The sequence below is a fragment of the Ruditapes philippinarum genome, unplaced genomic scaffold (assembly GCF_026571515.1).
Source record: "Ruditapes philippinarum isolate M1 unplaced genomic scaffold, ASM2657151v2 ctg355_1_1_1_1, whole genome shotgun sequence".
NCBI classification, from domain to species: Eukaryota; Metazoa; Mollusca; class Bivalvia; order Venerida; family Veneridae; genus Ruditapes; species Ruditapes philippinarum.
Window position 1 is genome coordinate 152,501 of NW_026861237.1, and position 112,390 is coordinate 264,890.

General features: G+C 32.0%; 4 protein-coding genes across 4 annotated transcripts; 3 read left to right on the forward strand and 1 right to left on the reverse strand.

The window, feature by feature from the left end:
• The first annotated feature begins 3,452 nt into the window (after positions 1–3,452).
• LOC132714981 (laminin subunit beta-1-like) lies at positions 3,453–35,844 on the forward strand. The gene is made up of 3 exons (XM_060697938.1): positions 3,453–3,586; positions 28,732–28,940; positions 35,243–35,844. Exons 2-3 carry the CDS (start codon positions 28,889–28,891, stop codon positions 35,827–35,829), a joined length of 639 nt encoding a protein of 212 aa, XP_060553921.1. The 5' UTR covers positions 3,453–3,586; positions 28,732–28,888; the 3' UTR covers positions 35,830–35,844.
• A 16,296-nt stretch (positions 35,845–52,140) lies between these two features.
• Positions 52,141–82,814, forward strand: LOC132714982 (laminin subunit beta-1-like). The gene is given in 27 exon segments (XM_060697939.1): positions 52,141–52,311; positions 53,223–53,343; positions 54,151–54,357; positions 54,927–55,106; positions 55,412–55,521; positions 56,571–56,786; positions 57,173–57,328; positions 58,924–59,044; positions 60,990–61,117; positions 61,446–61,635; positions 62,142–62,285; positions 62,483–62,714; positions 63,069–63,232; positions 63,566–63,790; positions 64,548–64,747; positions 65,241–65,337; positions 66,195–66,386; positions 66,600–66,780; positions 69,935–70,119; positions 70,479–70,714; positions 71,246–71,428; positions 71,920–72,096; positions 72,363–72,538; positions 74,731–74,872; positions 75,511–75,687; positions 77,926–78,082; positions 78,667–82,814. Coding segments are annotated over 27 exon segments (4,530 nt in total). The 5' UTR covers positions 52,141–52,218; the 3' UTR covers positions 78,807–82,814.
• Positions 82,815–85,039: 2,225 nt separating this feature from the next.
• LOC132714983 (zinc finger MYND domain-containing protein 10-like) lies at positions 85,040–102,830 on the reverse strand. Its single transcript, XM_060697940.1, has 13 exons — positions 102,675–102,830; positions 100,794–100,902; positions 99,993–100,109; positions 99,597–99,730; positions 97,818–97,902; positions 97,145–97,233; positions 91,853–91,953; positions 88,908–88,990; positions 88,388–88,477; positions 87,646–87,771; positions 86,709–86,830; positions 86,109–86,234; positions 85,040–85,791 (listed from the first exon to the last, which is right to left on the reverse strand). The coding sequence occupies exons 1-13, from the start codon at positions 102,773–102,775 to the stop codon at positions 85,689–85,691; spliced, it is 1,386 nt and encodes a 461-aa protein (XP_060553923.1). The 5' UTR covers positions 102,776–102,830; the 3' UTR covers positions 85,040–85,688.
• Positions 102,831–103,808: 978 nt separating this feature from the next.
• LOC132714989 (adipocyte plasma membrane-associated protein-like) lies at positions 103,809–112,066 on the forward strand. Its single transcript, XM_060697948.1, has 9 exons — positions 103,809–104,123; positions 104,577–104,684; positions 105,092–105,181; positions 105,852–105,973; positions 106,976–107,224; positions 108,261–108,373; positions 108,871–109,031; positions 109,467–109,668; positions 112,019–112,066. Exons 2-9 carry the CDS (start codon positions 104,644–104,646, stop codon positions 112,064–112,066), a joined length of 1,026 nt encoding a protein of 341 aa, XP_060553931.1. The 5' UTR covers positions 103,809–104,123; positions 104,577–104,643.
• The last annotated feature ends 324 nt before the right edge of the window (positions 112,067–112,390 follow it).

Genomic DNA, 112,390 nt, shown 5'->3' on the forward strand with positions numbered 1-112,390 from the left:
ATGCTTTTATTTCTATTTGCAATATTTCATTTGTGATACTTTTAATAATACTGCCAATAGTTTGAGATTACAAAAGTTAAACGTAAAGCAAGTGATAGGAACACGTGTAAAATAAAAGTTGTTCTACTTTCAAAGGACATCAATATCAATGTGCTTATGATTTTATTTCTGTTTACAAAATGTGTTTTATTTATGAGCTACAAGAAATTATGATGGCATTGTAATGCAAGCATTTCTCATATTTCTATATGTATCGAAAACTTAGAAATAACATGCAAGTTCGGCCTAGTATCTGTTTGTGTGTTGCTGTTGTTGCTGCTGCTGCTGTTGTTTTTGTTGTTGCTGTTTTTCTTGACAACTGACAATAAATCATTTACTTTACTAACAACAAGACTCTCTCGTTTTGCCCGTTCAAATAGTTTCAAACTTTAAATCCATTTTGAAGTCCTCAAATGGTATATAAAATAAACTGGAATAAAAATAAAATAAAAATTAATTATGATGTACATGTATATATCCTGTAGGCAAACTTAATATCATAACTTGATAAACTTCGTATGACGTTCAAGAATTTCACTTTAATATAAACAAAATAATTACTTAGATCTAGAAGATAACATTCTTTATACCATTGATTTATAATGACATAAAAGTAGAACTGTTTATTTCACATTTTAAGTACTTACAGTAAAAAGTATATGCATTATACAGTAAAACCAGATCTATGTAGTGAAGTCATGTGATAAAATGACAAAAAGTTAAATAATTTATGTTATGCTATGACGTATTAAATTGGCTGCCTGGGTTCGAAACCATTTCTTGAATGCCAAATACAACTGTTCTATTATTGCCTGACCGCTCATGTAGGACAACATTCGATTTTTTCTTTCGTTTCTTTGATATTAGGCAGGCATGGTTCTTTTGCAATAAAATATACATTGGTTGCCCTTTTATTGTAAATTATTTTGCGCAGTATTAAACAAAATATTCAATTGATTAAATTGATTAAATTTATTTAAAAGAAACAGCTTACATCAGAGAACGCTAGCACTGCAATCGTCGTCTCTAATGATCCGATGTAGTGCTTTGTAATTTTCATCAATCTTAAGTGTGTCATAGTAGAATTTCTATAAACACTTCTCCCTTCTCACCGTACCTGCACGTTGTAGAGAAGACACATGGCATCGGCAAAAGATTTTGAGCTTGGCTGATTTCCTATGCAAGCACACGTTGACTCTTTAAGATCCGAACGCTGTTGTTGTTTATATAGGGTACGTCCTGGAGACCCAAACTACCCCTTCGTCGCTGGGGAGTTGAGATTCTATCGTAACCTACCACTCAGTTTCCGATGTCCTGACTAAAGCCGAGGGAAGTGGTCCTACAGAGTAAATAGTGACGACGATGAAAGTGTGAAAGGTTGTGTAAGCCATTTTGGGACCTACAACCCCTTTCAGGGCTAAACCTTCTTCATTATTCCCTAAGGTTACTGTACATTTAGCTTCTGATTGGTCGCCGACCAGTTACCTACTTTTGACTTTTGGAAATTGCATGGAGGTAAATTATCACCACTTTGTGCTTCAAAATAATGTTTTTATTAAGGCTTTAAGAGCATGACTGGTAACATGTCTTGGGTCCGAACTCGACACTGAAAGCATGGACTCATGTCTAAGCCTCCTTCTTATCGTCGTTTAACGTTGTAGGGTAGAAATTAACCTTGAGGTCATAACTTTTTTGTTTATTTTATTTATACCTTCTTTTTGTATTCATGTGTCTTAAAATAAACGTAAGAGTTTAATTATAAGATTGCAAAAATAAAACATTTATGATGCAATTTGATATACATTTCCGTTTTCTTTCCTTAAACTTTCTTGCCTTTCACATGTACAGATATGGACAAAAACCTCTAATCCGGAAACCTTTCTAATCCGAACCTTTCTTCTGGTCCGTTCGAGTTGGGATTAGAGATGTTCCACGGTAATAAGTATTGCTGCACATACTCCGACTTTTTTGAAAATTCAATTGATCTACGTCAAGGCCTAAATAATTCTCCGCCAATATTTGCTCTTTTTAGAGTACCTAGAACTATTTTTACAAAATAGAATAAATTGTGGTTTGTCAGTTTTTGACCTTTGTATAATGACTTTAAAAAAATTACTCTTTGTTGATGATATAGTATAAGTAGAACATTCTATAGAAGATTTACATTCCAGTCTTAACTTATATAATTACATGTATATGAGTATCGTACACACTGGAGTTTACAGGTGAATACTTCAAAAACTTAAGTTGTTATATGTAGAAGAAGAAAAAAAAACAGAATGAAAAAAATATATAATAAAGAACAATGATTTCAACTATCTATGAGTAGTTATACGGGTTCATATTTGTTTAGCATAATCAATTTATTATTGGAAAAGCCCTAAAGCATGTGTCAAGTACTTCAAAGTAATATTAATAAGATAGATTTGTCACCACATATTTCTCATTTCTTAACAATTATTTTATGCTTTTGTTGGTTCTATTCTAAATTATGCATGTAATGTAATGAAAAGATATAGAAAGTGCACAACTCAAATTAAGCATATGTATTTTAGGCGTTTAGAAAAGTTCTAGCAACTGTGTTTAAAAATTGTATACGGGGACTTATTAATAAAACCAGAGACATATATGTTATCTATGTCTCTGATAAAACAGACATGATCAAATGACAAAATATTGGTTGCACATTTCTCATACAAATGATATTATTTCAATGACATATACATGTATAATAACTCATTGAAACAATGTTTAAATAATGTCAAAAATTGGACTTACAATGAATGTTAAGATATTACTAGAAAATATGCTTTTGAAGATTAAAAAGAATCATTCTAAACAAAGAGCTTTCAATTGCTTTAAGCAGAAATGGCAAGCAGATTTAAACAAAAATATTTTTTTATTTTATATTCATTCTTTTTATTTCATCAGATTCAAACTTTAAAAATTATTGAAGTACTATCAAATCTAGATATCTAAGGAGTAGTAATACCCGCATAATCTTATCATTCATACAGGCAAATATGGTAGGAACAGAACAGATTATGCCAATTATTTCAATGGTCTGAGATAGAAGATGTGCTTGGGGCATAAGTTACTATTATAACCAGTACTATAACCGCCATTTTTTTTCAATTTTTCAGGCGTTGTCTTACAAAAATTTAGTGGTCCTTTGCCATTACGTTATTTTAGCCGCAGATGTTTTTTGTATGCCGTTAACTATATATCAAAAGCTTTTCTATTTATCGTTCCTGCAGATATATTGATATTATTGAACGTTAGTTTATGTTCAATAATTCCAAGAAAAAAGTTTCTTTTGCATCCTAAACCTAAATGTATAAATAATAAGCGTTTATTTAATCATTTTTTCTTGTTATCTTGAACTGCACCGAAAAAAAATTGATTGATATTCCAATAAACGTCATGCCCACTAATCTATTCTGCTGTTCCAACAGTGGAGATTATCGAGGCGTGTAAAGTTTGCAAACTTGAGAAAGTTAGTGGAAATTCCTGTGCCAGGGGCGATTTATTGGATTTTTTAAAAAGGGTAATTAATACGTTTATTGTGGTAGTCCTCATTTATTAATGGACTGAAATTATGAACATTTATACAAGAATAAAGTTTTTTTCTAAAGAAACTTTAACTTTTTGTCCAACAAGCAAAAAGTTTTTATCAGAGGGAGAGAATGCCAGACACATTGATAACAAGCTTGTGTTATGAAAGAAGCCAGAATCAGAAAATGGGTTTATTTAATTTCCGCACAATCTACAGATATTTTTTTTAAATTCTTATTAATGTGTTGAAAATGGAATAGATCCTAGATATAGATAGATATTAAGATAGGGATTTAACGATGATCGAGTATAATCGAAAATTGATCGTTTATAGGACCGATTAGCGATGATCGAATATAAAGTTCAATAATCGATCATCGGTTATTTATCTTCTTGCTGTTACTTAAGTGACTCACTGTATTATAACAAATCTTTAAATTAAAGCCAGCTTTGGTTTACCCAATAATTTTCATTAAAATGAATGAGAAAGCATACTGGTGACCATGAGGGTAATTGTTGACAGTGAGGCATTCTAGTTTACAGACATACTATGCTCAAATTTGAAATTAGAAAATTGCTACACAGTCTATTTGTAAATATGAAATAAACATGTTTTGACTTCAAACAAAGAAGATATGTATAAAATTATTCTACACACTAAACTAAAGATGGTTACAATATAAGTATATAGTGACATTAAAAAAACCTGGCATTTTTATTAATGACCAACTTCTCTTGTTCCCATACATAGCTTATTCATTCCTTTATTGGAATTGAGACATAATAATTTCATAGATATAATGAATTTATTTGATTAAAATATTTTACTCAAAGATGAACATAAGCATGAGTAACTAGTTTATTTCAGTTGATTAAGTGGTAGTTACACAAAATATAGAATATAAATGGAATTCTTATAAATATTAAAGCATGGTATGTGCATTGTACATATTTACTTTGTTATCATAATGATAAATATTTCGATTATATAATCGATGATCAGGGTTCTCACTAGGACTTTAAAACATGGAGTCCATGGACTCCCAACCCTGAAAAAGTTGGAGTCCAAAAGCGCGTCGCAATTAATATGTTTACAGATTAGTTATTCAATGCTCACAATAGCATTGCTGATATTTTGAATCTTCAAGAGACTTCCAAAGTTTAAAGTTATTCAAAAGAAACTCTGAACTACATAGTATAATTATTGTTTTGTTGTTGATATTTATTATGAAATTATTTCATTATAATGCATCAACACGATTTCGAGACGTTTCGGCCCCAAGACGTATCGGCCCCAAACTATCCAAGACGTTTCGGTCCCGGACGTTTCGGCCCTTTACCAAATCGGCCCCAGAATAAGTACTGTATTTTAAACCGATATATTAACAGCATTTCAATAAATAAATGAATCAATTAATATCTATATTTAATCATTTTGTATAAAAACTAGATTATAATAGTAGTAGGGGAAAAGTAATCAATACAAACAGAACAGAACATAAACTTTATTTGAAAAAATATAATACACAAACAAACAATTATTTACAACATATATAGATAATATTTTATCAATACAAACAGAACAGAACATAAACTTTATTTGAAAAAATATAATGCACAAACAAACAATTATTTACACCATATATATAACAACAATTTAACAGTGACGAGTTTGATGGATACGAAAATACAAGTACAGAACAGTTAAACAATTTTACTTGAAACAAAACAAATGTGATATATACAAAACGAAAACAATAACAAATGAACTAGAACAAATGATAGTCTTAGTCTTAGTAAAGACAATCTCATGGGGGAATATAATGTGCAATACATTAATTTTTGGGAAATCCTTTCTAAATTAATATATTCAAACTGACCTACCTGTATCGCATTTTCGGTGCTGCCATCTGTCACATATATCGCATGTCACTCCATGCTGTCTCCCACGCACAACATTATTGCACTCAAAAAATTACGTATAGTTTAATTAAGATCAAAAGATAATGTTTTCTAAGGAATAATTGTAATCCAGAAGTTTTAGAGGCTTGTTTTATAAATTAAGTAACCTGCCTTTATTGTTTGTTACACCTTTAAAAACATTAAGATATATCTAAATGGTTCAAGAGATCAAAAGATAATAAATAATTATTTAAAGAATTAAAGTGGCATAATTGTTTAATTGTAATTAAATTAATTGTTGTTAATCAATCAAGCAATATACTATAGTGGGGCCGAAACGTCTCGCGGAAAAGGGCCGAATTGTCCTGGGGCCGATTTTTCGACTGGGGCCGATTTGGTTTGGGGCCGAAACGTCCTGTTTGCGCATCAACACATGGAAATCGTTTTTTTTTTTTGTTTTTGTTTTTTTCACTTTTATACCAAATCAAATTTTATTCAGGTTAAATAAGTCCACTCTAAAGACAAAAAGTTTATATTTGTAAAAAAAAAAACGTAAATGTATATAGGCAGCGTTTAGCGGAATGAATAGGAAAATCGTGTACAGCTTCAAACAGTGTGTAAGAGATTCATTCGATCGACAATTATTTTAGCAAATTTCTTCAAAAGGGGGCAAATTGAAGATCGATATTTAAAAAATTAATGTGGATTAAATAATAAAGGAACAATTCATTCGCATGTTTGGCTTGGAAACCGAGAATTTTTGCGAAATTTTAGGGTTTCTGGCGAACGTGAAATCGCCGATGTTCGGGATCAATTTTCGGATAGAATCTAAATATCAAAGAAAAGCGTATGTGTATTTTGGTTTGTTGTCCTGACATTTCGGCACAATATCTTAAATTCTTAATAGTCTTATCGAAAGTTTTTTGCAAGAATGAAACTAAAGCAAAATTGTGTCTAGAAAATGCCGAAAATATTCGACAATCATTCAAAATTACACTCATTTGTAATTTGAGAAAACAGTCTTTAAACTTGCGGCGTAAATAGTCGATAATTTTTTACTTTTGTCGGTAAAATTTGCTAATTTTCCAATCAACTTTTTTTTTTTTTTTTTTTTGATCAAAGATATAAAATCAAAGATATAAAATTATCACCTTGTTTTATATCTGGCAATTACATGTACTGTACAGCGCGTGTATACATTAGTCTGATCACTATTGCGTGATAATGATCGTTAGCGTTATCGCTGATTGGCTAATCGCTTCACTCGATGTGCATAGGACCGCCTACCTATAGACTGACACGCGCTGACGCACTTGTGTATTTGTGGTTGTAAACAATCGGTAATGTTTATGCGTCCCCGGGCAAAATTAAGCGTACGTGGAATCCTTGCTCTGAAATATTTGCGTCCAGCTGTAATAAACATGCGTACCGGGACGCCGAAATAAGCGTCCCCGAGAACCCTGATGATTGATCGAAAAAGGTTGTTCGATTATTTTCGATGATCGATTATGATTTTTGTCCGATTAAGAAACCCTATATTAAGATAATCTAACTACATTTATTTTTAATGAATACTTTAAATGTTCAACTGCAAAGGACTTACAATTATGGGTTATATGCCCTCGATATATGTTTATATTATATACAGTAGGCTCTTTTAATATATGTAATGAATTCACATACAATCTTTCATTTTCTAATTAATGAAATTCTGTATGGAATTCTAAAATATAAGGATTCCATTAAGTTCCAAAATGTGGAAGTCAGAGACCGCAAAATGTCTGACTATTTCACATTATAGTAGATCTCTATGTAAACAGCCTGGTAATATAACAGTTTGCCTCAATGACGATTCGCCTCAAAACAAGTTGGCCCATTTTTGTGATGATTTGCCCCACTTTACATTAAAAATTAAAATTTAAATTATTTTAACTTTTGGATTGCTTATTTCAGAGAACTTTATAAGTAAATTAATAGATAGATATTATTCAGATTATTATTATTTATAATTGATCATTGTTTAATTTATTTCTGATCGTTATTTAACCCTCTTATATATGCAAAACAACACACTTTCGACCCCTCCCCCCCTCTTTAAGGCCTCAAATAGTGAAAAAAATGTCCTGTTTGGGCCCCAAACACATGTTTTCATTTGGGAAATGTTGTTAGAAAAAAGTGGCCACTTTTTTTGGCGTTGCCTACCAACCAAAAGATACATTAGGGGGTTGCAAGAAGGGGGATGTGCCCCCTTCTGTTTGGGTGGTTTGAAGGGGGGCGGTAGTTCCCCTCATGGCCAAGAAAATTTTGGACTTGTGAGAAGCTAAAAATGACCCCAGATCGATCATAAGGTAACGTGTAAGCAACCCTGAAAAGCATTTGACTCTATCTCAATCCATTGAGAAGGTGCAGCACTTTGAAATCAATTTTGATGGAAAAAATCAACGCTAAATAGTGATTTTTGGCAATTTTGAGATGTCCCCTCATTGCCATGGTAACAGGAAATTTAAGCCTGACCCAGACTTCCCGAAATACGTCGGTCCGACGGACATGCCCGATAAATTTTGATCAGGTCCGACAATTTTTTATGCCGGGTCGGTCCGACTGTCCGGCTTTTATCCAAGCTGCATGTATACAAAATGGCGTCGCTAAAGGTGCCAAACCTTGGAAAAACCGAAAATCTACGTTAGAAGAGTGCGCAGAACAGCAATAAAAGGATGAAAATATTAGACCTGAGACAAAATTTAATGAAAAATGGAAGCAGAACCATGAATCATTGGTGTATGACAGGGAGGAGATGAAAATGCGCTGTACAGATTGTGCGAAAAAATAAAAAAACAAAAAGTGTCTTAGAAATACAAACACAAGTTTTTCTTTGATTTTGATCAATTTTATTTGGTCCGACAGATTTTGTTTCGGTCCGACAGATTTTCATGGTTTGTCAGACAGAATGTCTGACAGTTTTTTTCAACTTTCGGGGAGTCTGCTGACCATGTTGTTACAAAGGCAATGGTCCAGTCATCATTTGTACCAAGTTTGATTAGTTTTGAAGCAGTTTTTGTGTCGCCTTGAAAAAGGCGACATATAGGGGTTACTTTTGTCGGCGTCATTGTCGGCATTGTTATTGTTGTCGGCGTCCCCTTAAGCTTGTCCGGAGCATAAGTCAGTCATTATAAGTTGGATTGACTTCAAACTTGGTATGCATGCTTCTTATAATGACCTGAAGTGCAGTGCACAAGAACAGGTACTCTGCACTTTTTATTTTTTGAGTTATTGCCCTTTGTTAATTTTCATACTTTATTTTTGTCCGGGCCATTTCTCCTAAAGTATACAAGCTATTGACTTGAAACTTAATAGGATGATAGTTCTTATTGATAAGAAGTGCAGTGCACAGAAACTGCTGCTCTGCATTTCTTATTTTTTGAGTTATTGCCCTTTGTTGATTTTCAAATTTTATTTTTGTTGTGGCCATTTCTCCTAAAATATATTGTTCACAAGGCGACACAATGACATCCGACTCGCAGAGTTCTAGTTATAGTTTTATTGTAACGAGAGACTTTTCAATGAAAACAGCCATTTTTCACAAAATGCCTATGAAGTAATGGGTTAAAGAAGATTTGAAACATTGTTAGCAATAGTATATGCTACAAATAACATGTATGCTAACAATTATATATTTGTTGCAAATTATCTCAATCTGCAGCAAACACAAATTAAGTTGGTCAACGCCAAGTGGTGCAATTATCATATATGTTTTATTGTAATTGACACCTTATGGTGTGTACCCACTTGTTGGAGTATGCATTTATATTTGTGTTCTATCAATTATGTTGATGTGTCCTCAGGAAAAATTAAGTGCCCAGCGGCAATAAACATACGTACCAGGATACCGATTATGTGTCACCAAGAGCCCTTTTATTTAAAGGATGTTTTAAACAATAATTTCTAAGAGGGACGTATCATCAATTTAAGCCAGCAAATTGATGTCAGTTCGAAAGCATTACACATGAAGCCGAAATCATGCAAAACTTACAATAACAGAAGCTCTAGACTCCGAATTGCAAACATTTGGTAATGCCTGGCTTCAGAGAATGACATAGATAGATCTATCCTTTAACTGCTGCCAAAGGACTATTTAGCTTGGAGTTTAATTGTTGCCCCCTTTTCGAAGAATAAAGGGGGATATGTCCATCCGTCTGTTTGTCTATCACATTTTTATGTCCGGTCTATAACTATGTCATTTATCAAAGGAATTTGAAATAACTTGAATGGCATAAATGTTTGTTATAATAGGACGATGTGTCATGAGCAACAACTGGACCCTTACCTCCAAGGTCAAGGTCACACTCAACATTGTGTATTTGAGGGAGTATGTCTTGTTACTTTCTTATCCATGAAGGTTTTTTGAAAGTATTTGGCACAAATGTTCACAATAATGAGACAATATGTCATGCGCAAAAAACAGTCGCCCACCTCCAATGTCAAGGTCATAGTTGGAGGTCAAAGATTAACATAGTCTGTTATAGGGTATATTTTGTTTCCAATGCATAACTTTCTCATCCATCAAGGGATTTTGAAAATACTTGGCATAAATGTTGACAATATTAAGATGATGACTGATGTGTCTTGCACAACACCTGGACCCTTTCCTCCAAGGTCAAGGCCACATTTAGAGGTCAAAGCTTAACATGATCTTATGTAGGGTATATTTTGTGTGCAAGTTATAATTTTTTTATTGTTCAAGGGATTTTGAAATTATGTGGCACAAATGTTCTCAACAACAGGACCATGTGCCATATGCAACAGCCAGACTTCTACCTTCAATATCAAGGTCATACTTGAGTGACAAAGCTTAACTTGGTCTGTTCCAGGATGTATTTTGTGAGCGGTATATAACTTTTTTATCAGTCAAGGGATTTTAAAATAACTTGGCTCAAATGTTAACAATGATAAGATGACATGTCATGAGCAACCCCTACATGTACCTCAAAGGCCAAGGTCACACTTGGAGGTCAAAGCCTTAAATAGGTGAATTGCCAGCCCACATACCTTGATTGATGAATGTACATGAAATGTACCCTGTAACAGACCATATCCTGAAATGTACCCAGTAACAGACCTTATCCTGTATTGTACCCTGTAACAGACCTTATCCTGTATTGTACCCTGTAACAGACCTTATCCTGTATTGTACCCTATTACAGACCATATCCTGTATTGTACTCTGTAACAGACCATATCCTGAAATGTACCCTGTAACAGACAATATCCTGAAATGTACCCTGTAATAGACCATATCCTGTATTGATTTTATATTTGTCACATTTTGTGGCTTTGAAATAGTGATAACAACTATACAGATGTATTTCTGTTGACACATACACAAGAGTTATTTCATTATTTTTCTTTAATGAATATATTGTTACTTGCATGTGCAGATAAAAACTTTGCACTGAAAGTCCAGATCCATACCTAAATCTTTTGAAATATTACAATTTTGTGTTTCATGTAATATTCCCTTAGGCGGGGACATTGGGAACTCTGTTACAAATTCTTGTTCACATTGCTCTATAACCCTGAGAAATTCTAGGAACCCTGAGAAATTATTGGAAGATCAGGTGGGGAGTATGTCATGGTTTAGAACTTCAGGGGAGATGAAGCCACCAAATATCTTGGTAGAGTCACAGAACAATGTTATATAATCAAAGGGCTGCAAGCTCTGTGGTATTTTCTGATCTTTGCAATCTAAATCGTACTGTATATCTGTATGTATTTTCCTGTATAAGTTTATTTTTAGCTCACCTGTCACAAAGTGTCAGGGTGAGCTTTTGTGATCGCTTTTCTTCCGTCGTCCGTCCGTAAACTTTTACTTTAAATGACATCTCCTCATAAACCACTAAGCCAATTTCATCCAAACTTCACAGGAATGTTCCTTTGGTGGTCACCTTTAAAAATTGTTCAAAGAATTTAATTCCATGCAGAACTCTGGTTGCCATGGCAACCGAAAGAAAAAACTTTAAATATCTTCTTTTAAAAAACCATAAGAGCTAGAGCTCAGATATTTGGCATGAAACATCTTCTAGTGAGTGTCTACCAAGTTTGTTCAAATAAAAGCCCTGGGGTCAAAATTAGCCCCGCCCCGGGGGGTCATTGATTTTCCCTATATACATATAGTAAAAACTTAAAAAATCTTCTTTTAAAGAACCAAAAGAGCTACAGCTAAGATATTTAGCATGAAACATGTTCTAATGGGTGTCTACCAAGTTTGTTCAAATAAAAGCCCTGGGGTCAAAATTGGCCCCGCCCCAGGGGGGTCATTGATTTTCCCTATATGCATATAGTAAAAACTTAAAAAATCTTCTTTTAAAGAACCAAAAGAGTTAAAGCTAAGATATTTAGCATGAAACATGTTCTAATAAGTGTCTACCAAGTTTGTTCAAATAAAAGCCCTGGGGTCAAAATTGGCCCCACCCCAGGGGGTCATTGATTTTCCCTATATGCATATAGTAAAAACTTAAAAAATCTTCTTTTAAAGAACCAAAAGAGTTAAAGCTAAGATATTTAGCATGAAACATGTTCTAATAAGTGTCTACCAAGTTTGTTCAAATAAAAGCCCTGGGGTCAAAATTGGCCCCGCCCCAGGGGGTCATTGATTTTCCAGGGTATATACATATAGTAAAAACTTAAAAAATCTACTTTTAAAGAACCAAAAGAGCTACAGCTAAGATATTTAGCATGAAACATGTTCTAATGAGTGTCTACCAAGTTTGTTCAAATAAAAGCCCTGGGGTCAAAATTGGCCCCGCCCCGGGGGGGGGGGTCATTGATTTTCCCTATATGCATAAAGTAAAAACTTAAAAAATCTTCTTTTAAAGAACTCTAAGAGCTATGGCTAAGATATTTAGCATCAAACATGTTCTAATAGGTCTCTACCAAGTTTGTTCAAATAAAAGCCCTTGGGTCAAAATTGGCCCCGCCCCAGGGGGGTCATTGATTTTCCCTATATGCATATAGTAAAAACTTAAAAAAATCTTCTTTTAAAGAACCAAAAGAGTTAAAGCTAAGATATTTAGCATGAAACATGTTCTAATAAGTGTCTACCAAGTTTGTTCAAATAAAAGCCCTGGGGTCAAAATTGGCCCCGCCCCGGTGTCATTGATTCTCCCTATATGCATATAGTAAAAACTTAAAAAATCTTCTTTTAAAGAACCAAAAGAGCTAGAGCTAAGATTTTTAGCATGAAACATGTTCTAATAGGTGTCTACCAAGTTTGTTCAAATAAAAGCCCTGGGGTCAAAATTGGCCCCGCCCCGGGGGGGTCATTGATTTTCCCTATATGCATATAGTAAAAGCTTAAGAAATCTTCTTTTAAAGAACCAAAAGAGCTAGAGCTAAGATATTTAGCATGAAACATGTTCTAATGGGTGTCTACCAAGTTTGTTCAAATAAAAGCCCTGGGGTCAAAATTGGCCCCGCCCCGGGGGGTCATTGATTTTCCCTTTATGCATATAGTAAAAACTTAAAAAATCTTCTTTTAAAGAACTCAAAGAGCTATGGCTAAGATATTGAGCATCAAACATGTTCTAATAGGTGTCTACCTAGTTTGTTCAAATAAAAGCCCTGGGGTCAAAATTGGCCCCACCCCAGGGGGTCATTGATTTTCCCTATATGCATATAGTAAAAACTTAAAAAATCTTCTTTTAAAGAACCAAAAGAGTTAAAGCTAAGATATTTAGCATGAAACATGTTCTAATAAGTGTCTACCAAGTTTGTTCAAATAAAAGCCCTGGGGTCAAAATTGGCCCCGCCCCGGGGGATCATTGATTTTCCCTATATGCATATAGTAAAAACTTAAAAAATCTTCTTTTAAAGAACTCAAAGAGCTATGGCTAAAATATTTAGCATCAAACATGTTCTAATAGGTGTCTACCAAGTTTGTTCAATTAAAAGCCCTGGGGTCAAAATTGGCCCGCCCGGGGGGGGGGTCATTGATTTTCCCTATATGCATATAGTAAAAACTTACGAAATCTTCTTTTAAAGAACCAAAAGAGCTAGAGCTAAGATATTTAGCATGAAACTTGTTCTAATGGGTGTCTACCAAGTTTGTTCAAATAAAAGCCCTGGGGTCAAAATTGGCCCCGCCCCGGGGGGTCATTGATTTTCCCTATATGCATATAGTAAAAACTTAAAAAATCTTCTTTTAAAGAACCAAAAGAGTTAAAGCTAAGATATTTAACATGAAACATGTTCTAATAAGTGTCTACCAAGTTTGTTCAAATAAAAGCCCTAGGGTCAAAATTTGCCCCGCCCCAGGGGATCATTGAATTCCTATATGCATATAGTAAAAACTTAAAAAATCTTCTTTGAAAGAACTCAAAGAGCTATGGCTTAGATATTTAGCATCAAACATGTTCTAATAGGTGTCTACCAAGTTTGTTCAAATAAAAGCCCTGGTGTCAAAATTGGCACCGCCCCGGGGGTCATTGATTATCCTTGTATGTGTATAGCAAAAACTTAAAAAATCTTCTTTGAAAAAACCCAAACAGCTAGAGTTAAGATATTAAGCATGAAACATCTTTTAGTGAGTGTCTACAAAGTTTGTTAAAATAAAAGACCTGGGGTCAAAATTGGCCCCGCCCTGGGGGGTCATTGATTTTCTTCATATGTGTATAGCAAAAACTTAAAAATCTTCTTTGAAAAAACCCAAATAGCTAGAGTTTAGATATTAAGCATGAAACATCTTCTAGTAAGTGTCTACAAAGCTTGTTCAAATAAAAGCCCTGGGGTCAAAACTGGCCCGGCCCCAGGGGTGTCATTGTTTTTAACTATATGTGTATAGTAAAAACTTTAAAAAAATTTTCTTTCAATAAAGCCCAATGAGCTAGAGCTTAGATGTTTAGCATGAAACATCTTCTTATGGGTGTCTACAGAGTTTGTGCAAATAAAAGCCCTTGGGTTAAATTGGCCCTGCAACGTTGGGGTGGGGGGTGAGGGTTGGGGGGCCTATATACAGGTGAGCGACCTCAGGGCCATCATGGCCCTCTTGTTATGTACTATAATTATTTTTGCAAAAAACCCCCAGAGTTTGATTTCATAAAGAATTTTGGAAAAATAAAAAAGTAGAGGGTTGGGTCCCAAAAATTTATTTATGTTTATTTTTTTTGACAGCCCCCACTTTTTTCAAATTTCATACCATTTTGGGTACTTCCTTTTAAAAACATTAAAAAAAAAATTTAAAAAAATATGCCCCGACTGGGATTTAATTTCCCGACCTCTCCCCACACTAAAACCCGCCCCCGTTTCCCCCGCACCCCGGAGAAGTTATATAAAAATTGTTTTGAATAAAAACAGTCATTCTAAATTTAGAACTGCCATTTATTTTTCCCGTTTGTTTAAACCTTATTAATTTTGAGGTAAAAAAACCCCGTTTTTTAAAAAATTTAAGTAAATAATTTTTGCGAAAAACATCTCGCCCAAAAAAGTCCCACATGTAGAATCTATTATTTCCAATAATCGGCTCGATTTATTTTTTTTAGTATTCGGTTTTAAACGACATCGCTTAAAAAAAGCTTTTTATTATTTAAAACCAAAAAATTTTTTCCCCATAAATTTTTGATTGGGGCATTTATTTACAATTTTTATAAGACAACCCCTATTTTAAACTTTTAATTTTCGTTGTAATTTGTTGGATACTGGTAAAAAAAATAAAAAATTTTTTTCTTCTTTTAAACGCTAGTTTTTAGCGTTTTTGGGGAATACTTGTTGTTTTGGTTTGTCGGGAAAAATTTTGGTCAGGGGATTGAATGTCCCCCTTTTGGGAATTTTTTCCCCGACCTTTCCGGGCAGAAAAAACAAAAAAAAATTTAAAAATTTAATTTGTTTTTACTTTAATTTTCTTTGTAAAGATTTGTTTAAACTGTTTAGAAAAATGTAAAAAAGTCAAGCATTGCCTGATACAGCAGCGGCTCTTGTTTATCATTGAAATAATGTAGATGTTGGTAGATATTGCTGCAGTTTCTTGTACAGCTGTACAACTTGCCAATTTTGCAGGCATTTTTCCAAATTACAGACATGTCTACTCTTATGATGAATACCATGAAGCCCGCTTTAAAAGTTTCAAGAACCTTTCTACCAGTTTAGAGGGTTAACAAAATTTTTACTCAGGATAATGCATATTTTAGAAGTGGTTTTGTATTTTACTACAGTACACCTTTAACTATTTTTCCAAAGCTGATCACCAGGATTTTTTAGTGGTGGATTTTCACTGCTATGACCCTGAGACAGTTGTGACTTTCCGCCCATCATCCCCAATCGGGTGAGGGATATCGTCACAGTGGATCACTGTGAAATATTGCAGGGACATTTCCCTGTCTTGGGTGACCATTTATCAATTTATTACATGTATGTAACTTGCGTGTGTAAAAAATAACGTATGCAACATTTGTCTCCTTTAATTTCTGAATGGCTGATATTTGCATGCCTGTTGAGAAAATGTTACAATATTTAATTGTTAGTTACAGAAATCCATCTCTGATTGATGAAATTCCATAGCGCTAAAATAAAAGAGTGTCAGGGTGCACAAGAAAATTTAGGGATTTTTTTGGTGCGTTTCGGTATGCACTGTTTTAGGGGATGGTGAATGTTATTTTGGACAATAAAATGCCAATTATAACTCAGTAAATTCTTATGTTGAATAAGTTATTCACTAGAGAATTAATGAAAATTTCAAAAGCAGTGTGTAATGTTTGTTTGGAGGAATGTCACAGATATCCATTATATTTAAATGTTTGTTTGGAGGAAAGTCACAGATATCCATTATACATGTATGTATGTATGTAAGAAATCTCACAAAGTTTTTTCTCAGTACTCAAAGTTTTTTTTATCGTTTGAGAATGTTTATGTTGCAGATTATTATGGCCATTGATACTAGTTAAATACACTATATTTTCTAATGATGTTTTATGTTAAAGTAAATTTGGTAGATACATTGAATTTACTTCGACGATAATATTTAAAAACAAACCTGTTTTTTCTTTCTTAATGAACTTTGTTAACATTTAGTATGGTGTTGACTCGTTCCAGGATAGGGAAGAATTTGGTCACCTATGAAATTTCAATCTATATTTATTTTGCCAAATAATGTTTTTCATTTTTTCAGTTTTATTTATTTGCAAATCAGGCTCCGGCCCTACACATATATATATACAACATTTATAATTTTTACATCTAATTTATTGAAGCATGAAGTTCAAGGATTAAAAAATGAAAATTCAGTTATAATACCAATCTAACATAAATATGATATAAAAACACATAAATTCCCCTCTCAATAGCTTACAATATCATCTGTTTTTAATAATGCTTGATACTTAAACAGAATCGAACTTTGCTTTAATGTATAATATCTAATGAAAATTTGTGACCCCCCATGAAATAAAAAATAAAAAACCTTTGCAAAGAGATAAAAAAATGGAAAATAAAAACATGCGGTTTTTTTTTTAAAAGGGAAAATTTAATAAAAGGAAAATTTTTTTAAAACATTGTATTCACATGAATCAGCCTGTAATATTACCCAAATGGGAAATTTTTAAAAAAACGAGGTATGTTTTTCCCTGATTTCAAATAAAGGGGACATAAAAACAAAAAAAACCATCCTCGATAACGTTTCCAAAAAAGGGACAAAACGGAAGTCTTTTGGAATATTTTTATTCTCCCCTTTTCAATATTAAATTTGAATAACACAAAATTTACCCATAAAATTAAACTTTTCAAATAAGTTAAAATTTTTTTCTAGATTAAAATTTTTTTAAATGTATTAACTATAAATTTTATGATCGGCCCCCGAGGTTTTTGAATATACTGATCTTCCCTTTGACTTTTTTTTAAAAAATTTTTTTGTTTATTACTTTTTGTTTTTCCCCATGCAATCCCCCCCTTTTAAAAAAAGATTTTTTACATCTGTTCCCCAATTTTTTCCCTACATACAAATGAAAAGATTTATACAAAGTTTACATACCATTTTTTGGGTAAATAAGCAAACGAAACCCAATACTAATACTCTTTTTTGCAAAAATATGAGGGGAATCTCCCTAAACACCTAATATTGATCATTACAGCATTTTTTGTACTTTTAACTTTTTTCAGTATTTTGTAAAATTTCTTACACGGGGTTTTTTCCCCAAAATTTCGCCCCCATAAGAGCACGATAAAATTTAGAGTCAATTTTTTTAAAAAAATGTTTTTTAGATAGAATAAAAACTTTAAAATGACTAAATTAAAAAGGCTTTTTTGGCCTTTAAAATGACATGTTCCCCCTTTTTAAAAAAAGATAGCCTATTTTGTAAAAATAAATTCAACCATTAATAAAGCCATTAAACTATCTCTAAATTATTGTTTGCATATGACATCTCTCTCTTTCTTTGCCACACACCACCCTCTTTTTGAATACAAGAACTTTTGTTTTTTGATATATTAACAACTAACTTGCTTTCAATGCAAAATTCAATGCTAATAAATTTAATGTCTTTTGAAAGACCTACAATAGTGTCCGAAAGGAGAAGCGATGTCATCTGGGGCCCAAAAAAAAAAAAACCCATTAAGGAAAGGAAAAAATATTTCCATTAGATTTTGGAAACAGTTGCAAAACCTTTTACATTGTTATTTACATAAAGTGTATACAATTCATTGATAAACATGTCAAAAAGAATCGGAACTTAAATTACAGCCTTGCCTTAATCCTATAGGTACAGGAGAATACATCAGTACAACCATCATTAGTTCTAACAACATGCCTTTTACAGAGTGTAATAGCTTTATTGACTTATATAAATGACCTTTTAACTCCATGATCCCTTAAAAAAACAAAAAAATTCCAACGATCCACAGAATCAAAGCCTGAAAAACAAAAAAAAACAGTTTGCCTTAATTTAAAACTTTTTAAAAATGATATAAAACGAGCATTTTCATTGTTGAAAGCCCCCGAAAACCTGCGAGATTATTTTTTATTGAAAATTCTAATAAAAAATACGTTAGTAATAATTTTAAATATATTTTACTAAAAATCTGCAAGGCATACCTTATAATTTTTGGGTCATTTAAACTTCCTTTTTTGTATTGGAAATTATAGATTTTGGCCCATAAATCTGGAAAAAACACCTTTGAAAAATTTTAAACAATTAAAAAAAGGTAGAAAAATTTAAAAACCCTAAAAAAGTGTTTGGAAAAGAGTGCACCCGTTTTTTATGTAAATTTAAAACTTTTACGTTTCAATGATTTCATATGTAAAAGGGGTTAAAATAATTTTAATTTTTATCAAAAATTTTCATTTTTGACAGTATCACTTCCTGGACTAATTCACTTGGAACTGAAGAAGAGAACAATTGGTTTAAAATGCTCATCCAGTCATGTAATGTACTTTGGAACTGATTTCCGGGCCTTTTAGACAAAAATTTTGCAACTCCGCCAGAAGATTTTTGGATTATTAATTGAATTTTCCATTTTTTGTAAAATATTTTTTTAAATTATAACAACAATCTTTTTGTTTTTACTAAGATTTTGTAGTTCATGTTTATTAAGTAGATAACAGGGCTTAACGCGAAACTAGTGTAAGTGAAAATTTTAGCAAAAATCACTTTTTCTATAAATTGTGTCTAGAATAACATATCTGTCCCCTGTATAAGTATTTTCTATGATTTCCAACATTAAATAAGATTATCTCATATTTATGACAATGATGTAAGTGGAAAATGCCCCATTTTTTAAATTGAAAACTGACAAGTGACAAAACATTTCATCTTTCAATTAAATTTTTTTCCCAAACATTTATAAACAAAAAGTTTTAAAATGAAATAAGTAAAATTTTTTTAAAAAATTTTAAATTAAAAAGTATTGAACCCAATTTTAGTGATTTTGGGAAAATGGACAATTTTTGAAAAAAAAATGGGTTTTTTAAAAACAAAGTCAATACCTTTTTCAAAACAATTCAAGTTTTCAAAGAGGGGGAAATATTAATTTTGTGTAAGGCACTACTTAAAACTTTAAGATGATTACATCATGAGTATGTCACAATTTTGTAAAAATTTGTTTTTTCATATAAATGAATGGATGAGAAAAAATTTTAAAAATAAGAAATTATTTTTTTTTTTTTGTTTTGGTTTTTAGGGAAAAATTTGGGGGATTTTGGTTTAAAAGGGGAGGCTTTTTTACTGGACATCCTTTGGGAAAAATTTTAATACATTATTTTACCCTCTCTCTTCGTTTTGCCTGTTTTTTAAACATATTTTAAATGCTTTAAACATTTTTAAAAATATAATCAAAAAAAATGAGTATAATAAAAATGAAAATGGTTGACCAAGTTTTTACAACTTTAAATAAGCCCTTTTTATCCCCTGAAGTATTTTTGAATTAAATTAAAATACAACGGGAAAAAGATTCTGACTTTTTCAGTTTTTTGGGTTTTTTGTCATTTTTACAAAGATAAAGGGGAATATCCTGTAATTTTTATTGATAGAAAAATGAAAATTAACTTTATTGAATCAGATGACAAGAAAATTGGGTTTTTGAATTTTTGTATTAATGTCTTGAAAAAGATTTTTTAAATTTAAGAGCAGTTAATGATGGTTGATTTTCTAAATCATATGATGATTAGCCTGTGAAAAAAAAAAGGGTGTGATGATGATAGATTTGGGGTAGAAAAGATTAGGAAAAATATGGTTAAAGGATGTGATCAGAGGGTAATTTATTTGAGATTTTTAAGGGTGAAAGGACTGCCCGGTTTGAGTTAGATAATTGCTGGAATAAAGGGTAGAAGTTTAGGTCAGGTGGATTTTTAAGAATGAAAAGGGTAGGGTGTGTTAGATACAGTGGGGTGAAGATAGGGTAGAATTGAAGGTTTTGGGTTTTAGTTTTTGAGAAGTAAATGGAGTGGTGAGGATGGTTGAGGTAAAATAAGTGTATGGGAAAGGTAAAAAGTTGTAGGTAAGGTGAATTATTTATTTAGAAGAAAAGGGTAGGGTGTAATTGATAATTAGGTGAAATATGGAAATTTTTAGGTCAGTTGAATTGTTAGAGAAGTAAATGGTAGGGTGTGATGTGGGTCAGTAGAAAGCTGTTAGGTCAGATTGGAAATTACTTAGTGAGGTGTTAAGGGTGGTAGTGATCTGATGGAGTTTAAGTTAGTTCTGTGATTGATGAAACTTTGGTTAAAATCTTAAACTTTCACAAATTAAGTCGTGGGCAGGTATTATACAAACAGCTAGACGCAGGCATCCGAGTGGATTTTTTCCTACTTATATAACAGACTCCGAAAAAAAGGCCTCTTCCCAATTGAAATTTTTTCATGCAGTTTTCCCCAAAAATCTGAACTCAAACCAGTTTTTTTTACTTTCCCAAATCAAGCAATTTTAGCGATAATTTTTCCAAAATTCAAGAGGCTAAGGGCCTCTTCCCAATAAAAAGCCAGAAAAATCACTGCTGATTAAAAAAGCTAACCACATCAAGTTCATGAGATCGGTCTTGCTTAATTTGATTTTTTACTTTAAACTTTATATAATACGATAGTTTTGAAATTTTTAAACTTGGATGTGAGAAAGGCGAATGGTATTCATAAGTCATGTTAGAGTACTTAAAAAGTCGAGTACTGATGAACCAATAAATATAAGTTTAAATACAAATTATATGATTATGTCTTTTGAAGTCGTAAGTCTAGTGTCACCTATCAGAAGTCATTATTGCCAGCATACCTTTAGGGTCTAATGACTTATTTTAGGCTGGCTAAATTAAGAAATGACTATGTAAAAGATAAGTGCTGATAAATTTAATGATCCTTGTTACTCTGTGCCTTGATAACATCATTCCTAGAGCAAACCATTTTTTCTATGCTTTTCTGCCACATGAAACTTAAGTAGTTGAACAGACACAAGAATAATGTAGTTTCAAAAAACGACACATAAGTTCCTGAAGAAAATTCTTTAAGATTGTTAATTATAATATCAAATGTGGTGCATACCATTATGCATTTATTGATACAAATTTTGAGTAGTTACAATGTTTTAGGCCAGTTTCATTAGTGGTCAATGATTCAGTTCAAAGTTTTATATTAAATTGTTTGCTACCTATTATAGCATTACATTACATGTATATGCCATAAGTTTTTTAAAAATGTTGTTTAATTATTGCATAGGTGTGTGTATTTTAGTCATCTCTAAAGTAAGTCTCCTATGATATTTAATGTATATTTTGCATCTGCTAAAAAGCAGCTATATATCTTAATTTTTATAAGAAGCAAATGCAACTTGTGCAAAGTAAATTTGAAGTTAAGTTTTGTTAATTTAATTATAGATACCGAATATTGTTTAAGATTTGTCTGAATATTGTATTAACCTCTTAATTAGGAGTTAAGCTGTGGAACATTTTCAAATCATACTGGCAGATCTTGTCCTTGATGTAATTACAAAAAACTTGATGAAAATACATTGAAACTTATGAAATACTGATTTGTTCTATATTTAAATTGTTTTAATTGAAAAATTGGCATGTTTATAAGTTTCATCATCGGTGCATAAAATAATAATAGTGATGGGAAAAGTGTTTAAAACAAAAATTTTATGTGTTTTTGGGGCCCCTTTTGTTTAAAAAGTGTTAATTTTAACAAAATGCACATTGTTAAGGAGGGAGATTAGTTACCTCACTCCAAGGTGCCCCTTATAGGTTCATTTTGTGGGGTTTAAAATTGCGACGGAAAAGGGAAGGATAAACGGACAGAAAAAATATTCAGATGCTGTTCTTGTACTTTTTCGGGGTTTATAGCGCAACGGAAATTTTCTTGTTTTACAATACAAAAAAAAAGAACTCAAAACCTCGGGAATCGGCTTAATATCGGGGTACGTCCCCCCCAAAATAGATAGCCCCTGTTTTATGCTCTTTTATCATTGTATCATATTTGGGGGTTTTCTGTTGAAAATGTTCAAGTTAAATGATATACATATACATGTACAGTGCGGTTAACAGGAGTGCAGATATTAGTTACCCGCACTACAGAGCGTGCCCATTGATTGGTTCATTTTTTATGGGGTTTACTTATTGTGACGGACGAGAAAGGGAAAGGGACAGAAATATCATATGTAGATGCTCGTTCATTGGTTACTTTTTCCCGGGGTTTCATATTGTGACACCAGGGAACGTGTTTTATGTTTGACTATGATACAAAAGAGAAAGAACACCAAAACACTTGGCAATCTGATTTATACTGGGGGGCTATGCCCCCTCGTACAAATCAGATAGCCTCATGTTTTGGTGCTCTTTCTATTACTTATTGGATGGTAATGTATAATGCTAATTTCTGGTATTTTTATAAGTGGCAATTTATATGAGAGTTTTTCTATTACATGCTTTCCATCTAATAATTGTAATATAATAGTAATTAAGTAAGTAAGTAAGTAAGTAACGACTTTATTTTATGAGGCTAACACATTCAGTTTCCCGATCTTCCATGCGGGCCTCAGTATATACAAAACAACATAAAATACAATCACAATCAACATTTAGACAACATAAATATGTACATTATACATCATATCAATACAATAAATAAGTAAACAATTTTTTCTTCTTACATAGAGAAGTGACATTTTCATAACTTCAGCATGGAAAGTATATGTTTTTGAAACAATATGTACAAACAGTTAGTTAGAAAATTGCCACTGGATATAGGAGGATTGAAATTTCCTCAGGGTATCAGAATTTCGAATATGGATTAATTGGTATGCTGTTCCATACCACAGGACCAGACTGTTTGAACTAAATTTAAAATTATTTTTTATCATTAGAATATGTTACGATTGTCTCCTGAGTTAACGTTGAGAAAAATTAAAAGTAAAACCCATCTAAAATAACCCATTAAGGGCCACAATATTTGGGCATGCGCAGAACAGATTATTCCCCTGCATGACCAGGTCGTGAAATAACTAGTAAACAAAAGGGTATGTTAGTAATTAAAGACCTTAATCAACAATATTTGCCTGAGAGTGGTTTTGTTGTTATTTACTTTGAAATAGAAAGTGTGTGTTGAATTCAGACCGGATGATTTTTTAATCGAAACAAAACAAAAAAGCCTTATTTCACGGGAATAAATTTTGGCTGGTAAACTTATTGTCCGGTAAATATGTAGGACCCCAGTACAGGTATATATGATATACCTACATGTTATTCCGCATACATATGCATGTATATTACATTTTCTACAATGGTAAACTGTAATTTATTAGAATTGTATCACCTGGGCAATTGCAAATGTGCCAATTGGGCAAATTAGAATTTATCATTTGCACAAAAAGTTTCATATCAATTGTGCCACAAATCATAAAGGTCAAACCAATAATTGTGATTTCAATTATTGCACCACTGTAATTGCAATGGGTACAAATGATGATGTAAATGGTGGTGCAAAAGTTAACTATTTCGGTGCAGATCAATGGTTATGTGACAGCAGTGCATTTAAAATGCCATTTGGCACAAATGAATTAGCCTTATCACCTGTAATTAAATACTTTACAGTAAATTAACATAGTAAAATCATAATTATTGACTCCTGTGTGTGAAATATTTATGATAAGTTATTTGAGCAAACAAATGTATCTGTAATGAATGTATGAATTTCTCAGATAACCTGAGTAGGGTGACCAGGTTAATCCGTAATCTTCGTAAAAAAGTAGGGAAGACATTACCCCGGTAGTCATCATGTCCATATGCATTTAAATTTACTTCTGTTTTTACATTAGTGAATGAAAGTCATAATTGTATGATTTACTTAAAGATAAATTGCATACTAAATTTGCCAAACTTATGAATTCTCACTAAAGCTTAATTGAAATGAAACATTTAAAATAACATTGTTATCATTGTTTCCAATGTTTGCAAAATCCCATAAGAACATGACTTACAAAATATGCTATAGTATTTTTTTAAGTAAGTATTTATAGTTCATATCTATGAAGACCTGGAATTGACTTAACACAAGGCCTTTTTAACCTCAGACTTGAGTGATTATTATAACAAAGTAACATGACAATGTGGAACCAAATTGTGGTTCGAATTGCTTTCTAAACCAATATTCCCCTATGTCAGAGATAAACTGTGAGTGATACAGATTTTATTTCACTAATAAACCCCATTGAATAAAATTTAACACCAGACTTAATTCTTTCAATTATTCCCCTTAGATAACTTTTGGAACTTTGGTTGAGCTGATCCTACCAGTATGTAAGTGACAATGACAGACTTTCAAATGTCTGCATTTATAAATGTGAAAACAATGTAACTGACATTTTACAAAAAAGATGGATATTATAAAAAAAACAGCTCTTTAGAACCAAAACCACATTAATTGAGGTATAAATAGTTGAAAAAATAATCTTGAGTAACTGCACTTACACACCTTTCACATTCAATTTTTTAAACATTTTAAAAAGTTTTTTAGCGTGAAACTGTTCTAAGTGACGTTTATTATAATATTTTTATCTGTGATGAATGAATCTGAAAATCAAAACAAAGAAGTAGTGAAAAAAAATTGATTTGCACATATAATTGTAGTATTTAGTTAAAATATTTAGTAATAATAAATTTAAACAGTTATTTCCTTCTCCTGTAAAATGTTTGAAAATGCACTTACACTAGTTTCGCTTTCAGCCCTCGATAATTGTTTAAGCTGTTAGCACATCGTTTTAATCTGAAATCATTCAATTTCTTTCTACAATATTTCTTGGCCTCTTTACAGTCTTGATCAAACCACTTTTTATCTTTATTAGCAAATTTCCTTTTAATATTATAAAATGATTGACTACTAAGACAAATTGCATTTTGTAATTCAAATAAAATATCATTTACATTAGACTCTTTATCATCTATCAATTTATCAGCTGTATCAAGGCACCCATTTAATACATTTTCAGTTATACACTGCAAATATTCATTACAGTTGTTTTCATTTAGTGAATAATAATAATGAATATAATCATTTCCTTCTTTATCATTTGATATATAATTATCTGTCAGTAGCCAAAGGCTTAACGGTAAATGACTACTTTCTACATTTGTCAAAATTTCAAATTTCTGTACCTTTTCTAAAATATTTTTAGAGACAATAAAATAATCAATTGTGCTACACCCATTTTGATTGACAAATGTGAAATCATCACCCCCAAATCGCCCATTTACAATATAGCATGAATATACTTTGCAAAATTCAATCAACTCTTTTCCAAGTCTATTAATTTTTGTGTCTTGAGAAAGCCTTTGCATGCCAATGTCACCATCAAGAATATCATTATATTCATTCAATTCTGGAATATTTGTATCCCTAATGTATAATCAGCTATACAGCCTGTTCTGGCATTAAAATCTCCATTTATCAGTAACTCATAGTCTAAATAATGATATGTTACTATAAATTCTTCAAGTTGTTGCAAACCAGAGCTAAATATACCAGAATAAAAAGGTGAATTCTCTGGGGGAACATACATACATACATATAAAACATCTTTACTAAGAGAAAAAAGAGACTTTTCAATCAATAGCACCACACCAAACTCAAAAAGTTCACATACACGTTTTATATAAGGTAATAAGTCATTTTGATGAATACTGAAACACCGCCCATAGGTCTACCTCCAGCACTTGATCTTTTTGCATTGCAACAAAATAAGGTATAGTCTTGAAATTCAGTTTGTTGATAGTCAGAATCTTGGTCCCATGTTTCTTGTAGTCCAAAAATATCAAAAGATGATAACATATCTTTTATTGTATAGTTACACATTTTAGATTTAAAACTTTCTATGTTCCATGTTAGTAATTTAAGTGATTTACATGAATGTGCTGGGCTTTGACCTCCATCCTATCTCCTACTAAGATTAGGATCATTGCTGCTGATTTGCTGACTTTCAATAACACTAGGTCCTGTCTCCATGATATCTTGATCAGTTGGGCCTATGTCATTTTGATGGTCGACTTGACGAGAAGCTCGCTTGAAAACTCGAGTATTACCAGTGTATTCAGTACTAGATTGAGGCTTGTATGTATGCAATTTCCCATTTCTAAAATAACCTTGCAAACCACCCTGCTTTATCTCCTTCAATTGTTGGCGTTGTATGAATGACAAGTCATTGGAGATGCGAATTCCTCTACTACGCAGGACATCTCTATACTTAAATAACCTGAATTTATCTTCACTATTCGCAAAAGTCGTTATTACCATCCTGGCACTTTCATCGGATTTTTCCCCTATTCGTCTGGCAAACAATATTGTTTCAGAAGTTAGATTAACTTCATCACTTCTAAATACACTAAGAACTTCATCAACTATCAAACCTTTGAGTGATGTGTTATCTTCCTCAATCTCTTTCAGTCCAAAAATTCTCAGTGAACACTTCAGCCTTTCCGATTCAGTTATCATCAGCTGCTTTTCAATATTACTAAGCCTTTCCTCACGTTTTTCTTCCGCCATTGATAAGGAACTTATATCAGAATTCACTACATCTTGACTATATTTCAACATTTCATATCCATTTTCAATTTCTCTGACTTTTTCCTCTAGATATTGCTGATTTTCCTCAATTGTAGTAACTTTTGACCTGATCATGCTCATTTCAGTTTTCAAATATACTAATTCTGATTTCATACTTTTTAGCTCAAACTTAACATCTCGTATTTCATCTTTTGTTTCAGATATAGCTCTTAAAATTTTAAGTGTATTTTCATCTGTCATAGATTCTTGTCAATTTCCAGGTCTTGGATTTTCCTCAACATCGGCTGATAAAATTAATAAGCGTTCCGAATAACCTATGTATTTATTGTCATAATTATTGGTAAAGCAGTTGCATGTATGCCCGTTCGATGTGGCTAGGGAAGTTTTTGTAAAGCCTATATATGTCTTCTCACAGGACACTTCATTATTAATATAGGGCAAAGCATTTTTTTCTATCAAATAGCAAAATCCTTGTGATAAAAGACACCACATTGTCACAGTGCATAGCAGAACTGTACAGCATGCAACAGCTCGTAGATGGATGTCACTACCCTTGTTGATTGCCTTATACTTTCTAGCTTTTATCCTTTTCTTTGTGTGTCTCAAGTTAATATTGAAAAGTCAAATTCTGGCTCTATATGCATTAATGTCAATCCCCATTTTTCCTATGTGTTCCGATGTGTGAAAATATCAAAGGCTTTTCCTAGTAATGATCATTCACAAGCTACAAAAAATCTTCAAAACATTCTAGTTTTGAAATGTATTGTCATATATACTTTTACAGTTAGTTTTACAGTTAGTGTATACTTGTCCACTTGATAAGATTAACCTGATTATGTAACGACACAGGTATACTGGTATACAAGAAATAACTCCACTATTGTTATGGCTGAATAAACTTGATGGTATTTATACTCTTTCATATGTTTATCCTGAACTTTTATCAATAAATTACAAAAAACCTATATAACACTCACTATCTTTTTATAGTCCATCACAAAGTCCATTTTATAAGTAACATCCACATATAAATTTCAGCCACAAAAATGTCCAAATAGATTAATTACAAGTATTATTTGGCAGAGCCAACAAAGCATGTGTTATCACCTTGACTTCACACTTACATATATGGTACATTTGTGATGTTTAAAGTTTTTTTTATGTTCGGGGCTACTAAGAAATATCTTTTGTGCTAGTGAATATTTAAATTTGATAGCTCAACCAGGCATGTGAATTCCAATCCGAATTTCGTACACTGTACTATTTCCTACACTGTACATACATGTAATACAGTGTATCCGTGATATTCATTGATGCTAGGGCTTCCATAAGTTCATAAGTTCCAAAATTTGAAAGGATTACATTATGTAAAAAAGGAAAAGTGTTATATTTTGGAAGTCACTGAGTAAATGACTCAGACTCCCAATCTTTCACTAACGGAAACCCTATTGATGATCTTAGAAATAAAAGTTAGGAAAAAAGTTAAATGCATTGTGGCATAGATATGTCTGTTTGGAGAATGACCTACAGTATATATTAATACAGATTGAGTTAGTATATCTTAAACTATTTTATAGCAAGAATTAGAGACTTTGTACAATTTTGATGTAGAGAATATTTCAGTGATAATTTCAAATCTCATTACAATAAGATTTCTGTTAATAGGTTTAGTAAAGTTGACTTATTTCAAGTGTTATACAGAGGAATTTTGTATTTTCTAGGTTCCTGCAGAGCTGAACAATAATGCTGGCTGTGGGGATATAGACAGGATTATCTCCCCTTGCTGTAGTGATATAAGTCAGGATTAGTCATTGTATCAACCTGCTGAGAGATTACCTATAACTGATAAGGATATAATCTCACATTTTAACTTGCAAAATGGAAGTGGTTCATATAGGATTACTTGTGGTAGTTTTTGCAACTTTTCAAGGTAAGTTGGCTCTATGATGATGGTTAATATGTTCTTATGATGCTGCTAGCTGGAATGTATATATACATAAACAATTTCTCATTAACATTGAGAAAGGCTGCACAACTTCATAGATGCTTACTGATACTTCTTTGGTTTTAATTTAACTCCTTTGGTTTAATTTAACTCTTTGGTGTAATTTTACTCCTTCAGTTTAATTATCCTTTTACATTAATTTTAAAGTTTTACATCTCTCACATTCCTATAAATCAATAAGTTATGTATACTTTTTACGTAATACATAAACATAAATTTAAGGAAGGTTCATGATTCAACAAATTTTATCTGTTTTTACATATTAAACATAATCACATTACATCTAAATGCATTCAGTTTAATATTTATTATACATTCCTTTAACTTAACTAAATGAGAGTAAATTTAAAGAAATGTGTTTGAAACTATTCAGACATTACTGAAATAGTTTGCTGAAATATCAGATTTTTTTGTTGTTTAAAATGAAACTAACCTTATTCTGTTATTCTGTCAAAAATTGTTATTACTTATATATATTCTGTTATTCTGTCAAATAATATATATCTCCCTTCATCTACGGCTTTGACACCAGTCGGATGCAATGAATTTATGAATATAAATGAAAACGTTTTCAAGCCCTGAAATGTTTTATTTTATATACATGTAACTATAAAAGTAATGCTTACTATAGTGGGACCATATATTTTATCAGCAAGTGGGTGTTTGTGTGTCCATGCACCATGAAATTATCAAAAGAAGGAAATTGAGTGTGTAAATTTGTGAAGTACACCAAAAGAGAAAAAGGTTGACACTTTTTAAGTGCCTGATACTTATTACCAAAAATGTTTATTTTCATTTGCTTTGCCTTTGGTCTTCTTTTTACCAAAAATGTTTGTTGTCATTTGTTTTGGTCTTCTTTTTACAAAAAAAATGTTTATTTTCATTTGCTGTGGTCTTCTTTTTGTAAAATATGTTTTTTGATATACATAATTATAATTGATTATGAAATATTTCATTCCACTTAAGCATAAAATTCATTTTATTTTCTTTTTAACTTATTTCTTTTATTTAGTATTTTAAATAAATGTTATTTTTCAGAAATGTATCATTCAAGCTCTTCTATTTTAAAAGATATACATGTATAACTATAACAAAGTTATGATGATATAGCCACTTTGTCAGTAAACCATTGAAAAATAAAAACAATCAACTTACTTGAAGAACTGGTAGAAGGAGGATTGGTATATGGAAGATGTTTTTTTGACTAAACAAAAATTGATGTTTAAAAAAATGATAATTTTATTATTTAATGAGGGATTTTTTTTGGCTTATTTTATAGCTGATATTCGGTCATATTCCCAGTTGAAAATATTATATTATTTTCCCAATCCACAGGAAAGAATTCCCAATTAAAAGTTTCAAAGTAAAAACATTGAATAACAAATTCTAAAATCTTTGAAAATAAGGGCTTCTTCACTGATTTGGTGTTTAAATGTTTGAAGATGGTTTCGGTGGTTTTGTATTTGGTACCTTATAGTTACTCTTAGAGTGTTGAATTATTTTTTTTTCAGGGTTGTAGTAGGGGTCCAGGGGCAGATAGGGGTGGGGTGTCCAAACACTGATACTGCCACCTGTGATCCTGGACAGTGATTCCGTGCATTCTTTTAAATCACTGCAAATTTTAATTATCCTCTTTTTCCCAATTTTTGACAAAACATTGCTGAAACTCCCAATTCCAGGGTCATGTTCCCAAAATCCTGGAAAAAAACCTGTAAGTTAATATATATCTGACTGCTATTTTTGTTATTCAGAATAATAATGTTGTTCTGAAAAACTAAAATAGCATTCAGAATGATATTGTTGCCATCACATGTAATTTGATTGTTATTCTGGGGCCGAGACAAAAGAAAGCTGAGACTGTAATTTAATGTCTTACAAAAAACACAACACATTGCCCTTGTTATATTTCAAGCAAGTGTCAGAAGTAAAGGTATTTCAACATGATCCAATTCTATATTTTAAGCAAATAATTTTTTAATGACCCCACCCCCTCGAAAAAAGCGAGAAAAAAATGAGGTAAATGCATGCACAAACATTGTAATTCACAAAGTCTAATAGACTTAGAGAGTTAGGTATGTTTTAGAGGCTTCACCAGTAAAAGATGAAGTACAGCTGTTGCTGTGATGCTGAGAGATTTTGAATAACTTGTGAAATCCTCCCAGACCCGCATCAACTGATAAAGAACTAACCTCTATATACATGTGCTCTCTCTAGGATAAAATAGAGCTTTATTAAGATCTTAGTCAGCATTTTGCATGTGCTTTTTTTTCTACCTACCTTTGGGTCAATCTGAGCACTCCTATTTAATCAGATACATGTAACATCATAGGAGTACAAAATATGATTTTTATTTCTTTGTAAAACTTAAAAAAAAATCTAAGTGGTCATTTTATAAATAATTTCTAAACTTAAAAGCAGAAAGAGCATAAATTCTTCTAAAAATAGATTGTTTTATCTGTAGCAATAAGTATATATAAATATTTAGGAATATTTATTCACTGCCAAAATATTTGGAATGATAAATGTAAATAGGTCTGGCAAAGTTGTACTTGAAATACTGTCATAAGATTAATCCTAAATTATAATGTAAGAAATGTATAAAATGTCTAGTTTTGGCTTTTACCAAAATAGTATAAAATGATATATAAATGTATGTAACCACAGAAAACAACTTCAAAACAAGTTTACAATGAACGCTTTGTGGTTCATTTATTCTACTGTACTGTAGTTAGTAGTTCTTTGATCACTTTGAGCATTTTAATGAGAAATTAAATGTGCCAGGTTTCCTCTTGTAATTGCACCTCTTTTAACTGTAAACAAAGTTGAACTCTTCAAATTTGGAGGAATGAAAGAATATCTATCTATCAATCTATGTTAATTTATAAAGTAATTGCATTTCTTTCTCTAATAAAACCCTTCACAGCTGTAGGTTTGAATCCTGCCAGAGACTTTAGATATCTGCAGCTAAATTATGTAATGTCCAGTGGTTCTTCTCCGGTACCATTCGGGTCTGAAATAACGCAGGGAGAGGCATCTGAGGTCTTCCTCCACCAGTAAAGCTCGAAAGTCATATGACCCTCACTGTTTTGGTGCGATATAAATCCTTACCAAAAGGAAATAAAAAATGTAATAAAAAACCAGAAGTTAACTGTTTTATAAATTTGTTATAAAGCTTCTTGACCATTTATATGGCCCAATATAAATAGTTGTTTGCAATATAACCGTCATTTCTTTATGAAAACCACATTTAACCTGTCAAAAATCTTTATAACTATCAATATTTTGGAAAGTGGAAATTAAAAAGAAAGTAGAATAGGGTAAAATTACAGTGTTATAGTAATAACGAATAGAATAATGTTTGATGATAAAGACACTGTTAAAGCATTAATTTGTTTATAATTGAGTGTAGTTTATCTATAACACACTGACAGATACCTTGATATTACATGTAGTCAAGTTTGATTTAAATTTTTACTTTAACAATTTAATTAGAATACATATGGTAAACGGTAATTTATTACAGTATTTATTTGTTGATATAAAATGGTGTAGGAGATAGTCACAAGAGGTAAATTGTTTGAAGAGGGTTGAGTTTATGACATCCACTTGAAATTCTAGTCAAAAATACTAAAATGGTCATTGACCCTGGACTTCACATACCTTACATTATAGCCTTTGAAGTACAAATCTGATTTTAAGTGTTTTTATGTTATAAAACAAGTTTTTTCTATGTTTTTTTTCTATTATAGCTTTTATAAGATTGATTTGTCAGGATTCACTATATATGACATTAGTATATACATGTACATGAAATACCCTTTATCTTGCCAGTGATTTTACAGCTTATATACAGGGCTCATCCTGGGGGGAAATTTTAGGGAGAAGTGACTTCCTCGCGAAAATTAGGGAGAAGGGAAACAACCCTATGTGTATGCATTAACATGCATGGCTATACATCCTTTAATTATAATATAAACACAATTAACATCACTTATAATATTTCTCCAGTTTATTAATAGTAGATTAATTAATAGTAGTTTTAATTAAAAGTAGATTAATTAGTAGTAGATCTGGCAATGGTATCTAAATGTTTTTGAGCTGCAAATATGAAATTAAGAAATTATTTTTGATATCTATTGATCAGCTATTTATAAGCTTTCTCTAAATATGTGTTTATATATTTTCATGTACATTTGTTGATAATAATGTGTAAGAAAAGATATGATGATAAAATCAATTTCATTTATTTTACTTTCCTCACTTTTAATATAAGATGAAGTCACATTGGATATTGATTAATATTAAATATCTGTTCTATTCTGTTCTGGTATCAGAATTTTCTGTCTATGTCCAAAATGTTGTAATGTCACATTTATATGCATATAATTATGCTTATAAAACAATTTTCAAACATCAAAGAATATGTAAAATATGTACTGCAAACATTTGTGCACATTATATTTGATCTTTAAAATTACATACATTCATTTCTTATTGAAAAATTTGACTGAGAAATTGTAGAAAATTAATTTCTAATTACCTCCCTTTATTTTCATGAAATGTTAAATTCGGTAATATCTTTATAAATAATGCTTTTTAAAATTTACAATATTGATAAATCTTAATCTGAGCATCATATTTACGACATTTAAACAAATATATATATTGAAACAATAAGAACACTTCTTTTCTGACAAATTTTGTTGCTATATACGTTACATGATATACGACCGATATGTAGTTTAGCCGGGATGTCGTGCCCACGTGCGTAAACTGTGTCAAATTTGGCATTTCTACAAAGAGAACAATGCCAAACACCCCCACTGTCTTCAACATACCAATCGCAAGATTTTTGCGAATTGGCTTTCTTAAATTTTCGCGTAACTATCAGAATCAGTAACTTTCTTACTGCTCGGTTTCGGCATTTCGCCTTGTAGCCATGAGGTGAGCGACATAACAATTTTACAGTACAAATTGATGTTAACAGACTGAAATCATTCAAAACTATGATGAAGTTTTTAATCCGGTCGCTGATCATTATTTTTAATTGACTAACAGTTTTGTGATAGCCGTGAAAAATCCATTGCACATCGCCTTTACTCGGGTTAAAAACCCACCATCGAAGTGCATCGTGTATATCAATTAGGGAAGATTGCACGTGTTTAGATAATCGGGGAAAAAACAATGTATAATTATCGCCAAATCCCGTATCAAACTCGCAAAACTATCACACAATTATACCGTTTCGGGCCGATGCTCTCATTATTTACTGTTTAGAGTAGGCGGTCTATCGCTTCGCTTACAGGTAGAAGGGTAGTATAAAGCGACGCTCTGATTGGATAATGATAATTAACGGTCGTCATATGGGCGGATACAATCTCTGCTCTTTACATCGCTAAGTAATTACTATTTGGGAATTAAGATTTTATCGGCGATGTTGACTTCTCTTTGATCAATCGGAAGAGCGAAATTGGAATATACACGGCGAAGTTTTCGCCTGAATCGCCCTTCCGGATGAGCCCTGATATAACAGACTCCGATAAAAGTCCTCTTCCCAATTGAAATTTTCTATGAATCATGCAGTTTTCCCAAAAATCTGAACTTAACTTCCCAAATTAGCAATTTTAGCGATAATTTTTTTCTTAAAATCAAGAGGCTTAAAGGCCTCTTCCCAATTAAGTGAAAAAAATTACAGTAATTTACTGCTTGCCCAGTCAATGTTTGCCCCTGCCCCTCCACCTTAGTTAATAGAACAAGATTGAAAATATTCAAATTTACATGTAATTTAAAACACATGTAACAACTTTTATTGACAATCGAGGCCACAATATAAGTAGCTACTAAATCTATTTTAAGTAACACATTTTTCAATGTCCAAGAGATGTTTCTTGAATAATTAAAAAGCACAAATTTGATAGTTACATTCTTCTACCTTTGGAAGCATATGAGCCGCGTCACGACAAAACCAACATAGTGCGTTTGCGACCAGCATGGATCCAGACCAGCCTGCGCAGTCTGATCAGGATCCATGCTGTTCGCTTACCAACTCTATAACAAGTAAAGAAATTGATAGCGAACAGCATGGATCCTGATCAGACTGCGCGGGCTGGTCTGGATCCATGCTGGTTGCAAATGCACTATGTTGGTTTTGTTGTGACACAACTCATTTAAATTTTGACAATTTCTATGATTAATTATCAATTTTCTAATGTCTATATTCATTTTAGGTGCAATAAGCCAGAGCAGCCGTCAGCCTCAATGTGAACAGGGCAGTTGTTACCCAGCAACAGGTGATTTGTTGATTGGACGAGAGGGTAATCTCACGACAAATTCCACGTGTGGTATGGATAGACAAGAGAGATACTGTATTGTCAGCCATTTAGATGATGACAAAAAATGTTTTCTATGTGACTCGAGACAACCGTGGTCGCAACAGTATAGTGACAGTCATAGGATTGAAAATATTGTTTCCTCTTTTCGCAAGAGAAAGTTTAAGTGGTGGCAGGCAGAAAATGGTGTCCAGAGCGCTTACATTCAATTAGATTTGGAGGCAGAATTTCATTTTACTCATTTAATTATGACATTTAAAACTTTCCGACCAAAAGCTATGTATGTTGAAAGGTCATTTGATTTTGGAAATTCGTGGAATGTGTACCGTTATTTTGCATATGATTGTGCAAGATCTTTCCCAGGAATTCCTACTGGTCCTGTTAGGAAATTATCGGATGTAATTTGTGAATCAAGATATTCTGATGTAGTACCATCCACTGAGGGAGAGGTTTGTATATTTTGTGTCATTTTTCAGCTAACATAGTTTTTTATAAAAAAATATGACCAAATTATGACCACTGTAGCACTGAAGCCAAATTCTGACATCTAAAAAATTTCTTGATACTAAAGGTTATCTTGTTAAGTCTTTGTTAATGTTAGACAAGTGATCAAAACTTGTACAAGAAGTGTAATTCTTAATATGATGAGAGTTATTGCCCTTAAAATAAGTTCTCAGATGATACATTATCACATTAAAGGGACTCCACGGAGGTTTTTGACACAACGAGAGTGTACCATTTGATGTAGGCATCAACTAATTACTTGTGATCATTTCCTCACCCTGTTTTTTCATAATAATTATTGTTGTGTCAAATGGCCCGAAAATAAAAAGTATTGCAACACTTTTCACTCAATTCTGACTGTGAATTGCATAAAACATTGATTTTCAATTAAGTTCTTAGTATATTTCTTATTATCTATTGTAGATTTATTCATTTTAAGTGCTTCACTTGATCTATGTATCAATTAAAAATTGTGTGTTAAGACTTTGACCTCAGTGGAGCTCCTAACCTTATTTGTATCATAGTTTCGGGACCTTTCTGTTGAAAATGTGTCAGAGTTTAATCGTATACATATACATGCACAGTGCGGTAACTGGAGTGCAGGTATCAGTTACCCATACTACAGAGCATGCCCATTGATTGGCTCATTTTTGCTGGGGTTTACTTATTGTGACGACAGAGAAAGGGAATGCGACAGAAATATCATATTCAGGTGCTCGTTCATTGGTTACTTTTCTGGGGTTTCATACTGTGATAACAGGGAACATGTTTTTATGTTTGACTATAGGGGTGTAACAATACAGCAAAAACCGTATTGCAATATATTGCCATTTTGCTGAAGCGTATTGCAATATATTGCAATACGTATTGTCGTGTATATGTTTTGATGTAAAGATGGAGTAACATTTACATATTATTATTAGATGTATATATTTTTAGTAGAAACTTAATAAAAATGTAAGGAATAAATAGAAAGTAGTGTCACACAATTTGATAAACAAAACTAGTCGCGTGTGACCTTTCACATCTGGGCCGCTTATGTAAATTATGCGGCCGCTTATTGACTTTTAAGTGTACTAGTTGTCGGATACTTTTATCTTACGTTGGCGCCAACAAAATTTGCCAATTAAAGATTTTATGTGAAATTTGTACAAAATTAGAAGGCAATTAATTGAAAATGATGATTTTTATAAAATACCGGTTTTCCAAAAATCGTACCGCGGTTCGAAATTTATTTTTTCATATTGCAATATATCGGTATACCCGTAAACCGTTACACCCTTATTTGACTATGATACAAAAGAGAGGCTATGCCCCCTCGTACAAATCAGATAGCCTCGTGTTTTGATGCTCTTTCTATTACATAATGTACTTTTCTTGGTAACTGTATAAGTTAGTAACTATAAGAAATACAAAAATTAACATCATTGGAAGAGAGGAGAAGGTTTCCTTGTAAAGTTTGTAGTGGTCATTATGATAGAAATCAATTATTTGCTGATGTTAATTTTAGGCATATTTCCACACAGAAATTGATATATATAAGTAAACATTCATCTTACACATGTTAGTGTGTTTCCTGAAAACCTGCTGATAGACAATCTATTTCACTGATAGAGGGTGGAGTAGAAAAACCAATTACCTGGGAATTCACATCAGTTTATATAGAACCAAACACTTGGCAGTAGGCCTAAGTCAGCATTTTTCGTTATATTTCTTATATAATACATTATTGAATTTTATGCACTTTACTGTGGAGGTTTTCAAAAACAGATGGACTTTTGTAACTTTGTATTTTTTTCCTCATAATTATAGTTCTTAAAGTTCCAAACTTGTTTACCTGCAAGTAACATAGTTTTCTTTACTGTACACAGGTATTGCAAAAATAAGATCACAATATTTCTTTAATAACCAGTTTCATGTTGTATGAAAACATAGATTGCTGGAATTATTATTTTTTTCTCCAACATTTTTCTGCATAGTGTTTATACAGAAGCAGTATAGTGCTCTTGTAAATCATGTACAAAATTCAAGGTCTTCCAACTGTCTGCTGTAGAGATTTGGAAATATTTGCCACTAGAATATAGAAAGTTTTTCCCCCTAGAATCAACCCATCTCTGCTGGTTTATGAATTAAAGTGTTGTAAGTGTGTAAGATTTTGATGATTTTATATGAAGAAATCTGTGTGATATTAGGCTGATAGTTGTCTGACATGTACCAGTGTTACAACACATGTATGTGTAGGTTTTCCTCTATTACACATAATTTGACATGTGATTAGTTACTGATTATACACTTGTGTGTGCATCAACAGAATGTTTGGCTTGCTCTTATCTCTAATTCATCTCGGCCTTCTGGCATATATACTGACAGTTATTACAAGTAGAGATTTTGATGCTAAAGCATCAAGTCGCCGGATAGAAAAATGATTGTATATATATTATCATAAATATAAGAAAATATAAGTTTAATGGTTCAAGTATAAAAATAAGAGGAACAATGAGTTGAGTAATGTTTGCCACTGAGGCTTGTAAGGCAAGTGCTATGCTGGTAATCTTCTTGTAATTATACTTTATACATATACTGTTGTACCATACATTGAAATCCGTATAGGTTACTAGTTCAGATTCAGATAATTACCGACAAATAATTACCGATCATCGAATATTTGCAAAGTGACTATGAAAATAGATATGTTTAATTATTACATGAAACAATACAATTTTACTGTAAAAGTGTTGTACATCATTATTATGTGCTATAGAAAAAATATATAATTTAGTTGAAATCAATACACGTATTCCAATCGTTACATAGATATATAAAATTATCGCATGGCTGTGAGCTTTTCCTTTGTTCTTTCTAACCCATTATACTCAGTACACTTCAATGAGCATTTCAAAACTGTATTGATATATAACAGTACAGTTTTTTCTTTGATTCATATAGGAAAAAAACTCGACTGTTATATATCGGTCGAGTTTTTTTCGCACCTTGTATATATCAATACAGTTTTTTCATAGAGGCTCCAATGGGGCAGTGGTAACGACCATTTCCACTAGCAAAAAAACATTAACTAATAAAAAAATGAAATCAATAAAATAAAATAAATATATAAATACAATGAAAAATATAGACAAAGATAATAAATGAAATAAAAAAGCCCTTTAATCTTAAATCAATCTTGGTAACAGTTTAATTACAATCCGCCTCTTATATTGGATGTCTTTTGTATATTTTTTTTGCGGCAGCGAAAACAACTTGAAAAACTGCCTTATGATAAATAACTGTAATGTAGCTAACGATTAATTTATTTATTTGTTTCTATACAAAAAGAAAACATTATGCCATTGCGATAAAACAGTTATAGTATATGAAACTCGTTAGTTACGGGGGTATAACACTGGCTGGGGCGACATCTCGGGATGTTTCTGCAAAAAAAATTGTCTCGGCCAAGCGGCCTCGCCATTTTTTAGCAGAAACACCCCTTGATGTCGCCCCAGCCAGTGTTATACCCTCGTAACTAACTCGTTTCATATACTATAACTATTACTTAACGTTTAATTGCCTTTCAGTGCGATAAACTATCAACACAAAGATAGTTTATTATTTTTTTCTATGTATCAAATACGATTCCGGACCCCTGACGTCATACCGTTTTGGAAACCTGCGTGACGGAAACCGACGGAATATACCGAAATCAACGATTACTATTAATAATACAATAATGTGCCTCTTAAGCATAACATTATTTTGGGATGTTCAACCTAAACTAAACAATTGAACTTTCTTGTCGAATGTTTGACAGAAAGGGCCAAGTTAAACCCTTTACCAAGAAGAAAGGAAAAGGTTTTGAAAATGTATTTTTAAAGTAAACAGGTTTCTCTAATGATATGAAGTATGAACCTGATTAATGAAAAATAACTTATGTAATTATCTGTATAAAATTACAATGATTTACATCTTATCAGTAACCACCATTAACAAGTTACCTGTCTTATCAGCAATCTGTTACTATTAATAGATTTTATAACGATATACAACATATATAAACATGTAGTCACGTGATTTCTTACGAAAGACCAGGAGCATTTGTTTATAATTAGATAAAATAATGTAATATAAAAGGTCTCATAAAAAATAAACAACCAAATATTTCTAAAGAGTCATTTCAAATATCATTCATGATTTATTTATTATAAAATAGCAATGCTTGACACATAGAAAAAAGTAATAGTATCTCTAATATTCAATGACTGATCCTTGGGGATACGTTATTGATTCATTTTATGAAAATTGTAATGTTGCTTTTTAAGACGTCAATATGTGCATATTTCATTCCACTGAGCAAAGTTATCATATGTTTGATTTTTTGTGATTACTGAAAAATAATTGTTGTCTTTAATTGTTCAATGATTGATATGCTTTTATTTTCAGATTTTAAGGACTTCTCCTACCATAGGTATAATATTAAACTATTACAAATATAGTCGCCGGTTTCTACCGGCGACTAATAAACTTTTAAAGTCAGTACCAGTTCTGTAACAGACTAGTATTTGCCCTAGCTTTCATAATTTAAATACACCTCACCTTAGTTGATGGTATATACACCAGTACTGTCTATGACACATTGCAGATTAACTAGGAAATTTTGAATAATTAAATATTGCAGATTTAGCTAGGCCATGAAACTAAAAGCAAGAAGCATATTTTGGAACTTCGTATAGCTTCAATCATTATTATTAAAATATCTAACCTGAAGGATTTTTCCTGCTTTCAATTTGGAACAGTCCATTAATTATAATAATACTTTTATAGATTAAATTTTTCAAAATACAAAAATTGAGCTACATGGACCCTATAAGGAGCCTGGTTAGACTGTAGGGAAGTGCAGGCTGGCGCTGGTTCGATGCTCAATAATGTTGATGGTGAAAACTAAAGAACTTTCACTTCAAGCAGGGTAAAGAACTAAACGTAAAAACATTTTCATCATAAGATTCTATAATTGAACAACTTATACAATAAAGCCCAGTCTACATTAAGCCTCAGTAACCATATAAATTATACCTTATATATATGTTCATTCTTTAAATTAATTACGCAAGTGTCAGACGGCCTTTAAATAATATAATATTCATGATGACATCAGCGATTCAACAAAAATGTATGACAGCCTGAGTAGCCACTGTTACTAGTATTCTTCTTGGACCACTAAAATTTAGTGATGTATAGCCATTAGGAAGTCTTTCACAGTAAATGTGCATTGCCAAATGTTTACAGTACAATGAGTACATTTTAATAGAATTATTGTATTGACAGTATTTTATATACTTCATATCATTGTTTTAGAAGTACCTGCCAGTCAGTCTCAAACATTGATCTGGTCAAAGCTGAATCCTATAGTCATTAAATGTTTGTGGGTCTCTAAAATGCTATAAAGCAAGCTGTGTCCTGTAGAAGATTACATTACAGACTTTTTGCTTTGGCTGCTTAAACTGATAATTTTACTTTAATATCTATGGACAGTTAATTCAGGCATCACTTTCTATAAACAAATGTCATGGTTCAGAACTGTTCAATTTTTAGGAAGAAGCCGGATAGCTCTGTGAGTAGAGCTGCGGAACAGTATTCCGAGGGTCATGGGTTCGAGTTCTGGTCAGCCTGCACATTTTTTTCTCTCACAAATTCATCAGGATAACACAGAATGTGGCTGGATTGAGAAGCCAAGCTGATCCTTAGTTATAACAGTATAAGACTGTGTTGTTTAGATGAGCATGATAAGATCAGTTTAACTGTGAGAGATTATGTCAAGATTATAACAGGCGTACTAAACAATCTATTAAGCTTATTATAAGTGTTCCCAATACCATAAAAGTTTTATAACAAAAGAATTACAATCATTTCAATCATATCTTGACATTTTTGACACTTGGTTAAGTTTAGATTTATTTGTCATTTCATTCTGACAATTTTGAATTTAAATCAGTTAAGCTGAACTTGAACAAATTGGTTTTTTTGTATTTAATGAAAAAAAAAGTGTGATAACAGATTGCAAAATCAGAAGTTTTTAGTCAGAAATATACAAAAAACTTACATAATATATATAAATATATACATTAAATTAAAGAACTAAACAACAATAAAATAGTGAGATGCAAGTACTTCACATTTTTATTTCAGAAAAAAATCTCTCATTATCACCACATTAAAATCTTTAGTGTGCTAATTTAATAGCAATTTGTAAAGGGAAAATGTTGATCTTTATTAGAGTAATTTTCATTTGTTTGCCTGTACAAATGGCAAGATAAGATCTTTGTACCTTGAGCGTATTTGTACATTCAAATGTTTAATCAGATTGTGATATAAAAAAAAGAAATTGCCCTACAAAAATTAAAGCATTCTTTACACCATTTGATGTGTAATTTAAATCACATTCAGATTTGTTTACTCAAGTTTTTGTAGGCATTATACATTACAAAATGTACAGATTGTTTTTGTAAGTGTTTAAATGAAAAATTAATTGAATTTAAAAGAGAAAAGGCAGAACAATTAAAAGTACTAAAGCCTGAAGCAGAGTTAAACAGTATTATGACAAATTGAATAGTTGATGACTTGTAGAATATTATAGTCTTCATTTTTGTTCAAAAAGCAAGTATGGCCCGGCCATGTCCTTAGGTCATTTAAGGGAGAGTACCTGAGTCAGTGGTTTGATCCTTGGGCTAGGTGTAATTTCTCTGTGACAGTTTATCTTGGATATTAAGAATAAATGATCATTTGTCTTTATTATGTGGGATAAGTAATCAGTCACTTGAGAAGAAATTTGTAATTACTGGTTAGTTATCAAGGAAAGCTGGTTAGGTGGTACGAACCAAAAACATGTGTTAAGATCAGCCGTAAAAACAAGAGATACAAATAAATTTGTCAAACAAATGACCCTTGTTTTTTTTAAATGGAACTTCAATGTAGCTTAGGTTTACAAAGATTGGCTTGTCTAACTTGCCTTGGTTGCAGTTTGTACAATTGCTGATTATCAAGTTATGAAATATGAAGTTAGTTTTAAGGGTTTTAGCATTAACTCATCAGATTCTACCTCTATCATATATTCTATATTTTTGAAATTTTGACCAACTGTTTAATGGGCTGATTATGAGGCCAGGAAGTACAGAACTCTGTTTTTCTTGTAGACATTGCTGACCTATATGTTACACTAACTATAATTTACTTCACATGTGTTTATACATCTCCTAGTCTGGTTTTAATCAGTTTTGAACACCTACACAATATAGTGTACATAGTGCACTATATACCTACAATTTAAATATAAGTTATGTCAGGCAATATTTATAAATTTAATGGTTTGCAAATTTGCAGTTAGTCAGTTAAACCCTATCTGATTACATAATAGTGTTGGTATTGATGCCAGAGATTGGAACACACGGTGCATATCCATATCGGTACCCTCTTTGCGAAATCTGCTGAAACGGTACCCTCTCTGAACATGCACAGGTCATTCTCTGCTAAAAACAAACCAGCGATGGATACCAATCCAGTAAAATTTCATTGTAATAAGGAAAGGAGGTATGTCACGTAGAAAATATGTATACCACGGAACACTTGGATGTTTTATTTATGTACTGATTTGTCATGTGCCCGATTTTCATGTACTGCAACTTCACAATAAGCTACAAAAATCGACATGTCTTGCTTCGCCCATCACCTCGACATATTTTTCGGGCTGAAATGAACCTGTGGCTTGATTATATATGCATCATACATATTTAATATGTTCATATACATATCATCTTCGGACAAATGGCAGGATATTGTCAAAAATAAATGTAAAATTCATAAAAACACCATACTTTCGGTTTTGCAGCGGCACGGGCTACCTCTCTTCATTTAAATTTTAATATCACAGGTACCCTCTCATTATTGAACACATAGGTACCCTCAAAGCACGACATATGCTTTTATTTGCGTTAATCGTTAAGTATGTAATATTTACATAAAAGTAAAAAGTATTACATACACACTTAACGTTTAACGCAAATAAAAGCGTATGTCGTGCTTTGAGGGTACCTATGAGAGGGTACCTGTGATATAAAAATTCAAATGGAGAGAGGTAGCCCGTGCCATTGCAAAACCAAAAGTAGGGTGTTTTTATGAATTTTACATTTATTTTTGACAAATACTGCCATTTGTCCGAAGATGATATGTATATGACATATTAAATTTATGATGCATATATAATCAAGCCACAGGTTCATTTCAGCCCGAAAAATATGTCGAGGTGATGGGCGAAGCAAGACATGTCGATTTTTTTGCAGCTTATTATGAAGTTGCAGTACATGAAAATCGGGCACATGACAAATCAGTACATAAATAAAAACATCCTAGTGTTCCGTGGTATACAATTTTCTTCGTGACATACCTCCTTTTCCTTATTACAATGAAATTTTAACTGGATTGGTATCCATTCGATCTGGTTTGTTTTTAGCAGAGAATGACCAGTGCATGTTCAGAGAGGGTACCGTTTCAGCAGATTTCGCAAAGAGGGTACCGATATGGATATGCACCGTGGAACAGGTTTAAATGAAAAAATAAAGTATTTTTAGCCCCAAATTAATAAATTAATATGTGGATTCCCCAGCTTAGAAAACTATAGAAATTTCACTCAGTTAATTCAGTAAAATTTGTTAAGAAGATATTCATTATTTCGGTAAAATTGCAAGTTTTATAGGCTGCGACTGTCTGCACACAAAAATTTAATCTGACAAACATAGATGAATGTACAGTATGTAAATTATCATAAGTATGATTGTAAAAAAAGAGCTGCACAAAATCTACTTTATATTGAAGTGTCAGAAACTGTATACAGGTATATTTACAGTGAAGCTTTTTATAAGATATTGGGAGAAAAGCTTTCAAGCGAGAATGTATAATTTATGATATATCTTCTTAATCTGTCTACAGGATTATGACGTGACATAAATCTTGGACAAATTATTGCATTGTATACATTCTTACATATGACATTTCTCTTGCATTTTTAAAAATGTCTTTTTTCTTATATATATATATCTAAACTGAAAGTTGGTTTAATTAGAAGAGCCAGAACTTTGGTATTCGAGTCTTCTCAGTATACAGTTGAAAGTTCTCTATTATCATATCATAGAGAATATTAGGACTGTTTGTGGTCTCCTCTCTTTATACAAGTGGAGAAGTTGGCAGGTATATATAAACTACTCAAAGAGAACATTACATGTACTGGCACAGAAAATATAATGAGATGATACAGCTCATTAATTTTGGTATATTTCTTCTTCATTGGAGAAATGAACCCTGATCAAACTATGACAATTCATCATGACTACATGACGTATTTTTACCAGTTTACGGGTGGTCTTATTGTGAGATATTTTTATAGTGTTCTCACTTCTCTCTCCAGTTGAGCCGGGTTCATATCCTATGTTTAACACCAATTGTTCTTCTTGTTTTTTATACAGGAACATCTTAGCGAATTTATGTACTTGTCGCTGAAATTGCTATTCATGAATATTTGATATAAACTGAATGATTCTTGAATGGGTTATAAAAAGAGGAATTTATGACCATTTTGCTCTATAAATTCTTGTGATCAAGTGACATAGTGACACAGTTTGTATTATACTCCCATCTGAATGAAAAATACATTAATTTATAACATGTCACTGACAGAAGAGTTTGTGTAGTTACTGTTTGGTTATTAAGCTTTGAAGTATAACAATTTATATTAAATGCAGTTTTCATATTAATAGCTGAAATTTGAAAAGTGCAATGTTAGTCATTAAAATGTTTCGTTTTAAGATTTGAAAAATGGGCTGCTTGTCGTCAATACATGTAAAGCTCATTTATATTGCAAGACCTGCTATCAAAATAATGTTTTGTTGATACAGTTATGATTGAATCCACCATGTTTGTTAGTTTGTCATTTTGCATTAGTCCAAGTTATGGAAATACTTCCGCAAACATGTCACTTTAAAACAGGGCACTTAATCCCATCCTATTTTGTAAATTCTATAAATTATATCCCATAAAAATGGGCAAGGGGCTACACTTGAATCATTATTTCATGTCTGTTTGTGTGTCTGTCTGCAGCATGTCTGCTACATATATTTTATTCCCTCTGAATGGTTTTCTTCAAATTTTCCGTTAGTGTTTGACCTGGACAAAGTTATGTGTAGAACCTTAGCCATTGCTGTGCTGCTTCAAGGTCAAGGTCTTACAATAGATGGTCAAATGTTAGACAATTTCCTGTTCACTCTATAAATTCTATACCCCATTGGAGGATTTCTTCAAACTTAGCTTAAATGTTCAACAAGTTGATGTGCAAAACTCCTGCTGTGCTGACTCAAAGTCAAGGTCTCTCTGAAGGGTCACATTTCACCTTCAAAAAACCTGTCAAAGAGGTGATAGGGTATTCATCACTCCTGTGACAGCTCTAGTTTAATCAATTTAATTATTGTCCTAGAAATTATATAATACCTTCTTCACTTGTCTTATTAGGAATCAAATTTTTGTACATTATCACTAGTACCATAGTTATGATGATGCAATGTCTGCTGTTTAAAATATCCAGTGTTACCATAACTGAAAACTTAGTGCAAAAGGAAGTCAAGACCTTATAACATTTATATTCTGGCAGATTATTCCCCTAAACATTACTTGTATAGGACATTTTAATAACATTGAAGTACTTGTAAAATACCTCAGATAAAGTCAGAGTTGAACTGTGATTACTTTCATATTTTCTCAGGCTTGAGTGTTTAATGTATAGACATTGTTGATCATCATAATGTTAAACCTTTAGTTGAAGGTTTCGTAGTTATAAATTTGATTATAGTCAATGATTCCTGATAGAAAACTGAAAAAAAGTTGTTCCGCGCATGCCGGCCTGTTAAAAAATGTTCTTCTCCCTTTTATAGATTATATTAACTCACAATTATCCATTGAAAAGCAATGTTACAAACGTGCATTATTTATTACAAAGGTCTGTATAAAATGATCTTGTACCTTTGCAATGATGTCTTTTGTGTTATATGTCAATGGTTCGAAAAATATAATCCCTTTTAAATGTTTTATAATTTAATGAATAAGATTATTGGAGGTTTTTCTGTATATTACATTGCAAATTTTATTCGATGCTCTTCATAATTTGGCAATGGTGAGGTTACATATAAAATTAAGTTTAATTTTGGTTTTTTTCTCTTTATTTTTAGGTTATATTCCCAGTGTTCCACCCTTCTTAAAATATCAGCCCAATAGCCAGGATTACAAGATTGCTCAACCACAAAACTAGGGGTTTTCTTTATGAACTTATTCTAGGTAAGTCTTTCTTACTTGCCTTCGTGACAATGACAAACAAAGGGTGATATTTTTGAATATATTGAGGCATCACTAAAATAAGGCCACCCTCATTTATTATTGGCTCCCTGGCCTGTGGCAGATAATGATCTTCAGGGGTGCTGTGTTTGAACCGCTAGGGGACTTTTTTTTTTGTGAATTATACTTTTCTGTTTTAAGGATGGAGTTTACTCGTCTTGTGATTTAAATAACACAAGGTCTATTATATGCATCCAATTGTACAGCTGAAAAGTCGCAATATGACCACACAAAGTTACAGAGTAACATAAAAACCCAGCCAAGAATATAAATCAAGATGATAAGACAACTTATTAAATCAGAATGGGAAGCATGTTGCCATGTAAGTCATCTACCATCAACATTTTTGTATAAGAACAACAAATCTGCTTATTTTATCCAAATCCATACATAGAGTCAATAGACATTCACTTCCAACCATTCCAAATAATAATTCATTTTAGAATACTGTAGTTGTATAGTATAGCAATGTTTTACAGTATGTGTATCACTCTCTGTTAATGTAATGATAAGCTTAGAAACTATAGACATCATACCTACATTATAAGAAGACCTTTTGGCCTACAAATCTACTCTAGTTATATTATCTTTACCTTCCGTTCTGAAGATTACCAAAATAAACATGTTACTGTTGATACAAGCTCAAATCTTTAATAATGTCTGCTACCTCTGATCAATATACATTGATATACACATGTTATATTGTTTCACAATTCTCTGTTTATTTCCCCATAAACACCAGCGTTGGAATTTTTGAAACTATTATTGTATTAGCCCCTGACATTAGCCTGCTGGAGGTAACTGAATTATCCCGTGTTACCAGTGCCGACCAAGATCAGCTGGCACTTTCTTGGCTGCTGTCTGGTCATGGTCTGCACTGTTTGCTATTTAATCAGTACAGTACTTATTCTAAAAAAATCCCTAAAAAAATGATGAATGGTTTAGTCCATAGTGAAGGATGGACAAGTCCATTTAAGATACATTTGTATTTATAGGGATAAGGGTTAAATTCTTAGTAAGTTGTTTCATTTTTGGCTGATATTCCCAGTAAAATGTAAAGTAAAAGAGCAACATCGAAAAACATGGTAATGCTAGACAGTTGCCTAACTGTATTCTATCAAAGTTTTGTGCTGTCTGTTGACAGATTCTTATTATACTTGTATAGAAGTATGATTTGCAGCCAGTAACTGCTAGGAAACCCTGATAGAGAACAGTGTGGACTGTGACCAGAAGGTATAGATGTGTTATGTAGAGTCCATTGATGCTGGCAGGCTTAGGTTTAAAATATGTTAATCTGTTAATGTCTTATGTCGGACAGACTAGGCAGTGTCTAATAGAGATGCTTGTGTGCACTGAAAACATTTTATATAATATCCTGTATCTTGAGTGAATTTACCAGGTATAAGAGTATTGTAAGAGCACAGTGGAAGTGAATTTATCAGTTTATGTCTGCAATAATGTGATGATAGATTGTTTATTGTTTGAACAGACTGCAGATTCCTGCAAAAACACACAAGTCAGAAATTTATAATGCTAGCAGTTTTTATGCCATTATACCTAGAGCTAAAATATTTCTTGTAAATGTTGTACCTGCCTCAGTTATACTAGAATTGGTTGGGAGAAAGGTTATTCTTGCAAGTTCAAATCTTATGTGTTAGAGTAGCCATTACAAGACTACAACAACCATGTCAAACATCCAATACCTTCATTATGGTCTAGAACTGTTCACTTATTAGAGGAGAGAATGTGTAAGTGATAGCTCAACCTGTAGAGCTTTGGTATGGTATTCTGAGGGTTTTGGGTCCAAGTTTCGGTCAGGCTGCACATGCTTCTCACATTGGATATCTTGACTAGTTTGTTTAATTTTAGTTTGAGATCTGGATATGTTGATAGAAAATGTCAGACAAGTTTATAAGCAAATTACCTAGAGCTGAAAATTTTGTTTGAGTGTATATTTACTACATATACAAATTGCTCAAATAGTCAAAACTTAATAGTCTCCGTCCGTCCGACCTTCCGTCCTTCCGTCCGTCCTTCCGTCCGACATTTTTGTCCGGAGCATATCTCTAAAAGTATTTGAGTTATCAACTTGAAACTTCATAGGTGGATAGACCTCATTGAGGAGGAGTGCAGTGCACAAGAATAATAACTCTACCTTGCATGATTTTTGAGTTATTGCCCTTTGTTATTTTTCAAAATTGATTTTTGTCCAGAGCATAACTCCTATGAGATATTAACATGAAACTTCATAGGTGCATAGATCTCACTCAGGAGGTGTGCAGTGCACAAGAATGATAACTCTAACTTTCATAATTTTTGAGTTATTGCCCTTTGTTATTTTTCATACCTAATTTTTCACCTGAGTGGAGCATAACTCAAAAAGTGTTTGAGATATCAACATGAAATGTCATAGGTGGATAGATCTTATTGAGGAGAAATGTTGTGCGCAAGAATGATAACTCTTTCCTATACAATTTTTGAGTTATTGCCCTTTGTTTTTTATGCTATTTTGTCCAGAGCTTATCTCAAAAAGTATATGAGGTATCAACTTGAAACTTCAAAGGTGGATGGATCTCATTGAGGAGGAGTGCAGTGCTTAAGAATGACAACTCTACCCTGCATTATTTTTGAGTTATTGCCCTTTGTTATTTTTCAAAATTAATTTTTGTCCAGAGCATAACTCAAAAAGCCTTTGAGATATCAAAATGAAACTTCATAGGTGCATAGATCTCACTCAGGAGGTGTGCACTGCACAAGAATGATAACTCTACCTTTTATAATTTTTGAGTTATTGCCCTTTGTTATTTTTCATACTTAATTTTTCAATTCAATTTTTTTCTCAAAAAGTATTTGAGGTATCAACTTGAAACTTCATAGGTGGATAGATTTTACTGAGGAGGAATGCAGCACACAAGAATGATAACCTACTCTGCATTATTTTTCAGTAATTGCCCTTTGTTATTTTCAGCCATCAGTATTCACATAGGTTTCAAATCTGTAATCACTATAGCCATCAGTTTTCATTACCAAAAGACCTCTTAAAATGGAGTTATTCTGCTCTACTACATATACATTCTTCCAATGAGCAAACACATTCGGCGGGGGATGGCCATGTTGACATGGCTCTTGTTTGTATAATTTCAATTTTGTAAAACCATAATGTGATCCAGGCCTTTGGTACCATTTGGTTAGCTCAATAGGTAGATCAGAAGAGCCGAGTTGGATTCCTGGACAATGCAGGTTGCTTTCAGTCTCTGCTCTGGCATGTACAAAGTTATCAGTTCCTTGTGAAAGTGAAGGCAACTTGTACTGGTAAACTGCTAGATAGCCTGCCCAGGAAAGATACAATGGCTAAACTGTTCTATGGCAAATACAATATGGCTTACTGCTATGATTCAAAGTGAAAACAACGAACAACATCATGATCCAGGCCTTCTCATTTTTTGTATTGAATCATTTTCTGTGAAATTGCATCCAACTAAATGATTGTAGACAAAAATGTTTGGGGTTTTTTGGTCATAAATTATAAGAGAATATGATTAATGTGATAGATTCTATTTAATACCTTGTATACCCACTACTATAATGTTCTTATTTATCTTTACATTATGCAGGATTTTGTTCATTAATTGAAATTGAAATTAAACTCCTGCCAACTTTGTGTATAACTTCAATTATTGGTTTGTTTTACCCTGAAGTCTTATCCTAAAGGAAAGTGAAATTAAAAACAGATTTTATCTAAATAAAAACCTATAACTTGTTAGGAAAGTTTTATATAAATGATAAATTTCTGTCATGTACAATGTATACATTGTTCTGTGTGTCATGTTTTATGACTTTACAATGATATATTTACACTGATTTTTTCAAGTATCATTAATAACTCAATAGCTAATCCAACTTGCTTATATTGTTATTATAGAGATTATTTCAGGTTGTATACCCATGAAGTACAAAATAGTAGAAGACCTTTAAACATGTATATGTGTAGTTTAAATATAAAAGTAAACTCCTTATTCTGTGACGGTTTGTGATCCATATCACCAGTTAAAATGTTACTGAAATTGGTTGTATTTTCAGCTACTTTATTAAAATATCACCCTTGACCCTTGGCCAAATCGCTTGTTTTTTTGCACATCTGTTGCTTAAAATGAAAATGAAAACCCTTAATTTATTAAATCATACATAAAAGTTATAGGAAAGGAATTTTATAACCCTGGCAACTGTTAACCCGTAACCTGCTGAAACTGAAAATGATTAACCAGCAGTATATTGTCAGGCTTACTATACGTAATGGTACATTACACAATACAATATAGATATATATTTATATATTTCAGGTGATATAGTATTTGATGGCAGTACAATATAGATAATTATTTATTAATTTCAGGTGATATAGTATTTGATGGCAGTACAATATAGATAATTATTTATATATTTCAGGTGATATAGTATTTGATGGCAGTACAATATAGATATATATTACAGGTGATATAGTATTTGATGGCAGTACAATATAGATATATATTTATATATTTCAGGTGATATAGTATTTGATGGCAGTACAATATAGATAATTATTTATTAATTTCAGGTGATATAGTATTTGATGGCAGTACAATATAGATAATTATTTATATATTTCAGGTGATATAGTATTTGATGGCAGTACAATATAGATATATATTTCAGGTGATATAGTATTTGATGGCAGTACAATATAGATAATTATTTATAAATTTCAGGTGATATAGTATTTGATGGCAGTACAATATAGATATATATTTATATATTTCAGGTGATATAGTATTTGATGGCAGTACAATATAGATATATATTTCAGGTGATATAGTATTTGATGGCAGTACAATATAGATATATATTTATATATTTCAGGTGATATAGTATTTGATGGCAGACAGGATATTAAGGAGAAATATTACTATTCTATGTATGATATGACAGTGAGAGGAAGTTGTTCTTGTTACGGTCACGCCTCGAGGTGTATCCCAGTTGATGGTTACGCTAATAACCCAAGTATGGTATGTATTATAGATATTGTAGAAAACAGAGAAATGTTGTATACACTTGTAGCAAAAAAAACAACAACCAAGAACAGACAAACAAACAAACACAGCTGTAGTACAGAGTACGAATTTCTAAGCTGTTGGTAATTTTTTTTTGAAATATTTCATTTTTATCACATAATAAGCGATAGTCTAATAGTTTTCCAAGTGATAGTCTATAGTATTGAAATTTTGGGTGGCATTTTAGAAATTAAGATTGTTATAATGAACCAGATGGCCTATTTTAATCCAGCAACTGGCATGTGCTACAACAAGTGTATGGAAAGCGTGTGTGTTTATTATCTGTAGATGTAATTTATTGACCCATGTCACAGAAACTAGATATATTTCATATCGTACACCTCTAGTCAGTAATATAAAACTATATTTTGAAATTTAATATTATTATTTAGCTGTCGTGAATATTTTGGTAATGGAATGATTAATGGAGATTGTTCGTCACTGGCTGTATTGAATACCTGTCACAATGCTCAGCTCAAATTTAAATTTTTTTATTTTTTTTTAAATCTTGTTGGGTATATACTATATAATTTCATGGTATGAGGAGATTCAGTTTTAGTGGTAAATCTGTAAAATGTGTGATAATTAGTGGCTAGGTGCTTGATATCGTTATTCCTGTTTCCTAATACTAGTTGCATAATAGATTCATTCATTACTGATGATATAAGTGAAGTATTTTTATGCTCTTAATAAGTTTGATAAAGCTGAACTATTTATTGAAGTATAGTTGTGACTTGAAACCAGCAGTTTATACCACTAGCATAGGATGGAGCATGCTTACACCCCAGTTAGGGCTTTGGTCAGGGGGTCAGGCTTTATACTGTTGATTCCAGGTGTATAATTTTTGTACCATTTTATGTTTGTAGGTAAATGGTCAGTGTGAGTGTACCCACAACACGAAAGGTTTGAACTGTGAACAATGTTTAGATTTCTACAACGATGCTCCTTGGAGACCTGCCAGAACATCTGAACCTAATGCATGTAAAAGTAAGGACTATTGTAATCTATAGATTAAACACCACTAAATGTTTTTTTGCTTGGAAAAAATGATACACAATTTTTGAAAGCTAACTTTGTGATAAAACTCAAAATTTCATCACTTGACATTTATTTTGTACATTTTATTTGAATGCAAGATTTTTACTAATGGTGCAGGGATTTCTTTTGGCTTATTTTATAGCCGTTATTGGGTCATATTCCCAATTGAAAATAGTATATTATTTTCCCAATCCACAGGAAAAAATTCCCAATTGAAAGTTACAAAATAAAAATATTGAATAAAAGTTCTAAAATCTTTGCAAATAAGGGCTTCCTCACTGTAATAGTGCTTAAATCTTGGAAGATGCCATCAAAGACAGTAATTGTTTGCATCCAGTTAACCACTGCAAAATTTCAGTCATGCATTTTTTTCCCAATTTTTAACAAAACAACGCTGAAATTCCCAATTCCATGGGTATGGGTCGTGTTCCCAAAATCCTTGAAAAAATCCCTGTGGTGTTGCTACAGTGTTTAAAGGTTTTGTGTACAACAATGTTAAATATTTTTATCACAACAATGTTTGAAGGTTTTTGTATATTAAAACAATGTTTAAAAGTTATCTGTTAAACAATGATTAAAGGTTTTGTTAACAACATTTTTGAAAGGTTTTGTGTACATCAGTGTTCATAGGTTTTGTGCACATCAAAGTTTAAATCTTTTTTTTTTTTTTTTTTAACAATGTTTAATGGTTTTGTGTACAACAATGTTTAAAGGAGTTTTATACAATATATTATAACAGCAACTGTTATGTTACAGGATGTGAATGTTATAACCATGCTACATCATGTCATTTTGACGCCGGTGTATGGGAGTTGACTGGTCGGGACAGCAATGGTACAGAATGGAGCGGTGGTGTTTGTGATGACTGTCAGCATAATACTATGGGACGTCAGTGCCAGGAATGTCGCCCATTTTTCTATCAGGATCCAAACAGAGACCCCAGAGATCCTGAAATATGTCAAGGTAAGTTCAAGATGATGTATTTACATTAAAGTTTGTTAAGCCATTTATCACATTAGTCAAAAGTTTGGTAGCCTTTATTGTCAAAATATGAAACCCTAGAAAAAAAGGAACCAATGAACGAGCATCTGAAAATGACATTTCTATCGCTTTCCCTTTCTCTTCGGTCACAATAAGTAAACCCCAGCAAATATTAGCTAATCAATAGGCATGCTCTGGAATGCGGGTACTAATACCTGCACTATAGTTAATGCACTGTGCATGTATATGTATACGATTTAACTCTTGACACATTTTTAACAGAAAGGTCCCCAAACTATGATACAATTAATAGTTATCTCATATGGAACAAATATTTGCTATTGATCCTAATTCTGATTAATAAAGTTTTATACTTACTTTAAATACAAATCTGATTTTATTTACAGATATTTAGTGGTTTATAGCCTTTTTCACTCGAAAGCAATTCTGTTTGCTGGTATTGTTAGGTGAGTAGAACTGAATCCATTTCATACAAAATGTTTTTTATTCGTTTATAGTTTTAAAGAGTTAATATTTTGACTGTGTTTCAGCGTGTGACTGTGACCCGACTGGTTCCATGTATGATGGTGAATGTGAGAATCGTAATGATGAAGATCTTGGTTTGGAAGCTGGCAGGTGTATATGTAAAACATACGTAGATGGTCGTCGTTGTGATCAGTGTATGGAGGGATATTGGAACATGCAGGATGATAACCCTGATGGATGTGAAGGTACACTGAAATTATAAATTCTTTAAGATATATGAAATTAAAACTTGAATACTGACCAGCATGCCAAAATTGAAAAAAAGTTGCAGGCTTGGTTTGATTCACCCTGTTCTTGGACATAAGTGGTAAATGCAAGCTTCTGTCCAAACCCCTTAGCACTGGCTTAAGCTGATCTCAATACTCAAACAAACATGATAAGCTGTTTAATTTTATCAAGAATTTCAAAACATCCACAGCACAAAAACAAAGTTTTGAAGTTACTATATTTTATTCATACTCATTCAGATTGATTTATTTTATGCTTTCAGCATGTACATGTAACCCAATGGGAACACTGGAGAACTTTGGCTGTGACCAGTACTCTGGATACTGTACATGTAAACGTTATGTTACTGGCAAGAATTGTGATGAATGTTATGTAAGTGAGCAATAATATCATATACCTGCTGTGTTAAATTGATGCATTAAAGTTTTAAACTATTTCATCAAAATTGTTTTATAACTATTGTGATTTCAATTCAGGGATTTTGCCTACGGTTAAATATACTCCATACAAATTTAAAAAATGTAATTATTGTATAAGAACATGTTATCATTTATAATGATTAGTATCTATACTGGCACTAGTCAAGAAATTGTATCATAATGTATATATTGTTGTAATGGGCCGGCGGCCAATATCAATTTATAAACGCATTAAAGTAAATTGAGTTTTGAAATTTTATTACAGAAAAAATATTTTAGCTTTTATAGATATATTTGTACATTTATAGCCAAACCAGCAAAATTTGTTTAAGAAAGATGATAATTTACCTGTTTTAAATTTGATTACAAATTTTGATAGCATATAAGTTATAAATTTAGGTACTTAATAAGCTGTAACATACACCATTGCTTTTTAAGGTGATAACTTGCTAAATAAAGCTATCTTATGTAAAAACAACTGACTAGGTTGAGTGTATGTTTGTGGTTTAATGTTAAAGAATTTATGAATAGCATGTTTGTAAGCCTTATCAATAAAGCTCAGGTTTATAATTCAGTACATTATGATAATAATAATCATGATTCTGAAGGTTATATACATATTTAATATTATTTATGATGATTATCAATTACAATGATACATGTAGTTTTATAAAGATACCACAACATGATACGGGGCTTTCGTGGCCGAGTGGTTAAGGTCGTTGACTTCAAACCACTTGCCAGTCACCACTGTGGGTTCGAATCCAGACAGGGACTTGTTCTTTCATGAGGAGCTATCCTAGTTAGGGAATTTGGTGTTCTACTGAGGCCCGTGGTGCTGAAATAAGTGATCTTCTCACAGTAAAGCGGAACGTCACATATGACCTATATATGTTGGGTAGCAAACCTATTAAACAATTAAACAAACAACATGATACTGATATACTTACCAAGTGTATTATATTTTGACATTTTGTATTAAACATATCACTTTATTTACAGCCAGGTTACTGGGGTATGAGCAATGATTTGAATGGTTGTAGACCATGTGACTGTGATGTGGGCGGAGCTATGGGAGACAGCTGTAATGTAACCAATGGGCAATGTTCATGTAAACCAAACATCCAGGGCCGTCAGTGTCACCAAGTACAACCAGGATATTACTTTACTAGAATGGATCTATACACTTATGAAGCTGAATTTGCTAAAGGCTATGGGGTGTGTAAAAATTCCCTTCATTTTAGGCAAAAATCATTTCTGTTTTGGTATAATAAAGCAGGTACAGGACTTAAGATTCTTGTAATCCAAACTCCAGAGCATTTAAATGACACACCATGCTAGATTATAAAAACTTTGACTACCTTGGTGTGAAATAACAAACATTTCCAGTCCTTGTTTTAAAAAGAAAATTTCTGATAGTGTTTATGATTAATGGTTGTTTATAATTGGTTAGGGAAATGATCTTTTATTTGTTAACAAAATAATTTCTTGGTCTTAATTTGAAATAGAATACTGGTCTGTTTATGCCATGTTTATAAAGCCCCCGGAAACTTATTAAATTGTTTGATTGAAAGAAATAACAATATATTGAAATATTTATATAGAACACTAGAGTTTATATTCGTGAACCTGTACCTGAATACACTAGTTGGACTGGACCTGGCTATATGAAGATTATGGAAGGTGATGCCCTCGAGTTTTCTGGTATTGTTGTTGATTTCCCCATGAACTACGATATTGTCATCAGATATGATCCAAGAGTAAGTGATAAAAGCTTTTTTTAAACATTTTTGTATTAAAAAAATAACAACAAAAACAACAGCAAAACAGATTTTAATAGTGAAGGAAAGGTGTGTGCACTTAGTTTTTAAGTTTTTGAGTAATGAAATTCAATTTATTTTGCTTTAAAGGTGAAAGTAATTAAAGTAAATCTGACAAAATCAACAAATTTGATGCCCATGAGATTAATGGGTAAAAGATTAACTTGATTAGACAGTACATCAAATGTAATATGTAACTTATTTTAAAAGAAAAAATTCATTTCTTGGTAAGCGTTTGACATAAGATATTAATTTGTACATGTAAACAAGAACACAAGTGAAACTATATTTATATGATTGTTATGCTATCTAAGAATGTGATATAAAGGTAAGATTGTTACTTAATTTGTGCATGTTTTATCAGGGAAGATGGTTCATTCATATATATGACTTGAAAACTAAAATACTTTACTTGGTGAAATACTTTACTCTTTAAAGTGTCAGCAGTAATTATGACAGGGCTATATAACAAGTTTAAGTTTCAGGTTTATTGGTATCTCGTCATACAAAATACCTTTGACCATTTACAAATATAAAGAAGGATGGCCAAAATATCCCAAATACATACAAAGAATACATTTTAGCTGAAATAAAGAATGACAATATAGAAAAACAACTATATTGATTGACAGTTAAAATATAAATAAGTAAATATAACATACTGAACTACATTGATTAAATTTGAAAGAAAACAAGTATTTAAGAACAAATACAAAAGAAGAATAGTAAGTATTTAAGAAGTAATTAAGAGTTAAGAAGCAAAACATTTGTGACAAGTATGTTGTTACCCATAATCTATACTGATTTCCTGTACAATGTTTGTATTTTAATTTTGAAGTTCCTTAAACTAAATGATCAATCTTACAATTAAAGCTGGTCAAATCTATTGTACAGAAATGTGAGGGACTGACTGTAGGATTCATGATTGAAAGTATATTTTAAGATGAAGCTTAGATATTTACTTGTACATTAAAATATCAGAATTTGTAGTTGGTTGCTTTGAAAAGCTTCTAATTACCTCCCCTTAACAAAATAGAAAAAAAAGAAGAAAAAATAGAATTATTATTTTTTCAGAGTGATTAAAACAAGATTTATAATATTTCCCATTTATAATTGATAATGTGACTGTGTTATATGTTGCTTGTCTGATAATTTTGGGTATGTGAGGGTTAGTGAATGTTAACTTCTATGTTATACTTCTTTACTTTTTGTTTGTATTCTTATTTGTTGTATTTTAATTTTGTTTGTATTTAAATTGAGCTTTATATGTTGTCCGATGTTTATTGTAATATAAGTCTGTAGACTTGAAATTACAAGATTTCTTTATTATTTTAGATAAAGATAAATAGAGAATGTTCTGATGAGAATAATGTCAGTCATGAAAATGAAATAATGAATGGCTTGTAAGAGTAAATATACTAAAGTAGTGTAATAATATAGCAAATGTAATAATACAGTAATATAATAAACAAGTAATATGATAAACTAAATGAAAGAACCATGGTTATATCATGTAATGTTGTTTGTTGTTATAGATGCCGGAAAGATGGGAGGATATAAGGGTCACTGTTATACGTGATGGACCGACTGACCCCGATGGCCCGTGTGCAAATGCTATACCTCAAGATGATAGTAAAGCCACCTCATTACAGACTGGTAATTATCCTGATTCTTGTGTATTTAAACAATATGTGTAAAATATACAATCAAATGTTTTTATGCCCCCGCCATGTAATGGCCGGGGCATATAGTGTTACCCTGTTCCGTCATTCCGTCCTTCCGTCCTTCCGTCCTTCCGTCCTTCCATCCTTCCGTCCTTCCGTCCTTCCGTCATTCTGTCATTCCGTCATCATCAGTTTCCGTTCATTATCTTAAGAACGGTTGGGCACATTCAACTCAAATTTGACACATGGATATGTCATGAGAAAATACAGGTCAAGTTCGAATTTGGTCATGGTTCGATGATTTTTGGCAGAGTTATGCCCCTTTTACTTTGAAAATAATATGAAATTTCAGTTTCCGTTCATTATCTCAAGAACGGTTTGGACACATTCAACTCAAACTTGACATATGGATATGTTATGAGAAAATACAGGTCAAGTTCGAATTTGGGTTATGGTTCGATGATTTTTGGCAGAGTTATGCCCCTTTTACTTTGAAAATAATATGAAATTTTCAGTTTCCGTTCATTATCTCCCCAACGGTACAACACAATCAACTCAAACTTGACATATTGATGCGTCAAAGGAATGCGCAGGTCAAGTTCAAATTTGGTCGTGGTTCGATGATTTTTGGTAGAGTTATGCCCCTTTTACTTTGACAATAATATGAAATTTTCAGTTTCCGTTCATTATCTCCCTCAAGGTACAACACATTCAACTCAAACGTGACATATGGATGCGTCAATGGAATGCGCAGGTCAAGTTTCAAATTTGGTCATGGTTCAATGATTTTTGCAGAGTTATGCCCCTTTCACTTTGAAAGTAATATGAAATTTTCAGTTTTCCGTTTATTATCTCCCAATGGTACAACACATTCAACTCAAATTTGACATATGGATATGTTTCTGGAATGCCCAGGCCAAGTTCGAATTTGGTCATGGTTCAATGATTTTTGGCAGAGTAATGCCCCTTTCACTTTGAAAATTAATATGAAAATATACAGTTTCTGTTCATTATCTACCTAACAGTGTTACATTTTAAATTTTAATTTGACATATGGATATGTCAAAGGAATGGGCAGGTCAAGTTGGAATTTGGTCAGGGTTTGATGTTTTTTTGGCAGAGTTATGTTCCTTTCACTTTGAAAATAATATAGATACATCTTAGGAATAAGCAGTTTAAGTTTGAATTTGGTCGTGGTTCAATGATTTTAGACAAACTTATCTTTCCTGAATGTTGGAAAAATTTTGAACTTTCAGTTTCAGCACTCATTCTTTTAGCCATTATTTTGGCTGCAAATATGCAATATGCTTTTTCTAAAGGTTAAGACTGAATAATTTCAGTGCCTTGAACGTTGTATGGAAATGGTTTGTGTTAACATTGAAAAGTTTTAAGGGCTTTGAACTTAAAATGAAAAAAAAAAATTAATGCACCATCTGAAATTTTGGCTGCATGCGGGGGCATCCGTGGCATGATGACACATTTCTAGTTATTTCTTGTTTATTAAAGGGAAGTAAGAAAACTGTTCTGACAAAAAGTAGCTGTTTATTGTTTTCAGTCGAAGAAAAACAAAACAAAAAACTGAGTAGCACAGGCATTGTGAGTGATAAGAAGGAAAATATAAGAACTTGCTATTGTTTTGCTAGGTTAACAATTAATGTGTAAATATGGTAGTGACCATAGTGCTATAGCTAGCCTCTACAGGCATTATCTATTTAAATATATAGGTATAGTCTATCTGCTCCTATTTGTATAAAGGGAAATAAATGTGATGATTTATTATTATTAAATTATAAGAAGTTTTGTTTTTAGAAACAAATGTTCATCTGTTGCAAAAGTTTCCAGTCACAAGTTATCTTTATGAAATTTTTGTTTAACAAGATGTTAGATTGGGAACTTTTAGGACAATTTAATAAATATTTTATTTTGTTACTTTATAGGTGCAAGATTTGTGACAGTAGATCCAGCAGCATGTCTAGAAAGTGGTGTAAACTACAGTATACGTATAGAGTTTAAAAGATATCAGAGTGATCAATTAACACCTGAAGCTACAACTCTCATAGACTCTGTATGTTTATTATTATAATTAAGCTAATTAAGCAAGCTACTCTCTTTAGCTTATTTTGATGCTAACATATCTATGTCAAAACAACTTTGTAGGATGATATCAAAAAACATTGTGATCAATTTATGTAAGGCTCAAACTGTTGCAGGTTTTTGATGGATAAAGTTTTTAAGGGTTTCTCTGTACATTTCTGACAAAAGTTCTTCAGTAACGTCAGAATTTTTAAATTGCAAATGTAAGATGAAAAAATATTGACTGATAGAACATTATATTTCATGTTGACTTTTAATCACAATCAGATCTTTACTTTTATGATAACTTGCATTTTCAGATTATTTTGGTTCCTAGCACTGACAGTATTCCAATCTTCCAAGGCCCGGGCCTTCCTGAGTATATGAAGAATGAGTATATCCGATACAGGTGCAGAGAGCTCCAACTACATGTACATAGACCAGAGCTTCCAGAACTCTGCAGAAAACACGTGTTTAGTATTTCTGGCATAATTCACCATAGAGCTTTAGGTTTGTATATATCTAAATATATATTTGAGTCTCTTGTTTGTAAAAGTGCATGCATAAGTGTACAATAAAGTGGTTCATGCTTAGAAACTCATATGTTTGAAACTTCAAGTCCAGGCCTTTCGTTAGGACGACAGGTGTCAGGATGAATGGTGCAACAATATAACAAAGTGTTTTTTGAGTTCTGATTATTATGAAATTATAGTATTCATGTTTATTGATCAACCTTTTATTTGAATGTTTAGCATGGAATCATAATGCTTAACTAAGTGTTGATTTTGTTCTTGTATAATACATTTTGTAAATTTTTCTGTGTCAATAAGTTGTAATTTCTTAATTTACATTTAAATTGATGAGCATCTTTAATTTTCATGTACATTAAATAAATCGATATGTAAATTTTGGAGGTCAAACACTATCAAGTATTATAACATGAGCGTAATTTGATTGATTTTGTTGTTTTGAATGTTACAGCTGTTAAATTTCGTTTCTGTTTATTTTTATTTCAGACTGTGACTGTGATTTGACTGGATCATTGAGTTTTGAGTGTGACCCAGTCGGAGGACAGTGTCAATGTAAGCCACATGTTGTAGGCAGGAGATGTGATCAGTGTGCACCTGGCACCTATGGATTTGGTCCTAACGGATGCACTCGTAAGTTAATATTTAGCTCATTTATTCATTTAGTATTTATTTGTTTAACATGCTTGTAAAGAATAGTGTGTTATTTAGGACTTCTGTATACGAAAGTTCCAGAAGTATTGAGTAAGGAAAATTTTTTAACGTTACACAATATAAAAAGTAAAGGGTCATTATTACATGTTTACAGTTTTATATTCAATATGTTCCAGCTTGCAACTGTCATGCTATCGGAGCTAGAGATAATTTCTGTGACATTGAGACGGGACAGTGTCTATGTGTATCAAATGTACATCAGCGAATCTGTGATATATGTGAACCAGGATTTTATGGCTTCCCATACTGTCGACCGTGCCAATGTAATGGTAATGCAGAAATCTGTGACAACCTGACTGGAGAATGTGAATGCTCAAATTACACAAGTGGCCATAACTGTGAAAGGTGAGCTAATTATGTATACTGCCATTTTGTAGTTGACTTATGCTTGAATCTTAGGAGGAATGTTAAATTATTCAAGTTGTGAATGACGAAAATCATTTAGCAACACCTGGGTTTTTTTATTTTCGCCAATAAGGCTTGAAAGTAGCTATTTGACCTTAAAAGTGATATTATCAAGTAAATTCCAACCTAAGTAACAAAATTGCTTTAAACAGTTGAGGGTAAAATAATGATCAGTCTGAATAATAGAATCTTTATTAGACTTGTATTAAATTCTAAACCTTTTTTACCAAAACATTAATTCTTTATTATGGACATAATTATATTTTATCTAATATTTTGTAATTATTGTAAGATGTATTGATGGGGTTACTATGGAAGATTCGTATTGGTTTAAACCGTATTCCATGTAAAACCTTGCATGTGTCCAGGGGGACCAGACCATCCTGCCCAACATGCTGACACATGTTATCATGACCCTAGACTGGATTATGTCGTCTGCAACTGTGAATTGGGTTACAAAGGTAAGTTGGATAAATCAGATATGTTTTGAAATGCTCTTACCTATGTTTTGTTCATTTCTTTGTTTAGCTGTCAATATTTGTCATGGTAATTTGCCTCTCACCACTGATTTAAAAATCATGTGTGATTAGTAGTCAGTCACTTGAGGAGAAATTGGTAATTACCGGTTAGTTATCCAGGAAGACCAGTACAGTGCACCGGCTGCTAAAATGTCACTAAAAATGCTATAAATTTGGTTTACGTAAAAATCCGACGAACATACTAAGCATGATAAAATACCATCTCACATACATGTTTTATTTAGTTGTGATCAAGTGAAACATTATTTAATGTAGGCCCAGACTGTGGAACATGCGATGAAAATTACTTTGGCAACCCAGCAGAGATCGGTGGTACATGTGAAACATGTGACTGTAACGGCAACATTGACCCGGACGATATCGGCAACTGCGATGCCGAGACTGGTGAATGTCTCAAATGTCTCTTCAACACAGAAGGTTTCAATTGTGAGAAATGTCAATCTGGTTACTATGGAAATGCTCTTACACAGAACTGTATTGGTAGGCAATATTACATATGCTTGACTTTTAATTAAAATATCATAACACAAAAAGAATATTTCTTGAAAATTTACTTAAATTTGTTCATCTGTTGAGCAGGGATGACAATTTGCTGTGATGGGGTGGTTCATCCCTTAGTATGTAACTGTTTGCCTTATCTGGTCAACTTCTTAAAGCTTATGTTGTGATTTATGTAGCATAATTGGGATATTACCCATGTCCATTAGATGGTCCTTCTTGATTTTGAGTTGCAAATTAAAGGTCCCAGTGACGCTAGTCTGATCATTAACTTATTATGAAATGAAATTATGTTTGTTAAACTTTAATATTAGAGACATTGCCCGTCGCCAGTTGATGAATCCTTTTGATTTTGTGATTATTTAGTCAAGATTCAAGGTCACATTGAATCTTTGTGTATAATCTTTGTATCATTAATAATAAGCCAAGGCTTGTTAAACTTAGTAGGAACAGTTCCAATGGCCATTAGATGACTGCATATGATTTTAAGGTCATGATGTAAAGGTCACAGTGATACTGTGTAAAATCCTAATCAATTACAAGAATTTCTTCAGTCATAGGTTTATGAAACTTATTATTATACTAATTTTTAATATGTTACTGTATTATTATATATCTTGACCTTTTTGAAATATACATAAGTATGAATATATGCCACTGTGATAGACAAATGGAGTTGGTGCATAAGTTTCCTATGGACACATTTCTAGTTGAACACGAGCATGTCTGTATTTTATAGAGTGCATCTGTAACCCGATTGGAACTGACCCTAATGGCGGAGAATGTGACCGTACCACTGGTCAGTGCCCCTGTCTTCCTAATGTGATAGGTCAGAAATGTGACATGTCCGCTCCCGGATACTACAACATGACAATAAACATAGGCAGTGTATCGTGTAACTGTGATCCTGAGGGTTCATTTGGAATTGAATGTAATGAGGTAAAAATATACAAAATATTTGAATCACATTCAAATGAAATAATATGTCACAGCTTCAAAATGAGAAGTCTTCATAATTATGTTATTGAAATTTTTAGGTTCTTAGTCCTATTTAGTCTTATTTTAAATGGTGTAAATGTGTTTGTTGTGTTCTTAAGTAATAATTGTAAAAGATTTCCTAATCACTTATTCTGCCATTCTAATGTGTAAAAATCTACACTGAATATAAAAAAGTATAAATAATTAAAAAGTTGTGTTATGACATGCATACAACCTTATTCTTTCTTATTGCGATCAACAAAAAGTACATGTTTTCTTTTAATATCTGTTGCTTATTTGGCATATGAACAGAACAATTTCCAGAAGCATTCAATAAAATGAGATGAGCATGATAATTCATGGAAGCTATTAGACAAACAATTAATAAAACAGTACAAGATATATCCAATTAGTTGTATAATATAACATGTGTATATTGTATTTTGTTGTTCAGCTGACAGGACAGTGTGACTGTAAAGCAGATAGAGGTGGGCGAACCTGTAGTGAATGTAGAGATCTATTCTGGGGAGATCCATTAGAGGAATGTTATCGTATGTTTTATATTATCATGATCAATACATTACAATAAATGTTATAAGACATTATTACTGTGCCAATAAAATCTAAACTTAAACAATTCTTGTCAATTATACAACACTCTCTCTTGCTTAAGTTAACCTCATTTTCTTTCTATGAATTTTTACATGATAAAATTTTTTTTGTAAAACATTTACAGTGAAGTTACTAGATGCCTTTAATACAGTGTTGCAAGAAATGTTTTAAATAAACGATTTACATGGAAAGGCCTCCATGTGCACTTAGTTTAAGATCAGTTTTCCTTCAACACTTTAGTTCAAGTCTAGCTAGTGTCTTTTTGAATCTTTCATGTGATGAAACTTTTCATCTAGCTCATGGAAGATCAGTGGTTTTACTTGGACATCTGTCAATGCCTGAAATAATGTATGGAGAGATTCTAAATGTCTTCCACAACCAGTAAAGCTGAAAACTTGTCATATTTCCAGTATGGTGCCATTGTGACTTTAAACCATAGCAACCTCATTATAATTAAATACAACTCATTGCTATACCTGTAGTACATGAATATCGAGTGTGATGTCCTCTGTGAAGGCTCACATAAAACTTCTATATCAAAAAACATGTAAAATATATCTTATTACATATACAGTACAAATAGATAGATCCCTACTCTGACCTTTAATTTGAATAACAAATAGATTTAACCATTGACATTGACATGTACTCTTTTGTTAACAAATATGCTTTAATGAAATTCTTATTGTATCCACTAATCTGATAATTAGAATTAGACATGTCAGGGATCTATGCATATTGGTTGATAAATCTATATAAATGTATGTATTTAACGTGATTTTGTTGTCTTGTTCAGCATGTGATTGTGATGGTCAAGGATCGTCCCAGCAGCAGTGTGACCGTCGTACTGGACAGTGTGTCTGTCTACTAGGTATCAGTGGCTACAAATGTGATAGATGTGACCGAGGCACTACAGGAGAACTGCCTAACTGTGTACCGTGTGGAGACTGCTTCGATAACTGGGACAGAATTATCCGAGATCTGAGGGGTAATTATTGTTGTTGTCTGTTGCTAGTATAAATATTATATTTCAAAGTTTTTATTTATATTTAATATTTTTATTAATTATCTAACTATAATTTTTGTATTTGTTATCTTTATCTATTTTTAATAATTCTGTAAGAAAGATTAATTACTTATTTCTTTTCATTTTATCACATAAGCTTGAACTAATGAGTGTGGAAATGTTTTCAATAATTAGGTCAGACAGAGGTGTTGATTGAACAAGGCAGAAATATTCAGATAGAGGGCGCTGCTGGGGCGTTTGATAAAGAATTCCGTGTAATGGAGGATAACCTAGCTGAGATTAGGGAGATTATAGAGAATGCTGGAGTGTCATCATATGACGTTGAGGAGCTTGAAAAAATGATCAAAAATATTAGGTATGTCTTAAAAAACAAATTATGTATACCATAAAAAAAGCAAATTAAGTATATCTTAAATATATATTAGGTCTCCAATTTTGAATTAGTGTCAATAATGTAGTTATAGCTTTAGAGCTTGATTAATGATATTTTGAAGTATGATTCAGTGTCTGAATGAATCTTATTGAGAATCTGTAAATATAATAGCAAAAATTTAAAAAATCTTCTTTGAAAAAACCCAAATAGCTAGAGTTTAGATATTAAGCATGAAACATCTTCTAGTGAGTGTCTACAAAGTTTGTTCAAATAAAAGCCCTGGGGTCAAAATTGACCCCGCCCCGGGGGTCATTGATTTTCCTTATATGTGTATTGCAAAAACTTAAAAATCTTCTTTGAAAAAACCCAAATAGCTAGAGTTTAGATATTAAGCATGAAACATCTTCTAGTAAGTGTCGACAAAGTTTGTTCAAATAAAAGCCCTGGGGTTAAAACTGGCCCCGCCCCAGAGGTGTCATTGTTTTTAACTATATGTGTAGAGTAAAAACTTAAAATATCTTCTTTTAAAAAACCCAATGAGCTAGAGGTTAGATTGTTAAGCAGGAAACTTCTTTTTGTAGGTGTCTACCAAGTTTGTTCAAGTAAAAGCCCTTGGGTTAAAATTGGCCCTGCCAAAGGGGGGGGGGGGGGGTCATTGTTTTTATGCCACCGCAGCATCTGCGATGCGGTGGCATATAGCGATTCACCTGTGTGTGTGTGTGTGTGTTTGTTTGTGTGTGTGTGTGTTATATAGATTATATAGTGAACTTAAAAAATCTTCTTGTGAAAAACCACTGGTCCAATTTCAACCAAACTTGGCAGGATTGATCCTTGGGTGAAGGGGTTCCAAAGTTGTTCAAAGAATTTCATTCCATGCAGAAATCTTGTTCCCATGGCAACCAAAAGGAATTATAAGAATAAATTTAAAAAATCTTCTTGTAAAGACCCAAAAGGCCTAGAGCTTAGATATTTTGCATAAGGCATTGTGTGGTAGATATCTACCAAGTTTGTTCAAATTATAGCCCTGGGGTCAAAATTGGCCCGCCCCGGGTGTCATTGATTTTCACTATATGTACATATAGTACAAATTTAAAATACCTTCTTGTAAAGACTGAAAAGGCCTAGAACTTAGATATTTTGCATAAGGCATTGTCTGGTAGACCCTTACCAAGATTGTGCAAATTATAGCCTTGGGGTCAAAATTGGCCCCGCCCCGGGGGTCATTGATTTTCACTATATGTACATATAGTAAAAACTTAAAATACCTTCTTGTAAAGACTGAAAAGGCCTAGAACTTAGATATTTTGCATAAGGCATTGTCTGGTAGACCCTTACCAAGATTGTGCAAATTATAGCCTTGGGGTCAAAATTGGCCCCGCCCCGGGGGTCATTGATTTTCACTATATGTACATATAGTAAAAACTTAAAATACCTTCTTGTAAAGACTGAAAAGGCCTAGAACTTAGATATTTTGCATAAGAAATTGTCTGGTAGACCCTTACCAAGATTGTTCAAATTATAGCCTTGGGGTCAAAATTGGCCCCGCCCCGGGGGTCATTGATTTTCACTATATGTACATATAGTAAAAACTTAAAATACCTTCTTGTAAAGACCTAAAAGGCCTAGAGCTTAGATATTTTGCATAAGGCATTGTCTGGTAGACCTCTACCCAGATTGTTCAAATTATGGCCCTGGGGTCAAAATCGGCCCCGCCCGGGGGTTCATTGATTTTCCTTATATGTATATAGTAAAAATTAAAAAAAAAATCTTCTAGCAATTGACAAATGCTAGAGGTATGATATTTTGCATGAAACATTGTGAAGTGAACTTCTAGCAAGATTGTTCAAATTATAGCACTGGGGTCAAAATTGCCCCCGCCCTGGGGGTCATTGATTTTCAATATATATATAGTAAAAATTCTTATTGTCTGAAGGTACAAGGCTTAAAGCTTTAATATATTTGTTAAATGATATCATCTATAGGAACTCTACCAATGTTGTTCAAATTTTGCCTCTAGTGTCAAAATTAGCCCAACCCCGGGGGCCATAGGTTTCCCTTATATGTATATAGTAAAAACTTTAAAAAATCATCTTCTCTAAATTTACAAAGGCTAGAGTTAAGATTTTTTGCATGAAACATTGTGTAGTGAACCTCTAGCAAGATTGTTCAAATTATAGCCCTGGGGTCAAAATTGGTTCCGCCCCGGGGGTCATTGATTTTCATTATGTACATATAGTGAAAAAATAAAAAAATATTTTTGTTTGAAGGTACAAGGCATAGAGCTTTGATGTTGGGGCAGTGATTGTCATTATGTACACATAGTAAAAACGGAAAATAAAAGAAATGTTTTCTGAATGGGAGAAAGCTATAGCTTAGATATTTGACTTGACCTGTATCAAAATTGTTTTGAATTAAACCCTTGGGTCAAAATTATGCCTTGCCCAAGGGGACAGTGACCTACTTTCTTGTCCTTTGATGTACAGCAATGACATTTTGACCATGTGCACAGTTTTAGTTGTAAAATTGAACTTTGATATCAGGTGACCTAGATTTTGATGATGTGACCTACTTTCTTGTCCTTTGATGTACAGCTATGAAATTTGAACCATGTGCACAGATTAAGATGTAAAGTGAACTTTGATTTCAGCTGACCTAGATTTTGACAAAGTGTCTTACTGTGTTGTCCTTTTGATGTAGTCATGAAATTTAGGCTGTGTGAAAATATGACCTTCACCACTAAATTCACTAGACTCGAGTGCATTGATATATTCTACTCTGATCTTTTTATTTTAGTAAAACAACAGATTTAACCACTAATCTGATAATAAGAATAAGATAGGTCAGGGATCTATGCATTATGACAATCTTCAAAATTGTATAGAAACAAAAAAATCTGTTCCTACACTACTATTTAGTGTTGTATTAATGCGGTGGCATAGCATTTTTCTCAAATGCAATCTTGTTCATTATTAGCTCACCTGTGTGTCCGTCTGTAAACTTTTATATGTTTATAGCAAAAACTTAAAAATCTTCTTTTAAAAAACCCAATGAGGGACCTCAGGGCCATCATGGCCCTCTTGTTATGTTTTCTCCTGTATTGATATATTAACAATTTGATTTACATAATTTTTAACAGAGAGAATATAACAAAAAATGTTGAGAATTTGAACAACATGGACGAGGATTTACAGAACACGATGGGACGTATCCAGGGTGGTAACAATCGTATAGCAGCTCTTCAAATTGGAGTTAAAGATCTTAATATGAAAGCTCAACAACTGAGGAAAAATGCCAGTGATATTCAGGCCCAGGATGTTGAAGGTTAGAACATATACATAATACAAAACCTCGTACATTAAGCTAAACTCTAATTGTACAAAAAATCCTTACATAGTTTAAAGGTTAAAGCTGCGTAGTTACATTGTTGTCTGGTATGTAGGCCATGAGGAATATTAGTTTCCTCCATGTTTAGAAGTCACTCGGCTAGTTACAGTGGATGACAGTACAAAAATTGTGTTTCTATCTGGAAATGTGTAGGTGTTACTCTAAACTAGCAAATATTTGCATGCAGTTTTTGGAATAGTAATCAATCAAACTTGATTAATTTTTACATTTTTTTGTACAAGATAAATGTTTTTGGTACTTTTTTTTAGTAATAAGTCATAAATCATGTGTTTAAGGTGCTTTCAACATAACAAGAGAGGCCCAGCGTAGGTCACAAGAAGCTCAGATGATGGTAGATGGAACCAACAGATACATTCAAGAATCCCAGGACACACGAGAAAGAGTGGAAAGAATGCTGGAAGACAATATGGAGGATTTCAACAAAACTTTACAAAGCAATCAAAATGCCCTGAAAGACTTGGACATGGATGTAATGGAACTGAGTGGTAAAGTCACAGAGATCAATACCATGGTTAGTTTGTGTCATGTCACTTTTACAGAAATATGGTGAAATAATAAAGAGACTATAATACCAACTTATATATAATGAAACAGGTACAAGAATGTAGTACTGTAGCTCGAATGGATTAAAATTTTAAGCATGTTTATTTCATTTTCACACTTTCAACCTTTTTATTTTACATTGAAATTTTATTATTTTCTACTAAGGCTACTTAATTGTCAGTTTTTTTTGTAAAAACTTTGTAATACCTGAAGTAATGATATGTTCACAACATGTAAGTTTTATAGTTTGCTGATAAATTTACATTTTAGATGTATGTTGTTAAGAGAATGAATGTCATTGCTGACATATAAACAATATTGTAGGTATGTGATATTAACAATATTGTAGGTATGTGATATAAACTATATTGTAGGTATGTGATATAAACAATATTGTAGGTATATGATATAAACAATATTGTAGGTGTATGATATAAACAATATTGTAGGTATGTGATATTAACAATATTGTAGGTATGTGATATAAACAATATTGTAGGTATGTGATGGTACAGGTGATCCATGTGATGATGTATGTGGTGGTGGTGGCTGTGGTGTATGTGGTGGACCAAGCTGTGAGAAGGGAGCAGTCACCAAGGCTGATAATGCCCTTGACCTTGCTATGAAAGCTGAAGCCTTGCTCAAGGTCAAGGAAGATAAATCTAGAGGATTACATACCAATGTAAGGAATTGTGACAATTCTTTCAAAATATTTTATAATAGGAGTGATAGAAGACAGATGGTTCTACAATGAATTTTCAACCCTAACTGCGTATATTATCTAAAGTGGATTTATATAATTATCTTTCAATGTGCTGTCCTTTTTAGGGAAAATTTTAAAATATGTACAGACTGATAAGCAAACATGGGTAGAAGCAGGTTAACAGTTAAAGAAATTTTATGGAGAACACGTCAACAACTGACCTAATGTTACTTCAATACATAATTATGATCAATTTCTGAATTAAAATGAAAATCATTACATATGTGAGAGTATTACAGCTTTAATGTGTAAACTTTATTTTACCAGCAAGGAATGCATTTGAATCTTGTCTTTCCTGTACAAAGTGTTTAATAAGATGCTTAAATAAATCACTTTTACAAAAAATGTATATCATATACAGAATAGATAAAAAACGACACCTAAGAAATACATGATTTATGTTCCAATAGGTGACAGCTGCTCATGACTTGTCTCAGATGGCTAAAGCTGAAGCTCAGATGGCATTTGATGAGGCAGCTAAAGCTCGCCTTGTGTCCGAGAATACAAGATCTAATCTTGAACAACTTCTGGACGAAATTAGAAATTTCCTGATTACTGATGGAGCTACACCAGCTGATATTGAACTGGTAATTATTGTCAAGTTATTTATACCTTAACCTGCACAATTTGTGTATTACTGCTTTAATTTATTGTACTGTCAATTTAAAGTTTATAGGCTTTCAATGAAAAAAAATACTAAAATTTAGTAACCATCAGCGGTTGATATTTACAGTTTAAATGTAAATAAATGTTAATAAAATTTTGGCATTGTTCATAGGAACCAAAGCTTATCACAAAGATTTAGATGTCATGTACATGTTTTTATTTCATGAAATTCTCCGATGTTTTTCAGATGGCACAGGAAGTTCTAGCTATGAGTATTTCACTGAAACCAGATCAGATTACTGAATTAGCTAATGAGATTAACAGTACAATACAGGGATTACAAAACATTGATGGCATTATCAGGGATACACAAGATAATCTCACACTCGCTGAAAAACTGAAGGAAAGGGCAGACAACGCATCGTAAGAATCTATAGTCTCTTTGTACATATAAATGCATTTTTAGCTCACCTGTCACAAAGTGACAGGGTGAGCTTTTGTGATCGCTTTTCGTCCGGCTTCCGTCGTCCGTCCGTCCGTCGTCCGTAAACTTTTACTTTAAATGACATCTCCTCATAAACCACTAGGCCAATTTCATCCAAACTTCACAGGAATGTTCCTTTGGTGGTCACCTTTAAAAATTGTTCAAAGAATTTAATTCCATGCAGAACTCTGGTTGCCATGGCAACCGAAAGAAAAAACTTTAAATATCTTCTTTTAAAAAACCCTAAGAGCTAGAGCTTAGATATTTGGCATGAAACATCTTCTAGTGAGTGTCTACCAAGTTTGTTCAAATAAAAGCCCTGGGGTCAAAATTGGCCCCGCCCCAGGGGGTCATTGATTTTCCCTATATGCATATAGTAAAAACTTAAAAAATCTTCTTTTAAAGAACCCAAAGAGCTAGAGCTAAGATATTTAGCATGAAACATGTTCTAATGAGTGTCTACCAAGTTTGTTCAAATAAAAGCCCTGGGGTCAAAATTGGCCCCGCCCCAGGGGGTCATTGATTTTCCTTATATATGCATATAGTAAAAACTTAAAAAATCTTCTTTTAAAGAACTCAGAGAGCTAGAGCTAAGATATTTAGCATCAAACATGTACAAAAGTGAGACTTAAATAAACAAATTGACTTGTTCTAATAGGTGTCTACAAAGTTTGTTCAAATAAAAGCCCTGGGGTCAAAATTGGCCCCGCCCCGGGGGTCATTGATTTTCCTTATATGTGTATAGCAAAAACTTAAAATCTTCTTTGAAAAAACCCAAATAGCTAGAGTTTAGATATTAGGCATGAAACATCTTCTAGTAAGTGTCTACAAAGTTTGTTCAAATAAAAGCCCTGGGGTCAAAACTGGCCCCGCCCCAGGGGTGTCATTGTTTTAACTATATGTGTATAGTAAAAACTTAAAAAGTTTTCTTTTAAAAAGCCCAATGAGCTAGAGCTTAGATGTTTAGCATGAAATATCTTCTTATGGGTGTCTACCAAGTTTGTTCAAATAAAAGCCCTGGGGTCAAAATTGGCCCCGCCCCAGGGGGTCATTGATTTTCCCTATATGCATATAGTAAAAAACTTAAAAAATCTTCTTTTAAAGAACTCAAAGAGCTAGAGCTAAGATATTTAGCATCAAACATGTTCTAAATAGGTGTCTACCAAGTTTGTTCAAATAAAAGCCCTGGGTTTAAAATTGGCCACGCCCCGGGGGTCATTGATTTTCCTTATATGTGTATAGCAAAAACTTAAAAAATCTTCTTTGAAAAAACCCAAATAGCTAGAGTTTAGATATTAAGCATGAAACATCTTCTAGTGAGTGTCTACAAAGTTTGTTCAAATAAAAGCCCTGGGGTCAAAATTGGCCCCGCCCCAGGGGTCATTGATTTTCCTTATATGTGTATAGCAAAAACATAAAATCTTTTTTGAAAAAAACCCAAATAGCTAGAGTTTAGATCTTAAGCATGAACCATCTTCTAGTAAGTGTCTACAAAGTTTGTTCAAATAAAAGCCCTGGGGTCAAAACTGGCCCCGCCCCAGGGGTGTCATTGTTTTTAACTATAATTATGTGTATAGTAAAAACTTAAAAAATCTTCTTTCAAAAAGCCCAATGAGCTAGAGCTTAGATGTTTAGCATGAAACATCTTCTTATGGGTGTGTGGGGGGGGGGCTATATACAGGTGAGCGACCTCAGGGCCATCATGGCCCTCTTGTTTGAAAGGAAACAGTGTTTTGTTGCAGATTTTCTTTTGAAGGTTTGAAACAGTTTTGAATAAGAGTTTGGTATCTGTTATCATTTGAATTCAGTTTTTATTGTCAGTATGTTGAAAGATTGGGAGCTAGAATATGTGAAAGTTTGTATAATGGAATTGCCCTGCTTTCAATTTGGAACAGTCCGTTCAGAGTTAAAGGGATTTCTGTATCAAAATATAAAAACTGGCTACAAACTGAACAGTATAGAGCATGGTCAGACTGTATACTGATGACAAGTCTAATCACTGTCACTATCTGCAAGTTAAGTATTTTATTTGCAGACTTTTAGCTCACCAGAGGGTAAATTATTATGTATTTATGTATTAGCTCCCTTTATTTCATGTTTCATATTGTAACTTGTTATATTTGATTGATAGGAAAGCTGCTGCTGCTATATTGGACACAGCTCAGGGTGTGTTGAGAGCTTTGAATGGATCAAGGGAGGCACAGAACAAAGCTAGACTAGCTATAGATACAGCAGATAGTGATATCAAAAATGCTCAGACTGATCTTACTCAGGTATACATTGGATCTTTTGGTTTATTTACAAGATTGTTTACTAACTTAGCTTCAGGTTATTGTGGGAAGGGCCAACTCTCTAATGTTGTTAAGTTGTGGTCCGGCCCTTTTGCTTTTTATAAACACCCACAGCAGCCTTGTAAATACTGTTTATTTATTCATTACTGTTTTGTCTTATGTTTGCATGTGACATTGTATCTGTTTTTGTATAGAATGAATAAAAAGTAATAAAATATGATTGAACTAAGGTTATTATGCTCTTTGAACCATTTTCAACATGTGTTGTTTTAGGTGTAAGTGTTCAAGTTGTTTGTTGAAGTGATACAGCTTACTTATGAAATTTTTTGTTCTCCTTTTGGTTAAAGAAACCACTGTCTCTCATATAAATTTTGTTAAATGAAAATGGACAATATTTTTATATTAAAAAAAACAAAAACAAAAAAAACAATAAAATTAGCCGAGAGAATTTTGTTTTCTCTTTTACTTAATAATACAATGACGGTGTAGTAGTACTTAATAATACATTAATTATTGTTATATGCTGAGATCAAGATATTAATATGTTTAGGAGTTTGTTTGTTGTTTAGTGTTTTTATTTTGTCTTTTTTTTTTCAATTATGTTCACAAAATAATTTCAGATTGAGTCGGAGACTGCTGCTGCTGAAGACAAATCACAAGAGACGATGGAAAAGGTTGATAAACTGAAGACAAACCTAGAAGATCTACAGAGTAAAATTAATGAAAATGAGTTCAGAGTCCAGAATGCAGAACAAGTTGCTAATGATGCTGAAGACTTGGCTAAGAAAGCTAAAAAGGTAAATATATTATAATATGAGCCGCGTCACAACAAAACCAACATAGTGGGTTTGCGACCAGCATGGATCCAGACCAGCCTGCGCATCGGCGCAGTCTGATCAGGATCCATGCTGTTTGCTATCAGTTTCTCTAGTTGTAATAGAGTTGGTAAGCGAACAGCATGGATCCTGATTAGTCTATGCGGATGCGCAGGCTGGTCTGGATCTATGCTGGTCGCAAACGCACTATGTTGGTTTTGTCGTGACGCAGCTCATATACAGTTGTCCTCTAGTTCTTTACATAATGTCTTTATGTTTACCACTGACAAGTATATACTGAAAATGGTTTTGATGAAGCAGCTTTTTTAGCTCACCTGTCACAAAGTGACAGGGTGAGCTTTTGTGATCGCTTTTCGTCCAGCGTCCTTCCGTCCGTCGTCCGTCCGTAAACTTTTGCTTTAAATGACATCTCCTCATAAACCACTGAGCCAATTTCATCCAAACTTCACAGGAATGTTCCTTTGGTGGTCACCTTTAAAAATTGTTCAAAGAATTTTAATTCCATGCAGAACTCTGGTTGCCATGGCAACCGAAAGAAAAATCTTTAAATATCTTCTTTTAAACAACCCTAAGAGCTAGAGCTTAGATATTTGGCATGAAACATCTTCTAGTGAGTGTCTACCAAGTTTGTTCAAATAAAAGCCCTGGGGTCAAAATTGGCCCCGCCCCAGGGGGTCATTGATTTTCCCTATATGCATATAGTAAAAACTTAAAAAATCTTCTTTTAAAGAACCCAAAGAGCTAGAGCTAAGATATTTGGCATGAAACATCTTCTAGTGAGTGTCTACCAAGTTTGTTCAAATAAAAGCCCTGGGGTCAAAATTGGCCCCGCCCCGGGGGGTCATTGATTTTCCCTATATGCATATAGTAAAAACTTAAAAAATCTTCTTTTAAAGAACCATAAGAGCTAGAGCTTAGATATTTGGCATGAAACGTCTTCTAGTGAATGTCTACCAAGTTTGTTCAAATAAAAGTCCTGGGGTCAAAATTGACCCCGCCCCAGGGGGTCATAGATTTTCCCTATATGCATATAGTAAAAACTTAAAAAATCTTCTTTTAAAGAACCATAAGAGCTAGAGCTTAGATATTTGGCATGAAACGTCTTCTAGTGAATGTCTACCAAGTTTGTTCAAATAAAAGTCCTGGGGTCAAAATTGACCCCGCCCCAGGGGGTCATAGATTTTCCCTATATGCATATAGTAAAAACTTAAAAAATCTTCTTTTAAAGAACCCAAAGAGCTAGAGCTAAGATATTTTGCATGAAACATCTCCTAATGAGTGTCTACCAAGTTTGTTCAAATAAAAGCCCTGGGGTCAAAATTGGCCCCGCCCCAAAAACTTAAAAAATCTTCTTTTAAAGAACTCAAAGAGCTAGAGCTAAGATATTTAGCATGAAACATGTTCTAATGGGTGTCTACCAAGTATGTTCAAATAAAAGCCCTGGGGTCAAAACTGGCCCCGCCCGGGGGGGTCATTGATTTTCCTTATATGTGTATAGCAAAAACTTAAAAATCTTCTTTGAAAAAACCCAAATAGCTAGAGTTTAGATATTAAGCATGAAACATCTTTCAGTAAATATCTACAAAGTTTGTTCAAATAAAAGCCCGGGGGTCAAAACTGGCCCTGCCCCAGGGGTGTCATTGTTTTTAACTATATGTGTATAGTAAAAACTTTAAAAATCTTCTTTTAAAAAACCCAATGAGCTAGAACTTAGATGTTTAGCATGAAACATGTTCTAATGGGTGTCTACCAAGTCTGTTCAAATAAACAAATAAAAGCCCTTGGGTAAAAATATCATATGAAAACATTCTCTAGTTTATTTGATGCTTGACTATATATGAAATGGATTATAAACTAATGTCCAAAGGCTATATAAGGCTATATAAATCAAAATATAATAGGAAGTGACCATGTAGGCTGACATGTTATCAAAAACCTTTCAATTCAGACTTATTGGTAATGATTTACCTAAATCATAACCAGGCCCTCTTACAGGAATTTTTTGCATATGAAATGAGCATGGGTACAAGTTTTCAGGCATTTTACTGAAGTTCAGGTTTATTCTACTCCTGAAAGCTCTCTTTTTTCTATATAAAACCTATTTAAATAATACTAAATTCAGGGTGTTCAGGTTTTAACTTGCACCCATTTTGAGTATTACAGTGAATGAGTTTAACAGTAAATATAATGATATTACAGGATGCTAATGATCTAGAAGACAGATATCCAGATGTTCTCAGCAGATTAAATGATAAATATAACAGTACAGCTGATGCTAAGGGTAGAGTAGAGAAACTACGAGATAGGGCAAATAAACTGGCAACTGATACCACAGCTAAACTACAAAAATTACAAAGTAAGTATTCTTTATACTGAGAAAGTTTTTTCAGAGCTGTCAGATATCTTTATGAATTGTAGTTCAAGAAGTTCATATTTTTTTGGAACAATTTTGCAAAAAACATTTTGCTCGTCTGTTTGGAAGAAAAAGTCGAGCTATTATGATTGATACAATGTTGTTGTTGTCATTGTGTAAACATTTTTATGTAGTCATTTATTCAAATATTTTTAAAGTTCTCAACATGAAACTTGGAATACTTGCTTATCAAGACAATATGCAGTTGTAAGACAAGGGGCATAATTCTGTAAGCAATGTTTTCGAGCTATGCCCCTTTTTTAACTTAGACTTTTTAACAGACAGGTGTTAACAAGTGTTAAATTCTTTTTATGTAAGAATTTTGTGATTACTTTTTTTTTCAAAATTCAAATAACTATTTTTTCAACTTCAGGCTTTATACTTTTTCAGGCTTTATACTTTTTAACCTTCATCTTTACAAGTCAGCCTTCTGGTTTCTAGTACTAACTTTCAGCCTTCTTAAACTAATCTCCAGTTTTAATTATCAGTAAGACATGTATGAATTTATTGTATAAATTTATTTTCAGATATGAATGCAGAATTTGAAGGGTATGAGAAGCAACTGACCAGTTTATCTGATCAGATAGATAAACTTAACGAAGATATGACGGGATATTTAGCTGTTATACAACAGAAAGCCAATGATTATAGAACATGTACTACTTAGTTCATTCATTATTCTAGTAGACTGGTTTACACATAGGATGATATATGATGCAATACATGAATCTGGGTCTTAGGTTATAAAATTATTAATTTGAAAACCAGTCTTTTCGTTTTCTGTCTTGTCATTGGTCAGCTAAAAAAAATTGAAAACTGTATCAACCAATGATTTAAGATACGATTTTAGACTGGTTTTTAATTCATTTTTTTAACCTTTGACCTATAAATGAGGAGTACATGTATATTTGGAAGAAACTTTTATTCTTTGAGACAGAAGAAGGCAGCAGTACTGTTCAAGATAAAGAGAGAAACAAATACCAGTTAGAATTTTTTTTTTCAATACCAGAATAGAACTTTACATTTTATTGTTTTATTAAATAAAATTGAATGATAACTCATTTTATGGTAGCTTTTATATATATATACTTTAGAGTGTTAGAGAGGGATTAATTAGCATTGCATGAACAAAGAGAAATATAGTTCTTTTAATGCATTTTATATGAGATGATTTTGATCATGTCTTCCATGAAATATTGTTTGTTTGTTAATCATGTACATTTTCTACATACATAATGTCAGTTTACTATATAGTCAATACTACAATTTTACATAGTGAATTGTACTTTTATTACTGACTTTTACTAAATTTAAAAAAAAAAATATTTTTAGTTTTCAAGCTTAGAAACTTACATTTTATGCATAGATGCATTTGTTTAATGAATGCATTTCAGGACAGAAATTTCCTCTATATTTACTCCATGGATCTATTAATTAAGGTCTAAATGAGTGATACTAGTTGTAACAGCTGTTATCTTTATATCTCTTCTATAATTAAGTGATAATCATTTCTATGGTGCTGTATTTTGTGTGTACCTGTATATATTCACCTTTGACCTGCTGAACTCGTGAAATAATTGATTTGCCCAGCTTTGAATTTGGAACAGTCCATTCAAAGAGTTAAGGGATTTCAATATTAAAATAGAAAAACTGAGCTACCTACAGTATAGAGCCTGGACAGAATGTACATAGTATATAGATATACAAGCTGTCCTGGCTTTTCTGATGGTAAAGTTTTATCATGTTGCTTCCAGCAGGTTAAGGGTAAAATTGTTCATAATTTCTTGAAAATTGGAGAGTCCTACACTTTGTAACCAGATATAAGACTCTGATTTGGAGTTTACCAGGGTGTTGTAAATTTTCATTCAAAGAAAGACATATGAAATTAGAGTTTTGTATAATGTAAACATGAATTTAGCAAACATTTTCAGCTGTGTTCAGTGTGAGTGGTATAAATTCCATGTAAATGAAGCGAAAACGATTGCATGTATTTTAATAGGATTGTAATTTTATGAGAAATAGTGAATGTTATTTTATGGAAAAAGTGGGCATTGTCAATTAGAGTTATAGGTAAATTTCCATTATTACTTTGATTAGCATAGTAGAAGAAAGTATAAGGCTCAGTTTTCAAGAAATATTAAACAATTTAATAAAAGGCCAGTAAGTTATTGCATCTGGGATGCACGTTGTACAATACTGTAACATGTTTTGTCATAGACTGTGTATTCTACTGTGTAATGTGAAGATTTTGTATTCTGTCGTGTAATGAGATGTGTTTGTAGCATATTTTTACTGTCTATCCTTTTGTTGTATAAAGTTTTGTCTTGTTTCAGTTACAGATATTTGTATAGTTGATATTCGTTTAGAAATCTCACTGTGTAGGTTAATTTTTGTACATAATTCAGGACTTACATATTAAATTGGAAAAAAAGAAAATATCTGAATCATCAGTATTCCTTTCCCTCAGAAATATACACTTGCAATGTTAACGAAATTTGTTCTATATTTTCTAGCTTAAATATGCCTGAATAATATATAAATATGTTTAAAGCTTTTTTGAATGCTTTGTCTGAAATAAAAAAAAATTGACTCAGATTAATTTATCAAAATATATAGTAAGTAATTGTAAGTAAAAACATTATTTCTTAAATTGTACATGATTTTTTGGCTCAAAAATTTTTGTTGTAAGTATATGCATAATGTTTTTTATGACATAAAACTTTTTGTGTTTTGCATATTAAATTTAGCTATGAAGTATGTGTCAAAATCCAAACGTGGTCAACATTAAGAGTTTTTTTTAAATCCGTTTCTTTATTGTTGTGATACTGAACTTTAATCATTTGTGCCATATCGTACCATACATGTATACATACATATATATGTGTAGATTTAGGATGTCAGCTTGATATTTAACAATGTACTTGTTATAACTACAGGGACAGCTGTGTAGTTTTATATAATATGAATATATTTTCTTGTATACATGTAGAAATAAATATGTTTACAGAAATAGAAAGTGTACAATAATAAGATACAAAATTTAAATCACCAGGCATAAATATATACATTGTACATTTATCATATGTACACTAGACCTTTCTGTTAGATCTTAAATTAACGTTCATTAATATGTAAATATGTTACTAGTAAAGAATTACATATATGAAATCCAAGACTGGCATTCTTCATTTAGGTGTGAAAAAAATAATAGAAAATTGATCCAAACAAACTCTACACAACACCACAATGCCTGGCTTTACCTTCTTGTGTAGGTTTTGTAACTTTATCTTTCTTTTGGGGTGTGTGGGGTATAAACATAAAATTGTATGGAATATGTATAGAAGTGTTACAGTTGTTGTCCGACTGAACGGAAAGATTGTGTCTTCATTTAGTTTCTAGTAAATAATCTGTGTGTGTACTCATATGTCATTGTATTAAGCCATTTATATACATAACTGTAAATTCATAATGTTTTTATATCATTTTACTGCATTTTATTTCTTTATAGGCAATCTAATATACATTGTACATGTTTGTTTTTTTCATTACCTAGTGCCAAGTTTAGAAGTTGTGAACAAAGTCTTTTATGTGATTAAAATAGCTTTTTTTGTAATGTTTTTCTTTTCCTTGTGTTGTGTACTTCAACAGTGACATAGTTTACCACACTTAATACAGTAGGTTGTGTGTGTTAACACAGTGTCAGTAAAGCCAACAAAGTGAGGTGTTTACAAAGGTGGCCTGTTTAAACAAACCATTGGTCACACAACTGATTTTGTAAGTATATACAAATAGATTCAGAAGATGTTTTTCTGTCTGTTATATACATTATTAGTATCTGTTTGAATTATTTTTGGGGTGTATGTTCTAGTAATGTGAGAAAATTTGGGTTAGACTTCTAGGACATGCCTTCCAGATTCTTAGTAGAAGGCAATAATGGTTTTACTTCAAGAGAGGTACAAAAAATTGGTATATAAAACTTGGGATGGGCTTAATCTGAATAATTTGTTATCATCAAAATGTCAGTTTTCTGGGGTTTGCAACCTTACTGTACAAGTGGTGGTAAATTATTTATCTTAACATCAGTAGATTGATTTACATAAATTTGATTTGTCAAGTAGCAAGGGGATCAATTATTGTATGTAATGTATGTATAGCTGTTATGTCACTGTTGGGATAATCTTAGACATTTACCTCAACATAATCTACATTTACCTATATAAACTACATAATGCTTCTACTTACTAATCTAACATATTTATTTGCTGGTTTTGCTCAGTGCATACATTTCTCAATATAACATGCATAATGGAACTGTATATTGAAATTTATTTCGGAATTTAAAGTTTTAAATATTTCCTCTCCAAGACTTAACCATTTGTTTGTGTTAAATTACAAGATCTGTGATTGTATAGGTTATCTAAAGTAAAATGACTTCAATATAAATCTCATAAATTGCATAATAATAAAATGATAATAACTTACTTGGATCAATGTTAGTATAAAACATGTTAAGTATGATCTTTTTCTGTTCAACTTGTAGAAATTTTATGTTTGTATTTTTTTTCAGCTTATTTTATTTTCTCATATTCATGCATAACATGGTATTTGTTTACTTTTTGGTATTATCTTTGTGTATACAAAGTAACAAGATGAATAAATTGGCAGTCCCTCCAAATATGAGTTGTTTTCATTTGATCACTACAATTGTCAACAGTTTTCATTATTTCTTGCACAGCATTGCATTGCTGGTTCACTCCTTGGATGAAGCAGTTTTCTCCATGATAATTAAGTTGGACATGGAGACTAATGATCAATGACCAAAAATGTTTTAAAATCAGTGTATACACCTTCAAAAACAAGGTCACACAGCAGGGGTTTTATACTTGACAGGTATGCTCTCTGGTCAATATCTTTGCATCCTGTGATGAATTTAACAGTTGGCAATTTCTTACATAAAATATTCTTCTGTTTGCTTTGGTAACAGAAATTGTAATATAAGCCCTAAAAGCAGATGATAATAAAACTTGTATAATATAATAATACATGTGATTAATATGTAGAGATCATTGAGCAGTATTGCTGTTTCCAGTTATCTTAGGAAAATTTACAATTTTACAGTTAAAGTAGAACAAGGACAGGAGTTATAGCCTTGTATGTAAGTGTACTGTGATGTATGATGTACAAGTGACATGTTCTTGACTTAACTAAACCAGGAAGTTTGTTCAAGTAAAAGTTTATGAAACTTTTGTTTCTGCTATAAATTTACACATACTCCATGCAAATATAAAGTTTTCTTTAGCTGCAAGGATAAAATATTGAAAATAAAACACATTCTATATTGCTCATATTTTTTTTAATTTTTATTTTTTGATATTTTATGCAAACCATTCAAGACAAAGAATAAAAATAGTAATTATTCATTAAATAAAATTAAAATATAAATTAATGACAATAAATATATGAGTGATAAGAAGATAATAAATTAAGTTTTCAAAGATGCAAAACTTGATTCAAATAGTATCAGGACCATTTTGTTTGTAATTCAAGATGTAAGAAAACAACGAAAGTGACATTAAGCTCATTTTTTTTTTCAATGTCAAGTTGAGTTTTATTGACTATAAATTTCAATATTGACAATAATAATGGTGCTTGACAACAGTTGATATAAGAAAAAGTTTTGGATAAAATATATATCTGCCTAAAACATATAGATGGCCCATACTTTTATTAAGTATAATTTTTCCCTCTACAGATATTTCCAAAATGTTCCTTGAGCCATAAGAGTTACGGAATATATTGAAAAACTGAGACGAATCATGGCAAAAATGTATTTCAACTTTTAATAAATTTTAATAAATTAAGTTTTCAAAGATGCAAAACTTGATTCAAATAGTATCAGGACCATTTTGTTTGTAATTCAAGATGTAAGAAAACAACGAAAGAATACTATATCAGAATATATAGAGGATATTCAAGTTTTTTTCTATATAAACAGGATTAATTTTCAAGAGGCATGAAAATAATTATTTCACGAGTGGAAATAATATTTAAAATATGGTTCACTGCAGTGAAAAATACGGAAAATGAAAATATGCATTTTATTTCATTAATATTTCTCAGTTTTTTATTTATAAGTATATAATAAAGCTTTATTTTTCTATCAGGTCCTATTGATGCAAGTAATTTGGAAATATACGTACAGGCATATAATAAAATAAATCATGAGGTTGATAATAGTTTCACACACCAAGCTCCTGATTTAATGTTTATTAACTCTACACTTGAAAGTCTCAGTATAGCAATTCATTGTTCAGTTAATGTATAAATATATCTTCATGACAAGTTAAAGTTGCTCAGTATAATTTTCAACAATGAGACCTTTTGAGACCAACGTGTAGGAAACAATGGGGTATAAAATCAGCCAGACTATTCTATATGAGCAAAAGTGTAAAATCTAATTTAAATACCAGTGATCTTGACAATTTCAACCCACTTACTCCACCCAAAATAAGAGAACCAACCAAGGTTTGTTCCTACCAAATATTTAAGACATCTGTCAAAAATAAAGGTGGTGTGCACAAAAGTGTAAAATCTATTTTTAGCATTGCTAACCTTGACCTCAATGACCCCAAACCCAAAAGCATCCAAGGTATTTCTCACCAAATATGTTAGATAATGGTCAATAAATGATGTTAAACCTGAAGAAGAGAGCAATAACCTGAAACTGATGGTTAAATAATAAAAAGATCAGAACCACCTGGCGTTTGAAATGTTGTTTCCCCCTTCATGTTTATCCAGCTAATAAATGTTTGCTAGGAGAAAATATAGGAAAGCTCTATGGAAGTATGAACAGATGAAGTGGTGACTATATGCTCCCATTTTTTTTCAGAGAGCATAAAATATGATGTAAGTGTCCCAAAATGAAACTGACTGCTGATGATAAATGTATGAAAGAAAACTTGAAGATGATCAATTTTTTGCAATGTAAACTGGACGGAATTCTATCATTTTACAATCAGATTCTATGTATCTTATCTTGTCTATTCAGGGCAACACATGTTTATACTTCAATACAGATTATTTTCTATAAAAATATATAATGCAATATTACTTAAACAACAAAACTTGATCTTGTATAAAAACACCCTAGTAACAGGCCTTAGTTTGAGATCATTTTGTATGTTCCTTTATGTTAAATACAAGTGATGTTATTGTAACAATATTTAAGGGCAATGTCATTCATATTGCTTCAACAACTGTTGATGTTTTTTAAATATTCTTATATCAACAAATACACTGCATTAATGCCTAACATTATCAACTCCCATGTGACATTAATGTGTTGTTTTTTTATTTTAAACATGGCATGTGGTAAATCTACTTTGTATTGATCTTCACAAATCATGCAATAAGTAACTCCTCAAAAGAAAATTCCACAAATGGTGGATAACTGATATCCATTTAAAACAACTTCTCAACAATGTTCATCGATGCACCAATGTTACTTGAAGTAGAGGCCGGAGGTCATATTTGAGGAATATTCAACGGTTTAACTGTTAGACTTTGTCTCTTGTTCTTTGATCTTCTTCAGGGAGTCAAACATCAGATCACAGGCCTTCTTGTGTTTGTTCCAGTTAGCTACCTGACACTCTCTGTAAGTTATAATAAATGATATATGAGCCGCATCACAACAAAACCAACATTACGCGTTTGCGACCAGCATCCGCGCAGTCTGATCAGGATCCATGCTGTTCGCTTACAAACAAGTAGAGAAACTGATATTGAACAGCATGGATCCTGATCAGACTGCGCGGATGAACATTTAACTCATTAAAAATATAAACATTTATTATCTGATATTTTTTTCATCAAATCGTTTATGCATTTAATCTTTAACTAGGATCCAATTTTTTTATTATGGACTTTTTAAAACACATTTTTCCAGACAATGGAGGCAAGCACTACTCACCGTCGACAATACCACTCGTTCTGACATCGTGAACATCTTTTACTGGCATCTAAACCACAGTTCGCACACTTAGGTGGATCTGATAGTAGTCCCTCTATCACATCAAAGTTGTAGGTATCTGCCCATCTAGTATAGATAAACACAAAGTTCTAGACATCTTTATCAAATTCAATTCAATTTAATATTTGAAGAAATAACAACGTTTTTATAAAAGGTGGAGCCAATGTTACTCTGACAGATCAACTTATTTACTTGAAACATGCTTCAAGAATTGATGATATCTTTATTCAAACTCAATAGATAAAAGAACTTGTCCTTTTTAAATTCTGACAATAAACTTCCTGAAATATTTTTGCCTAATTTTTTAAAATGTCTGACCTTAGTTTATACAGACTTTATTTCAGATTGATTGTATGGAAAGCTATAAGCTTAAGGGCACATTCTTTAATCTATTCCTGGAACTTATCAGTTCTGTGCAAGTTTCTTGCTCAAGGGAACAATGGCTTACCCCTGGGGGATGTGAACCCATTTAGCAAGCAATACTTAGATTCCTAGTCTGAGGAGTGAACCACTTGGCCATGTTGCCACACAACATCTTACCTTTTAGCCTGCATCTTCAGATCACTTCTAGTAGGATCAAAGAAAGACTTCATTTGTTTCTTAGCAATTTTTCTCCATTTTCCCTCATTTTCCTGCAGAATTCTATCCCTTACTTCTGGAACCTTTATACAACAGAAAAAACAAATAAAGATCTTAAAATCTATAAATTAACATTTTCATTTTGCACAACTTTTGTTAAATGAAACCTGCCTGTGATCTGAAGTTACTTTAAAATTTAGACATTAAACGTTAAGTTTATTATATCACCAATCTACAGACTAACATCTCTTTCACCATCACTAGTGTATATCAACATTACTATACAAACTCTATCTTGAAATGCAGCATGACTAGCTCAATGTGGAAATCCTAAACCTCAAATTTGTGAGAAGTCCTAGGCAAGAAAGAAGTTTTTCCAAATTGTTTGACAACAAATGTTTCATTCATCTTTTATCAAATAGAATTTCATGGGGGAAAATTATGCCTTCCTAGAAACTGGGGTATTTATTCAACCCTAGGATTGAGTTAAATATATGTAAGATTTATATGTATAAACAGTAACAGGTTAAAACAGAGGTGATGTAACAGATATCAAATGAATTTTAGTTAAAAAAATTTCATTCATTTTAGTTTAATAGTTAAAGAAGTTATTAAACTAGTTATGACTCTCTCATGATCACAGACACTCTTTATTAACTATTAGATCACTTCTCCACTTAAATGTAGGCAAGTATTTGATCCCATTATTTCATAATCAACATCTTCTTAATTGTTTCCATTTATTTCAATTTCGATATATTTAAGTAAATTTTTGATCAGCATGTATGACAGATCTGGTGTAAATGTTCGGGTATCTCATCCTTGGTTTCATATTCAGTCACACCAAATTAGCAACAATTCATCGGTGTGTTTTACAGTGTATATATAAATATCATACCTGTTCTAGAATAATTTCATTTTTTGGTGGTGGTGGTTCCATCATAGACAAATGTTCAAGGTACCGTTGCATATCCCCTAACATTGGTATCTGGTCTAACATAGGCTCTGTCAAAAATGCTCGTAACTAAACAATAAGTAACATTATTGAATTATGCATCAATCAACAATAATTCAATACTTTCTATATAATGTATTGATACTCTAATATAAGTTCAAAATAATAATCCTAGTTTTAACATAGTACTGAGAGTTTTATCATTTTTGTTTAATTCAGTTTTTAACTAATATCTACACAGCTTAGATCAAATAAAACCTCCATTTCAGGTTATATTGTTGTAGGAAGCCTCACTGCATCATTTCACGCATGAGGGGGCAACTGAGTAGAACCACTGACCTTATCTAAACTACCTGGTCATTAATTGTCTCAATTGGCAATTTAAGAACAATAGATAGTTCAAGCAAACTGACACAAGACTTCTAGCTGAATCAATTTTATAGTCTTAGAAATAAATCATTACTTTTTAGGAAATGTTCACTTCACAACAGCTGATAATTTGTATACTTTAACACAGTGGATATTTTAATTACCAGAGGTTAATTCAAGAAGATACATGTATGTTCAATATGTTTTTTTTATATAGCAACACTTACAATATCTATTCATAATTAAAATAAATTTGTCATCTAAGAAGTGAGTATTGTTTTAATGCTAGCAAATATGAATAAATAAAAACAGTTACCTTAAGTATAGTATTTTTTCTGAATGTATCTAACTCATATTTCTGCTGACAAGCTTGTGACATTAGTAACTGGAATATGGATAACCATACCTGAAAACATAACAATATTTGTTCATTTCCGTCCTTTTTTCATTCATTTGTTTGTTCAATGATTTGTTCAATCATTCATTTGTTTGTTCAGACATTAATTAATTCATTCATTCATCCCATGATTGATTCATTCATCCCTTTCATTCATTCATTTTTCACATTCATTCATTCATTTGTCCCATTAATTCATTCATCCATCAATTTATCCCATTCATCCATCCATCATTCATTCATTCACTCATTCACTCATTTATAAATCTCAGTCAGACTGCACAAAGTGTCTCCTAGGTGATCTGTTTCTTAACTGTGACATGAAGTGAAGTTTCATAGAGTTATGTGACTGAGAGATATGAATGCACTATTTCAATTAACGAATTATTGAAGCTTTATTTAGAATAAAGAGTATATTGTGAATATAAAGACACTTTACCTGTCCTTCTATCTTGGTGATTTTCAGGCTGTCTGCAAAATCTACCTGTGTCCATTTACCATCTATATATTTGTAATTCTTACCTGCCATTAAACAAAAATAAGATAAATATCTATAAAACAAAACAATCCACACAAAGACACTGGTTTCTTTAAATTTGTCAGGAAATAAAACATAATATTTTTACTTTGAAACAAAAAGACTTTAGACCTTTAATTAGCAAATTAAGGGAGACCAATTCAGCAAACTTCCAGCCAGAATATTCACATACAAGCATCTGACCTGAAAACAACTCTGTCTGAACTATAGTGATAAACAAGATTGCATTTGAGAAAAATGCTATGCCACCGCATTAATACAACACTAAATAGTAGTGTAGGAACAGATTTTTTTTGTTTCTATACAATTTTGAAGATTGTCATAAAGCATAGATCCCTGACCTATCTTATTCTTGTTATCAGATTAGTGGTTAAATCTGTTGTTAACTCAATAAAAGATCAGAGTAGGAATATATCAATGCACTCGAGTCTAGTGAATTTGGTGGTGAAGGTCATATTTCACACAGCCTAAATTTCATGACTACATCAAAAGGACAACACAGTAAGACACTTTGTCAAAATCTAGGTCAGCTGAAATCAAAGTTCACTTTACATCTTAATCTGTGCACATGGTTCAAATTTCAAAGCTGTACATCAAAGGACAAGAAAGTAGGTCACATCAACAAAATCTAGGTCACCTGATATCAAAGTTCAATTTTACAACTAAAACTGTGCACATGGTCAAAATTTCAATGCTGTATATCAAAGGACAAGAAAGTAGGTCACTGTCCCCTTGGGCAAGGCAAAATTTTGGACCCAAGGGTTTAATTCAAAACAATCTTGATACAGGTCCACCAAACAACATTTCAAGTCAAATATCTAAGCTGTAGCTTTCTCCCATTCAGAAAACATTTGTTTTATTTTCTGTTTTTACTATGTGTACATAATGAGAATCACTGCCCCCGGGCAGGGACAATTTTGACACCAGGGGAAAAATTTGAACAACTTTAGTAGAGGACCTATGGATGATATTATATAGCAAACATCAAAGCTCTATGCCTTATGCCTCCAGACAAAAATGTTTTTTATTTTTTTTACTATATGTACATAATGAAAATCAATGACCCCCTGGGCGGAACCAATTTTGACCCCAGGGCTATAATTTGAACAATCTTGGTAAAGGTTCACTTCGCAAAGTCTCATGCCATATATTTAACCTCTAGCCTTTGTCAATTCAGAGAAGAAGATTTTTCAATTCAGAGAAGATTTTTACTATATACATATAAGGAAAAATATCGCCTCTTTGGCAAGGCAATTTTAACACTAGGGGCATAATTAAAACAACTTTAGTAGAGGACCCATAGATGATATTATATACCAAATATCAAAGCTCTAAGCCTTGTACCGTCAGACAAGAGGATTTTTTATTTTTTTACTATATGTACATAGTGAAAATAAATGACCCCTGGGGGTGGGGCCAATTTTGACCCCAGGGCTATAATTTGTACAATCTTGCTAGAGGTTCACTACATAATGTTTCATGCAAAATATCTTAACTCTAGTCTTTGTAAATTTAAAGAAGATGATTTTTTAAGTTTTTACTATATACATACATGTATAAGGAAAACCTATGGCCCCCGGGGTGGGGCTAATTTTGACACTAGAGGCAAAATTTGAACTTTGGAAGAGTTCCTACAGATGATATCATTTAACAAATATTAAAGCTCTAAGCCTTGTACCTTCAGACAATAAGATTTTTTACTATATATATATTGAAAATCAATGACCCCTGGGGCGGGGGCAATTTTGACCCCAGGGCTATAATTTGAACAATCTTGCTAGAAGTTCACTTCACAATGTTTCATGCAAAATATCTAACCTCTAGCATTTTGTCAATTGCTAGAAGAAAATTTTTTAAAGTTTTTACTAGATACATATAAGGAAAACCAATGACCCCCCGGGCGGGGCCTACTTTGACCCCAGGGCTATAATTTGAACAATCTGGGTAAGGGTCTACCAGACAATGCCTTATGCAAAATATTTAAGCTCTAGGCCTTTTGGGTCTTTACAAGAAGGTATTTTAAGTTTTTACTATATGTGCATATAGTGAAAATCAATGACCCCCTGGGGCGGGGCAGATTTTGACCCCAGGGCTATAATTTGAACAATCTTGGTAAGGGTCTACCAGACAATGCCTTATGCAAAATATCTAAGCTCTAGGCCTTTTGGGTCTTTACAAGAAGGTATTTTAAGTTTTTACTATATGTACATATAGTGAAAATCAATGACCCCCGGGGCAGGCTGATTTTGACGCTAGGGCTATATTTTGAACAATCTTGGTAGAGGTCTACCAGACAATGCCTTATGCAAAATATCTAAGCTCTAGGCCTCAATTTTGGGTCTTTACAAGAAGGTATTTTAAGTTTTTACTATATGTACATATAGTGAAAATCTATGACCCCCGTGGCCGGGCCAATTTTGACCCCAGGGCTTTAATTTGAACAATCTTGGTAGAGGTCTACCAGACAATGCCTTATGCAAAATAGCTAAGCTCTATGCCTTTTGGGTCTTTACAAGAAGATTTTTTAAATTTATTCTTTTAATTCCTTTTGGTTGCCATGGCAACCAGATTTCTCAATGGAATGAAATTCTTTGAACAACTTTGGAACCCCTTCACCCAAGGATCAATCCTGCCAAGTTTGGTTGAAATTGGACTAGTGGTTTTTCACAAGAAGATTTTTTAAGTTCACTATATAATCTATATAACACACACACACACAAACAAACAAACACACACACACACATACACACAGGTGAATCGCTATATGCCACCGCATCGCAGATGCTGCGGTGGCATAAAAAGAATAATTAAGTCATCAAGCATTCTTAAATACAAAAAGAACTCACCATCTTTTCTATGGCTCCATGGAGGGTTTTCTACAAGCTGTACCAGTAACAAAGGTACATCATGAGTGTTTAATATCCTTGTCATAACACTTAAAGGAAGTCTGCAAAACAATCAATAATTTCTACATCAATATAGTAGTAAATCACAGAATTTTTTTTTTTTTTCATGCTTACCTAAATGTATGCACAGACATATAAACAGACAGATGGACGATAGAGAAGTGATCCCTATATGTTACTCTGTAGCAGGTGACGGATTAAAGCACTGACAGTACACACTCAGATCCTCAGGCTCACCTGTGCTGTCTGATCATGGTCTGCACTGTTCGCTATTCAGATTGAAAGATGGACTAGTCCATTTAAGATTTAGCAGGTTAACAGTTAACATGATAAACATTAAAAAAATCTTTTTAACTATACATATAATTGTTACTACATGTACTTGAAACTGTTCATTGTTCAGTTAAACATTTAACAGACCACAGTTTACTCTATGTGACACACAGTCTAATTTACAAGTACTTCTGCCATCATTACAGGAAGTAAAGACCTTTCACTATCTATACTAGTTAAAAACTGTTATATACAATGTATATCAAATATAGATAATAAATACATGTATAACTCTTTCAATGACTAACACAGAAAGATTCATCTCCCTTGAAGGCACTTAATGATATAAATACATGTATAAATATCATTGCTGCAATTTTTTCTCAACATTTAACAAGGTTAAGTAGCAGTAGGTCAGACTTTAGAAGTATGTCACACAGACTGGTTATGTATTTATATACTGTAAATATACAAAACTTTGAGACAGTGTAAAATTTGTATGTTAATCATGCCCAAATAAAACTGTGATGCAAATAATTGGAGAAATGTCTTTATATTTTGGATATCCCTTTATACAAATCAAATAGAAAAGAGAGCTTATTTTCAGGTCCTCTCACAGACTTATTTATCAGACCAGAAACAAAAATAGACTTTTAAACAAGACCTCAATAAGTTTGATCAAAATTTACTAGGTAATGTTTGGAGATGTACCCTTAGCTTGCTGGCAGCTACAGATCATAACCATGTGACCAGTGCAGACCAGGGTCAGTCAGTACACCTGTACTGTACCTGTACTGTATGATCAATGGTCTGAACCGTTTGCTATTCAGTCATTATAAAATATTCCTTTAACTTGACCAATTGTTTTATCCAAATTAAAAAATGGACAAGTCAATTACAGATGTTAAAGCCAATTCAGTATATTATTGAAACTAAAGGAGATATATCAATTTAACCCAATTTTTTTTCTAAAATTGGTTAACTGCATTATTTGCAAACAAATAATTGACATAAAAAATCATCACATTGAAATTAAATACCAAGCTTTTATGTTTTATTTGAATAAAAAATATGATAAGTAAAATAAGTTTTACTCAAATACTGTTACAATGATTATCTTCAAATACCCCTCATTTATAAATGACCATTATGTATAAAATGTAACTTGACCTAAGTGTAATGTACAATACATTAACAATGGTCAGCTTGACCCAGACTATATAAAAATGTAGACAGAACAATTTACCTCCCAATTACATATAACTATGTCAGTTACAAAAAATGTGCAAGTCAGGAATTTAAAAAGACCAGTGAAAAATTAAGGATTTACCTTAAATAAATGAAAAAGGATTATCAATGTATTGTTTTCGTAAGTAAATATTTTATAATATATTATACCAATATAATTAAAACACATAAACCTTCAATGTAGAAATGAAACTCTTTCAGAAATTTTTTAAATAATCATATTAAATAAATATTGTAATAAGAGAACTTATTTTCAGTTACGATTTCAAACATTGTTGTACAAAGAATATTTCATAGTCACTGATGCAGTAGCACAGAGCAGTGACTGACATGACTGCATGGCTGAGATAAAACATGAATGCATGGCTGAGATAAAAACATGAATGCATGACTGAGATAAAGTCAGGAATTCATGGCTGAGATAAAAACATGAGTGCATGGCTGAGATAAAAACATGAATGCATGACTGAGATAAAACATGAATGCATGGCTGAGATAATAACATGAATGCATGGCTGAGATAAAAACATTGATGCATGGCTGAGATAAAACATGACTGCTTAGCCGAGATAATAACATAAGTGCATGGCTGTGATAAAAACATAAATGTTTGGCTTAGATAAAAACATGAATGCATGACTGAATTCATGACTGAGATAATAACATAAGTGCATGACTGAGATAAAACATGAATGTATGGCTGAGATAATAACATGAATGCATGACTGAAATAAAAACATGAATGCATAGCTGAGATAAAACATGAATGCATGACTTAGATAGTAACATGAATGCATGGCTGAGGAACTAACATGAGTGCATGAATGACATCATAACATGAGTGCATGAATGAGATATTTAAATGAATGTACAGTTGTGATAACATTAATGAATGACTGAAATAATAACATGAGTACCGTACATCAAGTCATGTTAAAGAATGAATACTTTTAATAAAATATATCTCTGTATTTACTGTACTATCCTCAAAATTTAGTCACTTATATATACATGTATTTTATTATCATAATTATGTTTGAACATGATGTATACATTATTATATATACTGTCTATCAGTATTGCTGCATTCCTCACAAGCATATACTAATCAGGGTGACTATGCCACAAGTGAAGGATGAAAGTAACAAGAGCTCATGTTCTCCAATAAAAGCATTCCACTCTGCTCAATGCTGGATAGTAAACTAAACAGTTTCTATATCAGGGTTCCCACAAAGAAGAGAAATCAAAATTCCCTGACTTTTCCCTGACCAAAACCATTTTTCCCTGACCAATAACAGCGTCAAGTTTGCACAATCTTAGAGCATTAAATGTATTTTTTATACATGTATTTCGACCTCCTCCTCCCCAAACAGCCAACCTATTTTCTCCAATTCTTTATTTTAAATTATTCAAGATAAAAAATACATGAATATTAGTGAGCAATTGTCATAAGCAACTTGTCTTGTTTACTTTCAACAAGTATGAGTAAATTTATCCAAAATGTAAAGTATTTGATAGTACATGTTATGCTGAAAGATGTTTCATTCTCTTACAAATGCAAAGCAGTGTAATCAATGCAGGATTGACTAAAACAGGCCTGTATTTTAATAAAATATATGATAGTTATCAATGGAAAACTGGTGTTGGACAAGAAACAATAAGACAGGTAATGAAGTGGCTACATTAAAAGCAAAATGCAGTAAAAGCTTGTAATACTACTAATAAAACTAGCTATGGCAGTTAGTATTTCAAAGTTATGGTTTAATGCATGTGTGCAAAAACACAACATGGCACTAAAATTATTGGTACTTAATCGAAGTCCACTAAGTGTTTTTCTCAAGTTTCTCAATATCTTTACTTGATTCTTTTATTACTTTTCTTTGACCTTGACCCTGAAGGCATTGCACTTGGCATTTTACTTCACAAGCAAGTTCATTTTCATATTTTTCAGCCTCCTGAGCAGATTATCAGCCTCTTTCACACGAACAAACCATAAATAACTCAGGAGACAAGGGATGCTTAAACTCCGAATGTAGGACAAAACCCCACCAGTTAAAACCCCACCACTCAAAATTTTATAGATTGGACAAAACCCCACCACTGAATTTTATAGAGTGGACAAAACCCCACCACTATATTTTACAGAGTGGACAAAACCCCACCACTTCAGTTTTATAGAGTGGACAAAACTTTCTTGTAAACATGTTAAAAAAACAAACAATTGCGCATCAGCAGAAACTCAAAAGAATGTGTGAACAACTCATCAATAAGGAGAAGACTGTACCTGAGCTTCTTTAGGCTAGCGGCCACTGTATCCGCTTAAACTAAGTACAATGAAGGAAAATAGACTCAACTGAATAAACTAGAAATGTGCTATACAAAATGTGCTATCATTAATTGATGAAAATGTGCTATATTCTTGATTAATAGTAAGTAGTTTATTTTTTATATAAATAAATTGAAGAAATGAATTTGAAGAAACTAATAATAATGGATAATTCAAGGTCATAAATGTGGCACAGTCTCATATAAACGACTACTCTTTGATGTTGATTTAAAACAGTTTGTAAATTGTTTGTATAATCTCATTCATTATATTATATTGCTATTGAAATAAATGCTATATGCTATAATTATCATGTTTTGTTCTTTAGGGATTTAGATTTTATTTGTGTGTACAGATTGAAACACCTTTTTTGCAATCAAAACATCAATAAATAATCTGTTTTGTTCTTCAGGGATTTGGATTAAGTTTTTTGTGTACAGTTTGTACACCTTTTTTGCATATTGCACATGCAAGATGTAAATGCATTGTTAATAAAATTGTTCATTCTTATATTACACAAATGTTATATTGAACTTTAAAAAAAATGTGAAAAAAATGTGTATATTATATATATTTTAATTCATCAAATCTTGCCCAATAATTGGTGCATTGTGTAAGTGGTGGGGTTTTGTCCACTCTGTAAAATTTAGTGGTGGGATTTTGTCCACTCTATAAAATTAAGTGGTGGGGTTTTGTCCACTCTATAAAATTTTGAGTGGTGGGGTTTTAACTGGTGGGGTTTTGTCCGTCTTCCTTAAACTCCTTTTAGCTTCTTTCTTAATAAGATAGTTACTAATAATGACAAAAATATCCAGAATCTTCAGGCAGAAGCATTATCATTTTAAGAGTAAAAAAATATAAAAATAAAACAGATGCTCATAATCAAAAATAACAATAAAGATACCCAAAATGATGGAAGAAACTGCCTTAGCTTTTACTGATTTTGCTTCTTGCTGTTTCACAAAAACACTATTTTCTACACAATTCCCTGACTTTTCCCTGACTTTTGCTTATTTTTCAAATTTCCCTGACCAATTTCAAAATTCCCTGACTTTCCCTGACCTTGAAAAAAAATCATTTTTTTCCTGACTTTTCCCTGACCGTGGGAACCCTGTATATAAAGAGATAAAAAATTTAAAAAAGAATACATGTTACAGGTCACACTAACTAACCTTCCATCATTCAATGTCTTAATACTAATACATGTACTTGCAACTAAAATCTGTGCCAGAACAAGCCATGCCTTATTGATACTAAGAAGACTTTGACCTCAAAAGTCTGTAAAATTGATGGCCCATGAGAAGGGTCAATTATTGACTGAAAGTGTATTATTTCAACATTTTTCTTTAGTGTAAGGTAAATAGTAATATATATAATAAACTTACCCCTCTAGATGGTCAACAATATATCTTAACATTGATACAGCTTTAATACAGATCTCAAAATTCAACTTTCTGTCCTGCTTTTCCAGTTCCTAAAATATAATCACTATACTGGAGAAGATCAAGTATTTAACTTAAACTGTTAATTTTTTTAAAATGGGTGTTATTTTTGCAGGATATCTTTTTTAAAACTGTGGGCAAATCAAGATGAAATTTGATCAGCTAAAAGTATTGTATGGTTTCTCTGACATTGTTTGGAAAATCATTCTTAATATACTAAGGATGAAATACATGTATAAATGAACATAAAATATGAAAAAGACTATCCCACTCTTTTTAAAATTGAATGTTGTAGGTAAATTCCGATTGATATTTATAGAAACTTCATTGGGCCATGAGAGAAGTTTATTGTTCATGCAAAGTATAATTTTATAAAATTGAAAGCCATTATGGCAAAATGTAAAAACTTATATTGACTTTCACCTGTTCACTCACAATATACCCTTGGACAGGCATAATGCCATTTTAATCAATCAAGTGAGCCGCATCATGACATAACCAACATAGTGGGTTTGCGACCAGCATGGATCCAGACCAGTCTGCGCATCCGCGCAGTCTGATCAGGATCCATGCTGTTCGCTATCAGTTTCCCTACTTGAAATAGAGTTATATTTACCTCCATGTTAGAAGCATTAGCCATAGCAGACACAGACTGTGTGGCGTCTAACTCAAGATCTTTCTCCTCCCCACTTTCTTCACTTCTACAATATACATGTATATCTATAGTTAATCTATTGTTAGATATAAACACTGAATTAAAATCTGTCACAATACTTTTTAAAGAAACTGAAATCTACAACCTTTTACCAGTAAGTTTCCATTCTTTAAAATTATCAACTTAACTCAAGTATTCATGTAAAGTTTGTGAGTCACATCAGAGTAAGTTTAGACAAAATGTATAACATTCTTTTTGTTTGTGTAAAATCTTTATAAGTGACATTATGCTCATTTTTATCTTTATTTAAAATGAAATTTAATTTTTAATGCTCATTTTTATCTTTATTTAAAGTGACATTATGCTTATTTTTTGGTGTCAAGCTTAATTACATTGAAATTATATATTTCAAAAGACTTACTATGAAATCAGTGACTGATTGAAAATGAAAAATGCTTATGATACACTATAAAAACAAAAAACAACCTCAATAATACAAAGACTGCCCCACTCTTTTTAAGAATTGAGCGTTACCAATATGTTCTGAAATATCTGTTAATGATAGTTCAACATACCGTGCTATAAGTTGTGTTACTTTATAAAAGATCAATATGTGTAATTGGCAATAAGTTGTGTTAGTTTATGATAGCAATTATGTGTTTACCTACCTATAAGTGTAAGTTTATGACAGCATTAATGTATAAACATAGCTTTAAGCTGTGTTAGTTTATGATAACAGTAATGTGTATACCTGACTATATGTTGTGTTAGTTTACAATAACAGTATTGGTATACCTGACTATATGTTGTGTTAGTTTACAGTCACAGTAATGTGTATACCTGACTATATGTTGTGTTAGTTTACAGTCACAGTAATGTGTATACCTGGCTATAATTGTGTTAGTTTACGATAACAGTAATGTGTATACCTGGCTATAATTGTGTTAGTTTACGATAACAGTAATGTGTATACCTTGCTATAAGTTGTGTTAGTTTACGATAGCAGTAATGTGTAGGCCTATACCTGACTTTATGTTGTGTTAGTTTACAGTCACAGTAATGTGTATACCTTGCTATAAGTTGTGTAAGTTTGTGGTAACAGTAATGTGTTTACCTGGCTATAATTGTGTTAGTTTATGATAACAATAATGTGTATACCTTGCTATAAGTTGTGTTAGTTTCTGACAACAGTAATGTGTATGCCTGGCTATAAGTTGTGTTAGTTTACGATAACAGTAATGTGTATACCTAGCTATAAGTTGTGTAAGTTTACAATAACAGTAATGTGTATACCTGGCTATAAGTCGTGTTAGATTACGATAACAGTAATGTGTATACCTAGCTATAAGTTGTGTAAGTTTACGATAATAGTAATGTGTATGCCTGGCTTTAAGTTGTGTTAGTTTATGATAGCAGTAATGTGTATACCTGGCGATAATTGTGTTAGTGTATGGTAAAAGTTATGTGTATACCTGGCTATAAGTTGTGTTAGTTTACGATAGCAGTAATGTGTATACCTGGCTATAAGTTGTGTTAGTTTATGATAACAGTAATGTGTATACCTGGCTATAATTGTGTTAGTTTATGACAAGAGTAATGTGTATACCTGGCTATAAGTTGTGTTAGTTTATGATAACAGTAATGTGTATACCTGGCTATAAGTTGTGTTAGTTTATGATAGCAGTAATGTGTTTACCTGGCTAAAATTGTGTTAGTTTATGGTAAAAGTAATGTGTATACCTGGCTATAAGTTGTGTTAGTTTACGATAACAGTAATCAACAAGGTCAAGGATGGAATCTTCTGCTGCCTCACAAACTTCACGATAAAATAAAGTTGTCTCCAATAGATTGGCCACTGTAGCTTCATGATAGAGCTGTCAATACAAATTATGTGAGATATAAAACCTTTCTTTCACAGCAATCAACATGGAACATATTTAGAAGTTTTCTACAACAGAAGATAACATTATTTTTTATTTCAAATTATTAATTAACATTATTTTTTTAACTTTGCTATAAATTTTGTTTAAAATCAAGAATCATTTTATTATAACACTATTATTCTTTTTATTAAATGAAGTAAAATTGGTATCTCATATTAAGTTGTATGTAGCTTCAGATGTAAGCTAGACTTACTGCCATGTATAGAGGGAAGGTTGTTTTGGGTTCAAATCCTTCAGTGTCCATAATTTCTGTAAATACCTTTTCCTTCCATACCTCTGTCATCAGTAGATCATATATCAGTAATGTTAGCTGAAAACACACAAAAATATCTAATATAGATCACAATAAATAAAATGTTTCTTTCTTTAAACTGACTACATGTATTAACATAATTAAATATGTAGTTACATAATTATACAAAGAAGAGACAGCAAAACAGATAAAATATCTAATATGGACCAAAATAAATAAAATGTTTTTTTCCTTTAAATTGACTACATGTAGTTACATATATAAAGCTGGGGCAGTAAAATCAGTTGTCCGTATTGCCCAGGTCGTCCCACAGTCTGTACAGACAAGTGGAAACGTTCTAGAATTTACTATATAAATATCAATCGGACAAGTTAAGGCATGTTTTACATAAAAGCAGACAAGTCAAATTCAGATTTTATCCACCCTGCAAAGTTGTTTATTATATATGAACCGCGTCATGACAAAACCAACGTAATGCGTTTGCGACCAGCATGGATCCAGACCAGCCTGCGCATCCGCACAGTCTGATCAGGATCCACGCTGTTCGCTATCAGTTTCTCTACTTGTAATATAGTTGGTAAACGAACAGCATGGATCCTGATCAGACTGCGCAGGCTGGTTTGGATCAATGATGGTTGCAAACGCATTATTTTGGTTTTGTCGTGATGCGGCTCATATTTAGTCAGACACAGGGAGCAACGTTTCTCCTTTATTAGATATATAAAGAAAGCATTATGTTACCTTGTCACAAGAGATGAGAAAATCTTTAATGAATTCATCTTCCTGAGCCGAGGCATTTATAACAGCTTGCATGTTCAGTCTCTCCATCACTTCATGTTGTGCTGACCATCTAAATATCATAGAAAAAACATAACCTAAAATTAGCCAAAAATTTTCAAAGTGCAAAAAGGGCCAAAATTCAGTAAAAATCCATGTGAGAATTATGGGCCTTGGAAAGACACCTCTGGTCATGATCCAAAGTGATGTAATTAGTTTCAAGTGAATACCTACAGTAGTTTGTAAATCATAGTAGAATGTTGTTCAAATGCTTAGAATAGTTAGATCTTTTTTTAGCCAGATATAACTTTTTGACGTTTAGGAACACTTTATTGCCTTTTTATAAGGATAATGATGTTCCTTTGAAATAAGTACTTCTTGTAAAAAATCTCATTGACAATATTCCGACTGCAAGACAGATAGATTTTACAAACTGATATGACTTACATGTGTGAAGAAGGGTCATTGTATATAAATGTAACAAAAAGCTTGACACACAATTTGTTGAGCTACTTCTTGTATTACTTGTATTATGTTTATTTCCAGTCTGAAGTTTTAACAACATTACAATAAACTGGTTATTATTTAAGTTAATCAAATGTAAAATACTTTCCATATATATATCAAATCTTTGCGGAGTCCCAAGATTTAATATTCAGATTTTTTTTTTAGATGATTGAACGCTTTATCTTTTTTTTAACATCATCAGAAAGGTCATTCCAAATAGAAATAATTCTAAATAGACAATTTGTTCAGTAACTTGTACCTAAGAATTAAGACATACAACTTTTGCTGATTTAAGTTTCACAAGTTTTAGATTGTGTCCACTAACTCCACTTACTAATCTCAATTTCCAGCAAAATTAAATATTTTCATTTAGAGCGGCTGGATTAACGCTTGGAATAGACCAATGCTCAGCGCAAACATAATGATTGAGATAATATCTTATTAAATAAAAACACACAAAAGTCATATAACACTGAACCTTTATAAGATAAACTTATAAAAAAAAATTTAATAGAATTTGTTAGGATTTTGCCTTCAGCATCAAGGTCTTCCACTGATGATGCGTACAGTGTTCAATCTAGACAGTGCCATTGCGCCTATGGCACTCCAAATTTCAAATAGATACAATTTATATATTGGGCCTGTTGGATGCAATCATCGAGTTAAGAAAATGCGTGAAAAAACATGATGTTGTTTTGGACTGATTCCATTTCGCTATCTCGCTGTCACAAAGATTCAAGTTAAAGACTGCAGGTTATATGTTTATAATAGCTAAGGAAAATCGGAAACCAAGGCAATATTTTGGGGTATGTATAAAACACGCATTATCTTAACTCTAATCATTGATGGAAGCATAAATGGAATGCTCCCATCAGTGGTTTAAATGGTGAGTAATTTAGACATGTGTGAAATCTGCTTTGCTTCTGATTTTCTTTTTTGAAATGTAAACATATTGATTATATACATGTCATTTCTAGTAAATTCTAAAAGGGAATCAAATCAAGCATTCAAATAAAGACACAATACATGACTGTATCATGATAACAAAATTGGTATTAAAATTTGACATTTACATACATGTACATGTTTTTTGTTCAATTTCTATGCCTGGCCCGAAATTTTTTAAGTTGGCCCCATTTTCAGGGCATGCTAGTGGGCCCACTTCCAGGCACAGCTAGAGTTAACACTGTAATTCACCAAAATAATATATTGACAAAAAAGTTTCGAATAGAAACAATATTTCAAAATTCAGTGTTGCCCTATAAGTCTAAAGATATGTTGAAATAATTACCATGGAAACCGAAATAAAGCTAATAGCTTTTAGAAGAAAATACTTACAATGGGCCCCCAATATCCTTTATAGTAAACTGTTTTAAAGATTCTACACATCCCTCAGCTTCAATTGGCATTAATACCTGGCTAGCACCCTCCGATCCCATTTTTAATGCTGAACAAAATAAAATGTATCGACACGCGAAAACTTGTTCCAATTTGTAACGGTGTAAGCGTGAGAAATTACATGCGTGATAAACATAAATTTACATAGGGAAATAGCGGCGCAAATTTAATTACAACGTCGTCCGTTTAAAATATAATGTGATAAAAATATTTAAAAAAAAACGGCTTTATTTATTAATTTATTTATTAATTAATTAATTAATTAATTAATTTATTTATTTATTTATTTATTTATTTATTTATTTATTTATTTATTTATTTATTTATTTAATATTCATTTAGATTTATTTTGCATAACGCAGGAGGGTCTTTCTATTTGAAAAACCCTGACCAACACCGACACCCTTATTTCAGTGAATGAAGACTCGAATCGATTATTTTAAAGCTGCATGAATGCAAATCATGACATGAATTGTGAATATGTTTACTTTCCTTAAATTGTTAGTATATTTTTCACAAAACTGTTTTTCTTAAAATTATTACCATCTTTTTATATGCTATGAATGTCTTATTTTGCGGTATTTATCACCATATTTCTACTGCGTGACTAACGCAGTAAAGGCCATTTTTTCATAATTTGACCTTATATGGTTATTTACGTTGACTGAAAGCGTATAATGTGTAAATTATTTCTTTGTTCACTTGACAATATTTTTTTTTTGATACTGATACATTCTCATAATTTCTATGAACATAAGCATGAATCTGACGACATGGTGCTTTAATATTATATTAGCCATGACAGTGTACCAGGTCATCCTATTTTATAAAGAAATCTAATATTTCCTCCTCATATCATTTATGTAAATTGATGTATTAAAACAATTTTACAAAAGCAATCTCAAAACATAGTTAGCTTTTATAGGAAGTATATCTACATTATTAATCAAAGCGACATACAAAAGAGGCAATAATTCACGTGTAATGATTTGTTAATATATACATGTGTATCTTCATTCACCCGTAACCTTCAAAAGAGTATGTAACATTACAGGATACTTAATCTGACTTTATTTCACGTGCCCTTTATTATAGTAACCTATTTTTTGTCAGACACAATATGACCTGAAATGCCCCTGTTTGGGTTCATCAAAAGGTCAGCTTTTTATTATCGTCTGCATATTTATAAATATTTTAAGAGAGAAAACATAGATTGACAAAGAATGTTTAATAGCGTCTGCATTAATACAACAAATTGATTGTGAAATACTTATATCTGGTCACTATTTGGATTGTATTTATCGTACTTAAAGAAATTTTGCAGGATTTAACCAAAACGTGAAGGCTGGAAGGAACTTTATTGTATTGTGTAATTTAATTTTAAAACACGTATGTCATATAATTATTTATATTTTTACATCTTTAAAATATATGTTTATCAGGCACATATGGATAGGGTCATGTCTAAACATAGTACATCTGACTAAAGCATAGAATTAGTCAATTCTATATCCTACATAAAAAGGCGTTCGTTTTATAATTCACAGCTATTTGACTTCGATGAATAGCAAAATGTGCACTCCGTGATCTTACGATAAATTTGCCCTGGCATCAGAGGCTTACGGTTCAATAAACCAGGGTCTTTGAAATAGTTAAGGTTTTAGGTAGAACACTCATGGTAAAAGATCTGCTCACTGCTCATGTATTTTTGTCTACGAACCTTTGGTTTTCAAATGTGTCTTTATTTGATCGCTTGCTTCCACGAGGATGCATGTTACATTTAACTCTTTCAGTCCATGATAATGCAGCTTGTTTGATCATCGTGTGTGCATTCTTTCTCAGGTTGAAACGAGGCCAACACAATGACATTGAACCTGTCACGTGATGACCGTTCAGTGACCAGGTCAAGATGAAAATTGAGCCATCGTCTGCTTCTACAAATAAATTCTGGTATATTTTCTGTATTTATAATGCTTAAAATCTAGATACATGTAATTAAAGTTCACCATTTAAATGCCTTAAAAAGTTTGAGAACAATTTTAGAATATTTAATCTAAATACATGTATGATGGAATATTTTTAATCGTTTTCTTAGTGGCTCCTCATTCAGTTGACAGAGTTGATATTTGTTTATTATGTTTCATATTATATGCATGTTTGTTTGTTATTTTGTTTGTTTGTTTGTTATTTTATTCAAGTTTTTATGAGTTAATATGTGTTTCTTTAAATACATTTTCAGTTGTTATTATGCATCTGATATACAGTAATTCTATTTATCTATTTCAAATTATTTGAATGTGAGCAATTGTTTAATCAAGATTGTGTTGGATGTAAATAATTATTATACTAATTTCAAGGACCAGATGGAGAGTGTTTCTGGTGGTAATATTTCCAGTTATTGTCGGTTTATGCTTACAATTGAGTCCAATAGACCCCATTCCCTACACGTAAGTATACATGCAATAAAGTGTTTATTTTTCAGCATTTATTGCATTTATTATGTTACATTTTGTATCAATAAAATGCAAATAAAACAATTATAATTTGTGAGTTTATTAAGGATATTTTCGATGTTTTGTTAAAAATAGGCGCTTAACGGCCTCATTCCTTAACGGCACACGAAGCCACATAAGTAAATACTTTTCTTCTTAAGAAAGGGTAAACACGTGTTTTGTTCCAGTTTAATAATGAATTAATTATGGATTAAAAGTTTTGTCATAAAATAGCAAAATGTAAACATAGTGCTTTTTTTTACCAAAATGCAAAATAAGCATGGTTCAACTATATTGTCAATGTGTAACGTTTTGGAAACTGTAAAAAAAAAACACCAAAAGAAAACAAGTACAATAAAATGCAGACAGTGCTCCGACTCGTACAAAGAATATGGGATTAAGTTTTGCTCCCTGCTGGGATAAAAACCAGAAAGACTGTACAGACAGGTTTACACACACCTCCATTTATGCTCATCCATTCATAAAAGATTGGGGACTGCTATATGAATCAGAAAAAATCTTATTTTCAAACCTGTATTTGTAATAAAATTTTTTATCTGACACTAAATGAATATATATATATATATTTATGAATTTAAAAGTTATTTATATGTATGAATGGCAGGTTTCCAAGGCCTCTACCACGGCTAGAAGGAGGTTTAAAGAGAAACAATTTACTACAGCAAGCAGAGAGATGGTTTGAAGGTGCATTGGTTGGTCCAGAATCATTTGCTTTTGATAAAAATGGCAAGTATACGTGGCAAGAATGAAACCATAATTATATTTGTTTAGACAAAGTTCTAATGACATGTAAAAAATTTATTTTAGTCTTTTGAACATTGTGGCAAATTGGAGTTGCATACACATTGTATACATGTAGGTAGTCTGTGCTTAATGAAGGTCCAGCTGTCCTCGCATGCACTGAGAGTTAGATCCCAACATATACATATACATACGGAATATTATGTTGTAGTAGCTTTCTGAGACCAGCAGCGTTGGAAAATTGATGTCTCGCGAGACCAAAGGTCGAGTGAGATGTCAATTTTCTATACAAAGCCTCAGAGAGCTACTACAACACAACTTTCCTTTTATTATATACCTAATCGTTTTAAGTATACGTAGAAAGGAGTTTCTATATACTTCACTTCTATTCGTTATTTCAGAAAATGAAAAATAAATTCATAAATGACGGATGAATACGTAATTTTTGCTTAACCGGCCACGCCTTTAATAATTTTAGTTTTCGTTTCGAAATGCAACGTTATAACGTTACAAAGCTGAGATCGGAACCAACGTCAAAAATAGTCCGACACTACCGTATTTGTCACTATCATAATACGGAATTTTCTATTCGTTGAAGCGTATTCGCGCTTCAAGATTTGCGTGTATTTTAGGAAGTATATAATAAATATAATTATGTATATTTACACTGTTATACGCTTTATATATATGTATTCATTTTGTGTGTATTCCACATAAGTTAACGAATGTTTAGTACCGTTGAATTGATCAGTACTTCATGTATATTGAGTGACGTCTGTCTTAAATGTCTCGCTCACTACCATCAGTGTTTTGTTTTGCTCTAACTTGTACTTTAGTGTTGTGTTCCCCGTTCAAGTTGTATTTTTGTCAGCTAAGAATATGTTTTTATTTAAATGCTGCTTTAAATTTGTTTTGTTGTCGTTGTATAAGTATTCACTCTCTTTTCATTTGAACAAACTAACATTTATTATACAAACAATTTTACAGGAACAATTTACACTGGCACTGCAGATGGTAAAATATTTTCTATAAGTAAGACCAAGATTTCTCTCATCGCTAGAACTGGTTTAGATCATCCACAGTGCGGCAGTGCTAAGTTTGAACCAGTATGTGGTCGACCAAAGGGAATGAAAGTTGGACAAGACAACAAACTGTATTTAGTTGATTCTTATAAAGGGCTTCTGCGTATAAGTTTGGATACCGGAAATATAGAAATACTTGTTTCAAATGAAGAAGGTATTTATGGTTTAATAATCATATTGTTAATATCATTTAATATACATAAACTTCACATCTAGGTACATAAAACCATTATCTTCCGTATACAAGTCTACTTTATCCTGTTAAAATATATTCCGCATAAATATTTCAATCTACCTAACATCAAATTAGTGACGTCATCGTACTATTTTCATGATATTCACATTAACTAAAAATAGTTAATGTTAAAAGTTCAAATAGAATCATTTCACATTAACAGTTACGGTTTCAGATCCGAATTTGCACCTGTAGGAATCAACTTTGTATCACTTTCATTCATTTTAGAAGATTTCAAGTACATGTATAAGCAAATTTACCTTTTTTTTTTAGATTTTTCTATCTTTAGCGGCATTTTGGTCCACATATAAAACCCCATTGCATAGTTAGAGGTATCACGTTCACATATGATTTCATTTTTGACCTATTCAATTAACAAAGTGACTTTACGTTTCACATAATAATTGCTTTTAACATTTTTTTTTTATCTTTTGAACATAAAATAAATACCCCTTTTCACAGAATCAAGAATGGCACATCTACCAATGATAATTTGATAATTTTCATCTTAACCCATTCATTTTTAAAATTTCTGAACATTTTGATTAAAAACACACTAAGAAAAAAACTTTGATTTATCCTATCCTCTCACACCCTCAGCGAGTATCTTTCCCTGGGCCAAAGGGTGCTTGTTTATTTATCAAGAAGACAGAAGCAAACCAAATGCTGCGTCTTAGAAAATACCCACATACATGTGAATACTATAAATAGCAATATAACACGAGGGCGATTTCATGATATATTTCATATTATGATTCCCTTCATTTAGTCAAATATTCAACTATTTTGTCTTTATTATTTAGAATTAAATTTCCATATAAAACATTTGTTATAACATTTGCTATAACATATATAAAACAATCTCTGCATTCCATGGAAACGAAATCATTTTAAACAGGTTTTAAATCATTCACATGTAGGAATATGTAATTACCAACGCAATCATGTATTTCAGGAAGTGAAGGAACGCCATTCCGATTTTTGAACAGTATGGATATGTCCAGTGATGGTCTTATATATTTTACAGACTCTTCTAGCAAATGGCAGCGTCGCGATTTTCGATATGCGGTAATTATAATCTATGTATTTACTTGTTTAACTTTATCAATCAATCAATCGATCGATCGATCGATCGATCGATCAGTCTCAGTCAGTCAATTAAACGGACAGACCCTGCAACATTTTCACTCGTATCTTTCTGGTCAAGATTTTGTACATCCCACTTGCATATGACCAGCCTAGTTTTCTTTTTCAATTCGCTGTGTTCCTTGTATGACACGTTAGAAGAAGAGTAACATAAATGTAGGGCCGCAAACAAAAAACAACTAAAAATAAAAATAAAAAAATAAAAAAATTCCCCTAAGTTGTGTTTTTTCTATAGCAGACCTTATTTCTGTGACTTGGAATACTTTAGAAATAAGGGTACATAAATCTAGATAAAACAGAAAACGAATAACTTTACTTGTAGAACTCGAATTGAACTTTCAGACACAGGTTTGTATTGTATTAATGGCAGACTGACATATTCGTTATTTGTTTCAATAACTTTATAATTGGCTTTTAAGGTATTAGAGACAAGGCCAGATGGGCGTGTCCTCGAGTATAATATACAGACGGGAATATGCCGAACTTTACTCTCGGGGTTATACTTAGCTAATGGTATTTCTTTATCCAAAGAAGAAGATTTCCTTCTAATTGCAGAAATGAGTGTTGCAAGACTACGCAGGTACATTATACTACAATTCTTGAAAATATTTAATACACGCCATAAGTTTCTTTATAACTGTCTGCGCAACAATACTAACATTCTTTCATTAAAATGTATTTAAATGTAAATGTGCATATTTCATTTGATTTGTAATTAGATTTATGTTGCTGTTTAATTTCTTTTCTATCAAAATAAAATTAAATCATAATGTTCAATTATCTTCTACAATTAATTTGTTCACTTGTTACTTAGGAAAAAATAGATGTGAATTTTTCTTTTACATTTATGTAAAGGCCAAAACAACAGTAAATTTAAGACATTGACATCGGGTTTATTTTACCCCGACTTTAGCGGGGCTCTTGTTGCATCGTTTCGATGTATAAGTAAATCCTATAATATTTTTTATTTCTCTAACTTATTTAAATTTAATTAGCTATACTTTTTTTGATATAGGTATTACTTAAAGGGAAGTAAGGCAGGCACAAGTGACGTATTTATCGACAACCTTCCAGGCTACCCTGACAACGTAAAACTTAATGCACGTGGTAATTTCTATGTAGGGACCGGGTCGGTGAGATTTGATGGTTCGAGTCCATTAGGGTCATTTCTTGACTTGATTGGACCATACCCAAATGTGAAGAAATTTATTGCAGCGGTAAGATATATTGAGAAAGTTATTGGAGCGGTAAGGTATATTAAGAAAGTTATTGCAGCGGTAAGGTAAATTGTAAATTAGAAAAGTTATTGCAGCGGTAAGGTATATTTAGAAAGTTATTGCAGCGGTTAGGTATTTAAAGAAAGTTATTGCAGCAGTAAGGTATTTAAAGAAAGTAATTGCAGCAGTAATGTATATTAAGAAAGTAATTGCAGCGGTAAGGTATTTAAAGAAAGTTATTGCAGCAGTAAGATATATTAAGAAAGTTATTGCAGCGGTAAGATATATTAAGAAAGTTATTGAAGCGGTAAGGTATATTAAGAAAGTTATTGCAGCAGTAAGGTATATTTAGAAATTTACTGCAGCGGTAAGGTATTTAAAGAACGTTATTGCAACGGTAAGGTATATTAAGAAAGTTATTGCAGCGGTAAGGTATATTAAGAAAGTTATTGCAGCAGTAAAGTATATTTAGAAAGTTACTGCAGCGGTAAGGTATTTAAAGAAAGTTATTGCAGCGGTATCGTATATATTAAGAAATTTATTGCAGCAGTAAGGTATATTTAGAAAGCTTTTGCAGCAGTAAGGTATATTTAAAAAGTTATTGCAGCGATAAGGTATATTAAGAAAGTTATTGCAGCGGTAAGGTATTTAAAGAAAGTTATTGCAGCGGTAAGGTATATTAACAAAGTAATTGCAGCGGTAAGGTATATTTAGAAAGTTATTTTAGCGGTAGGTATTTAAAGAAAGTTATTGCAGCAGTAAGGTATTTAAAGAAAGTTATTGCAGCAGTCAGGTATATTAAGAAATTTATTGCAGCGGTAAGGTATTTAAATAAAGTTATTGCAGCAGTAAGGTATTTCAAGAAAGTTATTGCAGCGGTAAGGTATTTAAATAAAGTTATTGCAGCGGTAAGATATATTAAGAAAGTTATTGCAGCGGTAAGATATATTAAGAAAGTTATTGCAGCGGTAAGATATATTAAGAAAGTTATTGCAGCGGTAAGGTATTTAAATAAATTTATTGCAGCGGTAAGATATGTTAAGAAAGTTATTGCAGCGGCAAGTTATTTAAAGAAAGTTATTGCAACGGTAAGGTATATTAACAAAGTTATTGCAGCGGTAAGGTATATTTAGAAAGTTATTTTAGCGGTAGGTATTTAAAGAAAGTTATTGCAGCAGTAAGGTATATTTAGAAAGTTATTTTAGCGGTAGGTATTTAAAGATGTTATTGCAGCAGTAAGGTATTTAAAGAAAGTTATTGCAGCAGTAAGGTATTTAAAGAAAGTTATTGCAGCAGTGAGGTATATTTAGAAAGTTATTGCAGCAGTAAAGTATTTAAAGAAAGTTATTGCAGCAGTGAGGTATATTTAGAAAGTTATTGCAGCAGTAAAGTATTTAAGGAAAGTTATTGCAGCGGTAAGATATATTAAGAAAGTTATTGCAGCAGTAAGGTATAAACAACTAACAACTGACAGTCGGAATTTTATCTTTTAAAAATATTTTGTGTCGCCACACTACAGAGTGAGGATCCGTCTGTAACAAAATTTAACTTGTCCGGACTACTCCTCAAAAACTGCTGGTGCAATTTCATCCAAACTTTATAAGAATGATCAGTACGAAATCGAGTTGTGCATATCGTCAGCATTGTCCGGTTCAATGATTTTTGTTAGAGTTAGTGTCCGGTTCAATGATTTTTGTCAATTATTGTTCGGTTAAATGATTTTTGTATGAGTAATGGCGCTTTAATGGTTTGTATTTTTAAAGTTGTCCAGATCACTTAAGCAATTTCAATTTAACTTTACAATATTGATCATAGCTCAAGTACTTGCGCATCGTACACGGGTTTTCTGCTTGAATGATTTTTGGCTGAGTTTTAAGTAATAATAAAAAAACGCGTTTTGCTCTGTTAATAATTTTTGACAATCCTGCTACACAGGAGTGGCTAATGAGGCGACACATGTGATCACTGATCCCTCTTGATTAATTTAATCGTGAGGTGACACATGTGATCACTAATCCCTCTTGATTAATTTAATCGTGAGGTGACACATGTGATCACTGATCCCTCTTGATTAATTTAATCGTGAGGTGACACATGTGATCACTGATCCCTCTTGATTAATTTAATCGTGAGGCGACACATGTGATCACTGATCCCTCTTGATTAATTTAATCGTGAGGCGACACATGTGATCACTGATCCCATTGAGGGAATGATTGTAAATGACAAGCAAACTGTAAAGCGATTCCAATGTTAGGGAAAACGTTTCTCTGTGTTATATTTTACACTGTGATAAAATCTTAGTTGAAAGTAAATCATTTTTTTAAACCTGTGTATTTATTATTTACAGATCACACCTCTAATTTTAAAATTTTTTATCCAAAAAATCCCTTTGTAGTAGAGATTAAAAATGGGCATACAACCCCTTTACCAGTTTAAAACCTTAAGCGGGGCTTTTTGGTTTAAACAACTTTTTTCATAGACACTACCATCCCCATATTTAAATTTTTGTCTGCAATTATAAAAAAGGACAAATTAAAAAATTAAATAGTTATTTTGGTCAAAAATTTTGTTTTTTAAATTACTTATATCACTTCAGTCAAAAATCATTGAGAAATGTAAAATAAATAGATCTATACATTATTTTTTATTTTTTAAGCGTATTGTTTGATAAGATGCCTCATTTGGGGACTCGGAGTTAATTAAATCCATGTAAATATTT

Coding starts and splice junctions, on each gene's coding strand:
- LOC132714983 (XM_060697940.1), bottom strand. CDS start 102,775: ATGGGATCGGAGGGTGCTAGCCAGGTATTAATGCCAATTGAAGCTGAG. Junction 99,731..99,992: donor CCTTCCCTCTATACATGGCA/GTAAGTCTAGCT, acceptor TTGTATTGACAG/CTCTATCATGAAGCTACAGT. Junction 88,478..88,907: donor TCACCAAGATAGAAGGACAG/GTAAAGTGTCTT, acceptor TTATGTTTTCAG/GTATGGTTATCCATATTCCA.
- LOC132714989 (XM_060697948.1), top strand. CDS start 104,644: ATGAAAATTGAGCCATCGTCTGCTTCTACAAATAAATTCTG. Junction 107,225..108,260: donor ACTTGTTTCAAATGAAGAAG/GTATTTATGGTT, acceptor CATGTATTTCAG/GAAGTGAAGGAACGCCATTC. Junction 108,374..108,870: donor GTCGCGATTTTCGATATGCG/GTAATTATAATC, acceptor TTGGCTTTTAAG/GTATTAGAGACAAGGCCAGA.
- LOC132714981 (XM_060697938.1), top strand. CDS start 28,889: ATGGAAGTGGTTCATATAGGATTACTTGTGGTAGTTTTTGCAACTTTT. Junction 28,941..35,242: donor AGTTTTTGCAACTTTTCAAG/GTAAGTTGGCTC, acceptor TATTCATTTTAG/GTGCAATAAGCCAGAGCAGC.